The 136,735-nt window shown below is 39.1% G+C and overlaps 7 protein-coding genes and 1 pseudogene across 8 annotated transcripts; 3 read left to right on the forward strand and 5 right to left on the reverse strand.

Moving 5' to 3' along the window:
• The first annotated feature begins 27,759 nt into the window (after positions 1-27,759).
• On the forward strand, positions 27,760-90,586 carry LOC100694717 (synaptic vesicle glycoprotein 2C). 2 transcript variants are annotated; one of them, XM_019360680.2, is made up of 13 exons: positions 27,760-27,928; positions 36,521-37,414; positions 52,109-52,289; positions 68,442-68,593; positions 76,265-76,398; positions 77,818-77,907; positions 77,992-78,102; positions 78,224-78,312; positions 79,558-79,722; positions 80,982-81,115; positions 83,099-83,302; positions 83,458-83,617; positions 84,983-85,166. In XM_019360680.2, the coding sequence occupies exons 2-13, from the start codon at positions 36,808-36,810 to the stop codon at positions 85,164-85,166; spliced, it is 2,211 nt and encodes a 736-aa protein (XP_019216225.1). In that variant the 5' UTR covers positions 27,760-27,928; positions 36,521-36,807. The 2 variants fall into 2 exon arrangements, with proteins under 2 accessions (XP_019216225.1, XP_025764783.1); XM_025908998.1 differs by lacking the exon at positions 27,760-27,928 and having other exon boundaries at positions 36,808-37,414; positions 84,983-90,586.
• LOC100698817 (chemokine-like receptor 1) lies at positions 60,469-61,977 on the reverse strand. Its single transcript, XM_003460316.3, has 2 exons — positions 61,884-61,977; positions 60,469-61,768 (listed from the first exon to the last, which is right to left on the reverse strand). The coding sequence occupies exon 2, from the start codon at positions 61,734-61,736 to the stop codon at positions 60,642-60,644; it is 1,095 nt and encodes a 364-aa protein (XP_003460364.1). The 5' UTR covers positions 61,737-61,768; positions 61,884-61,977; the 3' UTR covers positions 60,469-60,641.
• Positions 62,417-63,939, forward strand: LOC100693852 (chemokine-like receptor 1; annotated as a pseudogene).
• Positions 90,587-91,038: 452 nt separating the features above from the next.
• LOC100694976 (proteinase-activated receptor 3) lies at positions 91,039-93,646 on the reverse strand. The gene is made up of 2 exons (XM_019360681.2): positions 93,341-93,646; positions 91,039-92,847 (listed from the first exon to the last, which is right to left on the reverse strand). Exons 1-2 carry the CDS (start codon positions 93,405-93,407, stop codon positions 91,781-91,783), a joined length of 1,134 nt encoding a protein of 377 aa, XP_019216226.1. The 5' UTR covers positions 93,408-93,646; the 3' UTR covers positions 91,039-91,780.
• A 5,298-nt stretch (positions 93,647-98,944) lies between these two features.
• Positions 98,945-99,815, reverse strand: LOC109202970 (proteinase-activated receptor 3-like). Its single transcript, XM_019361977.1, has one exon. It carries the CDS (start codon positions 99,746-99,748, stop codon positions 98,945-98,947), a length of 804 nt encoding a protein of 267 aa, XP_019217522.1. The 5' UTR covers positions 99,749-99,815.
• Positions 99,816-108,070: 8,255 nt separating this feature from the next.
• On the forward strand, positions 108,071-110,225 carry LOC100702757 (proteinase-activated receptor 1). Its single transcript, XM_025909321.1, has 2 exons — positions 108,071-108,315; positions 108,807-110,225. The coding sequence occupies exons 1-2, from the start codon at positions 108,240-108,242 to the stop codon at positions 110,018-110,020; spliced, it is 1,290 nt and encodes a 429-aa protein (XP_025765106.1). The 5' UTR covers positions 108,071-108,239; the 3' UTR covers positions 110,021-110,225.
• Positions 110,226-117,144: 6,919 nt separating this feature from the next.
• LOC109203005 (uncharacterized) lies at positions 117,145-122,153 on the reverse strand. The gene is made up of 4 exons (XM_019362038.2): positions 119,945-122,153; positions 119,581-119,863; positions 119,168-119,466; positions 117,145-117,727 (listed from the first exon to the last, which is right to left on the reverse strand). Exons 1-4 carry the CDS (start codon positions 120,199-120,201, stop codon positions 117,367-117,369), a joined length of 1,200 nt encoding a protein of 399 aa, XP_019217583.1. The 5' UTR covers positions 120,202-122,153; the 3' UTR covers positions 117,145-117,366.
• A 364-nt stretch (positions 122,154-122,517) lies between these two features.
• Positions 122,518-123,866, reverse strand: LOC109202745 (uncharacterized). Its single transcript, XM_019360678.2, has 3 exons — positions 123,860-123,866; positions 123,492-123,774; positions 122,518-123,400 (listed from the first exon to the last, which is right to left on the reverse strand). The coding sequence occupies exons 2-3, from the start codon at positions 123,735-123,737 to the stop codon at positions 122,753-122,755; spliced, it is 894 nt and encodes a 297-aa protein (XP_019216223.1). The 5' UTR covers positions 123,738-123,774; positions 123,860-123,866; the 3' UTR covers positions 122,518-122,752.
• Positions 123,867-136,735: the final 12,869 nt, after the last annotated feature.

Raw genomic sequence — 136,735 nt, forward strand, 5'->3', positions numbered from 1 at the left:
GTGCCCTCGGGCTCATTGTTTGATAATCCAACCACGAGTCCGAGGCCGCATGACACACACTTTCAGTCTTTCACACCTGCAGTCACTCATTAACGTACTTTGTCAAGCCACAGTTACTAAGCCCTTTCCATAATTGATTTACAGAATCAAGCTTGACTCCTGTGAGAGGATACACTGAGCCACTGAACTATGTGAAACCTCGCAGTGGCGACACCCTTTCACAGGTGATGTAATAGCATGGCAGTATCCCAGTCATCACACTGTTTCACATGAGGAGCATGATTACTCATGTGACATGGAGATGCCTATTTGCCTCCTGTTATTTACCACTTGCTGCCTACTGTTTTGCTGCTGACTAATTTACTAAGTTTAACTAAGTGTTGTTGAAGCTAAAAGAGTTTAAAGAAATGAATTAGCTAAAAAAGAAGGAAAAAAATTCAAGCCAAGAATTTGATTGAATGTTCTTATATTAATGAAAGGAACAAAAGTTTGCACAAATATTTTGATCAGCTATGACAGATGACATGTTTAAATTAAGACCATATTTTCCCTGGCTTGTTCCAACCTACATGGGGACAGAGTTGGCATCTCTTCCTTAAATACAGAAAATTACAATGAAGAACGGAAAGAGGCAAAGAATGAATGAGTTTAGATTGATTTTTTTGCTTGTGGAAGACATAAAGCAACAAAAGATCTGAGGTTGTTCCTCAAAAGTTTATTTTAGGCCCCACATACCATTTTAGTCCTGAACTTAACAGTCACATAGACCACATAAATGTAATGCTAACAATTATAAATATAAAGCGTTTTACTCAAACCAGTAAGAAAACAGTATCAATAGATACAATGAAACATGTGGTTACAGACCCTCTATAATGCTGAAAGTGATATAGTTTAGTTTTTTTTAAGATAATCCAACTAAAAGAAATTCTGCTTGTTTTGTGAAATAAAGAAAATCTCAGTGTTATAGAAAGGGGATTGTAATTCAAATGATGTTTACCTGATTTAATTCTGTATATGTGTGTCATAAAACGCCGACCTTTAATTGAAATCAGTTTGATTTTAGCTTCTGCTGTTCGATAACAAGCAATACTATACTAAATTACTAAACTTAAACCAAATCTTGAAACATTACTGTCCTGACGACAGACAGAACAGAGATTTAAAAATCATCTTTTTTTTTAAACTGTCTATTAATCTAGGTGATATACTTTAGCAAGCAGACTATAAAGCTGACATTTTTGACAGTCAAGTAAATAAACAAACTCTTAATCAACTGGAAGAAATAAATGCATTCCTTTGTTTGCAAAACATATCAATTAAGACAAACAGAAAAAGAAAGAATTAGGAGTTCCCGATTAACTGCCAATAAATAGCCCTGCCGTAGGCAGTGCCATACAATTTCTTTGCTACTCATTGTGTGATGTCACCATGCCAAAATCTAAGAAGCAAAGACCACCATAAAAAGAATTGGTACCTAAGAATCTTATCATTTAAAATAAGTCTTATGTTTGAAATAAATGATTTTCTGCAACACTGAAAAAAAAGCTCAAGGTGCTAATGAGACCCTTAGAGCATAACTATAGATACTAATGAAAAGACAAAGACCAAGCCTGTATAGATCAGTCAAAGATAAGCAGACTTGTTTGTCCACAGTAACAGTAGAAATGTTTAATATAGGCCAAAGAGGAAGAACCTCAAGCCAAATGAGGCAGAATGTGGTGGCTGTAGCTCAGAAGGTAGAGCTGGTGTGAATGTTGTATAAAGTACTCTGGGAGAGTCGAAAAGCGCTATATACGAATCAGTCCTTTTACCATTTAGTGGGAATATCATGATTTGGGGTTGCATCAGTTCTTCAGGGATTAAGAAGCTCACATTCACAGATACAGCTATCAAAGAGTGCTTACACATCATGTAAAGCCTTCTTTCTAAGTGATGAATCTGAACCAAATGAAACTCTGTTTAGGGGGAAAAAATTGTGACAAACTGTATAGCAGCATCTCCATAAGGAGAATAGGTTTTGATGAGAATAGATTTTATCCTGTCTTCCTTCTCTCTCCCCAACTGGTCGTGGCAGATGGCCGCACTGCAGCCATTCTTCCTATTAAAAGGGAGTTTTTCCTTCCTACTGTTGCCAAAGTGCTTGCTCATAGGGGGTCATATGATTGTTGGGTTTTTCTCTGTATGTCTTATTGTAGGGTCTACCTTACAATATAAAGCGCCTTGAGGCAACTGTTGTTGTGATTTGGTACTGTATAAATAAATAACATTGAATTGAATTGATGTCAAGGGAGTACTTGCCTCTCCCATAGAAGAATAATACATATATTGATCATTTTCTTGAATAAATTAGACAACATCTATGTAACATTCCTTTTGGGGTTGTTAATGTCAATTATGTGACTTTTATCAAAGATAATCAAATATCGTCCAAAAGAAAAACATTTTCATTTGATAAACTTGTTTAATCAAATTTAATTGGTTATTTGATTTGATATGACTTAACATAAACAGAAATATTTTTTAGGTCTCAATCTGCATGTTGTCTATCAAGGATAGAAGAACATAAACAGAGTACAATTTTCAGAATATGCCAACACATGTGGGTGTGTCCCCTCCTTGTGCCATTCCTATTTTAAAGACAACAGAGCAGAACGGTAGCAAGCAGTGGCCTGAAATATAGCTCATTTGTCAGTGACACAGGAATGCTTTGACCTTCCCAAGGCAGGCAGGCTTTGCCAACTCAGCAGTTTCTCTTTCTAGTCGAATTATAATTGTCATCCGCATGAGTGAAAATGGCTCCCCTCTTACTCGGCAGAGAAATACGGCGCACATCAAGCAGACAAGCCCATAAGAGTGCCCAACTGGGGAAGAGCAGGAGGTCTGGAAAAACAGCCCATAGTTTCTGTCGGTGCTGCGGAGAAACAAAAATAAAGCAATCATTGATGAAAACGTCAATATCCAACACATAATGGTAAATGGACTGGTTCTTATATTGTGCTTTCTTTCAAGTATTCACACTTTGATGGATGCACGGAGAGCAACGTTGGGTTAGTGTTTTGCCCAATGACATCTGCCATGCAGCCAGGATCAACCCATCAACCTTCCAATTAGTGGGTGATCTGTTCTACCTCCTGAGCGACAGCCACCTTTAACAAAGACTAGGATCACCTTTTATCTTCAAAAGTCTTAATTGTTCTAAACTGTGGATAGCAAAAGATGCAGAGTGATCACTCAAGAAGAGTGATCATATCCTTTGGAGATGATAAGTAAAATTTTATTTATATTAAATGTCTGACCTTTCAGAACATCCTTCACTTTTTATGACAGTGAAAATGGAGAATTCTCACTGAAAACTTTCTGACCAGTCAGTCTAATTAGTAAAATGTTCTGCACTAAATTTGTACAGGAAAAACGTTATAGCCTAACCATTTTTAAACGATATACTTCATACTAAAGCATAACAGACTTGCAATGGCTTAAAACTTTGCTTCCCACATTATAGTTAAATTGTCAGTTAATATTTATTTCAAAGCCTAGGTATCGTTTCTCAAATTACCAACAGCACCATTATTATCAGATACGCAACAAAAGGCAAAACACATGATACTCACAATAAAAGGGATGTAACTTTGACAGATGTCTGATTTGAACTACTTTAAATATTTTTTTAATTGTACCCAATTAAAAGTATCTTCAGCACACAGAGAATTATATACAGATATATATGCTATACATTTTTCACAATCCATATATGTCAGCTTTATCCAGTGTCAGATGGCATGCTTGAGATGGAGAGCTGCACAGGTTTAACAGTTACAGCAGTTATAAAAGCAAAGGAATTTTCTGACAACTGGTGTGTAGACAATCTTTATAGCTTCAAAAAAGTGAGCAAAACAAAACAAACAAACAAAAAAACCCACACAGAGATATTCTGGTATTCTACTGAGTCTACAGTAGAGCATCGTATTCTATTAAATTGTGTGTAGGCTTAATTAAAAAGGAGTATGAAAAAAGGTTTTGGATTAGGAAAACAGCTGGTTAAACTTAGTATATTTGGTCAACCAAATTATTTCTGTTGATCTACTGGCATTACAAAAAAAATGGTCACAGAAAGAAATTATCCAGTGAGCAGTGAGTTTGCTGGGAGAAAGTGCCTTGCTGATGCCAGAGGTCAGAGGAGAATGTACTAATAGGAAGGCAACCGTAGCTCAAATGACCATTTATTACAAGCAAGGTATGCAGAAGAGCATATCTGAAGAAAACACTTTTCACCTTCAAGCAGATGGGCTACAGCAGATGAAGAACACACCAAGTGCCACTCCTCGCAACTAACAAAAAGAGCCCGGCTCATATGGGCTCACCAAAATTGGAGAATTAAAAAAAAAAGTTGCCTGATTCGATAAATCTTGGTTCCTGCTGCAACAGCCCCTTAGTACCAAATGAGCATATACACCACAGCCAATCTGATCTTTACTTGCTTGCTGGACTTTACTTGCTAATGCTAGCTCTGTTTCCACACAGAGTACTGATCATAACAATGTGCATGTCCAAACAACCACAAAAAACTGCCGGCCCCTCAGTTTTACTATCTCCAGCCTTTGTAAATGGGCCATGTACATGCCTATTGAAATGACAGACAGTACAGATTTCAGTGGCTCTGAGTCAGGCAGAGTCAAACCCACTTCCAGAGACAATAGCCAGCTGTAACCACAAGATGGTTATAATGCCTATTTATTAAATAGCAAATGTTTCAAAACAAACCTACCAAATTTAAATAAAAGTATCTATCTTGAAAGGCATTTATTATTTAATCCAGGATTGACCGTGCCTGTAAATAATTAGTTTATATGCTTACATGTTAAACAGTGAAAAGCAGATGAAACTTTAAATAATTCAAAAAGGTAACGCATGAGTGAGCTTGAAATTATTTATGAGTCTGGTTTAATGCACCACAGCAGGAGTACCTCTTACATAAGATGGAGTGCTGTTGCAAACATGAGCTAGGTGTCCTTCTCTCATTTTGTATTCTAGTAGAAGGCTAACTCCAGGTCTTAGAAAAACAGTGTTTGTAGCACTTGTTGTCTCAGTGACAGAGGGTGGGAATATTAGTAGTTAGTAGTATTCGTAGTATTAGTAGTATATTAGTAGTATATATATTAATACATATATATAGTATTAATATAATAATATTCATATAACAACTTAGCTGTTGATTCTGCAGATCTGTGCTAACTGACAAAAAGAAAGTTGCCTGAAAATTCCACCCCACCCATATTCAGTCTGAATATCTGCTAAATCATTTACATGAGTTTATACTGAAGATGCCTCTTAACCTTCAGAAGGCTGTTGATAGCTTATGAGAAAGAGGCATTTGAGGTGGAGCTGCTGAATATGAAGCCTGCCTTTAGAGATCTTTAGTTCAGTCACACAGAAAAAGGGAAAAAAAGAAGAGCAATAAAGAACCATATTATTTCAACACTGCAATTTTATATGGAGTATCTGAGTATTATTTAATAGTCTCTTACTCTGTGCTGTGTTTACCGAGTCTAAAAATACTGTGATCTGCAGGCTGTTATTCAGTGCACAGAGAGATAGTTTCAGGTTTAAATAACATAAAAGACCAAGGCAAATAACCCAAAGGGAACCAGTGGACAGCTTCACAACACTGTGCAAGATTGTTAACAGCAAAGACATGAATCTGTAAATACAGTTATTGTTTGCACCATAGATCAAGAGTAATAGTAATAATACAGTGAGTATCCAAGGAATGTTTGAACCTAGCCTGGTAAAAACACTCCATCTACTCCACTTTAAAACACTTAAATTGGGTAACAAATCAAAGGAAAATCAGAGCGTCCCAGACCCTAGTAGTTCTTCATTTAGTTTTAGATTTAGTGACTGTGAACGCCTTGGCACATAGTGATGTGCAAAAAATTTTTTTTCTCAGGGTTAAGTTCATCCAGTGATTCAATAGCTAATAGAACCACCTTAAGTAACTTCAAGTAATAATTTTAGAACTTTATCCATCTCTCACATCTTTGTGAAAGCATACAGAGGACTTTGTTGTTCATTCTTACTGCAAGATGTCTGGTGTGTAAAACAAGCTCAAATCACCACCCAAAGTGGTCCTGTGTAATATGTGCATTGTCTCTACACTGGTCTCGTCTATCCAAAAGACATTCTTCCTGAAGTCTTATGATTTGATCACATGCAACTTTGCACATGTAAAACCTTTTTCACAAGACTGTATGATTTTTGTACTCATCAAATAAGTCAAAGAAGACCTGTTGAAGGAGGTATTGTCATCCTGGAGGAGATCACTCACATCACTATAGAAAGTTTTCATATATTAAAAGAGATGACTCAGGACAAAAAAAAAACATGTTAAAATGCTCTGTCAAGCTCATTTGGATGCTGATAAAGCTGCTGGAATGCTAATAGAACCAGCAATTTCCAATAATCCTGCTCACTTTGTAGTTATATAGAGCAAGACACTGACTTCTAACCAACACTGCTCATCCACACACCTGTTTCATATGGTCTTCATTGCATGTAGCTCCCTCCCATGTCACTCTTAGTTCATCCAAACCAGCTATTTTCCCACTTATCTTCTGATTACTTACTAGCAGCCTATGCCAGTAGTCGCAGGGTGATAGTAGACCCTGCGATTACTGGAACTGGTACATGCTGGACAGGTCAACAGTCTGTAGTCACAGAGCTAAAAAAGAGATGTCCAATTTAAAATGACCAGTTAACCTAACAGGCAAGGGTTTGGACACAGGCACAGGGAGAACATGCAAGGTCCACACAAAAAGGCCTCTGCGTCCTTGCTGCTTCTGTAGCATGCATTATTTTCTATGACCCTCTCTAAACAGTTGGCAGTCGAAGCATTAGTCATGAAATGTTGTGGGCAGCATTTGTTTGCTATTTAAATAGACTTTCTCTTCAAAAATCGGACTTGAATCCAGGACAACATGGATAAAATGTTGAATTTTTTGTGTGAGGTCAGATATGAAATGGTCAAGTGGATAATGCTTTGGAGCACTGCTCAAACTGTATGGCTGGATGCAGCTATCTGAACTAAAACTTTTTAGACATTTTAGATTCCCCCCCCCCCCCCCCACACACACACACACACACACCATCCAATCACCTGATAGTGTGCTCATTTGTGTGATTATGAAACTAAAGGTCTGGATGATTATGCTGGGACAGTAATGGCTGCAGTGGGTTCTGGAGCACATTATCTACACACTAAATACAGCAAGAGGAGTCCTAATGGATTTCCCCAACCCAGATGGAAACTAATAGGGCTATATTCATAGCTTTTACAACTAATAGCAGTTTGTTAAGGGAGTCATTAATACATGTTTATGTGTTCATGCATTTAACCTTTCAGTTGAAGAAAGTGCTGAAGTAAAGATATACAGTCACAGCCAGATTCAACAACCGAGGACTTCCCAGCTGTGAGTCATACAATGGTTTATTGATGTGTGAGGCGCGCAGGAGTGGGAGGGAAAGCCGTCTTGCAGGAATCTCTGATTCCCTTCACAGTTCACTGGCCTCATTCTTCTTTTTTTTGAAAGAGGGATCCTCAGCATAGTGCAGCTCTACTTGGAAGAGATGATGACATGCAACAAAACCAACTTGCAACATTTGTCTCGTATGTCTTTCTCCCATCTAATTGTGTACTTCATGTTTTTGCACAAGCACTCTCCAACCATATGTCCCAGTTTTTTTTTCTTTTTTTGCAAACCTCCCACAGCAATATTTGTGCAGCTCTTTGAAAGGTTGACACCATTACCAAATGAGTCAAAAGTCAAAATTTACATGTATACTGCTCTTTGTGACATAAAAAAATTCAAAATACCTGTCATTTGAACCAGAGTCATTTTTAAAATGATACATACAATTTATTCTTTGTGTATTTTTTCTGTCAACTGTAAAATGGCTAAATAGAAGATTGGAAACTGGTTCTTGGAAACTGCAAAGACAAATGAGAGAAAACTGGTATGGGAGGATGTTGCCTCAGCTGCGGAAGGCCACTGGAAATATAGACTCCTTGGGTTATTGTGAACTGACTACTAGACCATGTAGAAATTTCACTTCTGGTCTGAATAGCCCAGCTGCTACTTGTGCACATAGATCACGTATCTATTCCATTTCTAGCATGAATACACCCTTCAGCTTTTAAGGACACCCATGACTCATTGCCTTTGTGAGAACTTTCTAACTTTACCCAGTGACCCTGGCCACATGGACATCCATCTCATATTAAATGTCTGTGATCATTCTTAGCAAAGCAGTGCATGACTGGACCAAGTGTGGAATATAATATAAAATAACCTTTTGTGAAGGCTTAAAATTGCAACGTGTGTTATTTCCCTGGAAAATAAAAGGTATAATAAAGATATTTTCTTCATGTTATTTTTATTGCACATCATGGCATTGAAAATTTGAATGCAGATGGTGATATTTTAGCCTAGTAACTTCCTTATAACTTCCTGTCTTATCCATAGACTGTTTTATTTTTGTGACGTAGATAGCTAAGTTAATATTAGCTTAAACGTGACAGCTTTCTATAGCTGGTGTGAATCCTGCCTGTGTTTTATGTATAAAGCCTATTAATATGGATTTTGATTATACTTCACTATATTTTGGATGCAAAAATTTTACTTCGTACTCCATGCCACTAAGTTTAAGATACTTAATATTTTGTAGAGCTGAAATATATAAATACACAAATAATTATGCTGTATTATAGTAACATAACTAAAAAGGTTCAGAATAAAAACCGCTAAATGTAGTGTGTACATTTGGTTAAAGATCCATTGTGGATTCATTTTGTCACACTTTTCTTAAGTTAGCTTTTTATTTTTAATGTAATTTATTGCCTTTTAAAAGTCTATTGAGCATAAATAGTCAGTTTTAATGTGATGCTGCTTGTGCTGCTTTGCAATCCTTTCTCATAAATGCAGGTATATGAAAGTGCACCACAGTTTAGTGTAATGAGATTTTTAAACGCAGAGAGCATTTCAGTTTTTGTTTTTAGTTTCGTATCAACCACTTTTTCTGTGTTTTGTAAAGTTATATTAACCTCCACATTCACTATGATGAAATCAAAACGCTAAAACATTTGTATTTATTCTTTAAAAAAAAAAAAAAAATTTAACACAGACTGTTACGTTTCCTTTATTTTTAGAGATGACCCTCAATCAATGTTATTGTCCAGATTGGTTATCCATTTTCTTTTAGGGGATGTTTGAGATAGAAATTAAAACTATGGAATAATTCATAATGATGTGCTGTAGTCATTTTAAGCCAAAAAGTTTACTTTTTAGACAAAAAATGGCACCTTTTTAGACAGCTGTTTTTGGGGACCTGTGTGTGTGTGGGAAAATGTGTTAAACCATATTAAAGAAGTTTTTTGCTCAATCAAAAGAAAAAAAATCAGAATCAAAGTCAGACTTGCAAACGCTTGACCTCAGCGTGAGACGGTCATGAGCGAGGATCCCCGAAAAAATCAGTGCGCCTTCACACAGAAGCCAGTGTGGGCAAAATGACATTCTCTCTGACTCAAGGTTCGACCCCCAACCTGATCCATGTGAAACAGCCTCCAAGAAACAGAAAAGAAGAATCAGGAGCTCCAAGGAAAGCTGATGAAGCGCTGGAAAAAAATAAAGAAATTCTTCATGAGAAGGAAGAACAGGACATAAAACAGAAAGACATGCAGTGCAAACTCCAAGACATGGAGACAAAATGCAGAGTGCTGCAAATAAGGCTTGATTTATTTGCACAGAATTGAAGAGTTTCTTCAAGAGAAAGAGCAACAGCAAGAAAGAAAGAAGAAAAACTTATTCTCCAGGACTTTGAGAGGAAAAATCTAAAGCTGCAAGAATTTTATAATGAAATGAAGTACAAAACAACTAACCTGGAAGGAGAAAAGGAAAAGCTGGAAAAACAATGCTCAGAGATGCAGAGTAGGATCAATGAAATGCTGAGAAAAAACACAGAGTTGAAAGAACTTTCTAACAACTTGAAGTGCAAAAACAGACACAAAAGCAACAACAATATAAAACACATGAAGACCTGCAGTGTCCGCGTCAAGAAATCCAGAGGAGAACTCAGCAGTTAGAAGACATGCACAACAAAATACAACAGAGAAATACAGACATGCACAAGGCAAAGCTAATACAGGAGGCAACATCTAAAGAACTGAAAGAAAAGCTTGAAGAAAAACAAGCAAAATTAGAAGAAGTGGAGAAAAGATGCAAGAAACTTGACAAGCAAAATTCAAAAAACAAATGTGTCAGATCAATGTCTTCATTCAAGAATAATTAACCTTAAGTATAAAAACAAGAAAAAAGCTGCACTTTGAGTTTACTTTTATCTGAGAGTTCCTGCATTTTGGGTCTGCTCTCCATCCACATCACGCCTTGACAATATTTTGTGTTACTGCAGCACATTGACTGTAGAAAACAGTCATTGCTGCAGCATCGCAAAAGGACTTAAGCCATGAACTGATTACATACTAGAATGTGAATTCAAATGATTTTCTTGTAAATCTCTGAACAGTTGATCTCATGTTCAGCATTCACATTCATTCTGTTGGAGCTGTACTGATAACTCACTGAAGTGTTATTGAGTATTCATAACCACCCACTTTGCGTGTACAGTGAGTGAAAGCACTCTGTGAACTGAATCAGACCAAATTAAATCAAGCTAGAACTGAGTATTGATCAGAGGGTTAGAACAACTAAAGGAAATGTAGATTAACCTGAAAGGAACTATTTGTCTTTTTTGTTTTATCTAATTCCTTCTGGGATTTGGATACAACAAGTATGCATATTATGCACACATACAAACACACATGCAGCTATTACCCATTTCTTGTTTTCATACTTAAGATGAATTATTCTTGAATGAAGACATTGATCTGACACTTGTAAAATTAGGCCAAGTGTGTTTATTGTCCTCCCCATCTCCCTACCCTGTGTTCGCTTTTGAGAACACAGGGTAGGGAGATGGGGAGGAAATGAAATGTAAAGAAGAGGGTAAAGGAAAGGTAGAAGGGAGAAAAAAGAGGTAAAAAGAAGGGATAGAAAGGAGGAAAGAGACAGAAGAGAGAAAACCCCAACAATCCCTTCTGAGCAAGCTAGGCGACAGTGGGGAGGAAAAACTGCAGCAGAACCAGGCTCAGTAGGGGGGATGAGGGTGAAGAAAGGAGGGGAGAATGCAAGTGATGGAGAGGTGTTAAGAGAGAAAGGGAGAGAGGGAGGGAGAAGGGAGAGGAGAGGTGAAAATTAAGATGGAACAGAGGTGGAGGAAGATGAGGCCACAGGTGAGGAAGCAACAGCGTCCCTCCTCCGGAACAAGCGGAAGTGTTTTTTCTTCTTTTTCAGGCACTGTTCCTGGAGCGCATTTTTTTGTGGGGTGAGGGTTGTTTTTGCATTTTGCTTGAATTTCTTAATTTTTTTCCAGTGCTTCCTTGGAGCTTTCCTTGGAGCTCCACATTCGTTTTGTCCATTTCTTGGAGGCTGTTTCATATGGATCAGGGGAGAGATCACGTTAAACCCAGCCTCTGCTCTCTGATTGGTCAAAGCGAGAGCCTTCCTTTTTGAAATTGCTTTATTGATCAGAGGGTTTTCTCATTGGTAAAAACTAGTGCCACCTCTATTTTAAATTAGTTTATTGGTGGATCGGGGAGGAGTCCCAGCTTGGGGATCATTTGACAGCTTGGGGATCATTTGACAAGGGGGCCATAAATCATATAAATCATATACATAAAGGGTATATTATCCCTCCTTTAATGAATTAACTATACAAATAGTTCTACTAATCCTTTTTTTTAATTTTTCAAATTATACCAGAAAAAAAATTCCCAAAGAAATTTTCTATATGTTTCCAAACAGATTTTCTAATTTCCTGGTCTTGTGACACCCCACAGAAAAATCCCTGGATCACTGTAATGCACAATGTTACTGCACACTGTTTTTCAGCTCCTCTACCTCTAAGCTGGTGACATATGACATCCGTACACAAGGTGAGCTCTTGAATGGGACTGTAATAGGATTATCCTTGTCATATACAGTTATTTTTGGAGCAGCCCTGCACTATAATAGTGCAGGCCTGTGCATTGATTCAATTAAATTTATACATAAAAACTCTCACCAGGCACACAAACATGCATCTGCTTAAAACTAAATGTGTATCCATGTATGATATTCACACACCATAATCCCTTTAAAAAGGTGGTGGCTGACAGGTAAATGTAATTAATGGATTACGAAGTGCCATCCTTCTCCACTCCTGATGTTAAATATCACAGTTTCCTCCCCCTAGTTTTTTTGTCACCACACCACTGATCAATGTTTATAGTCTCTCTTATAACCCTCACCCTAGGTCCTCTCATATTGCCATGTCTCTCTTGGACAATAAATCAAAGTTAGATTCCTGTGAAGAGCGGTCAATACTAATGCTGCTCTCGTTTGGTGCTACACTATTCACCCTGCAGGTGTGCATCCCACTTGACCATATTTTCCCAAATATTGTCTAAACCATAAAATGTGATCTTTTCAACAGGCCTTAATATGAGTTTCACTCATTTCATACTTTAAACAAGATTAAAACCTTTTGTGAAAGCCAGATGAAATACTGTACGTTAGGGTATCAGCCCTGAGTCCATTCTGACAGACAGATGAAGTGAAGCAGGAGTCTTTGTAGACTATGATGGTTGCAGATGGCATTGTGAGTGAGAGTAGGGAGTAAATGGCTGAGAGCCTAGAGAGGTGGAGATATACTCTTGAGAGAAGAGGAATGAAAATCAGTTGAAGCAAGACAGAAGGAGAAGGAATGTGTGTGAATGAGAGGGAGACCGGGTTCATTTCATCTTACCAAGAAAGTTTTTCCTTCCCACTGTCACCAAGCTGGGGTCGTTTGATTGTTGAGATTTTCTCTCTGTTATTGTAGGGTCCTTACCTTACAATGTAAAATGCACTGAGGTAACCTTGTTGGGATTTGATTTTATAAATAATACTGAATTGAACTGAATTGAATTCAGTCAGAGTAATTGTTGACTGAGTTGAATTTCTAAGGAAGAAGATTAATAAAACTGCAAAAATCAGGGTGAAAAAAGATGATATAGTTAAACAATTGACCAGCCATTACTGGCTTTAAATATAATCCAGCCATTTGCATTTTCATCCACTGTTAATGCACGTGTAGTTTGCTCTTTGGTTTAAAAATACAAATATAAATAAAATAAAATAATACAATGTTTCAAAGGGAGGAGACCTCCACCTTGAAAATATGCAGTGAACATAAAACTTTTCTCAGGTGTGTTTAATACTGTAAGAAATGCAAATTTCCAATCTAGAGAGGTAATGCAGAATAGGATTAGTGAGATAATATGATTAAAAACACCGGTAGATTGTGCTGGAAGGATTTAAACCCCTCAACACAACAAACATTACTTAGAAAAGAGAAAAGAATCAAAATGAAAGTTGGAAGAAATGCAGAACAAAGGCGAGTCATATAAGTGAGTGGTGTAAGTTTTGTTCTGGTAGAATATATAATGTATGGTAAAACTATTCTGTCCTTTTCTATTTTCCATTCTTTCCTTCTTTCTACCTCTCCTGCTGTCTCTTCTTCCAACCCCTGGCTGACAAGGAGGGGAAAACCAATTAACATCACTGTCACTAACCATCTATTATCCTCCTTCCTAATGGAAAATGACAAATTATGGAGTGTAATACAGGATGCTGTGGCGTGGCGTGGTGTGTGTGTGTCTGTGTAGTCCATTCACCCTGAAAGTGGTTCTATAACTCAGAAACTTTCCTAGAAACTAAGTCCATGCAGTATGTGTGAATATATTCTTCCGTAGACAGAGAAATTCAACTGCATTCCTTTATTGTAAATGCACACAGTCAAACAAGATTCAATGTGCAACTTCTCCATATAATAATCTACCTGTAAAGTGATAAAAGGAATGAGAAAATATGCATTGATGAGGAGATTGCAGAGCTGCTGTGGTTGGTACATTCTTTTTCTTTATCTGGCTTCATCATTGAAAAAGTTTGTTTGCCATACAAAGTCGTGGTCAAAAGTTTAAATACAGTCCTTATAGGCATGAATTTCATAGTAATTTGGGGCTTTTAATGATTTCTTTTGCATAATAATGACAATAATGATAAATGCTGATTTCTTTCAGGCATACATCTTGAAATAAATATTTTTTTGCAAAAGTTACAGGTTCAAATATATTAATACAGAAAATTGGGAAAGTGAAAGGAGCTTAATATAGATCTAAGAAGGTCTCTAAACTTGAAATTTCATCACTTCAAAAAACTGTATCTAAATACAAAGTATTTGGAATTTATCATTTTGCTAAGATCTGGAAGAGGACCCAGATTCTCATCCTCAAATGAGAAGAAATTCATTCGGATGTTCATGAACTAACCACTTAGGCTCAAGCCTGTTATGAAGTGGAAACTGCTAGAACACCAATGTCACCCTTAAAGAAAACAGACCCTCACTCCAAAATTGACACCTTCAGGTTTGACTGAAATTTGAACCATATGGTTTCTGGAGAAAAGTACTAGACAAAGATTTAGATATTAGCCAAAATTATAAGGTAGCCTAGAGGAGTAAATATTAAGTTTCCAAACCTGTGAACACTGAAGCATTCATATGTCTGAAATGATCTGTATTCAAGTATTATATGCACATACAAAAACATGGTAGTGGCATCATCATGCTCTGGGGCTGTTTTGCTTTCAGTGCTGCTTGTACATTGCAAGTACAAGTCGATGGAATAATGAAGAAGGTGGATTACCTCCAAGCTTCACTTCAAATCAACAGCTAGAGGTTTGAAACTTGGATACTTGGGTGTTCAAACAGAACAGTGATCCCAAACACATTAAAACGCGATAAAGGAGGCTGATATTAAACTTCTAGAATGGCCTTCCCAAAGCCTCGACCTTAAACGTATTGAAATTTGTGGACTATTCTTTAAAGCTGGGACTGTGCCAGAAAGCCAGCCAATTTAAATAAACTTTACAAATTATGCCAAGAAGAGCTGGTCAAATATCTAGCCAGACTTATGCCAGAACCTTGGTGGTATCTATCAAAGATCTGGCTGGGCTTAGGGATTTTAATCAAATATTAGTGAGGGTGTATATTTGAGGGGTTTTTTATGCTTTGTGGATGAGAGAAACTCCAAAATAAATTCAAACTTGCACGCCCAATTCTTGTTTTTTTGTTTTTAAAAATAATTAACGCTGTACAATCATTCCACCCTAGAAATCATTTAAAGCCCCAAATTACCATGACATTCATTCTAATTAAAAGTGTATGGAAACATCTGACCACAACTGTATATAGCACTTTTAGTCACTTACAGTTATTTATTCACCTATTCAGTCACTTTAATTTTAAAACTGTGTAATTTTAAAAACTGTGTATATACTGTATATTCTGTGTATTTATTATCTCACTCTTATTGCCTGTTTATGCCCTGTCCTTATCTTCAACGTCATGCTGCTCTGTTGTATCTTAATTGCCCCTTGGGGATAAATAAAGTCTGTCTGATTCTGATTCTGATAGCAAACAAAGTTTTTTCTGTGATGAACGCCTGAACAAGTGCATTTTTAAAATAGGCTTTAGCAAACAAATTATTACCTATACATATTGCATATTATTACTCTACCACACCACCACATGCAGTTTCATTGAACCTCTCCTTGATTACCAGTTCTTGTTTTTTATCTGTGACTTTAGGTGACCACTGGTGAGTTATTTATTTCCACATCCTGATATCTTACAACTAGACTGTTCAGCACCAGAGGGATAAACTGAGTCAGTGTTCATTTCTATCTTTATAGAAAAATCTACCTCTATTGTACCTTCAGCACATTTTTGTGAACAGTGCTCTTCATCTTATGGATCGTGAACCTTGAGGCTGCCACCCCCGTCTTCCTTTCCAGCTGTTCTTGAAGTCTGAAGTCTTTTTTCTCCCATTTCTTTGGCGAGAACAGAAGATGCTTTTTTTGTTTGTAGTTTTATAAATAAGCATGTGTTTTTCTATTTGTTGGTCCAGGTGTCCTTGTCCTTAGGTTAACTTAATGTTAACCTAATGTATTAATGTATTAATGTAATGTAAATGTGATTACATGTTGCTTTGACTGATGTGCCCTTCCTATACTTTCGCCCACACTTGTCTCAGTGCATTAAGTTTCAAATGACACTTACTCACACATCCACTCGACAGCATCTTTACACCTACACATGCGCACATGTCATTAGCAGTGCTTATAATTAGTACACAGGCAGGTTTGTGGAGAGTAGAGAGCTTCAAAGATGTTATTTTCCTCTTTGATAATCACTGGTCTTCCATTTGTTCCTGTGATGGGAAGACATGAAAGAAGAGATGAAGGTGGAGCCCCAAAGCATTTTTCAGCATCATCATCATCAGATTCATGTCGAAAGGAACTGTTCGGTCCTTTCAGTGCTGGGAAAATAGGCTATATCTTCGTGTTGCTGCATTTATGCCTGAACAGAGAGGAAAAATAAATTACTGACAAGAGTGATAATGTGAGGTATTAAAGTACTTACTCAAAAGTATTTTCTTGATTGCTTTGTGCTTCTAAGTTTTCAGTCCCTCTGTGCAATCAATCTCCAATATAACAACACTTAAACAGCCAAGTGTCATAATGGATAAATACTGCTGTGATGTTTGCTTGAAAACTCTGCATTAAAGGATCAGGTAATAAGCACATGAAACAAAACATAATGTGAATTTGTTCAAATCAGATCATCTATGAAGCTAAAATATATAAATAAAATATCAAACTCTCCTGCCTCAATATGAATGCGTGTGTCATTTTTTTTCCTCCAAGGGGCAAAGTGACTTGACACTTTGGCATTTGCAGAAGGTTTGTAGACAAAAGTTCTGCTTTCCTTGGGACTCGACCATGTGATGCACAAAAGATCACAGGGCCAAGGCAAATCAGGCTGTTGTCATGGAACTTTGCAGGTTAGGCAAAATGAATAGGTATCAAAAATAGCATTTCATCTGCCTCACTGACTGCATTTATATGATTATCTGTTTAACAATTGACAAACGACATCTCACACTGCTGTTGCTGGGAACATCAAGAAATGCATATATTTCCAGTAATTTATTAGGAAGAGGCCAATTTTTTTTTCAGACATAGAATAAATCCTGGTGGGATTCATAACATTAAAAATGCCTCTTAACCCCTCCTTTCTACCCCTTTGAGCTTATTCCCTTCATCTCACAGTCTTTCAGCCACCTCCTTGTCTCCAGCACTTTACCCCTGTGTGTTAAGAAATGTAATTAACCTTGTTTTAACCTGTTATTCCACAGGCCCTTCCTCTTGTTCCTTAATACCTTGAGCTTTTGATGCTGCTTGATGAGAAGATGGAAAAAAAAGTCAGAAATAACTAAAACAAAAAAAAGCTGTGTGTTGAAAATTCCAAAATTGAACCAAGTTTTTAGATGGTGGCCAAATTCTTGGAATTTATATCGGAAGGGAATTCTCCGTTCACTCTCATTGGGTGCTAGAAATTATCTGACACTGCTTTTTATCAGGTTTGAAATCAGTAATAAGTTCTGATGAAATTAATGTTTTAATTCTAATCTTAAAATCATAATCGAAACTAGTAAAATTTATAATTTTCAACAAATTTTTGTCTTGTTAATTCCAAACTGGCACACAATTATTAGTTTTCATGAATCAATCGGTCTTGTTTCGAAGTACTTATTCAGTATGGAAGTTAAAGCAAAAACAAGCAATTATCTACCTCTCAAAATACATTTTTCAGAGGTGTGTATGTGTTAAGTAAGAGCAGGAATATGAGTGGAGTGTGTAATTACATGGAATACAAAGCAGTGCATCCTGATGCATTCTAAAGTAGACCTTGCTAACAACCTGCTTTGTTTTTTTACCTATAAAATTATGCACCTACCAGGGCGTATAATTAGAAATCAATTAAACTCCATATCACACATCCAACTAAATTACTCAAAACAATTTTGCAGTGTATTATCGAAGTGTACAGCCCAAGGGTGTAATATTGAGAGTTTTGGAGAAGATTGCAAAAAAGTGAAGTGCATTTAGAAGAGCCTTTGAGAACACTTATTTGCATATATTAAGCCCTATATAAATGAGAGTTTACAGTATTTCACTAAACCATTGTAGTTGTGCTGCCATACAGATGCGTCTGTCTATCTGACATCATAGTAAAATGTGACCAACACCAACGTGGTGGTTTGTGTACTGTACTTTGGCTGGTACATGGATGCCTGTTTTATCAAGAAGATATTGCCAAACTGAAAGATACACTAAGGTGTGTGGAATTCAGAGTTCCAAGACCAGTTTGGTTTGAGCTGTTAGCACTGAGTACTCAAGTGACACAGCATGTTGACATTGTGATGCAGCTTGTTTGATCCTCTCAAAATTGTCTCTGGATTCATTTCTTTTAACGCTGAAGCAGCTAATTACAAGATTACATTGCACAGACTCTTGGGCTGACAGAGTGAGCAGGTCATAAGTGTGAGCTGAATTTGATATGATGAAAAATGAGTCTGCAATGTGGTGTGTGATCAAGGACCAAGGACACCCGAGTTTAATTTTAATAATGCAGCTTCATAGATTTCTTTCTGGGCACCCAAATAATACCCAAATTGGATGATTCTTGGCATCTTTCACCAAATTTGCTATATAGAAGCTCTGACTTATAATTTTGTCAAGTTTTACAAATAACTCATGTCATATGAATCTGTGAGAGCCCTGTAAGACTTTTGAATTCATACATATATTAACTAAGCTACATTTATTTGTGAACTGGAGGTGGTTAATCTGATTTTCTTGGAGGAGAATGTAGTTTTACACAGACTTGCTGTTCACATGTGCAATCTTGTTATTCTACCAGTACTTTATATTTGGTGGCATGGGACTGTTCTGTGACCATCCAGCTGTTGTGTGCTTGGTCATACAAGGAAATTGTTGACTTGGGCATTGAGATCTGCCCATTCGCTGGCTCCTAGTGACTCTCTGGAATCCTAGAACTAACACTATGCTTAGTGAAGCTCTGTTCTTAGACTTCAGACACTTTTATATCTTCTCTAGATGTAAAGAAGAAATACAATCATGTCAAAAAAGAAGTTTTCAGGGGATTTTATGCAGTCCTGTGAAAAACTAAAAAGAAGTTAAGAGCTAAGCAAATGCACTTGATTAACTGATTATGAGCAACTGTATAAAGAAGCCTTTATAAAGGCAGACGTTTTGGCAGTTTGCTGGAGAGAACATGCAGTGCAAGTTCTCCCTGAGGTCAGACTGTGCGATGCTCAAGGAAACTGCTAATAGCCTAACAGCTACATTTCAGCTTCTACAGGCCTCAGTCAGAAAGTTAAATCCTTGATGGTAAAGCTATAGTAGAGCACTTGAAAGGAGTCATGGTTGGTATTACAATCAATTTATTATGCATGCAGTGGCACACAGGACAGAAATCTCTTCATCTGTCCTCTTACTATTTCTCCATTCACTGTTTCCACCCACTCACCTCTCACCCTGCATATTAGCATTGTTTTTGATTGATGAATGACTTGGTGACGTTCATGAAAAGAAAAAGGGAAAATAAGAGAAAAGGTGAGATGATAATCATGGTAAAATGTATGACTTTATATACCTACATGATGATTTCTGAACAGAGCTCATGATGTTACTACAGGAGCAAACTAGTGACAGGTGTTGTGTGTACACGTGTGTGTGTCTTGATATAATTTTTTATTTTATTTTATTCATTTCAACCCTTACATTAAACAACAGCTGCTGGATAGAAATGCAAAAACATCTGCATTTTTATTTGACTAAGAGGGATGTCCTTCCAAGCGTCTTCCTCGCTCAATGAGATTTCTCCCATAATGGTTATTTCTAAAAGCTGAGGAGAGGAGTGCTCATTCACTGAAGTTCATAATGGCCCTTCTCTAGCCGTGCAGAATAGGATGAGTTTTTGGGGATTGCTTATTTTCTCTGCCCACACTTTTGCATTAAACTCTTTTACCCTCTAACATTTTTTGGAGAATCATGAGTCACTGACACCTTTTAAAAGGAACAGATATAAAGACGCTGAGTGCAGACAGAGGAGGAGTGGCACTTTCTGAAGAAGTGGCTTTGCTCTGAACTCAAACCATGAATATTTTTGTTTTAGGCAGACCATCCAGGAAAGGATAAGTGTCCAGTGTTATAAACAGTGATACATAAGACTGCTCTTTCATTAAGTTCAATCAAGTTCCCCCAGTGAGGACATTTGTCGCAGAAGAAGTGCATATTTTGCTCTCAGTATATGAAAATTGGACTATTCTCTCACCATGCAAGTCTGTGGACCATTTTTTTTCTTTTATAAGCTTTCTCTTTGTAGACCTGATTTGAAAATCACAGTATAACCGTGGGTATGTCACAATTATAAGATTAAAAACATTAGGAAATTGTATTAGTCCTATAATGTCAACACCTGGCAAATGTTGGTAATTTATATTTTTATAATATATGAAGTCCAGCCCTTAAAAAGTGCTTTCAATGTATTTTGAAGTTTTAGTTAAGTAGGACAACTGGGTGGCTAACAGCATTGATTTACCTAGATTGTTTGTCAAAGTTCACACTGATAATCAAATAAAAATACCTACATTCATGCTGTTAATTAAAGTAAAACCAAAAGTATGGATAGGCAGCAGAGAATATTTCTTTTTCATTGCATTGCCAAGTTGTGACCCACCGTCTCTTCTGCTTGGTTTATCCTGATAGTCATACACTGGTCCAGTCACTAGTCCTTATGGCTAAATCCAACCAACAAGCCAGTCAGAGGCGTTGGGTTCTTCATGTGCATCAGATGGAATAAAGGTATATGTAATTCCTGGATATGAATGTCATATAATACTGAGTGTAGACATGCAAAAAAGCTGTGCAAGCACATATAGACAAGCACACAGTGTGATTAAAATGTAAAGTAATGGAAAGTCAAGCAGACAACTATCTTATTTTAGCTGATATTAATTATTTATTTCCCTTTTCCTATTCCCTTACACATATGCCTTTGTTACTGTCTCTGTAATACAAAAAAATGAATAAACTAAAAATATAAGAAGTTATTGATTGCCTTAAATCTGTGACTTGGATTATTATTACTTCAAAATGGCTCTTCTGCTTTATGCTGGGGCTAATGTAGCCAAGAGCCAGCTACCTAAAACAAACAAACAAACAAACAAACAAACAAACAAACAAACAAACAAATCCTTGCAGCCATAAACACATCTTCTGCATTAACCATTTGAACTGCAAAAGTTATTGATTACTCTAAATTATTCACTCATGAAACACCAACATTTATTTAAATACACATTTAAAAAAATAAAGAACTTATGATAAATCATTTAAGAGTAACGTCTTTAATGGTTTGAAAGAAAAAAACGTAGTAATCAAAAAGTGCAGTCAGCTGTGAAATATAGAAGAAAAAAAGGAAGAGACAAAACAACTTTTGCTGGAATGAATAGATGTTATGCTGAAATCCAATATTCTTCTATTACATCTAAGATAAGACAGGAAACAACCAACATCTCTACCGTGTTGTCAAACGCATTTGCTTATTGAATTACTCTGATGAGAAAACTCTATACATGAACCTGTGATATAGAAAATACCACACTATGAGACTTGATTTGTCATGTACTGTGTGCAGGTAGGAATGGTGAACCCAAAAGTGCAGACTAACGGAGGCAAAAAAGGTGAACTAAAAATGCAGTTTTAATACTGGACACAAGGAAAACTAACTAAACTGAAGAATACAAATAAACTAGATATGCAAGGCAGGCAGATGGAACACACAGTGAGGTATGATGCAAATCAACACATAGACCAAGAAAAACACAGGGTTTAAATACACAGAGGGAGCAAACAGGGAATGGGGGACAGGAGGGAAACACAGCTGGGACAAATCAGGCCTAACAAGACAGGGGAAGCAAACTAGAAACACTGACATGAGACACAGAGTTTCAAAGTAGAACAGGAAACATAACACAGAGACACGAGCAGATGGGGAGACAGAGCAACTATGGAACACAGACAGAAACCAGAAGACTAAAAACTCTAACATTGAACCCAAAAGACTAGAAATGATAAATAATGACAAAATCAAAGTTAAATAATCATGCAAAACTTCAAAACACTGGGTCAACGACCCAGGTATTCTAACATGATTAGCCTAACACATTCTGTTTGCAGGAGAAGCTTAATGTTCATCTTTGCGTTTGAGTAGTCGCGTGCTTTTTGCAGACACTATTGCTTTTGTGTGGCCTAAGTGTAGTGTAGTGTACTTTAGTGTTGTAAGATAATTAGTGTTTATTCTTTGAATTTTATTTGCTAGTATCAAGGTGGCAATGGTCTTAATCATATATAAACTATGTGGTATAAAACGGTCTTGAGTAACTGCTACTGGTGCTAACTATCTTCGGTTGCTTACTCTTGGCTTTGTGCAGGTATATGTTGGTAACTGCACTTCATAAAACCAGTTCTGTGTTTGTGTGCGTTGGTGGCTCTGTGAATGTGTTAAAAGCTTATCAATGGAGAGGTGGTTTGTGTTGCTTCAACAGGAACTTGTAAATTTTGTTGTAGTCACCTGTTTTATATCGGCGAAAATTGAGAAGTTCTATGAAACTTTAACAACAGACTATATGTTTTTGCTGAACCAAAGTACAGCTTGTGGCTTTGCAGAGCAATGCCACACTGAAACTGGTCTAGTTCTCATAGGAAGAATGAGATATGAATACAAATAGTCAGCCTGTTGAGAAGGTGAAATTGAGGTAGTCTTTTATGTGTTTAATAGCAAGATGGAGCAAACAAAGGTTCAAACAAAGGTGAACATCATTTTTGCTATGTGTCCACGAAAACAACACCTCGACAAGGCTGTTAAAACAGCCATTTTAATTCTTAATGAGGAATTTAGAAATTATGTTCCTGTGGCGGTTGATAAAGTAGCTCTCAGTGACAAACATGAAACTAAAAGCTATGTTTTAGAATAGAATAGAATAGAATAATCCTTTAATTGTCCCACAAGGGGAAATTTGGTTCTAACAGCAGCCAAAAAGACACATATACAAACAAACAAACAAACAGTACACAGGACACAGAACAGAAACATATACAATTTTTCTTACATATTTACATTAAGGACAATGGTTACTATATACAGAGAGTACTGTACAGTTATTAAATTAAATAAAAATAACTACAGATAAGAGCCAAACCAGGTTGTAGTGCGAATCGGTTGATTAACTTACTGCAGTTACAGTGATGTAAACATCTATGATTGTTGGGAGCAGTTCTGATTGTACAGTCTGACAGCTGCAGGGAGGAAGGACCTGTGGAAACGCTCCTTCATGCATCTAGGATGCAGCAGTCTGTCAGTGAAGGAGCTCTGCAGTTCAGCAACATTTACATGCATGGGGTGGGAGACTCTATCCATCAGAGATGTTATTTTGGCCAGAGTCCTTCTGTCTCCCACCACCTGCACTGGGTCCAGGATGCATCCCAGAACAGAGCTGGCCTTCCTGATGAGTTTATCCAACCTCTTCCTCTCAGCTGCCGATAAACTGCTGCTCCAACATACCACACTGTAAAAAATGACAGATGCCACCACAGAGTTATAGAAGGTCTTTAAAAGCGCTCCCTGTACTCCAAATGACCCCAGCCACCTCAGCAGGTAGAGTCTGCTCTGACCCTTCCTGTAAAGAGCATCAGTGTTGTGGCTCCAGTCCAGTTTATTATTCAGGTGAACACCCAGGTACCCATAAGAGTCTACTATCTCAATCTCCACTCCCTGGATGTTCACCGGTGTCAGTGTGGTGGGTCTGCGTCTCCGGAAGTCCACCATCAACTCCTTGGTTTTCCCAGCGTTGATCAGCAGGTGGTTCTGCTGACACCAGTCAACAAAGTCCAGAGTCCACTGTCTGTACTCTGAGTCGTCCTCACCTGTGATGAGGCCGACTATGGCAGAGTCGTCAGAGAACTTCTGTAGGTGGCAGCGTGGGGAGTTGATGGAGAAGTCTGCAGTGTAGAGGGTGAAGAGAAACGGTGCCAGCACAGTTCCCTGTGGGGCCCCCGTACTGCAGACCAGCGTGTCAGAGACACAGCCCTGTGACCTCACATACTGTGGACGTTCTGTGAGGTAGTCCAGTATCCACTGGGACATGTGGTGGTCCACTCCCGATAGCTCCAGCTTGTCTCTCAGAAGTCGTGGCTGGATGGTGTTAAAAGCACTGGAGAAATCAAAGAACATGATCCTCACAGTGCTTCCAGGCTTCTCCAGGTGAGTCAGAGCTCGGTGCAGGAGGTAGATGATGGCGTCCTCCACCCCAATGCCAGGCTGGTAAGCAAACTGCAGCAGATCCAATGAAGACCTCACCAGGGGGCGCAGATGGTTTAGAACCAACCTCTCGAGGGTCTTCATCAGATGTGATGTCAGAGCTACCGGCCTGTAGCTGCTGATGTCCTTGGGATGGGAGGTCTTTGGTACCGATACCACACAGGAGATCTTCCACAGCTGTGGTACTTTCCCCAGTGACAGGCTCAGGTTGAACAGATAACCTAGGATGCCACACAGTTCATCTGCGCAGCACCTTTTCTCTGGTACTGTATTCTAAAACTAGACAGGAAGGTTCTGTTTCTTCAAGGTCAATTATAAAAGCTCTGAATGCTAGCATTGGGAACTCTGAATGATCTGTTTTTACAGTAAAACGCCAGGTGATTTCATAGCTGACTGTAATGCTTTTAATAAGAAACAAAATACTGCTAAGTCTATGGGATTGATGGTAATGTCAGACACCCATGGTAGAAAGTAGTTTCATTTGTTCACCTTAGGCTATCTCTGTTAACATAATGACTGATCTAGTGCAGGAAAAACTAGCCTCAGGTCAAGTGCTGGTGAAGGTGCTTTCAGAGGCACCTCAAAAAGGAATGCCTCCATGGCTAAGTAAAATTTCAGTATGGACCAAAGACAAGTAATTAAAGCCATGCAGCAACATATTAAACACTAACCTTGTGTTGTGGATGAAGTTATTTTCACAATCAAGCCTCCATCACCATGGCAAGATCAAAAAGATGGTCTACAATCGTGTAGACAAGACCATTAGGCAAGAAAGTTGGTTAGAAGGTGACAACTGTTGGTGTGATTATTCAGAAATTGTAGAAATATTAAATAACCATCAGTTGCTCTCTGTTTGTTGCTCAACACAAGATCTTGCCTCATGGGGTGAGGATGATCATGAGAAAGGTGGTCGATCAGACTAAAAGCACACAAGAGGAGCTTGGTAATAATCTCAAGGCAGCTGGGACCACAAACACTAAGTACACCTTCTGTAAAACAGAATGCTGTGATGGACTGAAGTGCCTGTGAACTTCTAAATTATTTAGCAAAGTTATTTTGGTCAGATGAAACCGAAATCAAGCTCTTTGGCATCAACTTAAGCCGCCCTTTTGGAGAAAGAGAAATGGTGAGTATGAGCTAAAAAACACACCATCCCCACGGTTAAGCACGGAGGTGGAAACATTATTCTTTGGTGCTGTCTCCAGACATCAGTCCAATAAAATAAATAAATAAATAAATAAAAATCTGTGGAGGGAGATGAGACCTGGAGGCTTCACAGAGTTTTTATAAAGAGGGGATCAAATAATTATTTGCCTCACTATATTTAGTAAGAAAAATTTATTTATTTTCTAAATTCAACAGAGCTCTTTTGGGACAATGTCATGTCAGAAAGGACCAAAAACTATCAGGAATTAAGGAAATTATGTAGCCAAAACCAATACTAACTATTAGAGATGGACCGATCTGATATTACTTATCAGTATCGGTCTGATACTGACGTAAATTACTGGATCGGATATCGGCGAGAAATAAAAAATGTAATCGATCCATTAAATATCAAAAAGCACCTCACAAAACTTGCGACAAGGCGTAACTCGGCTCATAACCGTAGCATGTCGGAGCAGTATGCGTCACCTGATAGAGCGGCTGTGTGTATTTGGAGCCTCGCTAGCAAACGAGCATTTCATCTCCGAGGAAGTTATCCCAGAGAGAAGTAAAGCAAGTGTGTAAGTTCATCTCTGAATGTTTGTAAAGCATTCCCACGTTAAGCTTAACAACCGATATATGGAGCGAGTGCCTCTTCTTGCTGCTACTTCAATCGTGAAACTGCTTAATGATCAGCTGATCGGCTTTTCTGTCGCGAGTCAGTCTCTCTTCTTTGTTTTTGGCCCACTTTGCACCAGAAAGAGGAAACCAGCGGCTGAACAACAGCAGCACGTTTAAGCTTGATAAGCTGTTGTTAGAATTTATTTAATATTACTTTCTACACCAGGATCCTTTTCTATGTAGCTGACGGCTGGTAACTGTGCAGGGGCGGATCTAGCAAAGTTTAGCCAGGGGGGCCGATAGGGCATGAACAGGGAAAAGGGGGCACATACTTTTCTTTCTTATTCTCATTTAAAATGCCTAGCTTTTAATAAATAATTACCTGAATCTTACACCCAAAGTTTTAATCTGATGTAAAATGTATAGAAGTCCATTATTGTATATAGTAACTGTTAAATCTAATCTAACCTAGTAAGCTATAGTACTTTTTCCTTTGGGAAAGTACCATTTGTGAATTCTGCAATTCTGTTGAAGAAAGATGTTGAATCTATTTAATTATTCTTGAAAAATAATTTATTTCTGTGCATTTTTTTTCACCCTGCATCAAATTTAAGTTGATTAGATCGATTAAGCATCATGAGGTGGAGGGTGGGGGTGGTTCCCTATTTTTTTTGGGGGGGGGGAGTTTGCAATCCTATTAGTTAGGTTGCTTAATATTTCTGCTAAGTACTCTTTAAAATGCCAGAATAGGAAGGATTGAGTAGGTTTAAGTTTATTAGATTGATCAGTGTTGCTGAGCTATGAAATATTTTGGGTGCAGTGTATTTTTTACATACAGGTATAACAGAATAGCTTTAGTGTTGTTGTTTATTTAAACTTGAGGATGAACTTATACAAAATGCAGCAAGATATTAAAAAAAACAGTTTTATTGATTAAAAAACACACTATATCGGATTCATATCGATATCGGCAGATATCCAAATTTATGATATCGGTATCAGTATCAGACATAAAAAAGTGGTATGTGCCATCTCTACTAACTATCAAGGTATAACTAATGAAGTGGCTGGTGAGAGTACATACTCATAATTTTCTCACATTTTATAGGTCAAGTCATGAAAAAAAGAAACCTGGGGTGTATTTTGCAGTCTTAACAGAAGCCGCTTTTGTACATTAGCACTTAATAGGATTTAGGTACTGCACAACTGTTTTTTAGTGAAGTTGCAGCTTTAACCAGCAGCTTCTTTTCAAACTTCTCCCCGGGAGCCAAATTTCAGCCCTCCCCTACTCTCATCTTACGTCTAAACCCAGCAGCTTGTGATTGTAGCACGTCACGGAACCTTCGCCGAATACGTACTGTGGACTATTATACGGAAATGCTCACTATTGTCCGTAGGATGCAAAGCCACTATTGATCTCAGTCTGTCTATTGCTCCTGCACCCTCCCTCTCCCACTCGCTCCCCATCACAGACACACACATACACTCACACACTCACTCACGCTTCCTACCTCCCATCAGCATCCCTGGGCTTTCTTGGACTGCAGCAGAGAAACCGCTGCATCGAAGAAGACAAGAGGAGAAAAAAAATAGAAAAAAGAAAAAAGAAAGAAAGAATTAATCTAGGCTCGTTGCTCACTACCTCCGTGGCCGTGTAGAGACGCAAATCAAGGAACGGACACTTCAGAGTCTTCGAGTTCGGTTCGATGCACTAGAAATTGTAAGCATTTATTTATTTGTCTCACTCAATATCAGCAACTATAAGTTCATCTCATCCATCACCCACGCTTTAGTCTGGATTGTATAACTGTAATTAAATGCAACGGTAAGAGGAAATTTCGTATTCACCTGCTGCTTAAAAAAATTGCAGTAGAAAAAATAAAATGCTCCGCGCTCATGATTGACGGGAAAGTTGGGCAACTTTCGAAGTCGCCCAGCGCGAGCATCTTAAGCTGTGCTTAGAATTAGAAATCCACACCACAGAACTGTGTTTGATCAGAGTAGCTCCTCATTTTCTTGATGATCAGAGCAGATTCTGAGGCGTGTGTCAGCTTTTGCCTGCTGCCAAAGTTTTATTGATTATTATTATTATTTTTAAATATCTTTTTATGTCTAGCCTTTTTTCCATCTTGGAGCAATGCAGCGACTTTTTGCTATGCGTGTGTGTGTCCATGGAAAGGGTGATGGGTAGGGGGTGCTACCATCCTGACGCGATCATTGGTCATAGAAAAAGCGAGTCGGTGCACGCACGGCGAGGCAACCCCGAGCTTCCCCCTCCGCTTAGCGCGCACGAGCAGCCGGAGTGAAATCTGCAGTAACATGCGCACAGAGAGAGAGAGGGAGAGGACGAGGGGAGGGGGGGGGGGGGGGGGGGGGAGATAGGTTCATCCATTAATCAGGAGTCAGTGCTCGATGCGGTGTGAGGAGAGCCATCTAACTGTACAGCGTAGTGCGACGTCGTCTCGCAAGGGAGCATTGAAAGGACTGCCCAAAATCTAATTATGGGACGCCACTTGCGTCAGAGGGCCGCGCGGTGATTGATGTTCCTTCCCGCTCGTGCTCTGCGCTATACTCACCCGGTGGCGCCGCCGCGTAGAAGCCGCAGTAGTAAAAACGCTGCAAGTGGAACAAAGAGGAAAGTGACAGATGACTTTTGCATAAAGCTTTCCCAAACTTCCCCATTCATCCTTCTGGAAATTGTGACCAGGTGTTCGCTTCGAGGCAGTTCTCTTGACCGGATAAATGTTCCATTTGAATAGATATTTGTCAAACACCCAAATCAGTAAATTGATGTTTGCCTTAGGCCCGTGTGCCTCCGTGTTTGGTTTAGCACGCGAGATGGCAATGAAAACATCCATTCATCTATTCACATTAGTCGTTTCTTCTTCTTTGTTAATCTCAATTTTCATCTCTGTTTGAGGACAGTACGCACAAAGGAGGGTTTGGCTAGCATGTCTGAGGCACACGTCACACAGATGGTGGGGGCAGAAAGTCAGGATACAATCTGTCAGGCGGTCACCAGCCTGTAGAGAGCAGGGCAGGTAACATCACGCGATTCATGTGGACATAAGTGAAGAATTTCTCTCTCAATCCATTGTGTGCAGTTATTTAGTAGCACTTTATGACTATGTCTTCTTTTAACTGGATTCAGTGTTCAGTATGCCAACAAAGGTGGGAGAGTCCTTTGTAAAATTCACTTCATTTGCTGAGATCAGCGATGTGAAGCCACCTTCATGTCTAATGCTTCAGCAGCTCACTGTTTTACTGTGTGGAGGTTAATTGAAATCATAATGAGTTAAAATGTTTCCACCTGACCGAATGTTTTCTAGTATCCCTGGCCTAATTAATGTGTCACTTATAGGACAATGAATTTGTTTCATATAGGACAAGAAGGTACAACAGCGAGATACCAGGAAGAACTGGAGTGACTATAGAGATCTGACTTTATTCAGAAGCTGAGCTGAACAAACACACTCACACCCGGTCTGTTGCTTTGAACTTCACTGGCTGGTTGAAAGTGAATATTTAAGTTGGAAATTTTTTCTGAGAGGCACTGTGCAATTTGCTGAGAACAAAATGATGCAACAGCAGTCATCATCCACCCACTGAGGGCTGGATTCAAAAATCCCACTAAAAAGTTAAAGGATGTTCCAGTGTCCCCTTTTTTGAACAGCATAAGGAGAGAGACAAACAAATACAAAGGGGTGGATTCTGACATGTTGACAAAGCCTAAAAATACAGAAAGTTCAACTGAGCATTGCACTGATCATGACAACTGACACACACGATTCAGACTTCTACAGAGGGACCTCTACAGCAGCTGGCCAAGCTCCAGCAGTCAGTAAACCTTCACAACTGTCAAATGGCCTTTTGGGATTCTGATCAAAGGAGTCAAGTGGGGTTTGCTTGTAAGTTTTTAGTTATTTCCACTCCCTCTGTGTTCTGTGGAAAATACTCATTTGTGGCCTCTAAAATTTGCTATGTAGTGGTTTGATCACACTGCATCTTTTGTGTCAATTTTAGGGAAAACTACAATGGAGAGGTATCCCTCTAACCTTTTATTAGAAAACAACCAGGTGTTAAATATACACATAGATAAGAGGTGTGCTAGAACAGGGCGTAATGTTTCATCATTTTCTGAGATCAATAGGGATCGAAACGTTTTATACCTTCTTCTTTTTTTGCTTTGGCGACAGTTGTGAGGTTTTCTTCAGGCTTTGCTACACCTTTCATGCAATACAGTTACAGTACTGTTAATGCTTCTAAAGTATGTAGTTTTTAGATGTCTCAGTGAGTCAGGAAAATGTTACTGAGTGTAGAAAATAGAACAGTCTTCTATAGAAAGCACATTCTCTTGTTACATTTTTGTCCTGCTAATTTTAATAATATTCGGGAGAATTACCAACTCTGGTCAGTGCTTTAAAATTTTTACTCTCTGTCTCCTACAGGCAGCAAATCCAAATTCAAGGCTTACTTTACCTACCCATCGTACCACTATAAAAGTACTCATATTGCATGTCTACATGTGGAACCACATGGGAGGTTCTGTATTATTTCTGTCAAAACTTAAACTTCTCTTGTGTAGCATCTGCAGAGCTTGGCATGTAATTTTATTCACATGATGTGCATGAACAAATGTTCACTGCAGCCATCTGTGGGCACCGTAGAGAGCCTGTAGGGCTTTGCACATACCGCTTACACTCACATATTGTCAACCAGCATGTCGCATGCACTCACTGGATCTTATGCTCCTGAGTTGGCATGCTTTGTGTTGCTGATTTTGATATTATCAACATTGAATTATAGTTTCAAATTGAATAATATACTGCGCAAAATTGCTTCTTCCTTTTACCTTGTGTCATAAGAATATGTCTTACTGAGTCTCATAGCAAGCACCTCCAAAGTGGATCTGTGTGTGCTTGCAGGCATCTAGTGTTTTCGTGTGTGTGTTTGCCAGTGATTAATGAATGTTTTTGGATGGCGTCAGCGGGCCATGACAGCTCGACTGCAAGGAAATCATTTCTTCACCCTCCGCGGACTGCTGATTCAGAACTTGCAGGAATTTTGCTGATTGCTAAAATCACAACATGAGGGTTGTTGTAATAATAACCCCAATAACTGCGTCACAGCAGAAGGCATGGGGAGTCGCCATCAGAAAGAAAATAGAAGTGGCCATAAACGATATTAGCTGTTTATTGGAGGAAATGCCAAGGTTGTTGGTTGAAGTGTGGTGACTTATTGTATAACCGTAGGTAATTTCTGACATCAGCAATATGTGTATGTGAGGAAATGGATTAAAGATTGCTTCAAAAAGAGACTGGACATTTGGACTGGACTTTTAAGAATTATCTCTGCAGCCCAAACTATATTGAAAGACTTCTAAATGTCAGCATTAATGGCCATTTGCATAAGGAGGAGAACGGTTAGCCTATCATGAATAATGAAATGTCAACAGAAGAGGCATGTCTTTCATATTCTGCATTACCATCAAGATGATGACTTTGAAATTCTTGGCGCACTTGGATAAGCGAGATGAGAGATGGAAGAGGGAAAGAGAGGGAGAAAAATGGAGGAGGTGAAGATAGATTGAGAGCCAGAGCGAAAGGAAAGTAGAGATTAGCATGGAGACCAGGGATTACACGCAGACCCGGGTGACTGTTATACAACATTATCCATTTCCCTCTTTTATAAAAAGTTCTCTGAGCATTGCTGGACAGTTAGTTGATTGGCTATTTTCTTCCTGACCATTTGGTGCGGAAACTCTCAGAGCATATCATGAGGTTTATCACACATTTCGACCTTTAGTCAGAGGCATCAAGTGCTCAGTTTGGAGGAGCAGTGTGGTTAGAAATGAGGGGAAGTTTGGAAGGAGGAATGTGCTTCTGTACTCACAGTGGTATGCTGAATGGAAGCTCTTTTGTGCATTATAAAAGGACAGAATGTCATAGTTGACCAATAATGTTTGATGTATACTGTAAATCCGAGTGTTATATACTATATACTATCTTGTTTGATTTATATAGGGCTCTTATATAAATAACTAAATATGTAGTTATTTATTTATTAAACAGGATGCTAAGGTCTGACAAGATAATCTACATAATCTGTTTCAAACTACATTGTGATCTGCCCTTAGATATTTCTAGTTATGTAGTTTTGTAATTTTGAAATATATCCTGCATCTACTACTTCAGTAGCTAGGTACATTAGTTTAGCTTGCCACTATCCTTTACCTCAGAAGTCAAATGTTGGAGCTGGGAACAACGTCAAACCCGAGTTAGCTGTGTTCCAATAATAATAGTAAGAAAAAAAGCCAATGTTTTGTTTTGCTTGCATTACCAAGAGTACAATGCAATATTTGTTTTTTGTGCTCAAAAAGAATGCTTCAGCAAGTTTATGGATAGAACCTGTCCAGTGCTCTGTATGTGGTGTGTTAAGCAAGTTACTAATACACACCAGTGGTAGTACAGTGTTTTGGTGGTAAGACCAACTTAATGGGGGCTTCTAGCTGAAAATTCTGACTGTGAATTTGGAATTTCCTGCTTCCCACCTCAAATGGGACAAATTACATTTACAAAAGTTCTCTCCAAACACTAAAAATACATTGCTGATCCAGAGAATAATGGATGTTTGGCCCAAACCAAATCGACATCTATAGGTTTATGCGCCCATGGCCTTGAATGACTATGTTGACTCAGGTTGAGTCTGGGTGCCTCATCTCAGCCAAAGGTGCACACAGTATGAACTAGGTGATAGGTATGTTGGGACATTGAGTCCACATCTGGTCTACGTAATATTTGCCATAACACATGTCTACACAAAACAGTAACATACCTGAGCCTGAAACTGTGAGCACTGATTCATCAGATAGATTAGATATTCCAACATCTAACCTTGTAGAATTTTTCACTTTCCACTTCAGGTTGTAATCCATGTTTTTGTTTTTGTTTTTTTGTTGTTGTTTTTTTACTGTAGGACACATGGAACCAGTGTAAATTATGTCGTTGTCCTGTAGCCACAGAATTAGTGTTGTCTCTTTGGGAATTGTTGCCTGGGGTGGGGGTGGGGGGGTAGTGTGTCATCATCTGCCTGTGCACAAAGTTAGTTAGGGCACTTTCGCCACATCATTTGACTGCTGCATTGCACCAAAATCTGCTTTACGTCGTTGTGGAGCTCCGGCGCTTGTGTTCAAATGACAGAGTCCGACTGATGCTTTATCTAATGCTACAGAGCAAAGGTGGTAGAAGCACAATACATCAACCTGCCACGGTCAATAGGGTACTTCACCCAGTCTTAACACATCACTGTATGCTTTCCACCCAAAAGACTTCACACAGAAATGCAGAAGTGTGTTAAGGTTTTCATCTGCTCTTAGACAAAATCATTTCACATTACTGTGTGACTGCAATGTATTGTCTTACTGATATGCATACTAGAATCTACAAGGAAGTACTTACAATTTGCTTCTAATGCTTCTAATTAAAATAAAAAGAGTGTAGTCATAGATAAATTACTCTTTCAGGTTGTTTGCCATTACTAGTAATTTTGTTAAGTAGATGCCAGTGACTGCTCTTTTTCTTGAGGTCAGGATTGAAGTTAAGAAGAATAAAGCAGTATTTAATTTATCGAGGATTTATTTACCATTAAACAAACTCAGTCGACAAGCCTTCTTTCTCACATACCTGGCTTGTAAAACACCACTTGACCATTTGTTCAGTGTGGACTCCATGATTGCCTTGTCAGTAATATAGTGATGCTAAAATGGCTTTGGAATGGAAAGTGATGGCCCAGAGGCTTTCTCATGTTTCTCTTGCAGCAGTGTTTGCGTACAGTGACTGCTGGGTGCTCATATGGCTTGGCCTTGTGGGTTGACAGGTCTTCTGAAATGCCCCACCAGTGTCATAGCACAGAGTCCCCTAAGGAGAGTCAGTCATGCTAGCTGACATGTAATCCCAGCCTAGAAACATGAGCCAGAAACGAATCAACTTTGACATAAAACAGAGCGACAAAAGCCACATTTTCAAGGATGTATTGTTTTTGAATGCATAACAGAAAAACATATAGTTATGGATATCTTTTCAGAACAATAAAGTTTATTCTGACTTAACAAAAATGTAAACTGCATGTATAAAAACACAACACACAAAAACACAAATACAAAGCAAACCTGACATACAGAACAGAAAACAATGCAACAGACAGTGGTGCTGAAATGCAACATATTACTCAGCATTGTGAAATTATAATTCTAACATGTTAATGCCAACAAAACAAAACAGGCTTGAAAATACATTTTTGATCAATCAAATCACAGCGCCATGCAAAGAAAGTATCATTAATGCTCAAGATATACATTAATCAGCCACCGCATTAAAACCACTGACAGGTGGAGTGAATGAAATTGACAGTCTCATTACAGTGCAGTGTTCTGCAGTGGAAACCTTGAGCTCCTGGATTCATGTAGATGTGCCAAATTCCACTTTGTCATATCCACACCCACTGAAATATTGTGGCAAATCAAGCCCACACCCATATGGCAGTGAGACTCCTTAATGACAGTGGCCTCTGTAAGGAGGGCAGTGCATACCAGCAAACTGCGAAATCTGCTCATAAATGGCTTGAAGAACATCACAAAGAGCCCAAGGCAATTACCTGGTGTTCAAATTCCCCCAGATTTCAGTCCATCCATGACATCCATGATGGAAAAGGCCTGCTGCTAGTAGCCAAGATTCTGACACAAATCAGTTTTTAACAAGCCAATTATCAGATATTTTTTATATATCTGTCCCAAATTACAAATCCTGATTTATTTTGACGGTAAGAGTGACCAGTGAAAATTGGGCTTTTATCTTTTATAGTTTTTTAGATATTCATTCACATTCAATGCCTCTGGCCATTTTTCAAAAAAGAAAAAAAAAAAAAATCTTAAAAACAGTTTAATATATGAAAATAAACCTTCACATCACTCATTTTATATAGTCAAACTTTGGGCCATAGCATTTTTATGCAAATTCGAGATGTTTGAGCAATGCTGTATATAAATTTAATAAATTGTTTCACATTTTCTAAAATACGCAATATGGGCAAAAATCTTGAGTCACATTTCTTAAGCTTTGAGTTCAGATGTATAAAATTAAGCACCTATAGACAGGCAGACTGCATGGCTTTTGTTTCAAAAAGCTCACCGAATTTGATTGTGGGATGCTGCCACTGCAACAAGTTAGTTTGTGACATGTCTTGGAAATATTTAGGAATTACATCAACACAGGCATGAAGTAGCAGGTCATGTAAAGTCACCAAACACAGAGACATGCATAAATTCACCAACACTCAGCTGATTCACTCCAAAACTTTCTCTGGCATTAACATCAGCACAACAGCTGTGTGCTGGAAACTTCAACATATTACTTTCTATGGCCAAGCAAATCCTGTAGGTGTAATGTGTATGTGTCCCAGTACTTTGTCATTTAGTGTACGTGCAGGGACCACAAACACCTAGTTACACTTTTCTAGCCACTGATGTCAACACATCATGCTTCATGGGTTGGTCATTAATTATGTTTAGACTACTGTTGTCATGCCATCAACAAACTAATAATGTGTGAACAGATCATGTCCAAGAACTGAATACAAAGCACTGTACTGAGTGGTACAGTATACTCTAGAAGTACTTCAAGGGCCTGAGTTGTAATTAAATGAAACTCTGACAGCAAGCACACCATTATACCTACTGTATTGCTTATTTGTGCACTTGCTTGGACATTGGTTTCTTGATGCGCTCATACAAATAGCTTTTTTTCTCTATGTAGTTCAAACCATAAATAGGAGCATATTTCAGCCAGACTGAGAGTACAGCAGTAGTGTAGGTTTGGGATATTTTGTATTCAGGAATATCAGAGGATATTTCACTATCATAGAAAATTTGGCCAGTAAAACCTTTACTTTATATTTTATCCATAGCTTCTCTACTCACTAATAGTTATTTTATGCCAGTAGATTTATATTACAGCTATGTTTATGAGCATAACAGAACACATTTGACTCATGGTATGTAGAGTTTCTTTAAATCATCAATGCTACTTTCAGCTAACAACTTCAAAAATGCAAAATTTGGCCTCGGTGACTTTTTCTTCCTAGTACATCATTTTCATTTCATTAGTAGACTGCGCTTTCTGTCAACATCAGTGGGGAGTGTGGCTGTCTCGGTGTAAAAATGTTCTTTTGGAGTGTGCCAAGAAATACTGGAGGCAGGTATTTGTGACTGGCAGTCTTTAATCAAGCTAAACTTGCTTTTTTCTGTCTGTCCCTGCAGGTTTCCTCTCCTGAGTGGTTACTGGACTTTGAATCTTGCCAGTCTGAGATCAACTGTCTTCTCTTCAGCACTGTCTAGTTACTGCAATCCAATGGAATTAGACATCATTACTTAATTGCTAATCTTCTGGCAGTTGGCTGGTATTTCAGGGGTAATACATTAGCATAAATCTTGCTCTGTCTGGGAATAGAAGATAAAAAAAACAACTAAGTAACTTATATTTATTGCATCTGGTGGAATAAAAGTGCACTAAAGCTGAATTTAGTGCTTGTTACCCTCGTGCCAAGATGGAGGAAACGCATAACAACAGGACTTCCTTGGTCAAAGGTGCCAAGGACATCGCTAAGGAAGCCAAAAGGCAAGCTGCCAAAAATTTCAGCAAAGCTGTTGATCGAGCCTCTGATGAATACTCAACCCATCGCAGCTACAATCGTTTCCAAAATGAGGATGAAGAAGAGAACAACTACAACAGTTATACTCAACAAGATGGTCTTTATGCTGACAATGCAACCAATGAAGAGGACGGGGCCTCTAGTGATGCCACGGAGGGTCACGATGATGAAGATGAGATCTATGAGGGGGAGTACCAAGGAGTGCCTGCATACAATGATGGGAAGCCACGGGATGGTCAGGTGGCTCTGGGCCAGCCAGTGTCTGATAGCCTAAAGAGCCGCAAGGAACTAGAAAATGAGAGACAAGCAGATGAGGAAGAGCTCGCCCAGCAGTATGAGTTGATCATGCAGGAGTGTGGCCATGGGAGATTCCAGTGGCAGCTGTTCTTTGTTCTAGGTCTGGCACTCATGTCAGATGGAGTGGAGGTGTTTGTAGTGGGCTTTGTCCTGCCCAGCGCTGAGACAGACATGTGTGTTCCCAACTCTGGTGCTGGATGGCTTGGTAAGGTTTTTTTTTTTCTTTGAAAAAGATGTTATATTAAGAAAAATATTACCATTTTGGCATTATTCACTGAATGGTTTTGACGTCCAAAGAGTTTTCCTCAGTCTTCAAAGAAGTCTGCATTTTTACAAAGTTACATTGCAGAGTAAGAATATTACTGTTTTTCACCACTGATATCACCCTACCATCAATGAGGAACATGAAACAGAGTTACCATAAAATGGAGCTACTCAAATAAAATACATGTAAACCTTAAGGCTGAGCTTAAGTAACTACAAGAGCTGCTCAGCCATGGAAACCCATGCCATGAAGCTCCGGTCATGCAGTGTTTGTGCTCATGCTAATGCCAGAGGAGGTTTGGGACCATGCCGTTATTGAGTCAGCAGTGTTTTGAACAGTTGGGTTTACAGGAGCTCTGTTTACGTAGTCTGCCACTGTATGGCTGAGTTGCTGTAGGCGCTTCTCCTTACAGTTGATTGTGGAATATCTAATAGGGAAGAAATATCACGAGATAACTTGTTGCAATAGTGTCATCTTATTAGAGTACCACACTCAAATTTAGTGAGCTCTTTAGAACCATCAATTCTTTCACAAATGTTTGTAAAAGTAAACTGCATGGCTAGGAACTGGATTTTATACACCTATGGAAATGGGACTGAAAATACCTGAAATCAGAGATTAATGTTACCTGACTGTGGACTGGTGGAGGTGTTTTGAAAATAACAATTAAGAGCCAAACACCATTCAATGGAGTAGTCTGATATAGATGTGAACTTATCTATAAAACTTGACGTAGACTTTTGCGGGAAATCTATGTCCTAATTCACATAACCAGAAACTCCTTTTATCCCTATATCTTCCCATAACTCAAGTTGTTGTGGTATGTGTTGACCCGACATGTAGCTACATTTCTCAGGAGGTGCACATCAGGTGACGTAGAAGTTTGCGGTGGAGCTTAGCTCAGTGTGTGAGCAGGCGATGACATGGCTGCCAGAAAGCAGCAGGGGTTTGAGTCCTGCTTTCTTGTCCATCTATATTGTCTCTATTCGATATAGGGCAAATGTCAGTCAAATATTTTTTTAAAAAAGAAGGTCGCAGCATAGGGTTAAAATAGAGTTCGACATTCACGTTATGGCATTAGTTCTGACGATTCATCTGTTAATGTGACAGTCTTCAGAAGAGAGGTTTGTGAATTGCCAAGGAAAAGTTTTACATCATCAGTAAAATGCTTATCCTATAGTATTAATTTCTTTATTAATATCTTTTTAATATTTTTATTTTCTTGGATTGCTACTGCTACTGGCACAGTGAAGACAACAAGAAGTGAAGGGGAGAGTAGGCCACCGAGCTTGGTGCCCCTGTGCAGACTGAAGCTTTTGTCTTAACACATGCATTTGGAGAGCTTTGTAGTGTTTTGTTCCAGTTTATGAAGGAAGAACCAAAACCAAATTTGCACAGAATTGCAACTCTCTCGCTCTTTCTCACTTTTCTCCTACCCCTCCACACCTGTCAGCTCTGGCTATGCATATACTAGTGTGAATAATACTATAAATAAATAAAATGAAACAAAAAGATAAAGACAAACAAGAGGAACTTTATCAAAGTCCTCCTAGCAAAGAAAATGTGTTTAGTGTATGTCTAGTTCTCTGGCTATTAATCTTTATGCATACAATATACTTTTCACTGTTGTGTATAAAAACTGACTGGGCCATTCCGAGCCAATTAGAGATAGCTGTTAAATATCAGATTGCTATTCTAGAAGAACTTTTTATATCCATTTTTTAGTCAGATTGTTCAATTAAGTGACCAGGGTCCAGTTTTCATTATTCAACTTAACAAGTGTGTTTTTAGTCTTGTTTTACTCTTTTAGTTTGAAGTAAGATTCAGATTTTTTTTTTTTTAAGTGATTTTTATTGCACCATAGTTAAGCAACGGGGTTGAGTATATAGTTGTGCTAGTGGTAGTGTTTTGTACGGTGGCCCCTAGAGACAAAGCACGTACAAACTCCAAAGCACATGCAAACTCCAAAACACATGCAAACTCCAAAACACATGCAAACTCCAAAACACTTGCAAACTCCAAAACACATGCAAAATCTAAAACACTTGCAAACTTCAAAACACTTGCAAACTCCAAAACACTTGCAAACTCCAAAACACTTGCAAAATCTAAAACACTTGCAAACTTCAAAACACTTGCAAACTCCAAAACACTTGCAAACTCCAAAACACTTGCAAACTCCAAAACACATGCAAACTCCAAAACACAACGGAAGTGCTCCAGGACGCTAGGGGCAGTGTTGAGCTTTTGTTACCTAGTAACTACACAAGCCAGGAAGTACCAATGACCGGATTTGGGCTCTATCCCAATTCAGGGTCTGCAGCCTTAAAGGCCGCATTTTAAGGCCAAAGGCTGTCCCAATTCAAAGGCTGCTCGAAATGCGGCCCTCAAATGCGTCCTTAATTTCCCTGAATTTTAAGGATGGGTCGGTGTTGCCTTCATGGCCCAACATATCCCAGATTTCATAGCGCGGCGGTGGTGTGGATAATTTTGCCGAAAAAAAACGGAGGAAGCGGAGCCGCCAAAGAGTAAACTTTCAGAAGTAAGTACTGAATATTATGTCACTTATTTATGCGCAAATGTTTTTATAATGAAGAACATTAAAACATTACTGTTGGCCACATGTCAGCAAAGTTAAGTGACATTAGCGATGTTTGTACTAACTTGGGTTTAAAGCCTTTACTTTAAAATATACGCCGTTCAATAGTTGACTTTAATCTTACAGAGAATGTGATGATTTTATGGATAATTAAAGTCAGTCATATATCCACAAACACAACAAGCTGAAAGTCAGTGATGCTGCTCGGTTTGCAGTCCTGAATATGACGGCACAAGCAGGATTCACTGCACTGTTAATGTTAGCTATGTTATATTGCTGCCTCTGTTCGGTGGTGTCGAGCCAAACGGACTTTAACGTGTGTTTGAACGAGCTGACGGTTCACTCGTTAAGCTGAAAGAAAGATGCTTTAATCACAGGAGTCACACATGTGTCCACTGGACCATCTGGGAACTCTTCTTGTTTAGCACTCGTAATAACACAAACACTAAATCCTCCTTCTCTTGTGCTGTTTTGTAGCAGTGTGTACACCTGAGACTGTCACCTGTCTGTCTGTCCTGCACTCTCTCTCTGTTTCTTTCTCTCTGATTGTGGAATAAAAGTATGAACATGTGTTTATAAGTTACACTTGTGTTTGAATCCTGCAGCTTATCACACATTTGATTTCCATGTGTGACAACTGCAAGTGTCCAGAGTGAGGACAGACTGAGGGACCCACTGCTGCACATCATCTGTGAGGCTTTGCACCCCTGATGATCCACCAGGACAAACTCAGCAGTGTGTGAGGAAGAGGAGGAGGAAGAGCCAGCAGCAGCTGACAGATGGAGAGAATAGACAGACTGTTCCCTGTTTGTGAAGGACTGCTAGAAAAGTTTAACATCACTAATTGTCTGTCCTGAATCAGTCTTATTAGGTAATGTTCAAATAATGTGATCATCCCAGTGTTTTCAGTGTGGGAGAAAGTACTCAGGGCCTTCAAGTTACACACTATGAAAGGCAGCAACAAGTTTCATATTCAGAAACCTAAAGTATGTATCAGCAGCAGAATGGAGCTAAAGATAAATGTTTGTTTCAGTTCTATGAAGCTTTGAGTATTTTGGATCAGTAGCACTGCTGTGTTTGTTGCATCATATTGCTGTAACTGTTTATATGCTTTATATATTCTGAGGTAAGTTGATCTATAGTGTTACATCATATTCTATAAAGATGTTATGTGTTTGTATACTTTCTGCCCAGTTTGACCCATTTAGCAGAAGTCAGCCTGTTTAAGGCTCTGATATCTATTCTGTATGACTTAAAGCAGTTATGACATGGTCTGATTTTCTCACCCAATAAAGGAATATTTCATATATCAGTCTGATCTTCATTCTATCAGAAACAGTTATCACAGTTTGTACATTTTCTTTTTATAAATATATGTAAGCAATGAGCTAAATTTAGCAATGCCAACATACTGAAGGAACAACATTTGTCTCTTATATATGATACACCTATATATGCACTGTCAAAGATACTTCTCTTTGAGTGAAGATTTAAGGTGATAAGACATATAGATAACTGCAACTAGAATCTGTACTGAAGCTCAGTATTTGACACAGAGTTCATGTTCACTGCTGTAATAACTTATGATGATTAATATAATAACTATAATATTGGCCATATTATATTTACATTACCACAGTGAGATGACTTTAGTCTCATGAACAACATTAGCTAATTGTTATTTACTAACTAATCTTAAATGACTGTTCAGTACAGAAATGAAGCCCAAAAATCGTGTTTTACTGTCCTGTGGTCTCAGCCTCAGATACTTATCAAATCACACAAAGCTCTTGTAGAAACAAACAAACAAATGAACAAAATATGTTCTCCTTCATTTCTGTCAAACAAAGTTGTATGACACGTTTCCAGCGGTTAGTATCATGGTTGCTAGGCAACCTGGGAAGCGCGACGGAGACTAGACCGTCCCATACAGACAAACTTGCCGTTTATTTTGCAAATCGAGCTCAACACTGCCCCTAGCGTCCTGGAGCACTTCCGTTGTGATTTGGAGTTTGCATGTGTTTTGGAGTTTGCAAGTGTTTTGGAGTTTGCAAGTGTTTTGGATTTTGCAAGTGTTTTGGAGTTTGCAAGTGTTTTGGAGTTTGCAAGTGTTTTGGATTTTGCAAGTGTTTTGGAGTTTGCAAGTGTTTTGGATTTTGCAAGTGTTTTGGAGTTTGCATGTGTTTTGGAGTTTGTACGTGCTTTGTCTCTAGGGGCCACAATGGCAATGTTAGCATGGCAATAATTTATAGAAATAACATAATAAAATGTCTTCATCTTTAAGACAACAATAGACTGGGCTTAAACATTCTCAAACTTTCATAACTTTTTTTTAGATAAAACATATGATTTTTTTTGTAAAGTTAAGCAATGCGATTTGTTTAATTCACCAATTTTTGTGTGTGACTTGTTTCATTTCAGCTCAGTGTGAGAGTCTTTACTGTTCTTTTCTATCATTGACATAGAGAGTAAGAACATAGCTAATGTGACATTCTTCAGCTCCTTCCATGCCATTCAAGCACTCCTTCTAGCAACTGGTGCACTGTTGAGCATCAAGCATAGACTAATTATTTTTTTAGATAGAGTGAACATAGACTAAATGGAATTACATTGAATAGATTTGCCATGTAGATTAATTCATTGTCACCCATACCTGATATAGCTGAGTCAGCATCTGAGCCATATTGAAATATTACTTTTTGTGTAAGGCAATTTGTTACAACAAGTTACAACTAGACTCTGATTTTGAAGCACTCTAATGAACCATCTAAAAGTCACCTAACATTGCTATCAGGAGACATTAATGCTTCTGTAAAGTCAGCTTTGTAGACATGGAGCATAATCTTATTGATGCTCATAAATTAAGTTAAGATTTATATGACAGTTATAGAAGTATTAGGGTGTTGACAGAATTAGTTTCATGATTGTAACCTTCACATGATTTGTCCTTTTAATGACATTTGATATGCAGAGAAACTAAGTGGTGTGTGACACTTTTAGCCATAATCTCATTGCTTTAGGAATTGCCAGTGGGTTGTCATGGCACCAGGTATTTGGATAGTTGAGTAGGAGGTGTGTTAAGCTAGATGGATCTCTCCCACTCTAGGGAAAAGTTGTCTGTTTGTGTGCCAGTATGTATCTGTATGTTTAAATGTGGATGGTGTGTGATTTGGCTTTATCATCTCTAACACAACTATAAAAATACTAGCTTGGCACTGATATTTTTCTCAGTGTGTTTGTGCTAAATGAAAGTTTTTGTCACTTAATGAGATTCGGAGACAAAAAGTCATCCTTGTCTCTTATTACATTATCTTAGTGTGGCTTTATTACCAGAAGTACATGTAGAAGAGAGTACTAACCTTGTTTCTTGTTTGGGGGAGCAAGATGGTTTATTATTCACCCAGATTTCTCCTGTATTCTGACTCATCCCTCAGTGGGAGACAGGAGGGAAAGAATAGAAAGAATGAGTCATTTCACCAACTTGTCACACGCTGCATAAATAGATGATGCGTATATGTGCTCAGTTGCAGATATGCTTAAAAGAATAAACATTACACAGTAGCACTCATTAGTGATTTTTATCACAGATTCTCTGTGAAGGTCAGCGACTCTTGAAATGGTCAGTAAGTTAAGCTTCAGTAGACATCTTGTTAAAAGGAAAAACAATGTTAAAATGATAGAGATATCTGCTTATATTTGATTAAAACACTCATGCTAGCTCGTACATTAGTGTTTGTGAGGTCTGAATGACTGAATACATATATATGTGACATAACTTAAAAAACCTTTGGCTCTCCCCTCACCGATTTCAGATTAAAGATATCTCACAGCCTTATAATATTGGCAACTTCCTGACACATTTAGTTTTAGGTTCACATCTTTGAGAACATATTTCAGTAAATTTAGTCAAGAGACAAACAGATTAAAATTGGGTACATAAAAGTGCAAAAGGGAAGGTGACCTCACAGAACTTGTTTTTGGCCATAACTCAGGAAATGAAGTTTATCATGCATAATTATGATATATTTAATTTCATGATACTATTTTAGATAGAATAGCTTGATACAAACTAAATAACACCCATAAATGAATAATTATTTATATAACCTTTTCTTTTAAACATGTTTCTCTTATAATACAACATCTGGCAGCCAAGCTCAGCTGCAGTCCCTGCACATCCACTGATCTTGATGACAGCCCACATAGGCTGATGGTCAAGCTAATAACATTTAACAGGTATATTTTAGACAGGGCACACTATTCACTTAATCTCTTTTAGCCTGTCTACTGTTGCAGCACATCTGCAAGTCAGTTTGCAACCCATCTTTACCTCAGTTTCTCCTTTTTTATGCTGTTTATGATTAAATAAGCACCACATATATTATCATTGATTACTTGCTGCTATTCTACACAATTTTGGCTTCCAATGCACACTTTTCAGAAAAGAAAATACTACTATAGTCAAAGCCTTACTAACACAAATAGATTTATTATTTATATAAAGGAATTTTCTCATTTTTATATTTCTGTCCCTGATCTACTCCAAATACTTTCTTTCCCTTTAATATAACGTAAAAGGTGAAATGCTATCTTGATATGGGATGTTCCACTTTTTTAAACTCCCTGTCTTTTCTGTTACCCTCCTGCTGTAATCCTGCTCTTACGCTCTAACACAACCTCTTTGTGTTTCATAGCCTCACTGGCGATCTGAAGATATGGGCCAAAGTTAATCTCTGCAGCATTGTGCTTCACCGCAGTTTAGCTATGGTAGACTGGCTCACGTATCTCCCGGGAGAAAAGGAGAGAGGCTGAGATTTTGTACACTTCCTCTAAATGTCCTCTTCTCCTTTTCTCCTCCACCACATATGGCTTTAATTTGTCTGCCGGTGTTTTCCTGCATCACAGTCAGCCTTTTTGACTGTTTTAGTTCAAATGTGTGCTTGCTCAGATGAAGCCATACTGCAGGTGTAGCATAGTAAGAAGACTTTAAAGGGGATTCTGGCCAGCTGATATTTTTTAAGCCTATCAGCTTTGCATGCTGTGGTTACGTACTTATAGTCACAAACACCACAGACACCTGAAGTTGATCAGCACAGCAGAGTGATAAATAGGCTCTGTGCAGCTTGAGGTTAGCTAATTAAAAACCTAGGCTAAACATGTCCTCTTCACAACCAAGGACAACATTGTTAGCTATTCACCCACTTAATGTCCAGGACAAAAGGTCACGATTTTTTGTTCAGTCTAAAACTTATTGACTGGATATATTGGCATCACAGCTGGTGCTGAAGTTCTGGGAAAGCAACCGAAGCTCCTAGAACACATTGCTAAAACATCACTTACACCAAACCTGATCATCATTCTGAAGCCTCAAAACATCTCATCTGCAGTGCCCTAGAAAGCATATTGAGGAAGCCAAAAGAGGAAATGAGCTAGGTACTAAGAACTGGTGGAAGAAGGGAGGAAGAGGGACTGGAAGACTTTCTATAAGCCTATAGAAGTATGATGGTAAGGCTTTGCAGGATTCTCATTGTGCAAAGTTCTTAAATGGTTGGACATTACAGGAATGGCTTAGAGGATGGTCATTCAATCTGTGAGCAAAGATACAGAGGGTCACCTGGGTGAGGATGTCTGCTGTTGTGAAACCCAAAACATCTGATGAACCCAGGAAACATCACCAATTATGCGTCCTAGGAGATATTACTTAAATACACGAGAGACTAAGAGCTTAGCATACTTTATTATTGAGAAAATCTGAAGTGGAAAAAAGTCCATGTGTCACATGTGAATTGTTCCAGCTTGTACACTTAGCACTTGCTGGAAAATAAGGATCTGAGTGAAATCGTTGTTTTGACTGCAATCAGTAATCAGCTGACTGGGTAAACAATTTCACACAAGCAATTTGAAAACTTATGAAGTGCTAACCTGTTAAAGCAAGACTAGAATTGTTGGTCAAAGCAGGATCAATAATCAAATTGCATATTTCAATACTTACATTTATTATTCTGAGTACATACAGCTACATGAAATGGTCCACAGGTACCCACATGGTGTATTCATAATGGCCCAAAGTCAATGATGTATACTTCTTGCCTTTAGAGTTCATCATCACTACATAAAGAGAAGAGAGGGAACACTCAGACAGCATAAAAGATGAATTTAGCCTCCTGATCTGAGAATTAAAGTCAACCTGGAAGTGCCTTAAATCTGGAATCTTTTTAAAGGCCACCAGTGAACAATAGCTGTGGTTGTTGAAAGACTTCAGATCCTATAAAAGCCCAGACACTTTCAAGCTGTGTATTTATTCGACTCTTTTTTAAATATATATTTTCTTTTTTTCTTTATATTTTATATATATACTTCTTTTCTATATATTTTCTTTATCCATATATTTTATAAGTGTTACTTTATGTACAGTTTTGCTTTTCTACATAGAATATTGAGGGGGCTCTAGAATTTCATTATTGGTGGTGATTGCCATTGTTACCTGTATATGACAATAATAAAACCTGAAGATCAGTTTATGGTCTCAATAGCTCATTTTAGGTAATACTGAATAAAACATTAAGTCCATTTTGTAAATTATTGTCAGAGTATGCTCATTGGTTACTGGGGGGTTAAAGTTTAGCAGTGACTGAAGGAACCTGCTTAAAGGAGTGACAACATTTGTAAGCTGTTGGTGAAGTAAGTAGTTTGTTAGCCAGGCCACTGTTGTTTTCACTTGCTTTTTACTGTTCTTTCATTAGGTTTATTAAGTTAGTTTTAGATTTTGATCTATATTAATATGATATTGTTACACAGTTACTGTAGATTTTTCAGCTGGACATGTATTCGGTGAAGGTTAATGCCTTTTTATTATGGAGGTATTAGACCAGAACATGTTTTCTAATCATCAATTATCCAATTTTGATGCCGTTATATCAATTGTACCATCGCTTTCCTTTTTTTAGCTGTCTGGTGTGCAGTAACAGAAGACCACACCAGGTGGTCTTCTGTTACTGCATCTGCTTCAAGGTTTGGGGGGTTGTAGGTTCAGAGATGCTATTCTGCATATCCTGGTTGTAAGCAAATGCTTATTGGAGTTGCTGTTGCCTTTGCGTTAGCTCTAAGTAGTCTGGCCATTCTCTTCTGACCTCCAACATCAAAAAGGGATTTTTGCCCATAGAAATGCTACTCTTTGTCAGACCTTAAAATCCCAGTAGATCAGCAGTTTCTAAAAGACTGTATTAGTATTTCAGACCTGTAACTTGTGGTCAGGTACCAAGAACCATGTTGGAAATCACCTTTCTTCCCCATTATGCTTGGTTTGAAAATTAGCAGGTCATCTTGACCTTGTCTGCAGTTGTACCTAATAAGTAGAACAGGTGTACCTAATAAAGTAGCTGTTAGTGTATAGTATTAGCAGTAACAGATTTTAATTTTAAAGGAGCTTTGTGTCTGTATTGTACTGGTAACACAAGCTGCTTAAATGTAACACAATACACATTCTATTTTCTGCTTTTTTCTTCCCACACGGATAACTAACACATGAGAGCTCTACCTGATCTTTTGATTGTTGTTATAATCTATGAATTTCTTACCTCTATAATGGATAAATGTAAATATGTATCACTGTGTGTTTGATATATCTATCATATTTTTTGTAATTTAACATGGAGCAGATGAACATAGGAGAGCCAGAAGTCCTGAGTATTTTAAGAAAGCTTCATCTTTGACAAAAAAAGAAAAAAGATTAGCTCATGTTGATTTAATTAATGCCAGAATGTGTGTTGCTCCCAGGGGTCTTCTCCTCCTCCCTCCCTGAAACCAACTGTTTTTATGATTCCCTGCAGCAACCACCTGTCAATCACAGGTGGTCTTCAGGGAATCCCCTCATCTGTTGAAATCCTGAAGCTCTCCTCTCATCCATGCCAGGACATTGCATGGTGACAGGATGAGAAAACAGAGCAGAAATGTGTCAAGAGAGAATTACACTTGCACATAAGAGCTAATTACTGTGGAAAAGGAAGTGGCATGCATGCAGACTGCTGAGACTCCACTCCTGAAATAATCCCACTGGATGCAACGAAAGCTACACAGTGTAACATTAGAAGCAGACACTGTCTGGTCTTACTTAAGAAGAAGATTAACACTTCACACTTAACAGTTCGGGTGTTTTCAGAACAACTTTAGTAAGGTTTACTTTGCACTTATGAGGTCCTGGTACTATAAGTGTTTGAGAAATGGAGGTGAGTCATAACCCCTATCTGTGTTAGGGTGGTTGACCATGGCTGTGATACTCTGTGAAAGAGGTTGGTGTACAATGTAATCCTTTCAGAACTTTTTACGGACCATATATAATTTTGTCATTTAGATGTTTTATCTGAACACACACTGAATAAACTTCCAAACTTCCAAGTGGCTAAAAATGAAGTGGTATGGTATACTTTTCTACTCAAGCTTTTTATATAAAATTCCACAATCACCAATATTCATCCAAGCTAATCCAGTCTACACCAAAATTTCTTCATTTTAATATTCACATACTGGTGAACACACCAGAGAGCAACTTGGGGTTCAGTATCTTGTCCAGGATTTTGAGGTCTTTGAGGACAAAATGTTCACTTATTCCCTAATATATCCCACCCACTAACAGCGGCCGTGATGAAGAGATAATCAGTGTTATTCACTACATTTGTAAGTGGTCCTAATGTCATGCCTTATCAGTGTAAATATGGAACTATAAAATTTGAATACACTGTTGAATTGCAATATCTGACAAAATAAAATCACTCTGGTGCCAGGGCTGATTGACCATTGCATGTTTTGGGGGCTTAAATATTTGTCTGTTTTAACCATTGAGTATGATTCATGCATAAATCACTTATTTATGATACATTATTTGATTTTACTGCTATACCAGTAGGTTTCTAATCTTGTAAACTATCTCAAATAACATCCATCAAGTGAACTGTCACACAATCATGTCATTTTATTTTCATATTCATGATCTAATAACTGATCAGGTAGTATGCTGACAATGTGCACAGTCAAGTAACACTGATGAAATGGAAACTTTGCTGGTTTCTTTGGTAGTTGGTAATCAGGGTTGGGATTGTAACTCACAAAAAAGTAATGTGTTAGACTTATTGAGAACACAGGCTGTTTTACAAGAGAGATCTGGTCAAAAAAGCAGTCCTTTATCTTTACTTTTGTAAAAGTAACAAGTAATCTAAGGCTGTTTTATTTATGTATTTATTCATTTTACATTGCATTCCTGGAGAAATATTACATTACTTGTTACATTTGTATTACTCCATAACATGTGCCCAGATGCGCTGCCACACATTTATCATTTAAATCCATCCAAATCTAAATCCTTATTCTAATAAGCACAAGTGTGAACATAAAACTGAAAGAAAGCTTAAAACCATCCCAAAGAGAACTTTACAGTGATTGCCAAAGAGATTCGGTAGAAACGGGTATGGATAGAAGTAGAAAAAGACAATTTAGACTGCTATCGCTGCTTTTCTTAACCATAAAGGTCAGGCTCTGGCTGCTTAATTGGGGTCAGCATGGAGTCAACTTTGTATTGACATGCTGCCTTTGCAGGTACTGTGGCTTAGCAGTAGTGGATAGTTGTGTCTATCCACGGCAAAGCAAGTAATAGACATGCTGATCCACCGTGTCCATTTCATGCTTTGCCTATCCAAAACGTGAAATCGGCACGCATGCAGAAGTAGCATTACCAGCAAGGGGAAATAATATATTTAAACCACGAAGTCGGTAGTGAGCAAAAAACGTATGAAATGCATTCCAGGATTCGTAATTGTCAGAAACGATTAAGCTAGGCGGCTAATATGTATGTACATGCAAATGTGTTAATAATGTCTGTTTAAACACTGCCATTATTTTCATGTTGGCTTGAAATAAAATATCTCCCTCTGCTGTTACTGCAGTTTACTGCAAGCATGTCCTTTTCACGCTTTGGAGAGGAAAAGCGTCAAATAGACATAATCAAATGGCGTATCTATTACATGTTTTGCTGTGATATCTGGATTCAGTTTGCACTCTATACTCACATTCCATTAAAAACTAATGTTTATAAAAGTTGAAGTCTGCAATAAACGTTCTTCCCACACACAAACTGAATCAGCTGACTGCAGAGTAAAAAAGTACATCTGGTTTGGGCTTTTTTTGTATAGTCAAAGAACTTATGTATATTTTCTTAGAATGAATGAATGATATTTAATGTCACTATTCATAGTACGGTGAAACTAGCAATTAGTGGCCTTCAGTTACAATGTCAATATCTACATGAATACCCATGGTGCTCTACGGCAAACACTACTGGATGGATGCACTGCTTTCAATATCCTTGGTCCTGCTGTTGTTAAGCAGTCTCACTTACTAATTTCTTTTATATGGAAGTATTTATACCACTGGGATGTTTAAAATGCATTTGTATGTATGGTTTCCTGCTTGAGAAAAGCACTTAAACCCTTTTTCCCCATGTGCTTCAGTGCCTTTAACTGACCCTTGCTAATTTGCATAAAGGCCCTTAAGGTCTGACCTGAGTTTGAACCCAGCAGGAAATCACAAATCCAATCTCAGAATGCCTCTCAGATGCCCCATCACCCTCCCCCTTTATTACAGATACAAACTCAGCGTGAGTGAAGCCATAAAACAAATGAGCTAGTGCTCCCAGATAGCATCTTCTTCAGTACACACGTTCAGATGTAGCTACACAAATCAAAAAGTGTCACCAGTTTGTGCAGAATGCAGCAATTTTGATATTCAGTTTGATATTTGTAAGACAGCTCGAGTGAAGCTTCACCTTTATGTTCTTCTGCCTATAGGAGAGCCTTCTCTGCAGCTGAAGTGCATAGATCCAGGGGCTGTCACCTGTAATGAATCACTAGCTCTAAGCGTCATGTCTGCCCAGCTTGATAAGGCCCTTTACTTTCAGCGTATCTGTCCCATCACCGCAAACATAGAGGGGGGAGGATTATGCCAGGATTATTTCAGGTGCTGCCATGTCAAACACGTTCCTCTGCAAATTAGCATTTTTATTAGGACATAGGGAGAAAAGTGGGTTGTTTACAGGACAACCCTAACCCCTCTCCACCACTGCCACCCAATGTCTTTACTGCATGGGAAGGGAAATGACCCCAAGCTTGCACAGGTAAGCAGCAGTACAAAGACCTGGATTTAGAAGCAGAGCCACAAAGTCAACTGCTGCTCTATTTTTCCTAGAGACACTTTAAGAAATATCAGTTGTCAGACAGTGATTTGATTTGGAGAAATTTAATATATGGTCAAATCTTCATTACACCACAAAATATACAATATTAGGCTTTCAGCAAAAAAAGGAGAAAAAAAAATCTTGAGTTACCACATTATGAGATCCCATTGAATAGATAAATATTCTAAGCCGAAGTTTTTGAACCACATTATTGTTTGTGAGCACTGAACATTCTAACTTGCTGTTAGGACACTGAGCAGCTCTTGTAATTTAATGCATTTAACACTAGAACCCTACCGTAAATACCTAACATATGCCCATCTAGCGTAGCAGAACGTAAGCGAGTAAAAACAAATAACTAGACATAACAAATATCAAAGAAATCTGTTTTTGTCTTTTGTGTCTAAACGAAAAAATAAAAATTCTATTTTGTATTCAATTTTTTCTAATTTTCTTCCATGTCTGATAGAAAAAAAACAGATGTAAAGCAATAATTGGATGATAGATTATGGGATAATTTAAAGTCTGTAGTTTAAGTACAGACTGTAAGTGTACATTAAGTCAGTTTTAGTGATGGAGTTCAGGTTTTTGTTCTCTGAAATGAACTCTAGTTTAAAAGCTGTGTGTGTTGTGAGGATGCAAGAATAACTTGGTGCTGAAACTGTCTTCTTCTATTCCAAAATGTAAAATGGATTTTGTTTACTCAGCGGTTTCAGTAACAAACACTTGACTCCAGATGGTTGTGATCATTTATAGCTCTCCCTCTTTCTCTCTCTCTCTACCACTGTCTTTCCCCCTGCCTCCCCTCCTCCAGGCAGCATTGTGTATCTGGGGATGATGTTTGGAGCCTTTTTCTGGGGAGGCCTCTCAGACAAAGTGGGCCGCAGACAGTGCCTGCTTATATCCATGTCAGTCAACGGCTTCTTTGCCTTCCTTTCCTCCTTTGTCCAGGGCTACAGTATGTTCCTCTTCTGCCGCATGGTGTCTGGCTTCGGGTAAGTTTGTTTAACTTTCCTCTTCTCATGCTCCTGCAGACCCTCTGATCTATCTTCCCACCACTTCCTCTGCTGTCTCTCCTCCTCCAAATTCAAAACACATGATAAGAGGTTATTCTAACTGCCAGGCATCAGCTCATCCTCATACCCAGGGGTATAGAAGAAATAAAGCAAAAGAGAAAGGTCTGCAGAAATCAGCTGGTAGTGTAAATGAACATCTGGGTGTTTTAATGCTAGCATGGTCTGCTTGGCTGCACAGATCCTTGACAGCCCTCCCATCTCAGTGACATGATATCTTCTTCAGATAGTATACTGTATGAACATTTAGATCAAGTTGTGATGGCTTAAGCTGGTGCTGCTTCATGACTAGACCAAAATGGATATTCAAATCAGAATGGGCCACAGTGCCTGAGGGCATTCATGATTGGTTTACCTGAGCTGCACTCAGCTCTTGTGCATTTAATTACAGTTCTGTAAGCAACCAGTAAACCTCACATCATCTGAAAAACAGCTTCTGCCTTAATGGCTTTAAAATTTCATTAGCAGCTTTAGCTTTTATGTCACCACTTAATTGTCAATCTGTATGCAGAAAGTAGTCTATGGTGTGGGATGGTATCTATGATTGTACATATACCTTTGGGAATAAGAACAAAGAGGCATTGCTTTGTAAGGGGTCACTGAGATTTTCTGCTTTCTTTTACATCCTCATTCTGGTAAAAATACGATCTGGCATCCAGTGCTGTGTGTTTCACTGTTTGTTTCATTAAGTTTTTCCCTACCTTGTTAGCTTTGCTATCGGAAGCTGTCTCAGCAAATAGGAAAAGACATTCACAGTGCCATAGTGAAAAAACAAAGAATTCACACAGATTAGGTTTTAGTGAATTTCTTAACTCTTTAAGCTAAAATGCAGGAGAAATTTTACTTAATGTTCTAAACCAGTCTGTCGTATCAGTCACTCCACTGGCAAAACCTTGTTTTGCCATTTTTAGAATGAATATCATAGACAAGTATTTTCATACATGTATAACCTTTTACTATAAGTTTCTCCCACTCAGACGTAAAGGAAGCAGGACAAAAGGCAAGACCCAATCTCATCAGATTCTTGAATATTTACTGGATACTTTATACATGTTTTTTTTTTTGAGAATTGAAAACAAGCCACATACATTTTCATTTGCTTTAAGCCTTCTTGATAGCAGTTTCTTTGAATATGTAATGTTGATGATCTGAAAAGGTTTTGATTTGATTTGATTTACTTTATGTAAAATGGAAAGGGGTGTACCCCACCTCTAATTAAGTGTTAGTTAGGATAGGCTCTATCACCTCATCTTAGATGTATAAGCACTTAAAAAATGTATGAATAAATGGATGGATTATCTAATATTGACATCTTTCAGGTAATACAAAGCATATGACAATGCAGGTTCTTTACTTGTTCCTCATGAGTTAGCGCTTAGTGTCGACATGTAGTGAGAAATTAAAATGTCACAGATGGCTGCTCAAGTGAGACATTTGGGATATAACAGCTACAGCTCAGATCAGACTTTAAAGGAGAAGTTCCACATTTTCAATACATGCTATCTTTGTTTTTCTCCAAAGCCATCTATCCATATTAAATTCAGCTAATTAATGTTGAACTGAATCAGAAACAATGTATAATAATAAAACAAATGCAGATTGCTCTTTATCTGCCTCTTATTTGCAACACTGTAGTCAAACATAACACTGACAGCAAAACCAGTGCATCTCAAAAAGTTGTACATAGATGAACATACCTTTCAGAAGTTTTATGTATTGTTAATGCTTTTTTTTGATTGATCTGTACAAATAACTAAGACTGTATTTTTATGAACTATGAGCCATTATCATCAAAATTAAAACAAAAAGGCTTTGTGTTTAATGATTACATGAAAATGTAAGTTTCTGAAATAAATTATGTTAAAACCCCTTTTTGATGATATTCTAATTTTAAGAGATACACTAGTAAGATTTGCCATTTGGTTTTTCCTCTTCAAATATTTACGACACTCTGAGGCTGCATGTGAAAAAAATGGGGACAGTCACTGCAGTCACAGATGGGCTCCTTCTGACTCTACTGACACCTCGCTGAAAGGGTTCAGTTCAGTGCACCTATCCCTCACATCAACACAAGATACAACAACGTACTAATATGGAACTATACAATTTGATGTTCACTATGTTAAATTTAAAGGCCACACAACCTGTGATTCTGGAAAATGATATAATAAGCAAGTTTAATAGAAAGCAGCAAAGATGGCTCAAAGACTGTAATATCCTGTGTGCTACAGTGTGGTGATTTTTCATTTTCTTTCGTCAAGAAGATGACAGCACAGTTTGTGCAAACAAATACGAAGCTGCAGTGGACAGTGCCATTGCCTCCTGATGATGTGGTAAGACTCAGAAAATAAGCCAGAACAGTGTGGAATCTACTTTGTGACATGAATGAACAAAAAATGTGCGAAGACACATTTCTGGAAACCTCGCTCCCTTCACTCAAAACTCTGAACACAAAGTCCAATTTTAAAGCTACATTAAAAAAGCCCTTAAATCATCCACAAAAACCAAACAAATGCTTTGAAACATGAACTACTCAGAATAATGTGAGAGAGAGATATTATACCCCTTATGTCAAACTGAGTGATTTATGGCCCCCAATAAAATATTCGTGAGCTCAGGAAGTAATAAAGTAATAAAGGAAGTAATAAAAATATGATATTCATAAAAATATGATATTCATAAAAAATATGATTTTCATAAAAATTATGATATTCATGCAAAAAATATGCTAGTTCATAGGTCATTGCTTTTTTCCCCCAAATAATAAATTATTAGATTATTTAGAACGTTTATATATCAAATAGCATTCTTTTATTTTTAAGCTATTAAAAAACTTTTTACTTTTTTATGCTTAAAAAACGCCATCTGGTGGTGGGTCAGCACGTGAGCGCACACCGTGTGCGCGCCCCCCGCGCCTGTGTGTCTAGGTGCGCCCGTGCGCGTGCCTGACTTGGGACAGGGCCTGTGTCTCGGGGGACCGTGTTTATGTATTAAAATGTGTTAAATCATAGTATAAGTGCTTAGTTGTGGTTTTGTAACGTTCAGTATGGCTGTACATGCCTTGGGGGAAAACTTTATTTCAATTTATATGCATTTGTTTAATCCGAACAAAGAAATTTAACATCAAACTCAGAGTCACAAAAAACTCGTGTGATCCCCCCGAACATAAACGCACCGCGGTTCCCAGCAAAAAAAAATGACTGAAAAAACTCTTTTCTCCAAAACCCTAGAATAACCCCTCTTTTCCCAAAAACACCTGAAACCAAATCCTTAGTCTTTTTTCTCAAATTCAGCGCCCCGCGGCTCCCACCCCGATCCTTAGTCACATAAGCAGGGACAAACTCCTCAAAAACCCCTCCGCGTTTTTCTCCAAAACCCCTAGAATAACTTGTATACCCAAAACCTTATATTCGATAACAGGGCAAACCCTGAAAAAACCCTTAGTCTTTTTTTCTTGAAACGATCCCCCTTACTAGCTCCCTCTCAAATTCAGCGCAAACTCTAAGTTCTCCCTTCGCTCCGAGCCACACCGGCCTGCAACCGCAACCAGCGCACAATTTTTCCTTCTTGTTTGCTCCCCGCCTCATCCCCAAAGGCTGCTTACCTCCTTCGAAATTTTGCGCCCGAGACCAACTCCGCCTAACTTCGCCCCGCTGCCAATCACTTAACAAAGGGACGGCTCGACTCGCACCCCGGCTAGCCAATCGCGCTCAGCTTGGATTTACCTTCTCAGCCATAGGTTTATTCTCTCGCTCGCATTCAGGATAAATAATCTAAAATTTCCGCTTAAATTTAACTGTTTTTTCTCTGAGAAAAAAACAAGCAACTTTTCTCTTTTTTTCACAAACAACATGTCCGCCAGACCTACCAACCTCACCATGCTCTCTCAGATCCCAGTAACTAGCTACAGAGCCTACGCTGCTCCGGCAGAACTCAGACGAATGCATCTTTGCAGGGTCCAACCTGCATCTGCTACCCCGTTGGAGGAGAGATTCAGGCTCAACACCGGTGGGTAGGGCTGGGCGATATGGCCTAAAATCAATATCACGATAAATTGAGCAGTTAACCTCGATAACGATAAATGGACGATAACCACCCCAAGTGCCAAAAAAACAAACGTTGAAACAAACGAATCACATGGTTGTGCTGCAGGTGGTGGAAGAGGTTGGTTGTGTTACCTTGACTTGACACAACAGTCTTTTTGCAGAGTTTACATTTAACAATTTTTTTGATCAATATCATCCTTGTTGAATCCAAAATGTTGCCAAACGATTGATGATGCATTTTTTTTGTTAACAAGCGTCTCCTCTTCCTCCTCCACCAGCTCTACCTCCGTCGCTGCTGCTTCAACATTTAAATCGTCCTCCATTTGTTCACCCGTGTCTCGTCTTGTTACAGGTAGCAGTGTTGCCAACTCCTAAGTAAGGAAAATCACTATTGGCTGTCCTAAAAGTCGCCAGAAGTCGCTAAATGACATCATCGCCTAATTTGCATAATTGGTCATGCTAATATAATTGTAACCTAGTTGTTGGAGAGAGAAATAACATTGTGGAAGAGACATAAAGTGAGTAAAAAACGTCCTAAATGCATTTAGAATTTATTTAGAACTACAAATTAAATTTATTTGAGCAATTATTGTTTTTTTTAAAGTCAGAATTCCAACCCTGCTCCTTTATCCGGGCTTGGACCGGCAAAAAAGACCCGAAATAGGCACTCTGGTGGAGTTACTTTGTGTGTGTGTGTGTGTGTTTATAAGTAGTTTTAAACCTCGTGATCCACAAAACAGCATAACAGTAAAAGGAGAACTGACTGCGTTACAGTCAATGCGGGAGCAGCGGCTTCGCTCATGCGCGATTCATTTGCAGTTCGGACGCATAGGTGTGAACATCGTCTGCCCTGATAGCAGCTGGGGGAGGACTATCCTCCGCCTGTGAGCGCTTTGGTACGGGCGAGGTGCCCACGGCAGCACCCGCTGCTTGTTGAGAGTAAAAGCGATACCCACTTTCACGTCAAAAAGTCGTCATAAATAAATCTCCAATAACACCAGAAAAAGTCGCCAGATTTGTCACTAGTCGCTTTTTAGAAAAAAAGTCGCTAAGGGGGTCTGAAAACTCTCTAAATATAGCGACAAAGTCGCTAAGTTGGCAACACTGACAGGTAGTAGAGTCATGTGACTCCACCCCGTCAAGTCTGTAACATAGCACAGCGTCTTAGAGGGACATGAACATCGCCAACCTGCACATGCCTTTTCTTTTTTTTTTAAATACCGAATTTACCGACATGGGCAAAATGACGTCGATGAGAGTCATAAATTTCGGTAACGATAAATTTTTGATATATCGCCCAGCCCTACCGGTGGGTTTTGGGGCTATGCTTTCAGCCAAATCTATTTCTACCAGCTAAAAGCAGGTGAAAGTTTTGGCCCGCTGACACCGCGGATCGCTTTTAGTTCCTCTGACTGGGCTGTTTGACCCTCATCGCGACCCCTGAAATCCAGAAGAGCCTGCGGGAAACGAGCTCGCAGCAACCGCGAACAAGGGACCAGGAAACGCAGACGCCTCGTGTTTTCAAAGAGGCCCACGCGTTTCCACCATTCACCCAACAACACCGGCCTTTAAACGCGGTGAGAAAAACCGTGACATATGCGCAGTGGGAGACTAAGAGCACGCCGTTTTGCAGGTGGGTCTGCAAGGCAAGTCGTCAGACATCAGATGATGCTGGCAAGGATGATTGTGCTTGGACCTTATAAACACCCACTCCGGTGTTTTCAACACATTGCTTCGGATTCCCACTCAGGACTGGTTGAAGATGGTGGGTGAAAAGAACGGCAGAATATTAGAGCTTTTTAAGCTAAGTAAAAGCACAATTGAGTTGGTCCTGGTTGGAAATAACCCGCAGCCTTCTACATAACCCCGCCCCTCATCCGGTCCCCCTTACCCCGCCTCCTCCTCCCCGGTCCTTTTAAAAACCACAACGGCTGTCTCCTCCACATCGTCTAAAAACAACCATGACTCACCACAGCTTTGGAACTCCCTCTGCTCTATCTCCAGCATCCTTTCGGCCAACAGCTGCTTCTACTCCAGCCAGGAACCCCCTCATGGATCTTGCTACTCCACCACCGAGTCCCCACCGGGGGTCATCATCTCCGGCTGCTATGCTTGCAGATTCGCCGCTTCTGCCTCCATCACCTCAAGGTTGGAACTCTCCCAGCCACCCTGCTCTCGGCTGGCAATCACCGGAGCAGACCCCGCCAAGCACCTCAGTCTCCGGTGCCTCGCTGTGGGCGTGGGGCGACCCTGTGTGCCGGGTTCTTTTTCGAGAGCATGAAGACAATGATCCCCACCCCGGGAGAGCCTTGGACAGCTTTCGCCCGTGCACAACGATGAGGCCGCGACTCTACTCCCCACCGCTGTTTTTGAACTTATAAAATTAACTCTCAAGTACCTTGTCATGTCGCTACTCCAGAAACACCGACAAGACGTGTGTCAAGGATGCGCAGTCTCCCACCCCTCACAGAGACGCCATTCTTGTCTTTTCCCGCTGGAAAAATATTACTTTTTCAAGTACTATGATGAACTCTGCAAAAGATTATGGAATGGACATTTCACCAATACATTATTACAAATTTTACGGTTAGAAGGGTTTTCACCACCACCGGAGGAAGTCAGAGGTGTGGCCCAAGCGTATCTCTTTGAACTCAGAGATGCCCGCGATATAGAGGGCACTCTGCAAGAAATCGATGCCAGCGTCACAGAGGTTACCCGAACCATAATTCATAAAGTGCTAGATGACAATTACTCACTGTGGCTGTCCTAGTAATTGTTTTTTTTTCTTCTTCTCATTCCTATTATTTTTTCTTACTGTTAAGTTTTTTTTTTGTTTGTTTTTACTCGTTTCAGATGTAATGATTTTTGTTTGTTTGTTTGTTTTTCATTACATCAAATAAATTGTTTTTGGAAAAGCGTTGCATGAAATAAAACCTTTTTGGAAAAGCATTGCAAGAATCAAACTCATTATTTTTTCTTTTTACTAGAATCAAAGTGTAATGTTTTTAATGACAACAAATAAAATATTTTCATGAGCTCGTTACATGAGATAAGTAACTGTTCGATCATGAAATAAAACCATAGTTAAACATAACTTCAAAGAACACACATGGCAGAGCAGATTCTATTGAAACGCGCATATTACGACCCATCTCACCCCGGTAGTTTTTGCGGAGTGCAAAAATTGATTAAAAGTGTGCAGGATGAAACTGGTACAAAGATTAACGCGCAAACAGCTCAAAATTTCCTCGCGGAACAGGATGCGTACACCTTACACCGAGCTGCACGCTTGCGCTTTCAGAGAAACCGTGTGTTTGTCCCCAGACCTCTTAATCAATTTCAGGCAGACCTTTGTGACATGAGGGTGCTAGCTGAGCATAACGATGGCTATCAATATTTACTTACAGTTACAGATGTTTTCTCTAAAAAAGCCTATGCAAGAGTCTTGAAAAACAAAACAGGAGTTCAAGTCACTAAGGCTTTTGAGTCTGTCTTAAAAGATAGCCAAATTCCTCAAAAGCTACAAACAGATAGTGGTAAGGAATTTTTTTAATTCCAGTTTTCAATCTTTAATGAAAAAGCATGGTATAAATCATTTTGCTACAGGCAGCGATCTAAAAGCCTCGGTGTGTGAAAGGTTTAATAGAACTATTAAAAGTAAAATGTATAGATATTTCACTGCTGCAAATACAGATTGTGTGATTGGCTGAGCTTCACCCCGTCACACTCTGTATTGTGGTCAGTTACCCTTCTTGAAGTGTTGCAACATGAAACTATAATGCATTGTTATATATCTAATTAGAACCACAATTTTGTGAGTACTCTTCATTATCCATCGTTTAACTTTTAATTAAGATGTCAAGGAAGCAAGTCAAAACTTGTGTCTGTTCCACCAACAGACACAAGTTATTTCCTTCTTGTTTTAGTGTTTTACCAGTCAAATCAGACTTTCTACTAACCACCCAACTATGCAGGAGTGCCGCAAGAATCAGAACGTGATCTGCAAATGCATGCACCCCTTTGAGATGCTTGATGCATGAAAGTATGTCATACGATTGTTTTTAATTCATTTTATTTTAGTACAACACTTAATATACAGGTAATGCTTTGAGTCTAATGTATAATACACGGTCATTTTTACAGCTGGAATATACATAGTTCATTCACGGTTCTCCTTCTCCAAGTAAAGACATATTTTACATGTTGATTGATTGCACATTTTTAAACATTATTTTTGTTGTCCAGTGAACCAACTGACTGAAACAGTTTGGGGTGATTTTTGCACCTCTAGATGTGTGTAGAGGCATCTAGAGGTGGACCTGGACAGGTAACGGCTGGTGGTACGACCTTCATCTCCCATTGCATTCTCCATCTTTGAGAGCAGAGAGCTCTTAAATGTACGCCTGAAGTCGTTGCCCATGGAAACGTACAACACAGGATTGAGGAAACTGTTTGCTGTTGCCAAAGCAGTGCCTGCTTTGAGTCCGATCCTCAAAATGGTGAGGTTGTGGTGGTGGGGGTTCAGCTCAAGTAGGATGAACACATGGTACGGGAGCCAGCAGATAAAGAACGCAACAATCAGAGCAGTCATCACCTTGAATGGTTTGGTGTTTTTGGCCATCCTGTTGGTTCGAAGCTTGAGGATGATGACAGAGTAGCAGATGGTAATGATGATGAAAGGGATAACAAAGCCAGCGATGAAACGGCTCACTGCAACAAACTTGCGACCGTGTTGGTGTGTGTAACTGTTCGAGCAAATCATCCGACCTAGGTGTTCCTTAACTTTCCGAAAAATCATAGAGGGAATGCTAACTGCAACGGTGAGCAACCACGCCATGACAACAGCAACTAATGGCTTTTTAACAGTGCGCTGGTTCTGAGCCCAAACTGGAAACATGACTGAAACACAGCGGTCGACGCTGATGATGACAAGGACGAAGATGCTGCTGAACATGTTGAGGAACATAACTGACGGGATAAACTTGCACAAGAAACGGCCAAAAATCCACTCCTCAGTCACCGTGTGGGCAATGTTGAATGGGATGAAGGAGCAGAACATAACGTCAGAGAGCGCAAGGCTCAGGTACCATATGGTGTTGACTGTTTTCTTCATCTTGAAGCCAGAAATCCAGATGACCAAACCATTCCCACAGATGCCCAGCAGGAAAACGATCACATTAATTACGACTAAAGTCACACAGGAGCCTTCACATGTTGGCTTGTGCTGAAAAATTGGCTCTTCACGTGTAGTGATATTGGAGGACTCATAAGTGTAGGACGCATTTTCAGGATAGTCATAGTCTAAATCTTCTATATAATCCATTTCTTCTAAGGGTGAAAATCTGTTTAGAATTTCTGTGGAAACGAACAAACAAACATTTAATTTAAACAAATGTTTCCCGTTTTATTTTAATCTGAATAAACATCTCTGTGTATAACTGCATATAATTAAGCAACAACAACAACATACCTGTTCTCTGCTGGTGATGATCATGTCCAGTGCACAGTACCAACTGAGCTGAGAAAACGCTTGCAGAGGTATAAGAAACTGCATGTAACCAAAGTCAGCTGACTGGGTGGTTTCTCAACACTTCCATCTCCTAATTTCACATGTGTGGTAAATTCAAGACTTTTGTTATTCACGTGCCAGAAGAAGAGAATAATAACCTTTGCTGAAGTAGGATATTAATATTTAACCTTGCCCACTGATTATATGGGTAATAATATGTAAAAACTAATAAAAGCCTAATGCTGTGGTTTCTAGGACTACAATCAAACGCAGAGATAAAGTAATAATACTTTGGAGCTTGAGCTCTAACTGAACTTATCAGTCTGCCATCAGTAATTTGTTATTTAAAAAAGTAAAAAATTGTTTAGGTTGAAAAAAAGAAAAGAAAAGAAGAAGAAAAACATCCACAAAACATAATCAAATGCTTCAGAGTTATTAAAGTGCAAGACCACAAAATGCAGTAGTGAAATTAGGAGATGGAAGTGTTGAGAAACCACCCAGTCAGCTGACTTTGGTTACATGCAGTTTCTTATACCTCTGCAAGCGTTTTCTCAGCTCAGTTGGTACTGTGCACTGGACATGATCATCACCAGCAGAGAACAGGTATGTTGTTGTTGTTGCTTAATTATATGCAGTTATACACAGAGATGTTTATTCAGATTAAAATAAAAACGGGAAACATTTGTTTAAATTAAATGTTTGTTTGTTCGTTTCCACAGAAATTCTAAACAGATTTTCACCCTTAGAAGAAATGGATTATATAGAAGATTTAGACTATGACTATCCTGAAAATGCGTCCTACACTTATGAGTCCTCCAATATCACTACACGTGAAGAGCCAATTTTTCAGCACAAGCCAACATGTGAAGGCTCCTGTGTGACTTTAGTCGTAATTAATGTGATCGTTTTCCTGCTGGGCATCTGTGGGAATGGTTTGGTCATCTGGATTTCTGGCTTCAAGATGAAGAAAACAGTCAACACCATATGGTACCTGAGCCTTGCGCTCTCTGACGTTATGTTCTGCTCCTTCATCCCATTCAACATTGCCCACACGGTGACTGAGGAGTGGATTTTTGGCCGTTTCTTGTGCAAGTTTATCCCGTCAGTTATGTTCCTCAACATGTTCAGCAGCATCTTCGTCCTTGTCATCATCAGCGTCGACCGCTGTGTTTCAGTCATGTTTCCAGTTTGGGCTCAGAACCAGCGCACTGTTAAAAAGCCATTAGTTGCTGTTGTCATGGCGTGGTTGCTCACCGTTGCAGTTAGCATTCCCTCTATGATTTTCGGAAAGTTAAGGAACACCTAGGTCGGATGATTTGCTCGAACAGTTACACACACCAACACGGTCGCAAGTTTGTTGCAGTGAGCCGTTTCATCGCTGGCTTTGTTATCCCTTTCATCATCATTACCATCTGCTACTCTGTCATCATCCTCAAGCTTCGAACCAACAGGATGGCCAAAAACACCAAACCATTCAAGGTGATGACTGCTCTGATTGTTGCGTTCTTTATCTGCTGGCTCCCGTACCATGTGTTCATCCTACTTGAGCTGAACCCCACCACCACAACCTCACCATTTTGAGGATCGGACTCAAAGCAGGCACTGCTTTGGCAACAGCAAACAGTTTCCTCAATCCTGTGTTGTACGTTTCCATGGGCAACGACTTCAGGCGTACATTTAAGAGCTCTCTGCTCTCAAAGATGGAGAATGCAATGGGAGATGAAGGTCGTACCACCAGCCGTTACCTGTCCAGGTCCACCTCTAGATGCCTCTACACACATCTAGAGGTGCAAAAATCACCCCAAACTGTTTCAGTCAGTTGGTTCACTGGACAACAAAAATAATGTTTAAAAATGTGCAATCAATCAACATGTAAAATATGTCTTTACTTGGAGAAGGAGAACCGTGAATGAACTATGTATATTCCAGCTGTAAAAATGACCGTGTATTATACATTAGACTCAAAGCATTACCTGTATATTAAGTGTTGTACTAAAATAAAATGAATTAAAAACAATCGTATGACATACTTTCATGCATCAAGCATCTCAAAGGGGTGCATGCATTTGCAGATCACGTTCTGATTCTTGCGGCACTCCTGCATAGTTGGGTGGTTAGTAGAAAGTCTGATTTGACTGGTAAAACACTAAAACAAGAAGGAAATAACTTGTGTCTGTTGGTGGAACAGACACAAGTTTTGACTTGCTTCCTTGACATCTTAATTAAAAGTTAAACGATGGATAATGAAGAGTACTCACAAAATTGTGGTTCTAATTAGATATATAACAATGCATTATAGTTTCATGTTGCAACACTTCAAGAAGGGTAACTGACCACAATACAGAGTGTGACGGGGTGAAGCTCAGCCAATCACACAATCTGTATTTGCAGCAGTGAAATATCTATACATTTTACTTTTAATAGTTCTATTAAACCTTTCACACACCGAGGCTTTTAGATCGCTGCCTGTAGCAAAATGATTTATACCATGCTTTTTCATTAAAGATTGAAAACTGGAATTAAAAAAATTCCTTACCACTATCTGTTTGTAGCTTTTGAGGAATTTGGCTATCTTTTAAGACAGACTCAAAAGCCTTAGTGACTTGAACTCCTGTTTTGTTTTTCAAGACTCTTGCATAGGCTTTTTTAGAGAAAACATCTGTAACTGTAAGTAAATATTGATAGCCATCGTTATGCTCAGCTAGCACCCTCATGTCACAAAGGTCTGCCTGAAATTGATTAAGAGGTCTGGGGACAAACACACGGTTTCTCTGAAAGCGCAAGCGTGCAGCTCGGTGTAAGGTGTACGCATCCTGTTCCGCGAGGAAATTTTGAGCTGTTTGCGCGTTAATCTTTGTACCAGTTTCATCCTGCACACTTTTAATCAATTTTTGCACTCCGCAAAAACTACCGGGGTGAGATGGGTCGTAATATGCGCGTTTCAATAGAATCTGCTCTGCCATGTGTGTTCTTTGAAGTTATGTTTAACTATGGTTTTATTTCATGATCGAACAGTTACTTATCTCATGTAACGAGCTCATGAAAATATTTTATTTGTTGTCATTAAAAACATTACACTTTGATTCTAGTAAAAAGAAAAAATAATGAGTTTGATTCTTGCAATGCTTTTCCAAAAAGGTTTTATTTCATGCAACGCTTTTCCAAAAACAATTTATTTGATGTAATGAAAAACAAACAAACAAACAAAAATCATTACATCTGAAACGAGTAAAAACAAACAAAAAAAAAACTTAACAGTAAGAAAAAATAATAGGAATGAGAAGAAGAAAAAAAAACAATTACTAGGACAGCCACAGTGAGTAATTGTCATCTAGCACTTTATGAATTATGGTTCGGGTAACCTCTGTGACGCTGGCATCGATTTCTTGCAGAGTGCCCTCTATATCGCGGGCATCTCTGAGTTCAAAGAGATACGCTTGGGCCACACCTCTGACTTCCTCCGGTGGTGGTGAAAACCCTTCTAACCGTAAAATTTGTAATAATGTATTGGTGAAATGTCCATTCCATAATCTTTTGCAGAGTTCATCATAGTACTTGAAAAAGTAATATTTTTCCAGCGGGAAAAGACAAGAATGGCGTCTCTGTGAGGGGTGGGAGACTGCGCATCCTTGACACACGTCTTGTCGGTGTTTCTGGAGTAGCGACATGACAAGGTACTTGAGAGTTAATTTTATAAGTTCAAAAACAGCGGTGGGGAGTAGAGTCGCGGCCTCATCGTTGTGCACGGGCGAAAGCTGTCCAAGGCTCTCCCCGGGGTGGGGATCATTGTCTTCATGCTCTCGAAAAAGAACCCGGCACACAGGGTCGCCCCACGCCCACAGCGAGGCACCGGAGACTGAGGTGCTTGGCGGGGTCTGCTCCGGTGATTGCCAGCCGAGAGCAGGGTGGCTGGGAGAGTTCCAACCTTGAGGTGATGGAGGCAGAAGCGGCGAATCTGCAAGCATAGCAGCCGGAGATGATGACCCCCGGTGGGGACTCGGTGGTGGAGTAGCAAGATCCATGAGGGGGTTCCTGGCTGGAGTAGAAGCAGCTGTTGGCCGAAAGGATGCTGGAGATAGAGCAGAGGGAGTTCCAAAGCTGTGGTGAGTCATGGTTGTTTTTAGACGATGTGGAGGAGACAGCCGTTGTGGTTTTTAAAAGGACCGGGGAGGAGGAGGCGGGGTAAGGGGGACCGGATGAGGGGCGGGGTTATGTAGAAGGCTGCGGGTTATTTCCAACCAGGACCAACTCAATTGTGCTTTTACTTAGCTTAAAAAGCTCTAATATTCTGCCGTTCTTTTCACCCACCATCTTCAACCAGTCCTGAGTGGGAATCCGAAGCAATGTGTTGAAAACACCGGAGTGGGTGTTTATAAGGTCCAAGCACAATCATCCTTGCCAGCATCATCTGATGTCTGACGACTTGCCTTGCAGACCCACCTGCAAAACGGCGTGCTCTTAGTCTCCCACTGCGCATATGTCACGGTTTTTCTCACCGCGTTTAAAGGCCGGTGTTGTTGGGTGAATGGTGGAAACGCGTGGGCCTCTTTGAAAACACGAGGCGTCTGCGTTTCCTGGTCCCTTGTTCGCGGTTGCTGCGAGCTCGTTTCCCGCAGGCTCTTCTGGATTTCAGGGGTCGCGATGAGGGTCAAAACAGCCCAGTCAGAGGAACTAAAAGCGATCCGCGGTGTCAGCGGGCCAAAACTTTCACCTGCTTTTAGCTGGTAGAAATAGATTTGGCTCTCCCGGAGGCTGAAAGCATAGCCTCAAAACCCACCGGTGTTGAGCCTGAATCTCTCCTCCAACGGGGTAGCAGATGCAGGTTGGACCCTGCAAAGATGCATTCGTCTGAGTTCTGCCGGAGCAGCGTAGGCTCTGTAGCTAGTTACTGGGATCTGAGAGAGCATGGTGAGGTTGGTAGGTCTGGCGGACATGTTGTTTGTGAAAAAAAGAGAAAAGTTGCTTGTTTTTTTCTCAGAGAAAAAACAGTTAAATTTAAGCGGAAATTTTAGATTATTTATCCTGAATGCGAGCGAGAGAATAAACCTATGGCTGAGAAGGTAAATCCAAGCTGAGCGCGATTGGCTAGCCGGGGTGCGAGTCAAGCCGACCCTTTGTTAAGTGATTGGCAGCGGGGCGAAGTTAGGCGGAGTTGGTCTCGGGCGCAAAATTTCGAAGGAGGTAAGCAGCCTTTGGGGATGAGGCGGGGAGCAAACAAGAAGGAAAAATTGTGCGCTGGTTGCGGTTGCAGGCCGGTGCAGCTCGGAGCGAAGGGAGAACTTAGAGTTTGCGCTGAATTTGAGAGGGAGCTAGTAAGGGGGATCGTTTGAAGAAAAAAAGACTAAGGGTTTTTTCAGGGTTTGCCCTGTTATCGAACATAAGGTTTTGGGTATACGGGGGGTTCCCTACAAGTTATTCTAGGGGTTTTGGAGAAAAACGCGGAGGGGTTTTTGAGGAGTTTGTCCCTGCTTATGTGACTAAGGATCGGGGTGGGAGCCGCGGGGCGCTGAATTTGAGAAAAAAGACTAAGGATTTGGTTTCAGGTGTTTTTGGGAAAAGAGGGGTTATTCTAGGGTTTTGGAGAAAAGAGTTTTTTCAGTCATTTTTTTTTGCTGGGAACCGCGGTGCGTTTATGTTCGGGGGGATCACACGAGTTTTTTGTGACTCTGAGTTTGATGTTAAATTTCTTTGTTCGGATTAAACAAATGCATATAAATTGAAATAAAGTTTTCCCCCAAGGCATGTACTGCCATACTGAACGTTACAAAAGCACAACTAAGCACTTATACTATGATTTAACACATTTTAATACATAAACACGGTCCCCCGAGACACAGGCCCTGTCCCAAGTCAGGCACGCGCACGGGCGCGCCTAGACACACAGGCGCAGGGGGCGCGCACACGGCGTGCGCTCACGCGCTGACCCACCACCAGATGGCGTTTTTTAAGCATAAAAAAGTAAAAAGTTTTTTAATAGCTTAAAAATAAAAGAATGCTATTTGATATATAAACGTTCTAAATGATCTAATAATTTATTATTTGGGGGGGAAAAGCAATGACCTATGAACTAGCATATTTTTTGCATGAATATAATTTTATGAAAATCATATTTTTTATGAATATCATATTTTTATGAATATCATATTTTTATTACTTCCTTTATTACTTTATTACTTCCTGAGCTCATGAATATTTTATTGGGGGCCATAAATCACTCAGTTTGACATAACGGGTATAATATCTCTCTCTAATGTGCATTCATTATATACAGCATGATGACTGAAAACAGCATGTTCAATACATGTAACTTGAGTTTTTCTTGTCTCATGATTTGTCTTACTGTTCTAAAAAAAGTTTCAGACATTTGTACAATTCACAATGACAAATGAAGAAATGTTTTCTGTAACAATAAATCAGTTTCATATTGTGATAAATGTTCATTGTTGCAAGCGCTGATGAGGCAAATGAGGATTGCCTTTTTGAGCATGCATAGCTAATTACAGCAAGCTGTATTTACAGGATCGGTGGAGCAGTACCGATAGTATTCTCATACTTTGCGGAGGTATTGGCTCGCGAGAAGAGAGGAGAGCATCTGAGCTGGCTGTGCATGTTCTGGATGATTGGAGGAATTTATGCCTCAGCCATGGCCTGGGCCATCATCCCACACTATGGTGAGTGACATGATGTACCACTTCTAAAAAAGGTTACATTAACATGACAGCAAAGCAGCACTAAAGGGAAATCATTAAAATAATAGAAAAAAATTGTCATAAAAATGTTAAAGTGTGTTATTGCATTTTCCCACTTCATAATAGTCTGTGGATATTGCTCCTTTATTTTATATTTTTGTTTTTTTGAATATTATCAAATTAGTAGAGTTTGCAATGAACACATAACCCAACCAGATTTAGGAAGTCATTCCAATTCAATGCAATTCAATTCAGTTATCTCAAGGTCTTTTATATTTTAAGGTAGGGACTGTGTCAATAGTACAGAGAAAATCCCAACAATCAGACGACCCTCTGACCACTTGACGAAGGTGGGAAGGAAAAACTCCCTTTTAACAGGAGGCAGTCATCGTGTGACTGGTTCTGGGAAGAGGGAAGGAGACAGGAGAGAAGTTAGGTAAGATGATCGCAGTGAAGAAAGGCCAGACGTTTTAACATAGAGTCCAATGTGGAAATACCCTGAACTGGGATTCGTTTCAATGGCCAGCAGAGGGCGAATGCTCTGGTTGCCAAAATGAAATAATTGTACAGACGTAGAAAGAAAACAGCCCTTGTCTCCCTTAATCTACCTTAAATGAACACTTTCATAATGAGTTTATGGTCTCAATTGCTAGATTACACTGTTACTGAATACAACATGACGTTATTACCTATTACCTACTCTGTGAATGAGAAGCCACTAATGTATGATCACGCAGTGCTTTATGATTCACTGTTCTCTTATCACATCTATTTTTAAAACACCAATAAGGTGTTCAAGGCCTCAGCATGAGACTTCAAAAACCAGGGGATGATGTAAAAGTGCTTCTATTTATCATCTATCTTTCACATTTAATGAATCAGTCTAATTCATCAGAACTATTATTCTGAACTCTCTTCCACAGTTTCTCTTTAGCTCTGTCTCCTTCCCCTCACTCCTGGCTGATTGTGGCTGCTGTTTCCTGGGCCTGGTTCTGCAGGAGGTTTTTTCCTGTTAAAAGGGATGTTTTCCTTATCACTGTCGCCAAGTGCTTGGTTATTTGTTGGGGTTTTCTTTTTATTATTGTTGGTTCTTTAGCTTACAACATAAAGTAACTTGACGTAACTGTTTTTGTGATTTGGCACAATATAAACAAAATTGTATTAAATTGAATTGAATTGCATTGTCCTACCCAGTCTATAAAAACTGATATATGAAATCTTCTTTGGATCATGAGGACTTGTGAAAAATAATCCTGATGGTAGAAAATGGACCAATAATGTTAAAAGTACTATATCACCACATTTATAATAAAATGGTATTAAAAATCAGGGACAAGTGGTATAACCTATGTGGGTGTTCATCATGGACAGAATATATAATGAAATAATGCTGCCAAGGTGTGTTATGAGGAATACTCAATGAACTAAGCACTGAAGTTTAATGGAGACCCATACTAGGGACGAAACTACTCTGCTACCCTGTAACACAAGCATGTAATGCTAAATCACTGGAGTACATCAGTAAAAGCCTGGCAGTAATGTTTTCTATGGAAGCTATAGTCTATGGATGTTTTGTTCCACTGCAAAGAAGAGAATAAAGTGTCTAATGCTCATCATATGAGGAGGAGATAAAGATATCGATGATTTTGGATTGAGAACACAAATTGATTGTGCCTCTGTTGAATGAAACAAGGCTGCACTGGAACTGGAACAGACAAGTGAGGTAATAATAGATATTTGCATCCTGACATGCCAGAATTCTTGGTATATAGGACATCCTTTGAAGTCATACTTGTAGCCCACTATGGGCTAACTTTAGCCAATCAGATGTAGAGATTACAGAAAACAAAAGATAAGCTACCTTCTAACGGCCTTGAGACTGGAAAATAGCCAGTATGGTTAACTATGTAGATGCTTTGTAATATTTTGCATAATATTTCATATTTTTCACCAGCAGGCAATTACTTAAAACACATATTTTGCAGGTGGTTAGATGAAACCATCTGTTAACATACCTAAAACCTGCCAGTAACTACAATGTTATTGTCCAGGTATTCGTCATCAACTTCATTTCTGTTCAGTTCTGTTTTAACAATTCAGTTCAATTCAATTTTATTTATACAATGGCAAATCACAACAACAGTCGCCTCAAAGTGTTTTATATTGCAAACAATAATAACTTAAAGAAAAAACTGGAAGCTGGTTCCATAGAAGAGGGGCCTAAAAACTGAAGACTCTACCTTCTATTCTACTGTTAAATACTCTATGAACAACAAGTAAGCCCAGTGCGAGAGCAAAGTGCTCTAATGGGGTGATATAGTACTATAAGGTCATTAAGATAAGATGGGGACTGATTATTCAGGGAAGCATGTATAATGTAAACAGAACTGGTCCTAGCATTGAACCTTGTGGAACTCCATAATTAACCTTAGTGTGTGACGAGGACTCTCCATTTACATGAACAAAATGGAGTCTACTAGATAGATATGATTCAAACCACTGCAGCACAGTACCTGTAATACCTACAGCATGTTCTAATCGCTCTAATAGGATATTATGGCCAACAGTATCGAACGCTGTACTGAATTCTAGCAGGATAAACACAGAGATGAGTCCACTGTGAGAGGCAATAAGAAGGTCATTTGTAACCTTCACTAAAGCTGTTTCTGTGCTGTGATGAGTCAGATGAGTCTGAAATCTGACTGAAACTCTTCAAATAACCCATTCTTCTGCAGATGATCTGTTAGTTGTTTGGCAACTACTCTTTCAACTGAAAGAGTAGTTGTTGATGTGGATAACACATTTTACGTGCGAGAATGTCACGTGCTGGCATCACATTTATTTCAGTATATCCCACTACCACTTCCTCTGCCTACCCTCCTTTTTAGTGGTGGGCAGCACGGTGGCAGGGCAGCACGGTGGCACGGTGGTTAGCACTGTTGCCGCACAGCAAGAGGGTCCTGAGTTCAATTCCACCATCAGGCCGGGGTCTTTCTGTGTGGAGTTTGCATGTTCTCCCCGTGTTTGCGTGGGTTCCCTCCGGGTACTCCGGCTTCCCTCTGGATGGATGGATGGTCTGATTGCTAATTTTTTTTTTTTTAAATCGCAGGTTGTATACAAGTTTATGTGTTCAATTGCTAAATTAAATTAATATTGAATACATTCTTTTAGAAATTATTCTAAGTATGATTTATTAGAGTCAGAAAGCAAGATAAAATAAGGATACACTGCTTCCTCAAAATTTGTCAGTTTCAAGTTTCTAACCAATGACTATGCAGTATTCCTCAATTTAACAGTGAGTGTCATTCCTTGCTTATCACAAAATGGTGATGACTAAATACCTAGTTCAAGGTTTTCACTAACCAGCGTGAGACGTTATAGTATATCCACCTTTTATATTCCACCTTGTGTAACGAGGCGACTGTGGCTCGAGAGGTAGGGCGAATCACCTATGAATCAGAAGGTTGATCAGAATCAGAATCAGAAGGTTACACAAGCATGTCGAAGTATGCTAGATCAACTCCAAGTTCCCCCTGATGCATCCACTGGAGTGTGAGTATGTGTGTGAGTTGTACGTATGGTATGAATGTGTGTGTGTGATTGGGAAAATGAGACTTTAAGTATTCAGAGTATAAAAGTGCTACATACCTAAAAAACAATCTATATATTAAAACCTGTGTGATTTTGCAAATCTCTCAAGAATTTGGCTGCATCCAAGTTAAGGCAATTTACGGCATTTCAGCAGATAATGAGCAGCCTGTTTCAAAACAAACAATAAGAATGATATATATATATATATATATATACATACATATGTTCTTTTTTGTTTTTTCCAGAGGAACACGCACACACACACACACACACACACACACACACACACACACACACACACACACAGATAAACACAAAGTATAAGCAAAAGCTGACATTGTTTTATTTAAAGTAATGGCAAAGTGATGCAATGTGCTCACAACTTTACTGGCCCAGGTTCCAAAGTGGAGAGGTTTCCCACTGTTAGGAGAGACTCACATCACCAGTTTGAACATTACCGCAAAGAGAAAAGGCATTAAAGTTGGACTTGGCGGTACTGTTCCACTCTTGATGATACCCCCTGCCGTAGTAAGGCATGTACATCACAACATGATACATAACATCCAGTGAGCCTCGCAAATAATTCCCCCATCGTGGGGCTTAATTTAGAAATCAAGACCCATCAGGGGGGCACACAAACACATAGCAGGTGGCGATGTAGGTGGAAACCACAGCAATAACAGCAGAACAAAAAAGCAACAAAGTGTCTGTCAGTCTGCACAATGAATATATGCATGAAGGGCACTAAAATGTACAGAGTTGTGTTAGGAAAGCAAGGTTCATCTGGACATACAGCACTTTTATTTTAAAAGAGCATTCTTTTTAATCAAATCCTTTTTGGAGCAGTATACTATAATGGAAAATCAATGGCTTTGCTCGTTTATTGGAATTTTATGACAAACTGTTTGAGGTTGTGAAAATTTTTTTAAAAAGATGACTCATATAGTTAATCTCATATAGTGAAAGAGAGGAGGAGGTGTGTCAGAGCATATGAACAAAAAATGAGCTAACTGAAATCAATCAGGAATGGGGGGCTGCAGATAAAGAAAGAGGAGCAGAGAAATAGATTAGGAAGACATGGCGAAGGAGAAGCGAAGAGGGCACTTGATTTATGAGGCCTGTGTCGGGCATAATCAAAAGGTGAAGGGATACAGGAGAGGGCTAAAGGGAGGCAAAACAAAGACAGAGTGAGAGAGTGAGACTGTTACACAACAGAGGAGCAGAGAAGGAGAGGAGGAGGGGGAGGAGGAGGAAAGCTTCTTGTTTTCCATGGTCCTGGTGATCAGATATAATGAAGTTTGCTCTTGGACACTGGCCATCAGGATGTTGTCTCTGCTGGAGACTATTCTGTGAGTGTGTGACACTATAGTGTGTGGGCACAGGGTTGATTAAGTACTTACACCAAGTGGTGTTCTTATTTAGAATGAAGCGACAACACTGACTTTTTTAAGCAGGTAAAGAAAACATGTTGAGGAAGTGCAAACTTCTTCAATCTGTGCAACTTCACATTTCACAAACACTACCTCTGATTTCATTTCACACTAAATGAACTTGGAGGAATTTTGAATTTTGGGCTCGCACTTTTGAAAATAGTTCACATTGAGGTTTTTTTTCCCTTCCTCGCACCCATGCAGTAAAGTAACAGTATCTACCTTTAGGAACTACTACCGTGAAACTACATAAAAGGCACCTAAACAACAGGAAATGGCAATAAGGAGGAAAGAAGTGGTAACAAAAATACAGAAAAGACAGAGGGAAGTAACTATAAAGAAACACTAGACAACACAATATCAAAACAGGGACCAGGACTCAGCAAATACAAATACAAAATTAAAGACCATGACAGTACTGACTACACATGGCAAGTAAGTATCTTAGCTTTCCTATTAAAGTCTTAGTGATATCAAAATATCAGTAGGATGTGAAAAATAATCTGCAAATAAATTCATTACATAAATGTTTTTTCTTTAATGTATGTATTCATTTATTTACTTTGTCCACAACTACTTTAACTTAAAGTAGTTTTAGACACGCAGGCCCTATACTATCCAGCAGGGGGTGCTGCAGAACCCTCTGCGACACATTTTTAAAGCAATACAGTAATAAAGGGAAATCTCCGTGACAAATACATGGGATTTCTCATAAATGCTTTACCATGATTTTGTCAGTAGAATACTGTTATTGTAAAACAGAGCACAAACTCAGTATGTCTCTGAGTCAGTGGGTAAAAATAGTTGCATTGTGTTTTGTCCCTGCAAGTACTACTACTAATGTATAAGCACCAAAAATTAGAAGTAACCGTTTAATGAGAAAAAAAGAAGAAAAATTAGTGTGCGGTGAAGCTCACAAGCATTCACAGAAAGGTATTTCTGTTTTATAGGTCATAAATGACTCTTAAAAATCTAAAGATAGAAGCTTACATCCTAAAGCTCTCCAGTGGCTGTCAGAGTGCAGGAGCGGCTGAGTGTGAGAGGGCTGGCAGAGCCTTATAATTGAGGTCAATTGATTAGACGCCAGTGTTGTAACACATTTTTTCTACAAGATGCAGCAGTGTGTGGGTAATAAGTTCTGCCGCAGTGCTCTTTCCATTGACTTGTAGATAACTGTGTGTGTGTGTGTGTGTGTGTGTGTGTGTGTGTGTGTGTGTGTGTGTGTGTGAGATTTTAGCTTTTTAAGGTGCTAAAACTGTGTTAAAATAAAGAAGCACCTAAATTTCAATAAAAAAATGGCCAGTTCAAATGTGATGTGCAACATGTATGGTAGGTCTCTTTAGGACTTTTCTGTCTGTGAGTCTTTGTGCATGCTTGTGTGTGTGCAAGTGTGTCATGCTTTAAAATTTGTGTGATACCACTAAGCAATGGCCAAGGACAGTGTGTGTGCGTGTGTGTGTGTACTGTATGTGTATTTTAGCAGTGTTCACTTACTGTAGAGGAGGGACATAAATCTTGCTGAGTATCTGAATCAGTCAGCCATCTCCTCCAGTCCATTATAGCCATAATCCCCCTAATGAGGTTTGTACTGGTACAGGCTAGAGCAGTGCCACAGGCGCCACACACACACACACACACACACACACACACACACACACACACACGTGTATGTTCATCCTAATACACTTTTCTATTGTTAATTTTTGCATACAGACTTTGCTGTTTGAGTAGACAGGATGGCTTCCAAACATATATCCACTCCATCATATATTGCTACAACTTGTTGATGGTCATTGTAGAATGTCTTTTGGAGCTTTTGAAACTTTTAGAGAATTCACAGAGTACTTTTGGATTTCATGTTTTTCAGATTTTACTATTGGAATGGAGCCAGTGTCAAAAGATCTCTGTTCTTTTTCAGCACACATAGTGACCCACATATTGTTAGAAAGTGATAATTAAAGTATTTTTGTTTTTTAATTAGATCATTTTAAAGACATCATTTCTTGTCTCTTTTGTTTTTTCTATGATGGGACCAAATCCTAAGGGGACTCGTTGAAGCTCTACTAGAATGCTATTATAACATTTTGTAGAGGATTAAATCTTTCTAACAACCCATTGTGAATACAGTGCATTAGACACCACAAACTGTTGTTTTCAGGCACAGTTTTGTAAAAGCAGCTAAAGCAGTTTAAATAACCACACCTAAGTGATTTTCCAGTTGGATGTCGAAAATTGCTGAGTCATGTGGTCTGGCAGTTCAGATCAGCTGATCTGACGGGAATGCTGCAGCTTGACTTTATGGCCTACCTGAACTAATGCAATGGTCAGTTTTGGAGCCTATCACAGCAACAACAGGGTGGGAGCCAGGGTACACCTTGGACAGGTTGCCAAGCTGATGCAGGGCTAACACAGAGAGACACACAACCATTCACGCTCACATTCACACCTATGGGGAATTTAGCAGTTAACATAATCCCACTAACTGCATTTCTGTCCAACCTTGAGGGACAGAAAAAAGAAACTACAGCAAGTATACATGTGTGCTTGAATTTAAGTTTTATGTCTTCTCGTGCAACGAGGCTATGCCACATTATTTCTAATTGTCCTTGTGTGTGCATGGTTTTCTGTGCAGGCTGGAGTTTCAGCATGGGATCAGCCTACCAGTTCCACAGCTGGCGAGTGTTTGTGGTGGTGTGTGCGCTGCCCTGTGTCTCTGCAGTGGTAGCTCTCACTTTTATGCCTGAAAGCCCCCGCTTCTACCTGGAGGTAAAGGAGATGTTTAGTATATGAACTGCTCCTGCTTGCTTGCAACTTGTTCATTCTTTTTTGCCATGAAGCTCAATTAAAATCACATTAGTGAGACATACTGATGGACTGGGTAACATGCCTTCTTCATTATAAAGAAAACACACTCTTACAGAGAACCATTAGCCTTATTATTTAAAGAAAAGAATAATTATGATTCTTGTTGTTCTCATACAAAGTCACACCGTAGTGAAAAACAGTCTTGATGCCATTTTTTAAGCCAACTTTTTTCTGATTGGCTGCCCACTAAGATACATATTAAACTACAGGTAGGTGAGCTTTAGCGCCCCATTAGGCAAGAGATGAAAAAAGTTAAAACCCAAAATTACAGTAATTACTTACGTATGCTGACCTCATTATTTGAAACTTAAACGCTCACTACTGTAGTAGTGTATATAAAGAACATGAAAATGGAAAGTAAAACTCAGGTAAATTTGAAACTTTATGAATTTTTATTTATTCTCTATTATTTCTGATCATTATTTATTATTACAAATAAAATGTTCATAGAGGGAGATGCAAAGTGTACTACTAAGACTTCCACTGGGGTGTAATAAACAAAAAGAATTAGAATTTTAAAGTTAAAAGCAGATGTTACAAAGAGTCTGCAGTTTTAAATGTGCAATATGTGTTACCATTCAATGGAGAAGTCTCCTCTCCCTACACACAGTGGAATCCTAAACTCCAGATGGCTATTGTAGTGAGCATTAAATGCTTCCCATTTTAAGACTTTTATACCACCTTGGAGGAATAGAAGTCTAAAGGAGTCTCTGACAGAGCCTGTTGTCCAACTAGTATGTTGTGTAGCAAGAGTGTGTAGTGTTGTTCATTGCATTGACCACTTTGTGTCGCTTCCCTCTCTACACAACACATGTAGGGACCTCAGAGTATTCCCCATGGAGCCTTTATCAGTTTGTTCAGTTTCTTAGAGTCACTCTCTCTGATGCTGCCTCCCTAACACATGGCTGCAAAGAAAAAATAAATCACTGGCACACAATGAAGCTTTTTTTTTCACAAAGTGGATACCATCTGTTAGATGCCCTTGCATGAAACTGAAGTTTATGTACAATAATTGTTTTATATTATCCTTTTATCAAAAAGAACAAATTAAATGAAACAAAATCGTTTTGCTCGGAGAGGAGCAACAAGCTTATTTTCATCTTGCTCTTCTTAATAAGCTTACTTATTAGGACAGCAGTGTGGAGATTCTGATGCTGGGGTTGGGGCATAGAGGTGAAGGTCGCACAGATATATAAATCGCATACATGTGCTATTTTTTTTTAAATAAAAACAGACATTCAGTGCCCACTTCATTGTGTATATGGAGTGTAAATATTGAAATCCAGCATATATATCCAAATTATGTTAACTATTCCCCAGATGGGTAAACACGACGAGGCCTGGATGGTGCTCAAACACATCCATGACACCAACATGCGTGCCCGTGGAGAGCCAGAGAGAGTCTTCACTGTGAGTACACCCTGGCTTTGCACTTCATCATTCCTGGTGCTGCAGAGCCATTGGCAGGTGACCGATCAGTGTCTCCCCCTGCAGGTGAACAGAATAAAAATCCCCAAACAGCTGGATGAGCTGGTAGAGATGCAGAATGAGTCAGCCAACCCTGTACTCAAGGTCCTCTTCAAGATCAGGGCTGAACTCAGAGGAGTAGGAGACTCTTTATCACCTTTTTGTTAACCTTCACTTTTTTTTGCTGCACTTTCTTTCATAGTCAATATTTATGGTTGCTATGAATAAAATTCACCAAAACCTTTTTCTTTTATATCAGATCTGGTTGACATTCATGAAATGTTTCAACCACCCAGTGAAAGAAAACACTATGAAGCTGGCTGCAGTCTGGTTTACTTTGTCCTTTGGGTAAGAAAGTTATTACACATCCCATACAGATCTACTTCTGCACTTTGAATGTGTTTTTACTGTTGGCTTTGATCATGTTCAGATATGCTGTTTTTTGCTCTGGATGATGCATAGCTGAATCACTAGAATTTTCCAGCTTAATATAAATTTCTGTAATGCGCTTGGCACCAAAGTAGATGTTCTCTCACTTATATCTGCCTGATGAGCCGTGGTCAGTTAGATTACATTTAATTTTTGTCTTTCATTGCTTTTATTTTACAACATATTTATGAGTTTTCCTGTTACACACCTTCTATGATTGACTGGATTTTTTCCATTTGACACCCAAGTCAAATACAATGATATATTTTTAAAAAAACCTGGTGTTTAATTACACCTCATACTCTACCTGCAAGAAAACATCAACATCAGGGCAATGGCTTTGAACTTGTGCTGACTTAACGCTGCACTGTCCTAATGACTTTGTGGCAATTTAGACAAAGCAGTATCATTTAAACATCTACTACAGGCTGATTCCAGTTTCATGTCTTTTACCTTCCACCTAACCATCTGCATGTATGTACACCCAGACAAATATTTCTCAGCAGAGATGTTATGCAGTAGTGTTGCATCTGACTCATGTTCTTTTAATATAGAGCCTTGTGGAAAGACAACTCAAAGAGAGATGTTAGCAAAGAAAATAAAGAAAAAGACAGGAGCACTGGGAGCCTGGCTGTACTGTTAAGACAGAAGCAAAGGAAAAAAGCATATATTAAGTTGTAGGTGAGTCTGGGCACTAAGGAAGGAGAAACTAACGCGTATCGATTGGCTAGACAGCGAGATAGAGCCAGAAAGGATGTGCAGCAGGTCAGGGTGATTAAAGATTGAGATCGAAATGTGTTAGTAAGTATAAAATGTGTGTTAAGAGGATGGCAGAAGTACTATGAAGAGCTGATGACTGAAGAAAATAAGGGAAAGAGAGAGACAAGTGGAGATGGAGTAAAGATGGTGAATCAGCAAGTGTGGAGGATTAGTAAGAACAAAGTGTGGTCAGCTATGATGAGGATGCTGAGTGGAAAAGCTGTTGGTCCAAATGGGATACCTGAGAAGGTATGGAGATGAGAGAGGGCAGTGGATCTTTTAACCAGTTTGTTTAACGCAATTCTGCAGAATAAGATGATGGGGAATAGAGAAAGTGATTACTAGAGGCTATTAAAAATGACCATATGTAACACAATTTAATACAGAATCTTTTGCTGTGTTCAGGTACTACGGGCTGTCTGTGTGGTTCCCAGATGTCATCAAGCACCTTCAAGCTGACGAGTACGCCTCCAGAGTAAAGATTCATAACAATGAACGCATTGAAGACTTCACTTTCAATTTCACCCTGGAGAACCAGATCCACAGAAATGGGGTCTTTGTAAATGACAGGTACGGCAGGTTTGGTGCACAAACTGACTTCTATTTGAATACTTTCCAGTGATCTTCAGCTCTCTCAGACACCGATATCAAGAGTGGGAGAAATTATTAAAACCAGCTACAGTGTAACACATTGTGATCCTGTAAGCGTCTTTTAGTACAACGTTGTGTTTAAAGCTGCTTGTCCTGTTGTGGGATAGCAGTACTATTTGTCATTCCCGCAAACAACACACCACTGCAGGTAATATAAATCTTTCCTCTTTCTCGTCTGCCACCAGGAAATTAAAAAGCTTATCTCTCTCCCTTATTCTTTCTTATGGTCTCTCTTTCACCCATATACACACATCTGGTCCTCCTCCTCCTCCTGGTTACAATTCTCACAAAGAGAGCCGAGCGAAGACACATTGATATGCTGTTTTTGTTCTTTTTGCCTTCTCACTGGAGACCAGAATGCATTTATTATAAGAGATTAAATCAAAAACAGTATCATGTACTGTGCATCGTGGTGTGAAATAGAACACATAGATAACTGACTGCTAAGGCCAGACATCCTGAAGGGAGGAGATGCTGGTGGTTTTCAAACTGTGGGACATATACCACTGGTGGGGAATAGATCCACTGCAGATGGAGTGCAGCTGACCATGGAAAAATATGGAGTGGAACTGAGCTGAATAAATATGTTTTTTGAAGAGAAAATAAACAAAAAACAGTTTGCTGATGCTATCATGCTGACCAGTGCTTCAATAAAATTCAACTTGGATTATTTTTCCTGTTCCTGAATAATAATAAAAAAAAATGTGGACAGCATTATTATTATTATTCTATTAGTATTAGTATTATAAAGAATATCATACATTCTGGTTTTAAGTGCTTTATCTGTTCAGTTACAGATGTCCTCAATGCCTAATTAATTCAGTAAAAAGTAAAAGGCATTGTATCTCAAAAAATAAAAAAATATTAGTAGAAATATTATTAATATCAGGTTAAATGCAGCTATTCCCTTCCATCTAGAAGCCTTTGTTACATCTAATTTCTAATATTCCATCTTAAGAAGTTTGAAATTGGACCGTTTGATTTGCATTCAGCAATTCATCCCTGCCTTTGTTGTCTGTGCAGTCACTGAAATAGTGACTCTGCATTTCGCTTTCCCCGGTTTGAGGGAAAATTATCTGTCATCACCCTAATTGTCAATAATATGTGTTGCATATCCCTGTCAGTAGGTGCTTCTTTCTTGCAATAACTCTATATAACTTTTTATTTTTATTTTTTAGGTTCATCAGTATGAAATTTAAGGCAGTCACATTCATCGACTCATCCTTTCTCAACTGCTACTTTGAAGATGTCTCCTCAGTAGGATCCTTTTTCAGGAACTGTACCTTTGTAGACTCCTTCTTTTATAACACAGGTAAACCACATCTGTAAAATGCACACTTATTCAGGGCACTTCTCTTCTGCCTGTCCAGAACAAAGGTACTTCCTTCCACCCCAGAAAATCCTATTAGGCTCTTGTTGCCTTAATCATAAGTCTCACTCAGGCTCCGTGCCTCTGTCTGGCAGTTCATTATGGATCCAAACTTCTTGCTCAGAGAAGAAAGAATGGTTTTGAGCATTTTTATATCTCTGCGTTATGCCTCTAAATTACTGCTTAACCTCTGTGCCCCCTGCACAGATTGCCTCTCTGAACTAACTGTGACTTTATTTAACAACAAAAAAAAGTGGGCCAAGCTGTGCTTCGGAGGACTGAAAATGGCAGTTTGTAACCACATGATGACTCCTGCAGTGATGCATTTTCTTATGTGATTGTTTAGTCAGACAGTTATTTCGAAATATTTCTCTGTGCATGTGGATTCTTTACTAATGCGGTCTTGCTGATTACTGTTTTCTTTTTCAGAAACAAATGTAAAATTGCAGCAGCACCAAAAGTGTCAAACTGTACTGTTGATAAATCTAAGTTATGAAAGTGTAATCCAGTTATTTTAAGGCTGACAAAGAAACAAGTTGAAACAAAAGGCAAAAGCACGAGAGGTGTTTTAAATGGTCTGAGAGAATTGGAGCTGAATCAGATCTTGAGGGAGCACATGGTAGAAAATCAGTTCCCTTCAGCACTCAGGAAAGCGCTGAACATAGCAACAGCAGGGGCACGTCGGGTTTGCCAGTAATGCTCCATGGGACGTGAAGTCTTTTTGCAATTTGAAATGTGTCTCTAGAGAGCAGAATTTCACGTGTTGTGTTTGAGAGATGCTCTTCTGCATACCTTGGATTTAACGAGTGATTATTTGAGTTACTGCTCCCGTCCTGTCACCTTGAGATGGTCTAGCCCCTCTCCTCTGGCATCAACAAAGCGTTTCTGTCCAGAGAACTGCCACACAATGGATGTTTTACTCAAACAGCATGAACCAGCATCGTAGTTGTTTATATTTGTGCTGTCGTCTGTCCTTTAGTCTTTAGTCCTTTATCCTGCAGAGAAGACAAACAAAGAACTCTGGTAGTACTGCAGTAATTTGGCTCGCTGTAGTAATGTTAAATGGACTGTGGTGTCATTTCCTATCCTGTCCAAGCAAACTTTTTAACCAGTCAGTATTCTAATGATGCATAGCATCATCGCCATCAAGTTAAGTGCTGTTAGCTTTTTAGAGGACTGCATGTAAAGGGTTGTTCAGACAGGAAGAAGCTAGCAGTTATTTAGCAACTTATAAAGACATCATGGAATGTCAATGAAATTCAAAAATTTGTAGCAATGGCAGGCAAAATAACTGTTAGCCACATAAACCAGGCAAATCCCAAATCATAGTTTTCTCAGCTAGCAGGCAAAACATGCTATACAAAGAAGCTAGTTAGTTTAAACTGGCATAATGACTGGAGAAAGAATGGCTTTGATCAAATGTGCCTATCAATACATCTGAAGCTAACAAATAGCTAACATATTAATGAATGATGTCTTGTTTGTTACACTCATAATCTTCTTTTTTTTTAACTTTCTCGTGTTCTTGGGTCATTTTTATGTTTACCCTTTTTTGTCAGCTCCATGTCAACATTCATCTGTCTGCTTCTTCACATCTTGCATCTGGTCTTAGGTTATACATTGTTCACTTTTTTCAATTAGTTGTATTTTATATAGTTCTGAGCCCAAGAGTCATGATCAAATTTGAGATTAAAGCTCATTTTTGTCTGGATATAATAAAGACTAAAAGAGTAAACACTTTTAAATTATGAATTTTGTGCTTTTGAATATACTGTTAGGTGTTGGTTTCCAGGTTACAATGCATAATGTCTTGTCTGCCACTGTTCGAGTAAATAGCAAGTGGTAGTAAAACGTGACTATCAGATACAAACTTTTAATCCCGAGTCAACATGTAAAAACTTTCTTCTTTATCCTCTACATTTACAGATATTGATGACACCAAGCTGACAAATTCAAGGGTGATCAACAGCTCTTTTCACCACAACAAGACAGGCTGTCAGATGACATTTGATGACGATTACAGTGCCTACTGGGTCTATTTTGTCAACTTCCTGGGAACGTTGGCTGTGCTTCCTGGAAACATTGTCTCTGCTCTCCTCATGGACAAAATAGGACGCCTAAGCATGTTAGGTAGGATTTCCTTTCGATGTGTGATATGAATAGCAATTTTTCCCCTTGTTGTTCTAGTGTCATGTGCAGTTGGCTTTTGTGCCTGCAGTGACCTCTAGTGACGTGAATTAAGTTATTTCAAGTTTAAGACGTAAAACTCATGCTGTGCTCTGCAGGAGGTTCCATGGTGCTATCAGGCATCAGCTGCTTCTTCCTTTGGTTTGGCACCAGCGAGTCAATGATGATCTTTATGCTCTGTCTCTACAACGGCCTCAGTATCTCCGCCTGGAACTCCCTGGATGTGGTCACCACTGAATTGTACCCAACAGACAGGAGGTGAGTGGTGCACTTACTGCATATACTAACTTAGAATACAGGAAATAGTGTGGCACTGTGGTTTATCTTATCTTGTCAGTTCACCCATATGAAAGAAAGATAAAGAAGAACACGTCTTTATTATTTCTTGTTTTTCAAGACTTTTCAACAACTAGTCTTGCAGAGTCCTAAGGCCAAGAAACATTACAACAACAACAAAAAAGTTCTGGAACAAAAAAATCGATTTTTTTCTCATGCTATGAAGTTTTGCTTTGATCTTTGAATAAAACTAAGCAGTGCTGTGCTATAACACTGATTCAAGTTGTGAAGTTTGGGGAGTGATAAATAATTTCAAATTTACTTTGATATGTAGCAACCTCGAATCTTTTATTAGTGAAAGACTGAGGACATTCACAGACTGTAATGTCACTTCACAGTACTGGAAGTCTTTTTTTTGTCACGACAGTGGACTGTTTAATTCTAGACAGAGGTTGGAAGTAAACAAGTACAAATACTTTGTACTTTGTACTAAGTTGAATTTTAAGGCACCTGTACTTGAGCATTTATTTTTCTGACAACTTATCACTTGTACTCTCTACAGTTTAACATACAGTAAATACCTCTACTATTTACTACTTACATTTTCACAATATGCTCATTACTTTAGGTTGAAAATATCTGAAGGGAGTTATTATTTCCTGTCACTGCAAAAACCAACTAATGTGAGCCTAAATGGAGAGCCCATACTCAAGACAATACATGCAAATCTACAAGATGCACTGTGGTGTGTTTAGAAGTGGCTCTCAACTTTGCATCCCTTGAAATAGCCATGCTTTTCACAGAAGTCACATCGAGCTGCATAGACCATATTTGGAGGTCAAGACATTAGACACAGTAAAGGCATAGGGAAGCTGGTCAGTTTTCATAATAAAACGCCCGGTGCAGAAATTACATCAGAAACTGTGTTTCAGGGCTCATGTCAGTTTTTATTATGAACTATAGTAAATAAAACAAAAAACAACAACTTCTAAACAACATTTTAGAGATTTTCAAGATTTTCAACCTAACTACAGATGATTTCTCACCTCAAATTTATTCTATAACTGAGTCTGAGTGATTACAAAAACATGCCAAGGCTTCTGTACTATCTACAGCTTTTTCTGGCTCTCTAAACTGGTGGCAATCAGGAGATTTGACTTTGTATTAGTAATCAAAAGTTCTTCTGGTGCCCTTGAGTACAGCAAGAACTGAATAGAAATTAAATTTCTGCACATTTGGAATATTTGGAGCAGTATTTTTAAGAAAACATGGTGTTTCATGTTGTTCAGAAACAAATGAGACATACTTACTGTACATGTGTAACCCTCTTCTCCTCTTTGTCTGTAGGGGCACAGGATTTGGCTTCTGTAATGCCATGTGTAAGCTGGCAGCGGTGCTGGGCAACCTGATCTTTGGCTCTCTGGTTGGCATCACCAAGGCCATTCCCATTTTGCTGGCATCATCCGTGTTGGTTGGCGGTGGGCTAGTGGGGCTCCGACTGCCAGACACACGTGCCAATGTCCTCATGTAAACCTCAGCACAGAACAGTATGTTGTTTACCAGGTATTTTCTCAGTTTACTGAATAGCAACTTATTTATAGAAAGTGATTTGTTAAAATATTTTTGAAACTAGCTTTGCAGTTTGTTTTTTTATTTACTTTTTTTCATAAAATATGCGGAATATGTTCACAAACTCAGATTCATGACGAGTTTTATTATTCTGTTATTTCTGAGAGAAATACCTGGTAAATTAGGATAATGAAATGCAGTTTTGCAGAGTAGTAGGTGTACAGAGGAGCTTCATTTAGAATATCAAATGTTATGCCAGTGACTTTTTACCAGAGCTATTGGCATGCTTGCAGGAATTTGGAGAAGAAAAAATTATTTTGAGAAGTAAGCTAAATTTATCAGTGGCTATTAAAGTCTTTATAACAGCAGCTCATTGCAGCTCAGCACTACCATGGGCGGTTTCACACATGCAGCCCACGAATGCATGTGCCAAAGCTACAAAAGGCTTGGGCTTCTAGCAACCTTCCCCTTCCGAGTTCCACTCAGTTGTGTGCTGATTAAAGGAAATGTGTGACATTTTTGTTTACATGTGCATTTGGAGCCACCACCAGCAGCTCAGGTTTGCCAACTGTCAAGCTTTTGGCATGAGACACTTGCTTTGAGGCTCTACCTCGTGTGGCTCATGCTGGTCAATAATTTGCTTGCCCTTAGTCAACAAAGGACACACAGTCCAAAATAACTGAAGATCTTTCATGCACAATGATTGCACAAAACGCTGAGCACAGGAGTTCAGTTTCTTGCTTGCAGCTGTTTATAGGAATCTTTCCAGTGACTTTTTACTTAAATTTGTAAAAGTTATATAGCCGAAGGATCCATATGAGCATCTCCAAAACTAAAGAGTTAAAAACATTTATGAACATGACACACAAGTGATAAACATCTGTCAGCAAATGATGCTCTACTTTTTCCCAGACAGGTGATGTCACACACAGTCACAGTTTTCATGCTGCAGTTTAATTACTTGTTTAGCCTTCTCTATTATAGCTATTAGGACATTTTTAATTTACTGTGTGTACAAGTCTCATCTGTTTTCTAAAGTTTTTATTTTTATTTGTTTATTTATTGTAGACAGTTTTTCATTCCATAGTTGCTTTCTGTAGCAGTAACCTTTTTCATGTATCAATGTGTGACTGTAACTACATATAGGAACAGTTACCCTCTTGTAAAGTGTTGGGCAATTAATTTTCTCAAGGGGCCAAATTAGAAATTGGGACTGTTGCGGATGTCTGCCCAATAAGTTTATAAAGATATAAAATTAAATTGTGAGCAAAACTGAGTTCAGCTTATTAGTGTAAGCCTCCAAAGTAGTCCCCATTTATTTATTGGCCCCTTGAGAAAATTATTTGCTCATACCTCATGCTATAGTCATTACAGTAACTATGACCAGTAACAATGAAAACACTTTTAATGGTATAAGGTACAGTTATCATTGGACATTGGTTAGGATCTTCAGTGTTCATTATAAAATCATGAAATATCATAAATAAACCTAAAGCAAGTTTGTCATCAACATATAGCACCAGGATGGGGAAGGAGGTATTGTTTTGAGTTAAAACTTGAAAGTTGGCAATGTTGGCTTGCTTAAAAAGAAATTATTTATTAAGTGTTTATAATTAGACAGGCTGTTTTATTATTTATTTATTAATTTATGTCTTATTTATTGCTTTACCAATGTGCTTTTCTTTTTTTGGGGGTGGCGATTTACTGTGTTTGAACTTTGCTCCTACAATTTTCACTCCATTGATAAAATAGGTTGATGATACTTAAGCCTTTTGCTGCAATTTGCAAGAATAACAAGGCCATAAAAATCAATAATGATATATACAGTAGTTTAGTCCAAACTGGCAGCTTCAGCAGCTACATTTCTAAAGTGAAAAGAAGTTTACATTTTCTGCTTTTTACAGTAAGAGACTTTTTTGGGCCTGGAATCCTTTTGTCTGAATGCTTCCTCTCTGCATCTCTCATGTCTGTATTGCTTAGCTCACCATGAAGGGCTTTGCTCTTTCTTTTAATTCCATCTGCCAAAAAGAATTTATACTGTAGGAAACGTCTGTTGGTATCAAATTATGTTTTGGATCTTTCCCCCCCCTCTCTATCTGTCTCATTGTCCTGGTTTCTTCATAGTGTCACTTGGTCTGTTTTGTCACCCTGTTTATCTCTTCCTGCCTTGCTGCTGCTCCGTCTGAAACTCAAAGGCCTTTCTCAGATGTCGTGCCTCTCTTACCGTCAAGCCCACCTCTCCTTCCAAACTTTGCTGGAAGCTTTGCTGCTCTATCTTTCTTTTTTCATTCCTATCTCTTGATACTGCACTGAGCACATCTGCGTGTCTCTCTCTCTCTCTCTGTCTGTATGTACAGCTGTGATCAGAAGGTTGTATACACTCATCATGGCCATGAATATCATGGTGAATTTGGGCTTTTAATGATTTCTTTGAATGGTTCTTTTTTCAGGGTGGAATGATTGTACCGCACACATCTTCATTTACTTACCTAAAAATAAGAAATGGCTGCACAAGGTGAATTTCGTTTTTATTGTCAAATCCACACAGATTTAAAAGTGTATATACACCCACTGAAATTGGTTAAATGACTGTTAACAATTTGTACCTCAATCAACCACTTTAGTAACCATCAACAAGCTTCTGGCATAATTCTAGTTGGACATTTGACCACTCTTCTTAGCAGAAGTGTTCATCTAAATTGGTTAGTTGGGAAGACCATTTCAGAAGTATAATGTTAGCCTGCTTAAACTGTTCCAAAACCAGCTTTGATGTGTGTTTGGGGTCATTATGCTGTTGGAACACCTAGCTGTGCCCCAGTTTCAACCACCTAGCTATTGATATCAGCTGTAGTTGAAGAATTCTGAGGTAATCTCTCTTTTTTATTATTTCATCCACCGCACACTCTATCAGTACACTGGCAGTAAAACCACCACTGAGGATTATGATGCCAGCCCCATGCTTGCCATTTGGTAGAGTGCTCTTAGGTTTGAAAGCCTCATGTTTACTGCTCTAAACATACCTCTTGTCATTGTGGCAAAACAGCTCAGTCTTTGTCTCATCTGACCATAAATCTTTCAAGCTTGAAGGTGTCAATTTTGGTTCAGGGGCTTCTTTCCTGGTCCACAACCTCTCAGGCCATGGTGATATAAAACTGGCTTCAATGTGGACAGTGATGCTAGTGTTCCAGCAGTTTCAGGTTGATTTCAGACTTCCTGAACAATCTAACTTATTTCCTAACCACAGAAGCTTCAGGGCTACCAAAGGCCTCTAGTCGACTTTTAACCAAATATCCAAAACAAATTCTAACTTGTGCACACAATTTTTGTGTTTTAAAGGACTAAAGAATTGTATGCTGTACAATTATTACATCCTGGAAAAAAGGACAGTTCAGAGAACTCATTGAAAGGCCAACAGATAACACTGATGCCCATGATGACTATGTAGAACTTTTTGACTGCGACTGTAAGTTTATTGCATGTATATCTAGACTAACACTATGTGGACAAATATTTTTTTTCTCTTTTTTTTCTTAAACCAAGTAACTGATGTTTTTAAATTTTGATTTATATCATGAATTGAAGCTAAAAGCCATGTGTAAAAGGCCAAGTCACCCAAATTCTAAAAAAACAAGAAAACAAAACAAAACAAAACAAACAAAAACAAAAAAACCTGTTTTCCTGGTTTTTATTTAACATGCTAAGATTGTAAGATTGCAAATACAATTTGTTTGTGATGCTCACTTATTTAAGATTTTAAAGACTCTTCAGCCTTGGAAGCATTGCACTATCGTTGCACTAGCTAAGCTATCATGTGCATTTCCTGTGCTAGCATAAATATTTTGTAGTCCAGTGCAGACAAGTGCAGTCAGTGTCTTTTGGAGGTGAATGTCATACAAGACAAAAATAATCATCTAGCTAATTAAACATATGGAGAAAACTAAATGAACTGCTTTATTAAGTAGGATACATCCTCTGGGGAACATGAACAATGACATATTTCAGTATGGACCAAAGTAGTCACTTAGATCCAAAGTGGACCAACTTTGGGCCTAACTTTGGTTCACCTTCCAAAATCAAGCACTGGGGGGGGAGTCAACAGTACAGTTTATCCTGAAATGCTAGTTATTTTTGGATAATCCATGAAAGTCGGCTTCAACAGTATTTCTTTCTTAATTTGCAAAGGAAACACATATATTTGGAAATATTTACAAATCACACTTTTCAGCACTGTGAGCACCACAAACAAAACTACAGTGACCTCAGAGAGGGATATCTAATAAAATAAAACAAAAAGATATTTGTAAAACATTATTTTTTGTGACTTATATGCTTGAATAACCTCCTGCTTCAGTGCTAATGAGTTGATGTTAACACACATTAGGTCATTAGTAAAAAATAAACCTATAGTTTGTTCTGCATTTGTTCCATCATACAAAAAATCATTGGAATTTCATAATTTTTGTCAGCTTTGGTGATGCTGTTATTGTATGTTATGTTATGTTTCTCATGTCTCATATATATCTTAATTTTTGGTGGTAAAGGACCTATTATTGACCGATTATTTCCTTTTAAACCAATATAAATGGACTGCAGCTGTTTCAAGATATGAATCTGCTTTCCTGTGTTTGATGCTTTATCTCTGTCTGTCCTCGGCCTTGCCTTGTGGCTTCTCCTTCGCTCTTCCACTTGTGCTGAACAAACCCGTTATACTGTACATCACAGTTTCCAGACTGAAATCCCGCATGTTTGTTACTCAAGTCCCTCTGTTTTGTGTGCTATATGCCATTTTGGTGTCTTTGCTGTTCCTCTATGGAGGTTAACAGATGTGATTCCCGGGTTAAAGGTGAATGTATCATTCTCGTGTGTTGTCAGGTTTGTTGTGGACAGGTGTTCCTTAAACTGAATTGTTCATCTGTGTCATTGTGAAGGGGCATGCTAGTGATGAGATGACTGTATTTACTACAAACTGACCTCCAGCAGGGGTTGTCAGATCTGTTTTTTGGGTGATTTCCAGTTAGATTAGTTATTATTGTCACTGGAGCAAGGGTTAAAGTGCCAACATTGAGACTTTCAGATCTGAAAAGCCCTGCTGTCAAACTAAATGTGCAGATGTGTGTGTAAAGATAAAAATCTGACCTTGATATGATTTATTTTGATAAGGCTGATAAAAAGCTCTAGTGAATGCAGTGTAAAGGTGGATTCCTCTGGTATCTACATATTGAATAAAGAGTTTCATTTGAGCAGCTGTTGAACTTTCATTTTTACCAGCAGATGGTGTAATTCATATTAAATTGACCAAAACATGCAACTCTCTCTGCATGCCCTTATTCAAAGACACAGTTAAAGAATCTTTAATGAAGAATAAAGATTAATGTCAGCAAACTGTCTTATCATTAATGTCAGTTACAGCCAGAAGTGAGTCATAGACACAATTTTAACATAGTAGTAGTAGACTTTTCTACTCCTCAGTGTCACTTTACTGTACATCCTGTCAAGGGCTGGTCAGAAAATACCAAGTCAGTGGTAGAGAGCAGAGAGAAGTAGAGTAGTTTAATAACTGATTATCTCTTTGACTGATTATCTCTTCCTTGTGAACAAAAGTTCACAGGAAAGCCGTAGATACAGAAATGTATAGAATATAGTTATATACTACTCTAAAAGTTCAAAAATGTTATGAAATCATTTTTTTTAAATATAGGTGTATAGTATTCTTACTTGACACATTTATTAAATATATTTATTATTTACTTTAAAAAATAATATACATCCTTTCATCTTCTATATACACCCATATACTATATACATATACAAATTGATATAAAAACACACAGCGATTTGTTTGCAAAAACAAAGATTATTTCAAATTTTGATCATTATTTTGTTTATTTTCTGTTTGATTGTTGTGGATATGGGATGCAGCTATGTTTTAGCTAAGGCCCATCATAACATTAACTTCCAGTCAAAACTTCAGGGTAGTTACACAACAGCAAATAGTAGGGAAATTACTGTAAACACTGTAGAGAGAAAAATGAAATTCAGTGAACATGAACATGTGTGGATGCGTTTTACACTAATGAACTGTTTATGCAGATTACAGTACCTTTACTAAAATACTATTATAATAACAACCAAATGGCAGACACTAAAACTCATACTTTATGTATCACGGCACTACATTTTTTTCAAGAAACTTGTGAATTACAGTAAGCATAAAATGACCCTACATGCTGTAAATCTTGCTGCCACTACTGTCATTAAACAGGAAAATGTATTATGTACATATACATTTGTTTTCTTTTTTCTTTTACACTTTCAAGTTTCTTATTGTTTTCCAGTTTTTAAATATAGCAGTTACGTGGGTGGCCAAAAACAGAACTTTTATAATAAAACAACAATTATGACTCATAGAATAAGGTTAATACAACAATAATGAAATCCATTTATAGTTTTAAATGAAAAATAAGGTGCTTTTGATCTCTCTTTGGATTCCAGCCAAGGAGAACATTTCCCTCATCATCAGCCACAAAAATAAGAAATAAGATCACTTATTTTTTAACACTATTAAACAGGTTTCCATTAGAAAGATATGCTCAGCGTCTTGCCTTTGAAAGTCATAAAGTAAAGCCTGGAGCTTGCAGATTTGGACATGATAACAAAAAGGAAGGGATCCAGACAGGCATGGACACAGCACAAACACACTGCCACGTTAAAGTACATATACAGAGTTTCGGTTCCATCCACAAACAGTTGGACGTAATGGACAAAGTGTAAGACTCCAGGGGGGACAAAGCACACCAGGAAGATACTAAACACAAGTGAGCTGGCCTTGATGTACATTCCCCAGTCAAAGTGTGATCTTGTTAACTCGTTGATGATTCGGGCAAAACATGCAATTGTAACCACCAGCGGAACCATAAGAAATAAGATGATAAGAATCAGGTGATAGTAGAGCAGAAAGATATGAGAGCTGTGATCCAGGGGCAACACATCATGGCAGGTTGTGCGGTTGAGCTGAGGAAGCCAGTAGCTCTGCTGGACGATGAGCTCTGGGATGATTGCGACACCAAACACCCCCCACAGAGCCAGGGTCACCCAGGCAGCGCACAGCCTCTTGGGCATACTTTTGTACATGAACGGGTATACCACAGCCAGGTAGGTCTTGATGCTGATGCAAGCCAGCGTCATGGCCGAGCAGTAGAGATTGCCGTAGAAACATGCCGTAACAACTCGACAAGCAGTCTCTCCGAGAACCCAGTGGTTTCCATGGAAATGGTAGTGAGCCTTAAAGAAGAGGGAGAGGAGGAGGAAGAGGTCGGAGACAGCCAGGCTGCAGTAGAGGATGGCAGAAGACACCTTTCTGATTTTAGTCACTAGCAAACACAAGATACTGACGTTGGCTGGAATCCCGACTATAACCAACAACATGTAAATAATGGGGATGACTCGGGTGCTCAGAGAACCACCGAGGTACCCCACGGTGCTGTTGTTGAGCAAGTGCAGAGCTGGAGGGGAATAAGTTAGAAAGGAAGCCTGAGTCCCATTTAGGAAGGGCTGAATGTTAATCACTGGGGCCCCTTTAAATGTTCTGGGGATGGGAAAAGCAACCTTAGAGCTGTTTTTCTGCTCCCTCCGCGTCTTTTGTCCTGCAAAAAAAAAAAAAAAAAAACCAATACAAAAATGAAAATTACTGCAGTTCATTCAAAATATAAAGGATTTTCAAATATATTTGTACCAACACAGATTTCAAATGTACTGGTTCAAAGTATCTATACAATGCGCTAGGTATTTAGATATTTAGTTTCACCTGTAGCCAAATGCTCTCAAAACACTTTTGTCTGACTTAAATTTCACAAACCAAAAATGATTAGGAAACTCAGAAAATACCAAAAAAATCCTCTCACTGAAATAGCTGGACAATATGATGTCAAGATATTGAAATATTAACTATTCAAAATCTATATATAATAAACAATTCAGGGTCATGAATCTGCTTCAAATCCTGTTTCAGCCAGTTTTTACCAAACAGTCATTCTACACGCCAACCCTCAGCAACACCCCCAGATGTTTTAGATTATCTCTCAAGTCCATGAAACTGTTACTTAAAGCTGTTGTTGAATTTTGACAAGCTTCTCCTACCTTTTTTCTGCTGTGTACTGCTTATACAGAGGACAAAAACGAAGAAAACCAGGAGTAGTTTCCCCATATTTTTCTTCTTGTTGATCGGCTCTCAGTTTAAGAGTCACTAGCAAGTCTCTTCTTTGTTTGTTTTCACTGCTTTTTTCTGTCACCCCAGTCTGCTTCTCTCCGTTAGCTCTGTGGGAGGAACTTGAAAGCCGACCCTTGTAAGAAAAAAACAAAATCACACGTTCACCCAACACAGAAATACCTTTGCTTTCGTTTTGAATATGAACCACAATGGGTTTAACTTCCCTACACTGTCTCCTCTGTTTACTGCATAACTATTTTATTGTTGCTGTATCTTTGCCAAAACAAATACTGATCCACTTTTTACCTAAAATCTCAGTACTTGAGGAACTTTCTACGCAGTTTTTCCCATGTGTATTGTGTATCATTTTCACTGTCTTAAATAGAAATGTTCAAATGTACATTTTCACACAGTTCTCCTAGTGCTGCATTCATTCCAGTTAAGTTATATGATGCCTAAGTTTGGAGCTATGAAAAGAGGTAACACAGAAAAAGGAAAAAGTGGTGAGGCAAGGAAATGCCTGTGTGAAGACGATAAGCCTGCCTCAACATGAGCAGCTTTGTCTTCCTTTCCTTTTCTGCAGCTATTTGTGTACAGGTACACTTACTAAAAACATGACTTATTTTGGTTCAGAAACCTTTCAGAAGATTTCTGTTACTGCAGTTTAAGTTCTGTGTTTTTGGCATGTTATTTACATTTTAATTTTACATTTACAGGAAACTTAATATGCTTGAAAGTGATCAGGGTTAGGCAGATCAGGACACATGCTGGTGAAAGGATTGTTTGAGTATTTTCTCTGCTTTTATCAAAGAATATTTTATTATTGCAGACATCCAGCTGATCACAGATGTGACCCAGGCCTTGTTTTCGGCGTATATTTTTAACAGAGGGAGGAAGTAACATCAGTATCAGGGTCTGTTGTGCCCCAGTGATGACCTCAACTTCCTGTTGTGACGTCAAACTTCAAATGTCACAGATGACTCAAACCGAGACAACCAAATGCTCCCCACTGTAGTCAACTTAATGGAAACTTTAGAATGTTCTTTCCAAACTTGAGGAGGACTAACAGGTTATGTTTAATCTATGTTTCAGTGAAAGTCAGAGACCATCCTGCCCTGGTTACATTTCTTTTCTTTTTTTTTCCTCTTGTCTTGTCCGGCAGTGTGTCAATTAGAATTGTTGTCTGAAGGCCAAAAAAGGCCCAACAGATTTACTTTCCAAAGTGGACCATTATGATATTTTCCATAATGTTACACTTGATAGTCATTAGGATTAGGATTTTTTATTTTGGATTATTATAGTTACAACACACAACACTAGGGGATGGAGAAAAAGAAGAAAGAGAAATTGGGAAGAAATTTAACAGAAGGAGAGGGAGAGAAAAATAGAGGAGAAGAAGAGGGATAGAGACAGAAAGGGAGAGAGGGAAGAAACACATATTCTGCTTCAACACCTGCCACAGCAGAGAAATCACAGAAACAACCGACATATGCATAAATAATAGTAAAGAATAAATAATAAATGTTGCTGAACAGCACACAGTACTAATAATAGAAGATATTTTTAGAAGCAGCAGCCGACCAACATAGTGTGTGTCTGTGACTCTCGATGTCTACATGCAGTTTAAAATTGAGAAGTGGGCACCAGCACCAGTGGTGATGCTGAATGAACAGACCCCCCTCTGGACACCATGCCCACCCCCAAGGACCTAAATGCATGTGTCATGAGTGTCTAAGTTGTGGAATAAAACTGAGGCACAAGTGGCCGTGAGGGGACAGAGGAGGAATACTTCCTCAAGTCATTACAATTCATTTACGACCAGTTACAAATCACCCATTTTGTCTACCACGAACAGTCGTGACGTAGGCAGAAATCACTTTTTTCATAGTCATACTAAGCATGATTCCCCTCCTTCTTTTCTTAAGAGTGGTGCGAGTGGTATGTCTGAAGTAACTGCATCTGTCTTGTGTCGTAACTGAACAAAACAAACTTGCTGTCCCATTGTGTTACTTTCTGTTTCTATTTCCTAATGACGAAAAGTTTAAGTTTAAAGCTTTCAGAAAATAAATAGCAAAGAACTTATAGACTTCATGTATTCACGCCAAATCATAACAGCAGCCCCTTGAAGGCTCTAATATGGAAGAGAATGGTAAACATGAAGCTACACAATACTTGCCCACCTACTCGTATTGGGCCGTTAAAAGGAATAATCTCAAAGTCTAATAATTTGACTAACCAATTATTTAAAGTCTTTTAGATTTGTTATAAAACTACAGTTGTGTATTAGTATGACTTGATTTTAAGTCACTCTGTTCACACAAACCCTCAGACTACTCATTTTTTAAGTAAAACGGATATGACAACATCCGAATTTTTACAAATTTGTATGATTTGTTTGTGGCCAAACAAATCATGGTAATATCTATAAAATGCCATTATAAATAAACTTAAATTAAAACGTACTAAAGTATTGCAGTAGATTTAAGGAATAGGTTTGGGGAATGATAAATAATGCAGTTTACTGAAATTAAGTGTAAAAAATAAATTACTTGCGCTGTTGTTTGTATGTAAAGGGGCATGGCTCTGTAACAAGGAATAAATGACATAATAATAAACAGATAAATATTTTCTGTATAAACCTGCAATGTAACATCTATTTGGACATGATCTTATTTTTCTGACTGCTTATTTCTCAAACATAACGCCAGAAATTAATACTTAAAATAAACAGATTCTAAAGCAATAATGAGTACTGAGGCCTCAGTGCTATGTGTTCTAACATATAGATAGTGCTTGCTATATGTCTACACAGTGAACCAACAATAAAGTCACAAAGTATTCCCCAAACTATGCAAGTCATATGAGCTTGTTCAAGCGTCAGCACACAAAGTAGTGAACTGTCCAATGACACAAATATAAACAACAGTGACCACGTGGAAAGTTGGACCAAACTATGCTATCACAAGCACAGTATGAATTTATTTACTGATTGTCTGCACGCACACATTCTGGACAAAATATATGAACACCCCCAACCCCCCCCCAACTGTAAGCAACACTTTAGCTCCAGTCTTTCCACTATGATCCCTTTCCACTCCCCTTCCACCAGTAGTCTCCTCGTGCCAGCAGGGAGCATTCTGATTGGCTTTCGCTTGATAGTACATTCAGTCTGTCACAGGAGACTATCCTTCTTCACATTAAGGGATCTCTCTCTCCTTTAATCTCAGACAGCGCTATTGTAAAACTCCTCACCTGTCAATAATATGTGCATTCATCTTTTACATTATTGCCATCTTGTGGCCACAATTGACTATTGCTGTTGTAGGCTGTGCTTATTTCATCTCATAACAAAGTGCAGTCTTCTCTTTCTCTGAGGGCGTGTCAGTGTCCTGTTAACAAAGACGGAAGCTGGGCTAGCGAGAGGCCAGCTCAGCTTTCACAGTTCTGACATCAGTTATTAGTCTGTTAGCATTAGCAATTAAATGAGCTTGAGTGATTTAGCATCATGACAGTTTCATCTTGTTAACCACCTTGGTCAACTTATATGATGCAGAGAAGATGGAGCTTGAAAAAAGTTGTTAATAATAATAATAATATGATCATGTCTAGTTTAATAAAACAGGCAAGTGTAGCAGGTGCAGGCTCACAGCACTTTCAGATTAACAAATATGAAAATTACTTAATGTAATAAGCTTACCTGAACTGTTTTCCAGCCACCTTAATTTTTCATTCACATATTTATTGCCCCCATGCATGTTGACAGTAAACCATGTAATACACAGCCTTTTAATTCAACTGATTTTTCTATTAATAATTTAATAGACTTTTTGAAAATTCAAGATGTAGGCCTGTTTTTCTGAGCTCATGAACAACTGATTTTGTTATATGTACATTGTCCTCACAGGACACCCACAACAAAGGTGTGATTTCTAGAATATAATACTGTAGGTTAAACAAAAATTTGTTTTTAATGACAGCATCCTAAGAGCTGGGAATAGGATTTCTGTACTAGGACCCAGGTACACCACAGTCAGGATTACTGACCTGCTTTTAGATTAGGCTTGTGTTTTCAACTAGGTCATCATTTAATCTTTTCCTCTCCAGGTTTCGTTTAAAGGTGTAGAGCTGCTCCTTTACATGTATATTTCCCCCCCTAAAACACATGTATGTCAAAAAAGGGAAACAACTTAAATGAATAAAACACCCTCTGGATACATTTTAGCTAAAAATGAAACCTCTTTCCAACAACAAAAAGTAATAAACAACAATATTAAAAAAAAATAAAAATAAACAAAAGTTGAAGCTACTTTTCACTTGAACGGTTTCTTAATGCAATTGAATTTTTACATCCACACTTTAATTTAGTACCTTCCAGTGTTTTCCTTTTGCTTTTGTTTTCTGTTCCTTGAAATTCTCCTCCTATGGTTTTTGGGAAAAGCCTGTGAAGCTCCAGTTAGTTCCCACCCAAGTCTAAATAGCTGGAAGTTGGACTGCAATGAAATCTTCAGACTCACATTGTGTGAATGTGGATTGCAACTGACCCACATTAATAATAAATGCATCCATTAGTGAAAATTAAAAATTGGGCCAACCCAGTACATGGAAGTGATATTCTTTGGCTTATGCCACATTTTGTGACATAATGTCTCCTGCATGAGCTCTTTTCAGCTGTTATGCTTTTGTTCCCCCAAACAGCTTTTGTGACTCCCACAACCTTTTCTCCTAAACACAATTTATAGACCAACATGTAGAAAGATTGTGCTTTTTCACATAATTTAATGTACAAATTTTAAACTATGAGCCTCAGCGCAACATCAGGAGTGTTCATCAGGAAGGCCTTTAGTATTATAGACTCAGAAAATAAACGTCATGTGCTACTTATAGAGCCAAAGTAAGCAAGAGGAAATTTAAGTGTGCTGATTTTTCACAGATAAAAAATGCGTTTACCAGAAATACTGGCTTGCCTGCAAAATAAGTGTTAGCTTAACATCTAATCACACAGCAGTGTTTATTGTGTGTGGAGCTGCTCCTTGAGATAAACCCAAACAAGAGTCAGAATCCTGCTGACAAACACATTGAATATTTTTGTATTGTTTTTTTTTTTCTTTCTGGAATTTAATGAGGCCCACTGTTGGCCAAAAAATGGGGGAAATGTCAGTTAATATCCACAAACTGGCTTTATTAGGCATGCCTGTTCAACCGATCCTTAATGCAAATACATAATCAGCCAGTCATGTGGCATCACCTCAATGCATTTGAACCTGCAGATGTAGTCAAGATGTCCTGATAAAGAGGTGATTTAAGTGATGGTCTGGTTAGAAAAAGACAAAATATTGAGAGAGCAGCAGTTCTTTGGGTCATTTTCTTGCCAGAGGTCAGAATGAATGGCTGGTCTGCTTTGAGCTGAAAGGAAAGACTACAGGACCTCAAAAAACTACTTGTGAAAGCCATGGTATGCACAAGACAATCTGTGAATACATAACACATTGAATTTTGAAGCAGAAAGATTATAGCAGAAGCAATAGAGGCAGACCTCACCACATGCCACTCCTGTCAGCTAAGAAAATACAACTGATGCTACAGTTCACATGGTCTTGATCAGAATGTGATCTTGTGAGCTTGTTGATGAATCGGGCAAAACACACAGCTATAACAACCAGAGGCACCATAAGAAATAAGACAATAAGAATCAGGTGATAGTAGAGCAGAAACATATGAGAGCTGTGATCCAGGGGCAACACATCATGGCAGGTTGTGCGGTTGAGCTGAGGGAGCCAGTAACTCTGCTGGATGATGAGCTCTGGGATGATTGCGACACCAAACCCCCCCCACAGAGCCAGGCTCACCCAGGCAGCACACAGCCTCTTGGGCATACTTTTGTATATGAATGGGTACACAACAGCCAGGTAGCGCTCAATGCTGATGCAAGCCAGCGTCATGGCCGAGCAGCGGAGATTGCCGTAGAAACATGCCGTAACAACTCGACAAGCAGTCTCTCCGAGAACCCAGTGGTTTCCATGGAAATGGTAGTGAGCCTTAAAGAAGAGGGAGAGGAGGAGGAAGAGGTCGGAGACAGCCAGGCTGCAGTAGAGGATGGCAGAAGACACCTTTCTGATTTTAGTCACTAGCAAACACATGTTGGCTGGAATCCCAACTGTAACCACCAATGTGTAAATAATGGGGATGACTCGGGTGCTCAGAGAACCACCGAGGTACCCCACGGTGCTGTTGTTGAGCAAGTGCAGAGCTGGAGGGGAATAAGTTAGAAAGGAAGTCTGAGTCCCATTTTGGAAGGGCTGAATGTTAATCACTGGGGTTCCTTTAAATGTTCTGGGCATGGGAAAAGCAACCTCAGAGCTGTTTTTCTGCTCCCCCCACCTCGTTTTGGCTGCAAAAAAACAAAAAAAACCAACCAACACAAAAATGAAAATGCTGTTCATTCGAAATATAAATGATTTTCAAATATATTTGTACCAACATAGATTCCAAGCGTATTTGTATACAGTCTATGGACAATGCAACACAACTTGAAATGGTAATTTATGTACTTATATATTTTGTTAATAGAAAACTGTTCTCAGTGCCACGCTTGTTTTTTCTGTGATTGAAAAACCAAAGATGAATATGCATGACAGAAAACATAGAAATTTTTCAAACTGACACAAGGCAATGCTTGGCTGCACAAGCCAATGCTGCACAAGGCAATGCTTGACTAACTATTCAAAGCCATTCTATAATAAACCATTCAATGACAAAATCATGTGTTTTTATATTAATAATGAAACTGTGGAAATTTAACTGTCAATTTCCATGAAAAAACACTTAAATCTGCTCTTAAATTTTTATAAACTCCTCTTACCTTTTTTCAGCTGTGTACTGCTTATGCAGAGAGCAAAAACAAATAAAACAAGTATCTTCCCCATATTTTGTTTCTCTCTCCCTCGAATAGAAATGTGCAAATCTACATTTCTACACGTTCCTTCCAGTGGTGCATTTGTTTCAGCAATGTAATGCCAGTCTTTAGACTAATAACATCAAGAGATAATATCAACATCCTTTTACTCAAAATATCTCAAACTGAGACAAATATCAGCCACACCACTGCAGGAAGTCAAAACATTAATTTGTTCCTTCCATATGATAAAGGCTGTGCTTAAGTTATGTTTCAGTAACAGTCAGAGATATCTGGCACAAGAAATTTGTGACCAATGAAAATATTCATCCATCCTCTTTCGCTTATACTTGTCAGGGCTACAGAGGGCCTGGAGCCTATAATATGTAAGATATGACACATTTATCTGATATGACAAAACATAAAAGGACAAAAGGTTTATTTACAGCAAACTAATAATCATGATATATTAATATTTATGCAAAAGAATTTCATGATAAAGTTTATCAATACATGACCTGGTGTGACTAATTGTTCTAAAAGTTGGCCACTGCAGTGAATCAAACCACATAATGTTACAATAAAGGCATATTACAGTGCTGTGTAGAGGATTCAAGCTTTTTCTTTACATATTTCTTCCAAGTAGCCAGACTACCTTGTAAATATTTTTAAATGATCTTAATTGATAGTTCTCCAGAGTTTCTTTGGGCGCTGGCTGCTTCTTCACTCATTCCAACTCCATCTAACATTAGTTAGATTCCAAAGGGATCTAACTAATGTTTGAATATATTTTTCACTTTTACTTTTTAATGTCATGTTTATCATATCTTCCATTATAATTAATACATTACTGAATTTTAAAAATAAAAAAACATTTCTGACACTGACACTGAAAGTTAATTAATCATAGAATTAATGACAGTCAAGATAGTTGCCAAATTGAGAGTTTATATTCTATACTTTATAGTTTATATTCTCTCTCTTCACCACGATGGACCAGCACAGCATCTGGATCACTGCAGCCATGCCCCCAATCCATCTCTCAGTCTCTTGCTCCCTCTCCCCTCATCAGTGACCTTTCATTATTTTTTCTACCAGTAGGTGTATTAGTTTTTAAAGATTTCTAGAGATTGGACTGGAGTTAGCAGACTCTGTGTCTGGTGTAATAAAACAAACAGGACACAAATACTGTGTTAAGTATTTTTCTCAACTGTGCAACCAGTTCAGTTAAGTTTTGGCTGTTTATGTTTGTCTGCTGTGTGCAGCGGAGTCAGATGGAATATATTATATATATTTTATACCTCAGAAATTACTACCCCCAACTCAATACATGCACGCTCTTACTTCAGCACCCTCAACTTCCCAGGGAAGGCTCTGGCTCTGACTTCCAGGGATTTTTAGCAATATAATACCTTTCACCTCTTTCTGCAAAGGTTAAAATTTCCAGTACTACAGAATATAAAAGTCTATCTGCACTCTTCTACATAACAGTAGAAGAGAAGCTACTACTACTACTAGTAGTAGTATCCCTTGTTTACAAGGGGTTACCACAGTGGGTAGTTTTGCATATTTTATTTATCACATTTTTACACCAGATGTTAAAAAGGTGTAAACTACTACGCTATCATACAGCAGGTGTCATTTAAATCTTGTAAGCCTTTACTCTGCTGCCATGGAATTCTGTGTACTGTCACTAGAGGGCAAGGTGAGGAAAAATGTGCTGTTCACAGTCATGTGCTAAAACTGTATTGTGTCACAGTGGTTTTGGGGAAAAGTGCTTGCCAACTTCCTCTTTAGTTACTTGGTTAGTAAAAGTGTGGTATGATACAGTCAAAAAATAAAGAAACAGGAACACTTTCAAACACTGAAAATACTCAAATAAATCAGTACTCCAGTACTTTCCTTTGACATCAGTACTTTTGTCTGATCAAGGTCAACCTAGGAAATTAATTATTGTCAACAGAGTCTTGAAACAAGAAAGATGACATGACGTTAATGTGACTCTCTAAAAAATTATGCGATTGTGTTTTTGTCATCTTGATCCTATCTGTAATAGAAGAAAGGATATTTCTTCAAGGTACTTGTAGATATATGCTTGCCAGCAGGAACATGCTAAACTTGATTTAACTCTGTCTTTTTTTTAGTGTTAAAGCGAAATGAGTGGGGGTGGGGGCACTTCCTTTTTCACTTTTCTCTAATTTTCTTTTAAATCAGTGGACCAATGCTCTTTCTAGAAAAAGAAAATATTTTGTCCAATTGCAAAGAAGAAATGTGCCTATTTTTCAGTTGAATGATGTCTGACATTTTGCTGTTGTGTTCTCTGTCAGATCTCATACTCAGCTCTTTTCTTATGTTTGCTGCTTCCTGTTTTCTAGTGGCAAATATTGTATTTTACTTAGTAGTTTAGTTTAGTTCAGCAGATTGCAAGTCTAAAAAAAAAAGTTCCTCTTTCTGTAATCTTTTCAAGCGGAAATATTCTATATCTAAGTACTATTTTTGGATTTCACAGCTCTAGATCAACAGATGCTAAAATCTGATATATGTGTCTCTCTCTGCAGTTGACATTGAAGTTATCAGACACAAATTCTCCTTATAAGAATAAGGAGAGTAGATAAGCAGTCAGATTGTGTTCAGCAGCAAGTGTGTGGATCCCTGTGAACCACCTTAGACACAGATCAGTTCTCATATAATACCCTCTAATGATCTTTAGCATCTTTTAGTTACCACTCTCTTATTTACATATAGTTGATTTGACAGAGTATTGCAACAGATAGTCTTCCTGACACAGCTGTCAATGCATTAATGGCTCCTCCCATACTCAAATAATAATCATAACAACAGTTGCTTCAATGTGCTTTATATTGTAAGGTAAAGACCCTACAATAATACAAAGAAAACAGAAAACTTGTCAGAAAAATTCCCTTATGAAGTTAGACACACAGTAATGTGTCCCAACGTGTTTATTTACTTGCAAGGAAGCAATAGCATACACAGTGAATGTCTATGTGAGTAAGAGGAGAGGATACCACACTACTAAGCGATACTGAGTGGCTGTTGGACCTGGCTTTCCTAGTGGACGTGACTGAAAGAATTAACCAGCTGAACTAGCAGTTGCATGGCAGAGACAAAACAGTGTTTGAAATGATCAGTTCTGTGAAGGCGTTCACAGCTAAATTCTCTTTTTTATATCCAGCAGATAAATAAAAGACTTAAGCACTTCATCTTAGTTGCAAAGATACTGGAGTCCCATTCAGGAGCAGAAAAGGTGTTTAATGGACACAGATTCTGTGAACTGGTGTCCAAGCTGGGACAGGAGTTTTTCAGACAGATTCTATGGCTTTGAGAAACTGGAGCCCTCTGTGACATTTATCCCTAGATGTTGACATTAGTCAGTTGTCAGGGCAGATGGCTGAGCTTCTCAGTGTTGGTCCTTTGGAGATGGAGATCATAAATCTCCAAAATGATGTCAAGCTTAAATTTCAGCAGCATTCTCAGCATTTCTGGAGTTTGGTAGAGCCAGACAACTCTAACAATCTTAAGTGGATACACTCCTACATGAAGCTCTCTGGTTGAATCTATGCAGTGCCAGTCTTCTCACTGACAGAAACTGTGCAGCTCATGAACATTATAAAAAGATGGTGGATTTATGAGCTCAGAAATTTGTAGTTTGTTGTTTATTTGTTTGGACAAAACATGAATTTAGAGAAGTTCAAGTCCTTCAAATATGCTGAATCACATGCTGTTGAATCTTATTTGATTATCTGAGTTTTACACATTTTCTTGTTCTTGTTCATGTTCATGTTCACTTGCACCATTCATTATTCATTATTGGGTACTGTGCATAGAATTTAAGTTGAAAAATAAATTTAATAAATTTTGGAATAAGGCTGTAACATGACAAAATCTGGAACAAATGAAATGCTATGACTCCTTTAAAGATACACATTAAAAGCATCAAGTGCAAGAACCCTCGTGTTGCATAGGCTGGCATGAACATGCTATTTGTTCAAAGGCGCTGATGTGTTGTAATGACTTACATGAATATACTCAATTTCTAATTCAGCTCAAAGAAGTAAACACCAACAGTTACATTTCTTCCGATATATATATTTTTTATATGGTCTGTATTTCTCAGAACTAGATTAAAGTAAATATCTGAGTATTTGCACATAAAATTGTTATGGGTGAATTCATTAAAAAAACAGTAATACAGTATACACTTGCCAACAGAAAGAAAAACAAATGCTAAAGTCTTCGACAGTAAGACATTTGTTTCAGCTGTTACAGGCGCTAAAAAAACAGAAAGCAGGATGTCTGCCAGTGACATTGCTCTGGAGCTAATCTCCCACAGTCTGTATCCTGCCTCCTTCTATTTGCACGAATGAACTTTTGTTAGTTTAGAAACTCCCCAAGCCTTGCAGGCTACTGGAACAACATGTCCTCTACTGTGCATACCAAACTGTACTTTTTCTCACAACAAAAATGTACAGGAAAACAGTTCCTGGCAGCCATTAACCCAGAGAAATATACTGCCAGTCCTAGAGCCTTATAGTATCATTTTTATTGTTCTCCTACACTGTCACAGCACTCATTGTTTGAAGAAATAAAAAAGTATTTGAAAGCATAATGCTTCCTTCCTGCCCAACACTAAAGCAGCAGCTAACTTGGGGAGTGTCAAGAGAGCAAAGTGATGCATTTAGCAGTTCAAAAAGTAGAAATTCATTTCAGAAGATATCCTCATACAAAAAATCCTATACTAATGCACTAACACTAATGCGCTACCTAAAGTATATTAATCATCCTTCGGGGGATATAATCATATTCTGCAATGCTGTGTTGAACTAACTAACATAGCTTCCTTGGGACTTCATCATGTTTCATCATGGACCCTGAGTTAAGTGGTTTTGTGGTATCGTGTATGTAGAAGTTTCTAGATAACATCAAAAAAATAATCAACTTCAAATTCTGCTTCTTCTTGGTGAAAATCAAATGTTATGTGTCTTCAATACATTTTGTGTAAATACTGTGACTTTCATTTTGCCAACCAATTTTCTGCTACTAGTTATTATTTGTTATTTATATATGTTAAAGAATGGCCAAGTCACCAGTCATTCTGAGGAAGTCATGAGAAAGTTCAGTTTACAGCATTGTGATTACAACATACGGAATTCACCAGAATACACACTTACTGCCAGTATTGCTCAGTTTTTTGCCCCACACCAAGAACTGAAGGCTTGACTATGAAAACTTTAACACGATCAGTACCTTGTGAATCATGACTGAAATACCTTCGGTTTTGCATCAATTAATCGTCATGCACTAAGGCATACAAGAGGAATACAATAAATATAAAAAAAGCTTTAACTATCTATATGCACACCTACTTCTTTCCATGTAATTTAAAACTCACAGAGAAAGCAGTTAGCACATTTCTTCAGCAGAGGTTGAGGTAAACTATTGCAGGATCACAGCATAGATAGATAATTAATTAGATATTTAGAACATCCAAAATCCAAGAGAATGCACACGTATTCCAAAACTCCTTGGTTTTCAAGCAGACTCCAGAATCGCAGTCTTGACTATGAAGAAGACATGAACATGATTAATAACACATGAATCATGATTGGTCTCATGCAAGAAATATTATTGCTGCAGGCACCGGCTGTTTTACTTTGAAAAAAACCTCAAATCTCAACAGGACAAAATCATGCTTGATGTCTATATTGATATGAACCAGGAAATAGGTGGCATTGGATGGAGTTTTCACTCCTGGACTAAGGCTGGAGATTTAGAGGGGCTACTGGCAGGCAGGCGGGGATTCCAGGTTATTTTTTATTTTTGTCAGGAAGTCCTAATGAAGAAAATAATGTAGGCTATAATTGCTGAGCTTTTCTGGTATAGATAGGTGATATATATGGACTATATGACAGCCCGGGTTCAAGTCCGACCCATGGCCATTTGCCACGTCTTCCCCTCTCTCTTTCCTCCACTTTCCTGTCAGTCTTCACTGTCCCTATCAAAAATAAAGCCATAAAAAGGCCCTGCAAAAATAAACAAATAAATAGATATACTTCCTGCTTTCCAGTCTTTATTCTCAAGTACTTTGGGTGGGTCTTTATAGTTGTGCAAGATATGCACCTTCAGCAAGAAAGCAAATTTATTTATCCCAAAATGTTAAACTATTGCTTTAGGTAACATACACCAATGCAAAAACTGCAGATACTATAGATTTTATGTTTATATATGTAAGAATGTTTAAATAAGAAACAAGTCATTGTGACCAATATTTCTGGGAGGAAATGGGGTTGCCTCTCTGAGTTTGAGTGAATATAAAAGCATGAAAGCAAAAACCCAAAGCAAAAAGCAAGGAGAAAAAGTCAATCCCTACTTCCGATCCCTCCCTCAGGAAGTCTCTTTTCATCTTACACAGACAAAGTAATCAGCACATTTCAAGGCAAAGATGCCTTTCATTTTGGTGGTTTTAAATACTGTCCTCTGTTCTCATCCCAGCACTTTATAAATATAGATTTTTATGAAGCAGATACATGAATATAAAAACTCCCATTACTTTAACTTGTATGATTGGTTATTGTATTGGTTGTCTCTTGGTCATTTTCACCAGTGGGAAGTGCCATCATCATGTAATTTCCTGGAAAGACAGGCAATTGCAATCTGGATAAACAGTTTACATAGGCAAGTAAACAAAAATGTACGGTCACAGAGACAAAAAAAGGAAAAAATGTGGAGAGCAATTTGCTACCGGGAACAGAGAATGTAAAGGCACATTTATAATTTTATAATTATGTCTAAAAAAGTAATGGCAACATCTTATCTCATCACAAAGGGTTAAAAAAAATAGAAAGAAGGAAAGGGGAAAAAGTTTGGCTTTTGTTGTCTGAAAATATATTTGCTCCAAAATTAATGATCCTACAGAGCTTTCCATTTGCCTTCTGTCACAAACAAAGGAAGCAGTTAAGAGTCTGCAGGGATAAGTTAAACCACTTCAAACAAAGTTGTTTATTCCAAAACATTTTCCCAGAAGTTAATACTTTGAAATGTGCTGCTGGATGTTCACATCACAAGAACAGAAAATCTCAGCTTTTTCATATTTGGCTAGAAAGAAAGAAAGAAAAAAAGAACAGATCAGTTTAAAGTGGTGATAAATAAATTGCTGTTGTTGTGCCTTCACTACTAGGTTACTGTGGTTCATTATCATTGTTTCTTATTACTCATCAAATAGAATGCAGCTCTCAGGCAGAGTTCAATGTGCTGTCCGAAAAAAGGACACAACTTTCTGCAGTGTTAGTCACGCTTCCTGGGTTGAGAGGAGAGTTTATGTGGCTCATCTAACTTCACTGTCTAAAGAAAACAAACAAACAAAAAAGCCCACACTGCTTTAATGTGCCATTTGAAACACATTGTGACTTTTTCTTTGAAATATGCTAAGTTATAAGCCCTTTCTCAGTCGAATTTTGTTTTTCATGGTGTGTTAAAACAAACGACAAGACAGGTAAAAGGTTTCATTTGATAATTTTAAAAAATTGTTTGTTTGTTTGTTTTTTCTTAAAATAGACAAAATCTATGAACTGCTTTCTAACCGTTTACATCATTAAAACGGTCCTAATTTGTTGACGAGGTTTGGGGGGTCGATGCTACTCGCATGTCTTTGATTAGATCTTGACCTTGCTGTGACTGGAAAGGTGACATCACACCACAAGAATGTGTCTGAGTGCAGACCTCTCTGATTGGTGGAGGGGTGCGATAGGATCTGACCAGCCGAAATTTGGGCGTAAACAAGCCACATTTGACGTGCTCCTGTAGAAGAGCGACAGCAGAGGGACCCTGGGTAGACTGGGAACGTGTACGGAGAGTATTAACGTCGCACATTTCATCAATTTATTCTCGTTTAGTGGTTTTATTTTTCACCGGTGAGCAGAATGCTTCCGATGTCTCTGTTAGTTTCTCTGTGCCTTGCGTCGTGTTTCGGTGCTGCCTACGCAAGAGAAAACGCAAGTAAGAAAACTTTCTACTTTGTTTAAAACTCTGGCTTTCCCTGCACACTGTTTAAAACTTTCACTGGGAATGTTATGTGTTGATTTAGCTACATTTAGTCGGCATAAAATTGATGGTTTTCTTTTTTTTATTTTAAAGTCATTGAGGAAGTGTTTTCCCTTCCAAGCAGAAATAATAAAACAGTAGCAAATAAGAGTACTTTTTAAGTTTTTAACGAATGATTTAATTAGCGATTTTAAATTTGGTAAGTATTGTTAAAATTGAAATTGATGTTTTTTTTTTTTTTTAAATGGACAAAACCGATCTTAAGGTAATTAGATTAATTAGAAATGTATAATCTGGAACTAGTAAAATGTAGTATATGTTTGTTTGTTAAAGTGTTTAATACCAAATGAAGATTGTAATCTTCCTGTTGGATTAGCCAAAACTTTACCATTTCTTGTACCTTTGATCGGACTGACCCCCCCCCCCCCCCCCCTCTCTCTCTCCAGCTGCTCCACGCGGAAGGGGCTTTTTGTATGACTTACGCCAGTCAGTGACGGATGAACCAATAGATTATGATGAAAACGGCACATTAAATCGTTCTTCAAATGGTACCAAAGACAGAAAAGGACTTTCGGAACAGGCCCTGATGTTTCTAACTGGCCCTGTGTCCACCATCCTTTTACCTTCCTTCTACACGCTGGTCTGCTCCATCAGTGTGCCAATAAACTTCTGTGCTCTGCTGGCCTTTGCTCGGGGGATCCGTCCTAAGAAGCCAGCTGCAATCTATATGCTGAACCTGGCCTTAGCCGATCTTCTCTTTGCACTGATGCTCCCCTTCAAGATCTCCTATCACTTTGAAGGCAACAACTGGAAATTTGGCCCGTCCATGTGCCGTGTGGTCATTGCTGCCTTTTACTGGAACATGTATTGTTCTGTTCTTCTCATAGCTTGCATCAGTGTGGACCGTCTGCTTGCTGTAGTTTATCCCATTGACTCTCTGGCTTGGAGGAGGCCAAGGAACACAATCATAGCCTGCATAACCATGTGGGTGTTATCCTTTGCTGGCTCTGTGCCTCTTGTTACATCGGACCAGACTTTTCACATCAGTGAGTTGAACATCACCACCTGCCATGATGTCCACTCAACAGCTAAGATCGTCTGGTTAAAGACATACTTCCTCACGCTCTGCTGCCTCCTCTTCTTCCTGCCTCTGCTCATCACAGTGGTGTCCTACACTCGAGTCATCTGGTCGCTGAGCAAACTCCAAAAAAGGCTCCCTGGAAGCTCACACAAAAGGAAAAGAGCAATAGTGATGGTTTTGACAGTGCTGTTGATATTTGTCCTGTGTTTCATGCCCACAAACTGTCTGCTGCTCACACACTACCTGCAGTTTACAACAGAGAAGAGCCAGGAGGCACCTGATGGCTCTTACGCACTCTATCTGGTGTTTCTGTGTTTGGGAAGTCTGAACTGCCTCCTAGATCCCCTGCTCTACTACTTTGGATCCTCCCAGTGCCAGAGACAACTCTCCAACGTGCTCAAGTGTCATAAGGTTACAAAGAGAAATGATATTAGTAATTCATTACCTACTTCATGCAGGTCCAGCACCAGACCAATGCTGAAATCCAGCTGTACAGAAAGTTCAAAAATAAACTCTTCAATTAAAGTGGATTCTTTCCAAGAAAACCTTGACAGCCAATATAAGAAACTACTCATCTAACTCTCACTGAGCTGACATTTTAATTGAATCCTTAAATGTGATTTTTTTTTTTCTTTTTTTTTTTTAGTTATGAAACAACAATTTAAGCCTATATATAGGGTTTAGCTTTGTTTGGATTCCTAATTATGCCTTTTGAAAAATGAAGGGAGTTCAGATAAGACTTTGCTTTGAAATACTATTATTTTATGCACCCTATATATATATATATATATATATATATATATATATATATATATATATATATATATATATATATATATATATATATATATATATATATATAAGGCTCACTGTTCTGTATTAAGTATTGGTTTTATTTTAAGTATTATTCAGTCCTTTTTTTTTTTAAACTGTTTGCTAGGCTTGTTTTAAAGTGCTTATATATATAACCAGTGAAAAGCAGTTACTTATGACTTTTTGTTTTTGCTACATATACCAGTTTTATTTTTTTTGGCAACATTTTGTCACTGAATAAATATTTTGATTTTGATTCACACTACAAGCATGTCTCAATGTCATCTATAATTTACAGCGCCCCCCCCCCTAAAAAAAAAATGTTGTCCTTAATAGTTTGTTTCATGCTTCCCTCTGTTGGTGAGAGTGTGTATTGATGAATTTCTTATGAAAGTGTCACTTCATCCTACTGCACCAATGTCCTTTTCTCTCCAGTAGGCAGTTCTATATTGCTATGCTTATCCAAGATTGGACCAACACCACCTTCACTTCTAGTGAGGCACTTACATCTTTTTTTTTTATTATTTATTTATTTTTTTGCCTGTCCCGTTTGGCTCTTTTGCCATCAGAATTATTGTCTAAAGGCGAAGAAAGATGCCCAACGGATTTACTTTACCAAATGGACCATCCCAGCCTTGCCGTAATGGTCCATTTGATTCACCTTTTATTGTTTATTTTATTTTATTTTCACTTGTTAAATACGGGACAGACTTGACTGGGGAAAAGAAAGGGGAGAAAGAAAGGGAAAGAAAAACAGTGGGGAAGAGGGACGGAGATAAAGGGCAAAAAACAAAAAACAACAAAATAAGCAGACAAAAAATACATATATCAATCACCTGGATCACCTGTTGAGAAAGAAAAAAGAGAAAACAAGCAGAAGAAAAAAAAGAGCAATATAATAACAACTTCATGTAATGATCTGCTAGAGGGTGTGGGGGGCCACAGCCCTGTCCTCCAGGGCATGAAGCAGGTATGGAGGAGATCAAAACTCCAGACATCCAGAGGCCCTCAGAACACAAGAGACCAAGGAAGACCAACAGAGGGGCAGCCGCGCCACTATCCCAGAAAGAGCTGAGGAGAGCCCCAGATGAGGGGTCACTCAGCAGCTGCGGAGCAGAAGCCAGGGGGTTTGCAGTGACGTGCCCCTGAGCTCCGCCGGCAGCCAGCTGTGCCAGAGTGGCCGAGAGGCCGAGGGCACCCCACCCCCGAAGTGGCCTGAGCGAGCCCCAGGCTCCAGGCCCCGACAAGCAGCCACCAAGGAGTGAGCCGGTGGGTACCCGGATGCCCATCCCCAGACACAAAGAACCACCAATGCACCGATGTCTGAGGGCGTCTGCCACTGGCAGGAGAAGTGGTGGGGGGAGATAGGCCTCCATACCTTGGAGGGCCTGAGATGTCCCTAGAGAGGTGGCGTCTGATACCCGACCTGACATATAGACACAGACAAACAGGCACACACAGATACAAACATCCATTCCCACCTTCATGCTCTCATATGCAATTACTCAACACTCACCCAACGTGGAGACAGACATAAATAGACACTGTACACACAATCACACTCCCCAAGCGTACTCAAAGCCCCAGGTCTAGGTACCCTTGCCCCCGGAGGGGGAAACTGCACCCAGACCCAGGTGGTGTTACCCTTTTCCCTGGGGTGGAGAGAAGCAGACGGCCCCGGCTCGGCAGCAGCAGGGAGGCCCCACATTCCAGACCCCAGTCGGACGGCCAACTCCTCCTCCCAGCCCCCCCGCTCCAACAGGCTGCAGAGAACGGGCGTGTGTAAAGACTCCAAACCTCCCTCCACCCGCTCATATGTAGTGTTGATGCATGTGTGTTCTAAGGTGCATTTAAAACCCAGGAGGGCAGGGAGCTACCTGCCAGAGAGCAGCAGGTAAGCGCATAGCCCCTCCTGATAGCCCTCAATGTCTACATGCATTTAAAATTGAGAGGTGGGCAACGACGCCAGGGGTGAGGTTGTACACCCTGATGGTCTTTTGGATTCCGTGTAGCGTGCCCACCCCCAAGATCCTATATGTATGTGTTATGAGAGTGTGAGTAATGTGAATGTCTAAGTTGTGGGATAAAATTGAGGCACCGGCAGCCAGAATGGGACAGAGGGGGGGATGCCTCCCCTGGCACTTACATCTTGTATTTAGTCATGTGTAAGGATTAATTTCGATACATATTTATGAATTGGTCAGTGCAATATAAGAAATTCGTGAATTATCACACACTGAATCATGGAATTTCCACCTTGAAGTGTCCTAAATTGTTCTGCAATGTCATAAAACTCATAACTCAGTGGCTGGAATCAAAATGTCTAGAATTTTTGCCTTACCTTTCATTCAGAGGTGCAGGTGGATGTAGCCGAATATTTAAAACAAAACAAGAAATAGCGGCTATTGCTGATAGATTTACTGGTCAAAGTGGACATTTAAACAGAGATGCCAGTTTCCATTATCGGCATGACATGTATAATTTTGAAGTGATGAGTACAATTATCCACAACCCACAGGAACTATCACTCACCTACTGTTTTCCTATAAAATACAGTTCTGAGTAACCCCTTTATATTCTTTATATTTTCCTAGTAAAATGGGAAATATGTGTAAAGAAGCATGAAAATATATAAAATATAAATATTTTATAATTTTATAAATTATAAAATATATATAAGGCAGAACAGATTTGAAGGACAGTCCACAGCTCTTCTTTTGCTGCCTTTTGTTTTAGTATGCTTTAAATGTATTGGCAATATATTTGGGATAATTACCATGCTGAAAAATAAATCAATTGCCAATCAGATACTTCCCAGATGGTATTGTATGAATGGGACTGCGTTCATAATTCAATCAATGTTTGACAAGATCCCCAACACGACTGGCTAAAATGCAGCCACAAACTATGTATTGACAAAAACCTTCTGACTTTTAGTCTAGTTTGTGTGTAATCTGGCATACTTCAACCTTTTCTCCCTGTTTCCCTAAGAATGGCTTCTTGACAGCCACCCTGAGTAGTTTCAAGGAAATGGGTGCAATGAATGCACTGAAAATGGAAAGAGAGAAAAAAGCAGCCAATGTCCATAGTTCTGCAGAAGGTCAGAAGAACTATAAACTATATTAACTATAAAAAAATCTGGCTCCTTAAAACCAAAATTTATAGAAATGAGGACTTACTCAGGACTTTTTGCAAAGTACTGTAATTTCACAACGATCAGATCTATGAGAAGAATTTTATTCCCCATAAGGGAAAATAGCAAACTAATATAAAGACAAAAAAGTCCCAGGTGTCATGTATTTACACTGGCATTTCTTCTTTTGTCTGTTTTGAAGTGCACTTCTCATACCAGCATGATACAAGTGCAAACCTCCTAGAAGCAGATGCGTGGGAATAAAAAAAAGTCCCCTTACTTTATGCACTTACAGAGCAGTTTATTAATTCATGATCTAAATCTTCAATCTTTTCAAATACCAAAGGTACTCCACTGGACTGAGATCTGGTGACTGAAGGCCATTTGAGTCAAGTTAACTCACTGTCATTTTTAAGAAGCCATTTTGCAACATAGTGCTTTGTCCTACTGGAAGGCACCATCAAAAGATACACCAGCAGGTACACTGTCATCATAAAGGGATGGACATGGTTAGCAGAAACACTGAGGTAGGCTGTGGTGTTTAAATGGTGCCCAATTGGTACTAAGGGGCCCAATGTGTGCCAAGAAACTATTGCTCACAATATTACAATTGTTGATACAGGGCAGAATGGATCCATGCTTTCATTTTGTTGTTGCAAACATATTTTACAATACTTAGGCCAGGAAGAGGTGCAGAGAAGTGAAGCCTCTCAGTCATTGGTATCTCCAGCGTCTCTCTTTCCTTTTTCCTGATGTTGCTATCTCTCTGTAAAGCTACATTTACCATGGCCTCTGCTTGTCCACTACTACTATGTCCGGTTGGTTAAGCATCACTAGTTTGTCTATCTGTATCTGGAAGTCCCACAGGATCTTAGCTTGGTCATTCTCAACCACCCAAGGCATGTTCCGTGTTCCATTTTTACCTCCGGACTTCCAGGCCATACTGGGCACAGATGTTCCTGTCCTATACTATGCCGGCCACTTGGTTATGGCCTTCCATGTGTTTCCTGCCTGCTAGCATCTTGCAACAATACTGTTATGTGATGGTTTCTCTCAGAGGCATCTTTACACAGCCTGCACCTGAGGTCTTGCCTGGTGTGCTAGACCCCAGCCTCTATGGATCTTGTGCTCAGAGCTTGTTCCTGTGCTGTCATGATTAGTGCCTCTGGACTGTCTTTCAGTCCACCCACTGGTAGGATTTCTGGATGTCAGTCTTTCTTCTATCTGCTGGTGGTACATACTGTGTAGAGGATTGTTCTTCCATGATCGTTCTTCCCCTTGCTTCTTATAAACAGGAGGAAATGTATGTATGTGTTCATGGCACTGGACGGTGAGTAGTATTAGACTGACCTTCAATCGGTGATGGAAACACTGAGGTGGAGTGATGTTGGGGTGTATTTGCTTTATTTTGTACAGGGTGGGCCATTTATATGGATACACCGTAATAAAATGGGAATGGTTGGTGAAATTAAAGTCCTGTTTGTGGCACATTAGTATATGTGAGGGGGTAAACTCCTCAAGATGGGTGGTGACCATGGTGGCCATTTAGAAGTCGGCCATCTTGGATACAACTTTTGTTTTTTTCAATAGGAAGAGGGCCATGTGACACATCAAACTTATTGGTAATGTCACAAGAAAAACAATGGTGTGCTTGGTTTCAACGTAACTTTTTTCTTTCATGAGTTATTTACAAGTTTCTGACCACTTATAAAATGTGTTGAATGTGCTGCCCATTGTGTTGGATTGTCAATGCAACCTCTTCTCCCACTCTTCACACACTGATAGCAACACTGCAGGAGAAATGCCAGCACAGGCATCCAGTATCCGTAGTTTCAGGTGCTGCACATCTCGTATCTTCACACCATAGACAATTGCCTTCAGATGACCCCAAAGATAAAAGTCTAAGGGGGTCAGATCGGGAGACCTTGGGGGCCATTCAACTGGCCCACGACGACCAATCCACTTTCCAGGAAACTGTTCATCTAGGAATGGTCGGACCTGGCACCCATAATGTGGTGGTGCACCATCTTGCTGGAAAAACTCAGGGAACGTGCCAGCTTCAGTGCATAAAGAGGGAAACACATCATCATGTAGCAATTTCAAATATCCAGTGGCCTTGAGGTTTCCATTGATGAAGAATGGACCCACTATCATTGTACCCAATATACCACACCAAACCATCACTTTTGTTGTTCCAACAGTCTTGGAGGGATCCATCCAATGTGGGTTGGTGTCAGACCAATAGCGGTGGTTTTGTTTGTTAACTTCACCATGGGAAGCATGGGAGATGGGTGGTCTCGTAGGGTGTCTTGCATTGAAATCTGCTGCAATGACCCGGTTACTGCATTCACCAGATATCAACACAATTTCAATCCGCTCCTCACGTGTTAACCTCTTCGACATGTCAATGGCTGTGAACAAAGAGAAACTTGTAAATAACTCATTAAAGAATAAAGTTACGTTGAAACCAAGCACACCATTGTTTTTCTTGTGACATTACCAATAAGTTTGATGTGTCACATGGCCCTCTTCCTATTGAAAAAACAAAAGTTGTATCCAAGATGGCCGACTTCTAAATGGCCACCATGGTCACCACCCATTTTGAGGAGTTTGCCCCCTCACATATACTAATGTGCCACAAACAGGACTTTAATATCACCAACCATTCCTATTTTATTACGGTGTATCCATATAAATGGCCCACCCTGTATTATAATTCCTTTTTGCTTTTCTTTTTCCTGACTTTTCCTTTTTATATTGTTTATATGATTGAAATAAATTGAAAAATCAAAGGAACACAGCCTGCGTAACCATATGGATATTATGGCCATGATACCGTGAGCATACCTGATCTCCGCTGATTTTGGAAGCTAAGCAAGGTTGTGCCTGGTTAGTACATCTTTGGGAGTTCACCTGGTAATAGCTCAAAAGGCCTGTGAGGCCTTCAGATGACTATTGGTGATAGTCATCTGAATGACAGAGACCAATCCTGAAATCCAGCTGTACAGAAATGTCAGAAATAAACAATACATTTTTCTAAAGTGGACCCAGCAACACTGTCTGTGCTATTCTCTCCAACAAGTAGTGCAACATTACTATCAACAACAGGAGAGTCAGTTAAGGCTCTTATTTCTGTGCTGGGTTATAAGTAATAACAATTAATACCTATTTATAATTTTGATGGTCAAATACAGGGGAAACAAAGCGAAAAACAAGGAAACCACACTGGAAGTTGGGATCACATCTGTTAAGGTAAACTAGGGGACTCAAGCGCGGGACTCTGTTGACAGGAATGGGGAAAAACACTCTCACTCCTCTTCTGTCACACACAACGCTTTACCAGCCACTCTCCTCTCACTCACACTCAAGTATCCACAAGGAACAGGAACAGGTTGTCTATACACAAAGAGAAGGTGAATTAGAACAAATGCACAATCCACGAGACCTATGCAAGCAGTCTGTAAGCCAGGGTTTCACTGACATGAGTCAAACAAAAATCCAGCAATGAGTAGCCTCGCTTCTTCCCTTTACAGTTTTTTTTACAGCCTCTAGGACACATTTCCCAATACTTAGGTCACTTTTGCAAAACTCTTCACACAATTCTCCTAACTGACCCTCAGCTTGGCAAAGCAGTTCATTTCACATTCAAAATGCACTACAACTACCAAAACACTTTATTCAGGTCTCAAATAAACTCATTCGTCCAGAACACTAGCAAAGGTTGACAGCCGACAAACACACTTTGTCACCAACAAAACAATGACCTAAAAAACACTAACAACATGTAGCATTACACAGTGTTTTCTTGTGTAAAACAAGGACACATCTCTGTTCATAATTTCAATATATGTTACTGGAATGAACATCATGCAGAATTCATTAATATTTGTTTATGTATTTTTATTTTTTTGCACTAAGTAATCCCAAAATACAAGAATTTGTATACACACCATCCACTGATACACATACAATAGTAATGCTAATCTACTCGGTCTTCTCCATTTGGCCACAGGTTCTCATCCACATCACATCTTATGTCATCTAGGGCAATACACCTAGGAAAGAATCTTCTGGCATGCCTGATCCATCCCTGGCAATCTTCTGCTGATATCTCCAGGCATCCAGCATTCATTGCATCCAGGAGGGACATTTGATCATGTGGATGATGGTCGTAAACCTTCCACCGCCATGAGGAAAAGAATTCCTCTATGGGGTTGAGGAATTGAGAGTAAGGTGGAAGGAAAAGAGACTCCATTCTGGGATGGGCTGCAAACCACTCGGTGACTGCACGGGAGTGATGAAATGCCACATTGTCCCATACAATTATAAATGTTGGCTGACTCCTTCTAGAGATGGACCGATCCGATATTACGTATCGGTATCAGTCTGATACTGACCTAAATTACTGGATCGGATATCGGCGAAAAATAAAAAATGTAATCCGATCCATTAAATATCAAAAAAGCAGCTCACAAAACTTGCGACACGGCGTAACTCGGCTCATAACCGTAGCACGTCGGAGCAGTGTGCTCACGTGATAGAGCGCCTGTGTGTATTTGTAGCCTCGCTACCAAACCAGCATTTCATCTAAGAGGAAGTTATCCCAGAGAGAAGTAAAGCAAATGTTTAAGTTCATCTCTGAATGTTTGTAAAGCATTCCCACGTTAAGCTTAACAACCGATATATGGAGCGACTGCCTCTCTCTCCCTCACCTTCCTGCCGCTACTTCAATCGTGAAACTGCTTAATGATCAGCTGATCGGCTTTTCTGTCGTGAGTCCATCTCTCTTCTTTGTTTTTGGCCCACTTTGCACCAGAAAGAGGAAACCAGCGGCTGAACAACAGCAGCACGTTTAACCTTGATAAGCTGTTGTTAGAATTTATTTAATATTATTTTCTACACCAGGATCCTTTTCTACGTAGCTGACGGCTGGTAACTGTGCAGGGGCGGATCTAGCAAAGTTTAGCCAGGGGGGCCGATAGGGCATGAACAGGGAAAAGGGGGCACAAAGACATACTTTACTTTCTTATTCTCATTTAAAATACGTAGCTTTTAATAAATAATTATCTGAATCTTACACCCAAAGTTTTAATCTGATGTAAAATGTATAGAAGTCCATTACTGTATATATTAACTCTTAAGTCTAATATACCCTAGTAAGCTATAGTACTTTTTCCTTTGGGAAGCTACCATCTGTGAATTCTGCAATTCTGTTGAAGAAAGATGTTGAATCTATTTAATTATTCTTGAAAAATAATTTGTTTCTGTGCATTTTTTTTTCACCCTGCATCAAATTAAAGTTGATTACATCGATTAAGCATCATGAGGTGGAGGGTCGGGGGTGGTTCCCTATTTTTTTTTTTTTTGCTGGGAGTTTGCAACCCTATTAGTTAGGTTGCTTAATATTTCTGCTAAGTACTCTTTAAAATACCAGAATAGGGAGGATGGAGTAGGTTTAAGTTAGGTTTTAAGTTAGGTAAGGTTTATTAGATTGATCAGTGTTGCTGAACTATGAAATATTTTGGGTGCAGTGTATTTTTTTTTTTTTTTTTTTTTTTTTTTTTTTTTTTTTTACACACAGGTATAACAGAATAGCTTTAGTGTTGTTGTTTATTTAAACTTGAGTATGAACTTATACAAAATGCAGCAAGATATTAAAAAAACCAAACAGTTTTATTGATTAAAAAACACACAATATCGGATTCATATCGGTATCGGCAGATATCCAAATTTATGATATCGGTATCGGACATAAAAAAGTGGTATCGTGCCATCTCTAATTCCTTCTCTCCGCATCCCTTTCCTCACCTAGCACAACCCTTCCATAGAGATCATGCAGGAACGCAAGGAGCCGTTCAGTGTTGTATGGCCCAATTAGTGGTCTGTGTAACAGCAGTCCATCAGTGGATATTGCTGCGCTCATTGTGATGTTGGCACCCCTCTGGCCCGGGACATTCACTGTGGCTCTCTTCCCAATCACATTCCTCCCTCGTCGCCGTGCTTTGGCCAAGTTGAAACCTGCCTCATCCACAAAGATGAAAATGTGGTGTGTTTGCCTGCCTTCAATCTCCATGACTCTCTAACATAAATCCACAAGGCAACATAAGCTGTTACAGTAGTAAATTTGTAAAAATTGTCTTTGTGTGTGTTTGGTTTTGTTCAAAAACAGATCTGTATTTTATTGTGATCTTACCTGGACATACTGGTTCCTGAGTTGCTTGACATGTTCAGAGTTCCTCTCAAAAGGCACAGTGTACAACTGTTTCATCCTGACCTGATGTTTTTTCAGGACTCTAGAAATTGTTGTTATGCTTACACTGTGAATATTTGCGAAAGTAACGTTGTCTGCCAAGACTCTGTGTCTAATTTCAGTGAGTTTTATCCCATTGTTTCTGATGACCATATCAACAATGGCAGTTTCCTGCACATCAGTGAACATCCGTCCTCTCCCTCCTGTGTGAGGTAACCGTTGAGTTCTAAGCAGAAATGCAACAACAATTACACAAAAGCTTATTTACTTCTGAAATGTGCAAATGCCCTTGCAGAATACAAGTTACCTGTTGGTTTGCCGGAAAACTCTAACAATACATGCCACTGTAGAGCGTTGCAGATTTGGCTGCACTCTCTGACCAGCCTCTCTCATTGAGTGACCATAATTTACTACATGATCAATTACAGTAGCTCTGATCTCATCTGCGACTACAGCTCTTGATCTTCCTCTTATTCTTCTTCCACCATGCATACGTATTCCTCGCCCCCTCCCAGCCACTCTTCTTCCTCTTTCAGCCACTTCTCCATTTCTGGCTGGGTCCATGTTTACATCACAAAACAAACCTATTCAGCAGTTGTCTCCTTTTGTACTGAAATTGAAGGAGTAGCACCTGTGTAGATGTTCATCTACAATGAGAATCAGCTGTGGCTGGTTAAACTGCATTTTTAGATTTAAAATATGTTTCAATAAAATATTGCTGTTGAATTTTGCTGTCTTATTCAGTTTTGCATTATGTTATTGTTTTGACCATAAGTTTAACAGTTTTGAAAACAGTATGTAAGTGCATGCAAAATGTCCTGTACGTACAAAGATTTTTGGCAGTTGTTGTGTCTGAGTGAGAAAATAATTCATGAAATTTGAGAGATGTAGTCATTGAATGCATTTTGTGCCAAAACAATGATAACTGATCCTCAGTTTAGCCCACATAGACTTCTGTTGTGCTCACTGTGTGAGGAGTTTTGCAAAAGTGACCTAAGTATTGCGAAATGTGTCCTAGCGTCTGTAAAAAACTGTAAATAGTGGGAGGCTAATGGGATGCAGGTGTTCACCATCCCACAGGTGTGTAGGCCAAAAGCAGAAACCCATGAGTTCCGGCCAGGCGACAGAGGGAGAGAGAGAGACAGAGCAAAGGAGAGAGGACAAGAGAGAAAAATTTAAGTTGCCTAGTCATCATATTTATTTAAGCATAGCAGTGAATTGCAGTATGAGAGTAAAACTAAAAATAAGTATTTCATGTTGTTTTTTCACATATATGTTAAAGGTCTTACAGTTTTTCTGAATTGCTAAAACACTAAATCCCATTGTAAAAACTAAACTGTCAACTATGAAAACTCTTTCATCAAATCAATCCCACAGTTGCCAAAATCTTAAACACTATTCATCTGGTTAGGACACCATTTGCGAATCTGAATCTCCCATTTACCAAAACTCTAAACACATTCTCAAACACAAAACACATTTAGCAATGTGGTGCACTTGTACCCTGAATGGTGCACACAGGCCACAGAAATTAAACACAACTAACACACTGTTTTCATCATTAACACACTACCACTCAAAATTGAAAACACATGCTGCAACCTCTTCTTCTGCTTTTTGCGAGATTGAATACAGCTTCCTCCACAAAGATGTATTCATGAGGCCTAACCATTCAGTCAAGCTCAAAGATTCTCTGTACACACCAAACTAATTTTAGTTCTGTAAATGAAATAGTATGGTGTATACATGTGCTATGTGTACAAGTATACTTATAACTAAATGGTATTTTGTTTAGAATTGAAAGACGGCCACGTGAGGGTGGAAGAACATGCATGTGCTCACAACACCAGGAGACACTTATTGTGGATATGGTCCATCAGAATAATGCAATTCGACTGCATGAAATACAGCAGTGGATTATAGAAGACAACATACATTTTGAATCTAGCAAAAAGGAGAAGAAAAGGTCGCAATGCCATTACTGAACTGAACTGCCTGGCCAGCGTGGTGGAAATGTAACTATCCCCATAGCTGCAGCTATGGGGTTCTCCACAGTCATGTTACTGTTGAGCCACACAACACCGAACTTCTAGCAACATTCCAGGATGGTCTACTACTGCCTACTCGCGATCTCTCTACTTCTCTCTACTCAAGCAAAGTAGAGAGATCACGAGTAGGCAGAGCATCCCATTTAGGACAATGTGAGCTTTCACCATGGTCCAAGAATATACAATTGGTTTCACAATGAGCAGCATTTTATCAATGTGTTTCTTCCACCATACTGTCCCTTTTTGAGGAGTTTTTCTCAGCATGGAGATGGAAAGTATATGACCGAAACCCTTACACAAAGGAAAATCTACTTCAAGCAATGAATGGAGCATGTGGTGAGATAGGACTGGAATCTTGCCAGGGCTGAATTCGGCATGCTAAAGGATTCTTTCCTCGTTGCCTTGCAAGGGAGACCATAACATGTGATGTGGATGAAGTCCTGAGGCCTGTCCCAGCACAGAGGCATGATGATGAAGCGGAATAAATTATCTGAATATGCTGTAAAAATATGTAATTTTTTAATGTATATATATCTTTTTTACTGCAGCTCTTTTTTTGTTAAAATGTGAGTACAAGAATAAATGAATGAATAGATAAATATTATTTTCCCGCTGTCTCACAGTGTTTTGTATTTACAGTTTTTTCTGATTGCTTAAGCACATTTTTTGTAACTATTGGCTGTTTTTGCAAAACTCTACACACAAATAAGAAAACCTGTCACCCAATTATCAAAACATTGTAGTTCTCTTGCAAAAGCGAACACAGCTAGATTAACTCTTCACACCTTCGTAAAAATGGTGTTTTCGTATCAAACAGTACACACAAGCCATCATCTACTAAGCACACAATGCGCCAACTGCACACTGATGGTATGAATACAAAACACATCTGGCTTTTGCTTTCTCTGTGTACAGATGTCAATTTGAGGTTACACTTTTGTCATAGTGTCATGTAAACATACAAGGATCCAAACTTCAAGTATTGGTGTTTATTCACACTCATCAAAACCAAGACAAAGTCAGAACACAAAATAGGAATTTCACAAAAAAAGGAAAAAAAAAGACAATCAGCCTACATCATGTCGTCTTTCTGGGTCCGGCCACAAAATTTCGTCCACATCGCATGCGATATCCTCCAGTCCAAGGCACCGGGGAAAATATCTCCTTGAATGGCGTATCCAGGCCTGACATGATGCCTGGTCAATATCTCCACATGCCTCCTCCATTGCCTGTAAAAGGGCTACCTGTTGATGAGGATGACGGTCGTACACTTTCCAGCGCCAGGCAGAGAAGAACTCCTCAATGGGATTTAAGAATGGAGAGTATGGAGGGAGGTTGAGTGCCATGAAGGATGGGTGGTCTGTAAACCAGTTGCGGACCAAAGCAGCCCTATGGAAACTAACATCGTCCCATATGATGACATATCGGGTCTGCTCTGGTCTCTGAACAGTGAGCATGTCATGCATGGTGTCCAGGAATGCAATAATGTGTGCAGTGTTGTATGGGCCTATGGTTGCATGATGGTGAACAACACCATTTTGGCTTATAGCTGCACACATGGTTATGTTACCACCACATTGTCCTGGGACATTGATGATGGCACGGTGTCCAATAATGTTCCTGCCACGTCTCCTGGTTTTACTGAGGTTAAAACCGGCCTCATCCACAAAAAGTAGCTCATGTCCCATTGCATCTGCTTCTAGTTCCATCACTCTCTGGACAAGACAAAACAAATGCAACACATCAGGCCCATGCACAGCACTACAGTATGCACTTCCAAATTCAGAACCAATGACACTAGCTTACCTGCACATAGTCATATCGCAGTTGCTTTACACGTTCTGTGTTTCTCTCGAAAGGAACTCTGTAAATTTGCTTCATTCTTATTCTGTGGTGCGCAAGTACACGACTTAGTGCAGAAATGCTTGCACTGTGTACATTTTGAAAGATGGTGTCATTATCAATTATGCGCTGCTGTATTTCGTGCAGTCTTATTGCATTATTGGCAATCACCATGTTCACTATATGGGTCTCTTGCTCTGGAGTGAACATTCTGCCTCTGCCCCCAACATCTGGACGTCTAGCAATTCTTTAAAGTAACAATTTCAGTATTTTTGCATGTATGGTACTGTTGTGTTTCTCATTAGAGTATGGCAGTGCTACAAAGTACTTACCGATTCTCATTTCAGAATGTCCTAATGATGCTTGCTACAGTGTAGCGGCTCAGTTTAGGCTGAACCCGTTGGCCAGCTTCCCTCAGGGTCATCCCATGGCTGATGACATGGTCCACTATTGTAGCTCTGATGTCATCAGTTATTCTGTTTCTTACTCTTCTTACCCTTCCTCTCCCCCCCCTCATCCTCCTCTTGCTCCTCCTTGTCCTTGTTGTCCTCTCCGTCCTACTTCTTCACCTCCACGTCCTCTTCCTCGGCCTCCTCTACTTCTCACTCTTCCTGCTCCCTCCACTGTACTCCACACACACAGCTTACCTGTATTATAGTGCTTAGGCTGATTGCAAAGTGAACTAATTATCTAAAAAAGTTTTCACATGTGACAGTGTGCCAGACAGTTGATAAAATAGTGTAAATAATGGCCGTAAATGTGTATAGTTTTGCTAGGAGTGCGTTGATCCTTTGCAAATTGAGTGTAAAGCAGTGAGTTGTGTTTACAGTTCTGCAAAAAAAGTGCTCTGCAGTGGATTGTAGTTACAGGTTTGCAAAGTGTGTGTTACAAAATGGCAAACTGAGTGCAAAGCAGTGTTTGTGCTTTTAGTTTTGCAAACTCAGTGAGTGGTTTTGCTATAAGTATTAATAGTTTTAGAAATTGTGCTATAAGAATCACAGTTAGGGTTTAAGCATTCAGAAAAAACTGTAGTGTAAAAATGGATCATTTAAAAAAACACATGAAAACTGCTACAAAAATGTGGTCTCTACAAATCTCCAACTCTCCTGTCAGAGATCAGACATCCAAATATTTTATGGGCCTCAATACTTCCATCACTCTGAGCTACATAGTATGCCTAACATAGCATACCAAGTAATCTTTTTAGATACAAAAGTTTTGAAATAGCCTTTTAAAAATCATCCACCAGGAAAATATAAACATCTAAAAAATAGCCTTCAGATATTGAACTTTTATTCATTTATTTTTTTTTAAAAAGAAAACTATTGACAGCATAACTGAAACTTTGTATCATTCTTATAAAGAAGTCTATCTTTCTACTTGATTTATTTCAGTCAGTTCTTAGAGCGTGAGGTGGATGCCATTAGATGAACTAACATGGCATAAATAAAGCTGAAAATCTCACTATGAAAGGCCTAAATTTACACTGTGGATTTCACTCACAGCAAGAAGATCCTGGGTTTAAAACCACAGGTCACCTTTTCTGTGTGGAGTTTCCATGCTCTCCCCGTGCTACCGTAGGTACTCTAATTTCTTCCCAAAGTCCAACTACTTGTAAGATAACTTGATTGGTTACTCTAAATTGGCTGCAGATGAGAATCGGTCATCAGGCTGTCATTACAGATGTTAGTACAGCCTTTTCCTGACACAAAATCTAAAAAGTTAATTTATCCTTGAAAAGACCTGTGGCAGAAAGGTATATTTAAACACTGACATTAACAAATTAAGCTGAAACTATAGAGCATTTACAATGAGGTCCAGCTGACCTCTGGACACGCTTAGCTTGAAATTCTGTCTTTTATTTTGATGTAATCCACCTTTGTATACATTTTGTATCTGCAGTTTGCACAGCTATAAACCTATACCAAGTACTCAAAGCCATCTGTGAGGTACCTCCTGCTATAGTTGAAGCTACAAGGAGCACAGTTTATGATAATAAACACAAACTCGAAAAGACCTGTACTCTTTTGCATTACAAAACACAAATAATAAAGATAAAACATTTTAATATTTTTTACTTGCAAAGAAATTAGACTATATATTTTAAGTTTATTACCAAGCTGGCGGTTGAATGTGATTCTTAAAGTCATGTTGCCAGTCATTTACCCTTAAGGAGATAAATGTTTGTAAATGTACAGTCTTCTGGAAACTGGTCAGTAATATAACACTCAGCTTACTTGCCCAAAGTGATTGATTCTAAGCAGATGATCTACATTTCCCAGCTAATGGATAAGATTCTCAGGAGACTTCATGTCGAGACACAAATTTCCTAGGTTCCATTAGTGCTTAACCATTTGTGCAGCACTTATCTATATCAACATTTTGAGTTTATTACAATCTACAGTATGTTATCATTGAATACAGAAGTCCCAGTCATGTTAGCCTGTTAGCTAAATCTTTATGTTGTCGGTGGTTACATGGCCAATGGAAAACACATTTATATTAATGTAGTGTAAGTACAGCTTGTCTTTAAAAACACTCCAAGCTGTTTGTACTTCAAGAAATTATGAACATGGCTGCCAATATAAACCCAACCTATCACAATAGTTCAGGGACTACAGGGGCTCGTTAAGCTCTTTTGGGCCTGGTTAGTACTTGGATGGAAATACCAGGTGGTTTGAGTGCCTGAACCAGTCCATTTACCATTACTCAAGCAGTGTGGGATCATCTTGTCAGAGAATGGAACAAAGGGAAACAACATCCAAAGAAGAGCTTTGAATGCCCTTCAAGAAGCCTTGAGAACTATTCCTGAAGACTAGTTAAACACATTACATGAAAGCTTTCACAGGAGAGTTCAAGTCATGGTGAAGAATAAAAGTGGTCATACCAAATATTGACTTTCAAACTAGTTAGAATTGTAAAAACTGTTTTTGCCTTATTTGCTGTATTTCACTCATGTCTATTTTGATAAATTGCTATTTATACTGCCCGACAAAAGCAGCAGATACACAGTGTGATGACAGAGGTCTTTAGAGTGAATGAATAAAATAAAAAGAAAAACAATGAATTTAAAGACGTTTTTCATAGATAGTGATCTAGAACATACACAGTTATATCTAATTATAAGCCATTACACTTAATTGCAGGAAACCATTTTCTATTTAATACATATTATTGTTTATACATTATTGCCAATAAGTTGCTTTTAAGCACTTATTTATAAACAGTGAAAACCCGTAACATCAGGTCAGCTGTTCGCACTGATTATGGCTATTGCCCTGTTGTAAAAGCTGTGCTTAAGTCTGTTTGTCCCCAACCTCAGTAGCTGAATCTCCTGCCAGACATCAGCAGCTTAAACACCCGGTGTCCTGGGTGTGTCCAGTCCCGTAGGATGCTGCGTGTCCTCTTGAGACAGCGAGTGCTATACAGGTCCTTCAGTGAGGGAAGAGGATGCCCAATGATTTTTTGGGCCATATTGATGACTGAAGTGCCTTTTTGTGTGGCGTGGTGCAACTGGAGGACAATCAGCAGCTCCTTCTTCAGGTCCATTTTTCTGAGGATTCTCAGAAAGTGGAGTGGCTGTTGGGCCTTCTTTAAAACCGCCGAGGTGTTTGAGCTCCATTGAAGGTGTGTGCCTATGTGCACACCCAGGAACTTGAAGCTGGACACCCTTTCCACACACTCCCCCATTGATGCTGACAGGCTGCGGCTCAGACTTCCTCCTTCTGAAGTCGATTACCAGTTCTTTTGTCTTGGTTGTATTGAGGTCCAGGTTGTTGTCTGCACATTAATCCGACAGCCTCTGAACCTCAGCTCTGTATGTTGTCTCGTCGCCCCCAGAGATGAGCTCCACCATGGTGGTATCATCTGCGAACTTAATCACTTCATTGCCTGGGTGGGTACTGACACAGTCATGTGTGTACAGAGTGTACAGTAGGGGATTTAGTACACAGCCTTGTGGCGAGTCGGTGTTAAGGCTGGGGAAAAGAGGAGGCCCCATTCTAACTCTCTGTACATGGTCTGAGAGAAAGTCTCTGATCCAGCGGCAGATTGATACCAATTGATACCACTACTAAAAATCTAGGATGATTTTGGATCTCAGTGATCTTGACATAGACCTCAAGACATGGACGTAGAAGATCAAGTTTTAAAAAAATCTTTTCAATGCAATAAATCAAAAAGGAAGTCGCCAAGGATTTTCAAATTGACACCATCTATCAAAGATCTTGGATGAGTTCAATGTCAACCTGTCACGATTAGTTAATGGACTCAGGCGCAGACCAGGAATCCTTGTAGAGAAGACATTTAATTTATTTATACAGACAACACCAGGTGGCGGGGGGGGGGGGGGGGGGGGGGGGCTCCAAAAGGTCTCCAAATCACTCTCCTCACTCCGTAACTGGGTCACACACATCCACACACTCGTTCACAGGATTACAGGCAGGCAGGGAAAGGTCCAGGAAAGATCTGCACACAAAAACTTCAGTTAGAGACGAACTGACGGAAACAACTCACAGATTCAGATTCAGATTTTCAAACTACTGAGCGACTGACGCTGATAGCTCAATGATCCAGTGACGAGTAGCACAGTGCTGCTATCTTAAGTAGTGCTCGGGATTATGAAGATAGGCAGCAAGTGTGGAGATGGCAGGTGCGTGGGCCAGGGGTGGGAGACCATAATGAGCACCGCAATGAAAGGAGAGAGAGAGAAAGAGCCCTTGATTGTCTCAGGATCAGGATGAAGAAGAATTGGATTGAGGACGAAGGTTTCCAGGCTCAAATCTCCTGGTGGATTGGGATTTCTAAGCTATCATCAAGTTACAGTACACAACAGTAAGGAAAGAGTCACATACAGTGGTGTGAAAAAGTATTTGCCCCCTTCTTGTTCTTTTTTTCTGTGTTTATCACTTTTAAATATTTCATATCATCAAACAAATGTAAATATTAAACAAAGATAACATAAGTGAGCACAAAATCAAGTTACTAAAAAAAGGTGTTTATTATTATTACTATAAATATTGTTGTAAGGGAAGAATTCAAAACTACTTGGAAAGAAAAGTGTCTGGACTTCTTTAAGTTTTCTTGCAGACGTTTCACCTCTCATCCGAGAAGCTTATTCAATTCTAAACGCAATCAGTGGAGAGTCCCAGATTTTAAGCCCTATGGGAGTGTCCGCACGAGCCAAGGCATGAAAACGGGTGTGGGTCACAATCAGCCAAGGTTTCGGGTGGACCCATTGTGAAACCTAGCCCAACTATATCATGTGATTTATTGAGGTCGACCCAGGATGTGGATGGGCATTAAGGCGTCTGGGAAGGGATCTCAAAACTGGATTATGGGTGCCAGACAGTTGGTCTTGTAAGCCACCGCCTCTGTTCAAAGATGGTCGTTCACAGTGAACGTCTTCTCTGTCCAAAATGTGAACATTGACCTTTGTCCTTTAGATGCAGATGGACAGCCGAGTCTTGTCCCGTGGAGGTGGCTCTTCTACGTTGTGCCTTGCATTTATCAAGTGGCTGTTTTGTCTCTCCAATGTAGACATCTGAGCATTCCTCGCTGCACTGTATAGGATACACTATGTTGTTAAGTTTGTGTTCAGGAGTTTTGTCTTTGGGATAAAACAGTTTTTGTCTGAGTGTGTGGCTGGGTCTGAAGTACACTGGGATCTTGTTCTTGGAGACTCTCCTGAGTTTTTCTGATAAACCAGCTACACAGGGGATGACTATATTGTTGCGTTTGTCTTTCTGATCCTTCCTAGTTGGTGTCTGATCTTCTTTTCTGTGCATCTTTGCTGACTTGATGAAAGCCCAATTGGGATAACCACATGTTTTAAGAGCTTTTTTTATATGTGTGTGTTACCTCTTTTCCCCCTCAGGCTTAGAAGGAACATTTTCTGCCTGGTGTTTTAGGTTACTGATTACTCCAAGTTTGTGTTCCAGAGGGTAGTGGGAGTCAAAGAGTAGGTATTGGTCTGTGTGTGTTTGCTTCCGGTAAACCAAACTTCAGTGTTGAAGTTTACATTCCCTTCAATGCGCATGCATAAAACATATCGTTAGATAAGATCAGACACCAGCCAGGGAGAGAGTGTAAGCTCCCAAACTGACAAAACTGACAAAAAACAAACTAAAATCAGCAAAAGATGACTTAAACATAAAGAAATCACATGAATACAGTATTCTAAACAGCACCAAAGAGTAAAACAATGTGAAATGTGGTTTATTAAAGATTAGGTCTCTCTCTTCCAAGTCTCTGTTAGTACTAACAGAGACTAGTAGACTAGACTAGTAGAGTAAATTGATTTGCTCAACAAATCAATTTACTCTGCCTTACAGAAACCTGGTGACAGCAGGATGATTATGTTAGTTTAAATGAGTCAACTCCCTTGAGTCATTCAAACTATCAGGATACTCGAAGCCCAGGTCGAGGCGGCAGTGTGGCAGCAATTTTCTACACCAGCCTATTACAGTTTTTTCTGATGGCTTGAGCACATTTTTTGTAACTATTGGCTATTTTTGCAAAACTCTACACACAAATAAGAAAACTCTTCACCCAATCAGCAAAACATTGTAGTTTTCTTGTAAAAGCGAATAACCTTTGCTTAACTCACCACACCTTTGTAAAAATGGTATTTTTGTACCAGACAGTAAACACAAGCCATCAAATTAATAAGCACACAATGCACCAACTACACACTGATGGTATGAATGAAAAACACATCTGGCTTTTGCTTTCTCTGTGCACAAGGTAGGCTATGTCAGTTTGAGCTCATACTTTTGTCATAGATCCGTAAGCATAGAGGGATCCAAACTTCAAGTACTGGTGTTTATTCACACACATCAAAACAAACACAAGTGTTTATTTCCAAGTCAAAACGAAATAGTAATTTCACTGAGGAAAAAAAAGAAATCAGTCTACATTGTGTCATCTCTGTGGATCTGGCCACAAAATTTCATCTACATCACGTGAAATGTCCTGTAGTCCAGCGGTCCCCAACCTTTTTTGTGCCACGGACCGGTTTATGCCAGACAATATTTTCACGGACCGGCCTTTAAGGTGTCGCAGATAAACACAACAAAATAAAACTAGTACCGGTACCAAAAAAAAGAAGATTTATTCATAACACATGTGAAAAGCGAGTTAACAATAAAAATGATAACAAAATAACGCTGAAAACCGATAAAAACCCTGAAAACCATACATTTCACACCTGAGCCTCAACTCTCGCGGCCCGGTACCAAACGACTCACGGGCCGGTACCGGTCCGAGGCCCGGGGGTTGGGGAACTGTGAAAAGATTTTGTTTATTATTCAAATATGCTTTGCTTGTAACTGTGTAAACTCTGAATGATGATTCACCCTGATAAAACATGAAACCTTGCCTATGCTTATCAAATGCCTGTGAAGACAAGTTCCTGTGCAAAGAGCAACGGAAAATGCCACTTAAGCAGACGTTTAGTATAGTACGGACAGAATGTTTAGTAAGATATGCATTTGTCAGTTAAGCAATCTATATTCTGAGAACAGGCGGAGACTGCCTCCGTCTGCTGTGTAACCTACATGCCTATATAACCTGCAATAAAGAAGAGTACTGTGTGACTCTCATTAGAGACGTTCACCCCATGTACATGTGATTGATTATATTGTCTCACTGTGTCTCTGTTTTACTTTGGCAGCCTTCTATTTGGGAGATTTTCCCTTAACATTTCTTGGTCCTTCGAGCCGGATGAGACAGCCTTTTTAAAGCAGCTCTCACAGAAGGCGCCTCACCAGGTCCCGTCGGTGCGAGAAGCCCACGTTGAAGTCTGCCGGCAGCTCACATACTAGGTGTGTGATAAAACCCAAGAGCGTGAATTCGGGTCTTGGTCAACGTTTTACAAGCGGTCCGCACCGTCGGGGGCTGATCAGGTGCATCTGAAGAAACCAGCGCCAAGGTAAGACAGACTACTTTGAGATAATAAAGGTTTGCGCAAAAACGAAAACGAAACTTAAAAGAAATAGACTCGTCCAAGAGAGACTGGAAGCATTAAGCTCGTCTTGAGGACTGGTAGTCAGCTCGCCCGCAGAGGGTTGGAAGCACTAAAATAAAGATTGAGCTCGTCATAAGTGATTGGTAGCTCCCCGAAAGGGTAAATAGGCCTAGCTCGCCCACAGTGGCTGGAAGCAGTACGCTCGCCTTAAGAGGCTGGTAGCGTGAACGCGCGTTAAAACTGTCTGTCTTTTATTGTCTTTTTTGGTGGAATAAGTTGATTTCTACAGCACAATAAGGAGGCTGAACTATTCCACTGATTTGTTTACTGTCGGTTGCTGAAGTACTGGTGAATCGAGAGGAAGGTCGTGTTTTATCACGTAAAGGTGACACCGCTTTCAAGAATAGCTTGAAAGTAGAAGGGCGTGTCAGCCACCTCTCTCTGTTCTCGTGCCAGTGAAAGCGCCGCAGGTGTGTGTGTATTACTAAGCGCTAAATACATAAAGAAATAAATAAAATAAGTAGAAATAAACATATAAAACAAATAAGAAAATGGGAAATAAAACAACAAAACTCACTGCTGACGAGCAGTGGCTAGAAAAGAAATGTCCAGGCGCCGGACAAATTAGTGCATATAGATGGAGAAATCCAAAGAAAACTAAATGTCCCACGTGGGAGGGAAAATGCATTAACTAAATTATAAGAAACCCTCCAAGCAGAAATAAATACTGAAAAGGAAGCTAAAAAGAAATCAAAGCATACACAAGAGTTGTAATATTTTAAAGCATGGAAAGAGGAATGAAGTGGAATAAACAAAAGGTTAAATTAAGGTTAACTTAAATTAAAGCAATGAAACAAAATTGGGAAGACAACCAAGCTGAATGAATAGGATGCGTGAAACCAGATAATTCACACAAAATATATCAAATAAAAAAGAGAGATGCATAAGGCATATTAAGGCTGTGTCATTGTTCAGCCAAGGAAAATGTCTCCAGCTTGGGAAGGTGTGAAGCTGCAGGTTCACACAGGCCTTTGATGGATACATAATAAAATATAAACTAATATACTATTGTATATTAGTAGTAAAGTAGTGTATTGTGATATACTATTGCTGTTATAAAAAAGGAAAAACAATACAACGATAACATTAATAATGACATACTATTAATAGGAAGAGGCACCTCAGTCAGTTATGATGCGAGGTGGAAGATTGTTAAAAGTAGTCTGATTCAAGCTTAAGGTTTGCTCAACCTCAGTACAATGATATAGGAGATGAAGAAAATAAGGAAATAACTACACTAATCAGGTGCATAGAGACACTTGACCTGCTTGTAAACCTGTCATCTTAGATGAGACTTTGTAAAGATGAAGAGCAAACCTATACTAACAACTAATAAGCCAAACCCTGTATACAACAGCTAAAGCTACCGGTTTGAGAAGCTGAATAAAATGAATTAAATATGTGGACACTACCAAGCTGATGAGCAAGTTACACATAATGATTAGGCATATGATTTACTAATGCAGATGTAATAACTTTATCCTAAAATTCAAGGAGAACAAACAAGAACAACATCTTCAGTTATGTCTTGTTGTTGTTCTCTGTGTAGTGTGCTGAGTTTTGTTTTTTGTTTCTTTTGTTTTTTGAAATGTTGCTTGAGTGATGAGTACTGTAACTTCTGAAGTAGCTCTCACCATGTGTCCTTGATGATGATAAGTCCAGAGCCAGCTGAGAGCTGGGTTATCTGTTTTGTTTTATGTGACAAGGCTGAGAGATTAAACTTAGTTTCTTGTTTTGAAAAAAAAAAAAAAAAAAAAAAAGACAGGTTTTGTGTTTCTCAGCCAAGAACAACTACAATTTCATTTTCTGTTTTGAGACAGGATAATAATAATAATAATAATAATAATAATAATAATAATGATAATAATAATAAAACAAAGAGTGATGTTTTGTTTAAGTGTTGAAGCAGGCTAATACTGCAACATATCGTCTAGTGCATGATCTGCGAGCAATATATGAAATCATCTTATTTATCTTTAAATAAACTCCAATTATGGAGACCTGAAGTCACATGCTTAGGGCACACCCTCAGGTGAAGGCAGAAAGCTACTAAAACAAAGAAAAGAAGCTTTACAGAATGTGCCACAGCCACAAAACTAAGTATTCACATTCTTTCTGACTCTTTGTGAGCCTGAGTTATGACCTTGGCTCCCTGTTTTTCTGCTTCCACCAAGGGTGGGGGTGACGCTCCCGTGGCATGTGCTCTGTTCTCTTTACTATCACAAAGAAAGAAAAAAAAAGAGAGAGGCCCCTACTCTCTGAATACAATATTCTCTTCATAACTCGGCAGTATGAAATGTCATGAAACAGTGTAACTCACTCACAGTAAATCAGCAGTATAGGATAATACAAACCTATCTAATAAATCTAATGATTTTCACATTCTTTTAACTCAGAAGTGTGATGCAAACTAAAACTACATACTGATTACACAAGAAGTATGATGTGGCCTACAGCAGTATCATGATTCACTCATTTTGATTACAGGTATAATGTAATATATGACAGCATAATAATCTCACAACTGCTACAAGCACATTTGCCTTTCTTAACACACGCGAGTGAAAGGCAACTGTTAAGAAAATGCCCTTTTGGGTGAGACAGGCCCAGAGGTCCTGCATGCAAGCGTACTAACACACATACATGCAATGAAGAGCAGCTTACACTAGAGCACACACTATATGTGCGCCTCTATATCTCACATTGGTGTTAAAACAGGAAAAACTTAATAGTTTTGTTATCAACTGCTGAATTTACCCACTACTGACATTTAACTCTCCAGCTTGCAGGACAATAGGTGAAACGTTTGTGAAACAGAGAAGGAAAAATAAAGACACAGAGAGAGTCTGGTATGACCAAGCAGTGACCAGACAATAAATTTAGTTGGTAATACAATAAATTGTGAGATGCTTTCTGCTTGATTGATGCAACACAAGTAATTTACATGGGAGGAAACTCCTCATGTGATGCGACATTTAGCAATTTGCAAGTGTGCAGCACATCAGAAGAATGACTATGAAATTACAAAGGGAAACAATTTTACTGACAAAGGATGAACAAAAAGCAGCTCCCACAGCTGAGCAAAAGAAATGGCTGAAATGCGGAGCGCAACTAAGAGATGACTTGTGAAGGAAAACCAATACTTCCAAAAATCTCTACACAAAACAGCAGCCTTAGTGACACATGGAGTTACTCTCCATGCGTCAACAGGAGGGATAGGAGATATAATCTCCAAAACACTTTTACACTCTAAATTTCGAAACTTCAGCAAAAGAATTTGTCAGAACATGCATGATTTGCCAAAAAAACACAATGTACAAGGGAATCTTAGACCAAAGAGAGGTCATTTTCCCACACCACCCCATCCTTTTCACACAATCCACATGGATTTTATTAAACTAAATGAATGCCAAGGCTCAGAATACACTCTAGTGATCATAGACTTGATCTCAAAATGGCCAGAAATCTATCCAGTAAAAAAAAAGCAGATGCCAGTAGCAAAATGTTTGTGCAACCATTTTATTTCAACATATGGCATCCCCACTCTGATAAGATCAGACAATGGGACACATTTTGTTAATGAAGTAATCAGTAAGGTCTCTGAAGCACTAGGAAATAAAACAGAGACTGAGAAAATGTATGGAAGAAACAGGAAGGCCGTGGCCAGAGTGTATAGGCCTAGTAAAAATGTGGATGAGATTAACACAAGGTTCACAAAAACTTACGCCTTTTGAAATCATTCATGGCAGACCATTTCCACTGCCAATCACAAGTGAACCTTTAGATAAATCAATCAGAGAAACTACACTAGCAGAATGGATGTCGAAGCTACTAGAAAACAAAGATATTGTTTTGAACAATAAACTGCCTTCTGAATCTTCTCCAGTATCTTGCAGGTTGAAGCCAGGTGATTGGGTCCTGATTCGAGTTCTCCATAGAAAGAATTGGAGCTCGCCCCGTTGGGAAGGCCCATACCAAGTGCTTATCACCACACCAACTGCCTGTAAGATAGCAGAGAGACCATCTTGGATTCACCAAAGCCACTGCAAGAAAGTGAGTGACAGCCCAGACTCATAGGCGCCGGCACCCCTACCTTCAGGTGATCTGACTGGTGAAGGGAGGGCTGATCGGGTATATCCCGCCCTCTGCTTCTTGCCAGTAGTCTACTCACCTGAGGACCTAGGTGTGTTTGGTCGCCATGAAGACTCCTGTTGTCCTCGTGGCTGTCCTCCTACTCTCAGCAGGACTCCTCATGTTTCTAGAGGATGGTACAGAAAACGAACAGCACCATCTACGGACGAGATGGACGCATGACAATTCACACCTCCGTGACATGACACAAGACCACATTCACCCATGGATGAATAACGCATGGTACCGCTACGTACATGACAGAACTAAGGGAGAGCCTAACAACACTGCATGTTACGTCTGCTCCCACATGCCATGCACTTCAACACATCCCACTTTTTATGGAAACTACATGAATAAAACACAAGCCAAGTGCGCTGCCAGCTTCGCGGGCATTGGCTATCAACACAAGAAAATCATCATTGATGAGACAAGCTCTATCATCTATTCGCTTAACTTTCTTAGTATCTTTCAGGGACCACCCCAATACGAGGTAATCACCGTCGAAAACGCTGGATTTGACAACGGAACGTGTGACCAGCTCTTCTGGATCAACTTCAACGTGACGAATCGGAGCACGTCCATTCACTTCCCAGTGTTCTTGGACCAAACCCCAGGGAAGAACCACTCCATGTGCTACCGACAAGACAACGGTAACAGACCCCTAGGCGACACCACCAACTGTAACCAAACCACAGCCAACGGAGAGGGCGCACCTGTAAACACGTCTGCGCCCAGCAACGGCACCTACTGGGTGCAGGGAATGGCCTGGCTGTGTGGACAACGTGCCTACTTCATACTGCCACCCGGATGGACGGGCACCTGTGCCCCAATCTTCATTTCAGACCACACCTTCAGGATGTCAGCTGTAAATAGCTCTCAGACTACAAGACAACGACGAGACGTCTCCACACTACACCCACATGATCCCATCTATGGCAGTGATGTGCCAGAGGAATTTAAGCTTTGGACCACCGGACAAAAGGTCCTCCACTCACTGTTTCCATGGGTGGGCACCGGAAAGAACATGCTAAGAATTGAAACTTTGGAT

The sequence above is a fragment of the Oreochromis niloticus genome, linkage group LG7 (assembly GCF_001858045.2).
Source record: "Oreochromis niloticus isolate F11D_XX linkage group LG7, O_niloticus_UMD_NMBU, whole genome shotgun sequence".
In the NCBI taxonomy this organism is placed as follows: domain Eukaryota; kingdom Metazoa; phylum Chordata; class Actinopteri; order Cichliformes; family Cichlidae; genus Oreochromis; species Oreochromis niloticus.

What these genes read in the sequence shown, in the direction of transcription:
- LOC109202970 (XM_019361977.1), bottom strand. Translation starts at nt 99,748, where the DNA reads ATGCCCAGAACATTTAAAGGAACCCCAGTGATTAACATTCAGCCCTTC.
- LOC100694976 (XM_019360681.2), bottom strand. Translation starts at nt 93,407, where the DNA reads ATGGGGAAACTACTCCTGGTTTTCTTCGTTTTTGTCCTCTGTATAAGC. An exon ending in CAGTACACAGCAGAAAAAAG is followed by an intron (nt 92,848 to 93,340) that starts GTAGGAGAAGCT and finishes TTTTTTTTGCAG; the next exon opens with GACAAAAGACGCGGAGGGAG.
- LOC100694717 (XM_019360680.2), top strand. Translation starts at nt 36,808, where the DNA reads ATGGAGGAAACGCATAACAACAGGACTTCCTTGGTCAAAGGTGCCAAG. An exon ending in CTCTGGTGCTGGATGGCTTG is followed by an intron (nt 37,415 to 52,108) that starts GTAAGGTTTTTT and finishes CCCCTCCTCCAG; the next exon opens with GCAGCATTGTGTATCTGGGG. An exon ending in TGGTTTACTTTGTCCTTTGG is followed by an intron (nt 78,313 to 79,557) that starts GTAAGAAAGTTA and finishes TGCTGTGTTCAG; the next exon opens with GTACTACGGGCTGTCTGTGT.
- LOC100698817 (XM_003460316.3), bottom strand. Translation starts at nt 61,736, where the DNA reads ATGGATTATATAGAAGATTTAGACTATGACTATCCTGAAAATGCGTCC.
- LOC109203005 (XM_019362038.2), bottom strand. Translation starts at nt 120,201, where the DNA reads ATGGACCCAGCCAGAAATGGAGAAGTGGCTGAAAGAGGAAGAAGAGTG. An exon ending in GTTTTCCGGCAAACCAACAG is followed by an intron (nt 119,864 to 119,944) that starts GTAACTTGTATT and finishes ATTTCTGCTTAG; the next exon opens with AACTCAACGGTTACCTCACA. An exon ending in AGGGATGCGGAGAGAAGGAA is followed by an intron (nt 117,728 to 119,167) that starts TTAGAGATGGCA and finishes CTCTAGAAGGAG; the next exon opens with TCAGCCAACATTTATAATTG.
- LOC109202745 (XM_019360678.2), bottom strand. Translation starts at nt 123,737, where the DNA reads ATGTTCACTCCAGAGCAAGAGACCCATATAGTGAACATGGTGATTGCC. An exon ending in TGCGATATGACTATGTGCAG is followed by an intron (nt 123,401 to 123,491) that starts GTAAGCTAGTGT and finishes TGTCTTGTCCAG; the next exon opens with AGAGTGATGGAACTAGAAGC.
- LOC100702757 (XM_025909321.1), top strand. Translation starts at nt 108,240, where the DNA reads ATGCTTCCGATGTCTCTGTTAGTTTCTCTGTGCCTTGCGTCGTGTTTC. An exon ending in CTACGCAAGAGAAAACGCAA is followed by an intron (nt 108,316 to 108,806) that starts GTAAGAAAACTT and finishes CTCTCTCTCCAG; the next exon opens with CTGCTCCACGCGGAAGGGGC.